This window comes from Nelumbo lutea, chromosome 8 (assembly GCF_056320005.1).
Source record: "Nelumbo lutea isolate HS-2025 chromosome 8, American lotus-T2T, whole genome shotgun sequence".
NCBI classification, from domain to species: domain Eukaryota; kingdom Viridiplantae; phylum Streptophyta; class Magnoliopsida; order Proteales; family Nelumbonaceae; genus Nelumbo; species Nelumbo lutea.
Window position 1 is genome coordinate 16,088,906 of NC_142691.1, and position 144,179 is coordinate 16,233,084.

Sequence of the window (144,179 nt, forward strand, 5' to 3'; positions counted from 1 at the left end):
AAACATCTATAGCTATTTCAACAAATGTTTTTAGACCAATTTTAACTTATGCAATGTATAAAGCATAGAAAAACCTACTGGTAAGGATTATATATTGATATAGAGGTGTAAAACGGGTCATGCCGAACAGGCACGACACCGGTGGCCCATGGGCTGTGTCGAGTTGGCACGACATGATTGGCCCGCAGGCCATGCTGCCCTCCCCTATGATAACTTGGGGGGTCGGCCCAGCATGGCCCATGGCCCAAACCTGTGTGGGCTCGTGTCGTCCCACAGGCCGAACCTTGGGCCAGGTCGAATCGTGCATTGAGCCAATGCTATTTATTTAAAAAATTTGACAAAAAACTTAAAATTTTAATTTTATATGAATTTTGATGTAAATAATTATTTATATATAATATAATTAAATAAATTAGTATAATAAAATAAAAAAACATTTATTTTATTAATGTATTATATATTATTATATAATTATAATTTATATAATATTATATATATATATATATCAATAATATATATGGATCGGGTCATACGACCCAACATGTAGACCTAAAACCCCAACTCCAACACACTCCGCATGGTCATACTAAGGACTGGCACGGGCCGTGGCCCATGCCATTATTGTGCATATCATATCCATATTATTAGTACACTAGAGGTGTATGGTTGGTTTTTTCAACATTTGGGATAATAGAATTATAGAAATCATCTCTCCAGTGGGTTGGGTCCATAATGTGAAAAAAATCACAAAAGCCTGTCGGAGAAATACTCCCTTAAACTATTTTACCAAAACATTTTTTTATTCGCTTTTGACTTCCACAACATGGAAAAGAAGGAAAAGAAAAAACTTGTTAGAGAATCACCCTAAAAGGTAGCCTTATATATTATCTATAAAATTTTCCCTTTTATACATGAAAAATATAACAAAAATTGCAAGAAAATCAGAATCCCTATTTATATTCTGGCTAAATATTTATATTAGGGTTTGGCTAATACAAAAAAAAAAAGATATGATACCGAAAAAAATTTAGAGCTAATCAATTGGTCAAAGCTATTCCAATACAATACATTCCCGGTATCAAAGCAAAGATTTTCTCATTGATATGGAAAGGGAAAAAAAAAAAAAAAAGACCAATTTAGCAGGTGTTTGGGATCGATATCGTTTTCTCACAAATCTATTTTTTGAGAAAACACTTAGATTCGGTGGGTTCAGTTCCATCGGCGAGTGCCACGACACCCGACAATCGAATCAACACCGATCCTTAGGTGCTGTTGGGAAAAGCAAAGAGGGGCTGTGGTCCAGGGAACAGCCCACTTTAAATGGCTTGGCGTACCAGTCATTCCATCCTCTTGTTTTATCTCGGGTTCGAAATCTGGTGTCTCTGCCCCACCCACCCGACTTGTCGAATTTATGTGGTTTTAACTTTGAATTCTATCACCTGCCGGTGACCCCAGCTGCCTTCTTCCTTCCATCTAACCCGGGTCCAGGATTTGAAGTGACCTCGTGCCCTCCCTAACACCTTTTTTTTTTTACCTCTTTTAATTTAACCTCCGTTGAAACAGTTTTTTCCGTTATAATTTCAGTTATACTGTTGTCTTTAGTCCCAGTTTGGAGGAATGGAGTTATAATTTGTCAATTTGCAACTAAACAGTAGCAAAAACAGTGCCTATCGTGTTCTTTTTCCTGTTACAATATTGTGTTGCTGGATGTGATAGTTAGATCTTTGTTTAGAGAGAATAGTAATTGATTATTGCTAATGTGTACTTGTGTAACATTAAACTACTATTAACAGGAAAACATAATAAAACAGAGAATAACCATTAACAATATCCATTATTCTTCATTCACAGATGCATTAAACTATATAATTACAATATCAAAGCGCATCGATGCATGGGAAACGTCTGACTGCGGCATGCACACAAGGTTCAAAGTATAGATATGGGGCGATATGCCTGTAAGGTGCATCACCTGTATCGGTACTCTCTTTTTTTTTTTTTTTTTTTTTTTTTTGAATCTTGTTTAAAGGGGCCGGTTTATCCACTGAATCACCTGTCGACCCAAAACACCCCTTGTAGGGGTGTATCGAAAAGGGTATAATACAATATATATCGACTGATATGAGCCAACACGTATCAATATTTTGTATTTTTATGTACACACATATATAATATACAAATACACACACATCTTCTTACAAGTAGTACTGTCAATGAACCCTGGAAGTTCGAGACACAAATAATGACACATGATTCGATTTTTTTTTTTTTGTTCAAATCACTGATCTATATAATTGGATTGTATTCAAATCTTGGCTACACTCAATATGATTAAGATCCTTGTCTGACTAAATAGTATAATATACATATTATATACTTGCACTTTCATGGATAATGCATACAATTATATAACGTTAATAAATTCAATATTTTATTATTTTATATGTAAAAGTTAAAAGTGTTTTTTTTATTATTTTAAATTTTCTTTATTTTTTTAGATAACGAAAGAGGATTATTGGGATAGTCATGCAATGGTCAAACTTGGCTCTTCATCTTTATATCTTTTTTTTTTTTCTAAGCAAAGCTCGTAATTTTTTTTTTAATGATGAATGGTAAAACTAGAAAAGAGAGAGAGCCAGAAATAAAGTGATTCTAAGGCTGCGTTTGGAAATGATGCAGATAAGTGTGAATGCAAATATGTAAAGTATAAAATGGTTCATATAAATTGTAAATTTGAGTTAGTTTTGCACTGACAAATATACTTTCTTACCAAACAAACTTTTAGCTGCAATGGATGCAAACATGAATTCCAATAAAGCATATGTTTTTTTTTTTAAATCAAAAAATCAATTGAATGTAAATTTACTTATTTTTTATTGATGTACTTTTACATTTTATTATTAATGTAAATATGCATTGATCAATCATTTTTCAATGCATAAATGTAATGTTGTCAAATACAAACAAAAGTGAACCAGAGTGTAAATTTACCCTTAACTGGGGTTTACACTCCATTTGCATCATTTCCAAACACAACCTAAAGAACTTAAAAGTAATTGCAGTAGGTGATAGAATAAAAAAAAAAAGTAGATGAGCTGGTTTTATTACGTGCATGAAAAAACATCTACCAAATCTGTTTTACTAGAAGAATTTAAGGGTAGGCCAAAAAGAATACGGGTAGAATTAAAAATAACTAATTTAAGAATTTATATTTTAGTGATGGATACGACACTAATCAAAACAAAATAATGATATAAGATTCATGTAGTGGACCTCATACAGTTTTTTTAAAGATGACCCATATGGTTGGGGTAAGGCCCACATGATTATGATGATTGGTTATAAACTTTTGTATGAATCAAATTCGTGATATAAATAGCCTTACCAAACAGACACTTAGGGTTTTAGGTGGTTGCCCCTCTTTGGATGCTCTGTCATACAAGCAAAGGCCAGGTATAGGGATTTCATTATTGAGCATAATTCGGAGAATATGGTCAAATATATCACGTCAAAGGCCATCAAATTGAAAAATCATGACCGTTCGATCTACAAAATATATATATTTATTTTTTGTGTATATGAACAGTCAATAAATTCGAAAGCAACGTGACTGTAATTATCCTATTAGCGTGACCTGGAAAAATTATGGGTTATTTTATAGGTGGGCCACTGATGAGCCGTCTCAATCAATGTGCTACTCTCTCTCTCTCTGCTCTATGTATTTTTATCAGCCCAGTATTAATGTGGTACCCACCTCACAATCCATCATTTATGGTGCCTCTATCAACACCGCACATTCCATCAAGAAAGAGATCAACACCGCACATGTGGTCCGGCCAACGGGACCCACACCACACCTAGGGATGTTTGTTACGTTAATGCACCAACCCCAAATTTCAAAAGAAAAAAGATCTAAATCTTTGGTGGGCCCCCTTTTAACCAATTCCAATGGATTTATAATGGCTTGGCAAGTTGTGCTAGGCTTGAGCTTACTTACTACCACCCATGAAGTAAACACAGTGATAGTGTATTAGAGGATTATGCTGCATCCGGTGGGTGGTATCTAGATCCAGTGGCTGACATCAATGCTCGGCGACATGCTGATCGAATCCTCGACTGTCCGATTGGGATCCACAGTCGTGACGATCGATCAGGATCGCCCGGAACAGTCTGCCGGCTCTTTCCTTGGATGCAGACCACGTGTACAACCGCTGCATAATTTGACGAGGCAATAAAAGTATATGGATTACTCAATGCCACGTCAGCAGGTCTTCAGCGGAAGGGGATGATGGGTCCCACCGAAATCCCGGATCTTCTGCCACTTGATTTTCTCTGTCATCCAACAGCCGTAATCCGGTCAAATGTCTGAAATACCCTTACCTCGTTTTTCTGAAAAGACCAAATATGTCATAACACCGATGCATCATGCAGCTTCTGATACTCCGCACCATTATCATACACTTCAGCAGGCTACAGATTTACAGCACATCTGATGCATATCAAGAATGTGGGCCCCTTGAGATGCAGGAAACTGCAGTAAATATGGCGATCAGACGGTTCTCTTGTGTCTTTAAACGGTCCAGATCGGGAGAGATGTATTGATGATTTCTCTGAGATATCAATCATAACAATATAACTCAGACGTTGATAGACGTGATATATTCTCATTCTGGAAAATCAATAATAAGAAAAAGGATTTATAGACACTGAGCACTCAGATCTTCTGCAACAGTGCCTTCCCCAACAAAAGTATTGTTTTTTAGAGTACCCAATTACTCGACTTCTTCGTCTCTCATTGAGATAGATTTGAGAGTTGAGACGATAGAGAGAGTTTGGAGGGAAAACCTGAAAAGGCACGAGTGAGAGACACACAGACACACAGAGGAGAGAGACAGAGAGACGGAGAGGGGAGATGTTTGCAGGCGAGAACGGACTACGGGGAGACCCAAGGCTGCAGGCTATCTCTGAAGCGATTCGAGTCGTTCCTCACTTCCCCAAACCAGGTCTTTAGCTGGCTTTTGTTGTACTTCCTTGTTCTATTGTTACTTCTGGAGCTTTAATCGAACAGCTCTGTTTTTGAGTGCTCTCTCTCGTCTGATCTTTTTTTCTTTTCTTTTTTTTTTTTATCGTGGCTTTGTGTTTCAGGAATCATGTTTCAAGATATAACGACGCTGTTACTCGATCACAAGGCATTCAAGGATACTGTTGACATATTTGTTGATCGTTACAGAGACATGGACATCTCCGTTGTCGCTGGTATTGCTCTCTGGCTCTTCCTTTCTTGCATCATCACAGACACACACTCCTCTCTATTTTAGTCACTTGGGTCCCCCTCCCCCACTGCTGAGAGCTGTGGGTTCTGTGTAAAATTTGATTTTTCTTTTTCTATTTCAAAATCTTATTGAGGACTGATTCAAAATTTGGTGGGTCTACTGCTTTTTCCCTAAAAGAAAAATGTATTAAACCAGGAGCTTATGAGAATTGGGTTGCATGTTTGTTTCTTTGTCCTGTTTCGCCTTTTTCCCACTCTCGACATTTTCTAAGTTTAGTCTACTTCTGCCATGTGTAACTTATCTCAAGATATTTTTCTTCTCACTTTGGTTTTATCTGGTTTGTTTCTTCCATTTGCATGCTTACCTTTTTTATCAGATTTTTTTTTTCTTCTTTAATTCTCCTCTTTTGGTCTGAAAGCTGGATCGAATGGAAATACCTGCAACCTTGTCTGGTTTTATTTTGATTATTCTAACGAAGAAAAAGAAGAAGATTTGGAACGACTCTGAGTTGAAGTTTCTAATCCGTGACCGTGAATGACCTCTGCACTTCGAGGTCATCAGTCTGAGGAGCATTAAAACGCTTCTTCTATTAATAATGTTAATGTTGTCATGGGCTTAATTGTTTCTGATTTGATTGTTCGGATATTTGCCGCTGAGCTCGCATCAGCTGCGACCATCATCGCAGTAAATCCTTGCGACCGTCCAATGAAACATGGACACGCTCAGTAGCGACCTAAACCCAAACCAGATCACTGAAACGATGCTGATTGCTATCCAAGCATGATGCATATAAATTTGGTTGGTGCACATGTAAAAGTGGAGGCTCGTCTAGGGATCTTTGCCACGTGGACGGATGACGTGTCAAGTCACGTATTCCCATGTCCGTACAATAGGTCAGTAACCAGGTTCCTTGAATTTCATAGCCTCATGACAGGACAGCCACTGGCCCACTGCTAATTTAACAATTAACCTCTTCTTTCCTTTTTCTTTTTCTGTTTCTTTTTTTCATTTGATTTAATTAATTAATCCTGTCTCGGGCCTATTCGAACTTCTGTCCAGGACACGGCAGTCAAGAACCAGACAAGCCATCCGTTAATGGCGTTGGTGATATGACACCTTATGTGGTGGAGCAGGCTGGTTGTCAACTATGTTGCATGGCATCTATTACTACGTTTTGTATTTCCAGCCCAAATCTTTCTGGAGTGTTTCCAGGCGGAAAACATGACATTGTTTCATTTGTTTGTGCCCTTCTCTGTCTGTTGGTGCATTAATGGATTTCAGAAGACCTAAGCTTAATCATGTTATGCTTGTTTTATGCAATTCATTATTCATGTTCAAATAAATATACTGCTGAAGTGCTGAGTCTCTGAACCCTGTTTTCGAGAGTTCCCTGAATCTCAGATGCATGAGCAAGTTGGTCTATGGAAATGATGTATCAAATGGAGATGGGTTCTGGGTATGTGGGTTATGGTGGGAACTGATTCCAAATGCTTTCTTCAATGGTGGTTATGAGATGCAATCTAGTTAGAAATCTTGGAGCAATACTGTCTCTGTCTGTGATCATTTATTTTGTTACTTCAATATTTGAGACTTGCCAACACTAAACAAAATAATTTGTAGGAGTGGAAGCTAGAGGATTCATGTTTGGTCCTTCAATTGCCTTGGCTATCGGTGCAAAGTTTGTTCCTTTACGCAAACCTAGAAAGTTGCCAGGTATGTATGTCTTCTTTGAGTTTGATCCAGTAGCACAGGAAAAATCCATTTATTCAAAGTTCAGAAACTGGGAAGATATCACATCAATGGCCTCTGTTCTCAATCCTACATTGTTATTTACCACAATTGGTATATCAAGTTTTTGCATGATGTTTTCTGAATGAATGGGAGTAGTTTTGGACAACTTTGTAGATTTTAATGACAAGAATTTGCTGTTGAAGACAGCTTTACATGCATTCAGTAAATGAAGATGAAGTGTTCTTAGGTTTCTTCATGTAGAAGTTTCATTTATGTCTCCTTCTTATGTGATCTCTTAGGACAAAATAGTTGCCTTATTAAATGCATGTCACATAATATTTAACACCTTTACCTGTGGAGATTACTGGGGCTTTTATTGTTCATTCATTTCAATTTATCACCTGTTTGAGGGTAGTAATGTTGCCTATTTATATAATTTGGTCTATTTGTTTTCGCTTATATGGATGCCTATTCATATCATTTATTGATCAATGCTATTGTCAGTATGTCACCAATGGTTACCTTAAATCACAAGAAGACATAACTAACTTATCCTTGTCTATTTGCCTAAATCCCTGTTTAATTCTGTCCTTTTGCGATTTAAAAGGTCAGTCTCTCTGATACTAGTACTGCTCTGTTTTATTTCTGTAATACATAGATGCTGATATGAATTTCTGTTTTTATTAATGGGCAATGCTGATATACATTTCAATGTTTTCATTAACAATGTCCAGATGTGCTGCTGGGGCCTTGTACTCTGTCTCTGTTTATAACAATTAATTTGCATCTTCATCCTTTGCTCTTGGTGGTATTTTGATTGAGACATTTTTCCCTCAGTTCACATGCTGGTTGTACTCCAATTTTTGTTGTTTTAATTGAATGATGTGCGTCTCCTTATATTTTTTCTTCTTCTGCCCCATCTACCATCTTCAATGTCTGAAATCTGCCAAATTTATTAGTCAATAATGATGAAGATTGTTTTGTTAACCCTTAAGAAATTTGCATCTGTAGGTGAAGTAATCTCTGAAGCTTATGTGCTAGAATATGGAACTGACTGTCTAGAAATGCATGTTGGGGCTGTTCAGCCTGGGGAACGAGCATTAGTCATTGATGATTTGGTGGCTACTGGGGGGACCCTTTCAGCAGCAATACGACTTCTAGGTAAGATTTTGGATGCCATTATTGGATTCTACATGCCTTGTGCTCATACTTATTTAAGCATCCAGGTGATTCTAGGCAATAATAGAATGCCTGGTCATCTAGGTAGGTACTTAGGTGTCACCTATGAGATACAATTTTACAAGGAAAAAACTAAATTAGTTCCCTAATTTTATATACCAATCAACCGAATTTACAAAAAAACATTATAACATTGAAAATGTTTAATATAGCAATTACAAGTAACAAAAATATTAGCAACTAAAAAAGGCTATTATTTTGTGGTTTATGTCAATAAAATATATTCTAGAAGAGTAATAAAAAAGAAAGGGAATAAGGGGCAGAGCCCCTTTTTTCTTCTTAATGTAAGGAAGAGGGACTGTAGAACAAAGAAGAAAACTCTTTCTTTTCTACTTTTTCTCTTCTTAAAACCTTTGGATCTTTTATGTTTTCTGGTAAAATCCTTAAAACAAAACTTAAGTAATATATATGATATGTTTTATAGACAGGCATGGTAAGAATTTGCAGCTGTGTAGCAGTTTTTTTACAAAAAGGAATCTTTGTTGTGGTTTTGTTCTCTAAAGTGAAGGCCTAGGCTGCTTGGATGGATGCATTTTAGACAAGCCATTGCATTCAGGCAAGGTGCCTAGCCAAAGGAACTTTCTTGCCTTTGAGAGCACCTAGGTGATGCCTTGTCAACCATGTTTGTGTTTTATTCTATTGTTCCTTGTTCACCAATAAAGTATTCTCTCTCTCTCTCTCTCTCTCTCTCTCTCTCTCTCTCTCAACAAACTGCATCTGCGTGGAATTGCTGTTTTACTAGAACGTGTGGGGGCTGAAGTGGTTGAGTGTGCATGCGTTATTGGATTACCTGAGAATAAGGTAATGCAAAAACAGTATACACGTTTTCAATTTATCTCACTTTTTTATGTCAAAATGTTCTCAATCTTGAATTTGGTCAGTAGCTATTGTACTTATCAACTCCATTTAGTGTATTGAGGATTCTCATGAAAAGCCATTTTATTAGCACTCTTGGTTTTCATTAGTAATTCAGTATCACTGAACAAGAAATTTCTTTGGGTAATCTTATGCTGATTAGTATTGAATGATATTATTTGTAGGTGTGCTCATGTAAGTAAGAAATAATTTAATACTAGTTTAATTTTTGTTATCCTGTTATAGGTGTGGATTCATCTTTGAGGACTAGGGTAATTTAGTGGTAATTGAATTTGACACTCTAAGATCCGAGAGACATAAGAACTTTCCTAGTTAACATGTCAGTCACCTGTGTTACATCAAATAGTGGGTCTTTTGTTAATTTCTGTGGAGATTTCCTGCATGGATCATTTCCCTGCTTCAACTAATAACAACCACTACAAAATCTTTTGACCATGTAGGTTTTTGACAAATGTAGAAATCTTGTATTTGTTTCAAATTTTGGCTCTAATTGTAATATTGCCATCCTTTACTCCATTTTTGGTAAAATCTTGATAGTGTTTGCTTGCTCCCAGATGGGCCCTTTAGGCAGTGTCTGTGTGATAGGCTACTTCTTGATGTTACATATGGTAATGTGGCGATTAGCATTGGATATAATTATCAAACTTAATTTGGGGTCTGCTCCATTGGGACTTCAATCCCATCTCTACTGGAAGTGCATTATTGATTAGGAACAATAATGTATATAGTGCTTCAGGTAAAGATCTTGAAGTATTCTATAGGGTATACTTTCTTGAATTAATATTTTTTCATTAATTTGGTCTTGAAAGATTAGTAATATGGCACAGCTTGAATATTGGCAAGGTTTTGTTTGACTCCTGTTATTTGATTAGAGAGGCTATAGCTTTTGCTTCTAAGATAAAGATGTTTTGAATATTAAAGTTAGCTTATTTCTTTTATTTTCCTTCTAAGAGCCAGCATTGTCTTTGATTTGTGCATTGAGTTTCTTCATTTTTTTGGTTATTATTGAAAAACAAATATGCAGGAACACTTTTGTGGCTATTTGCCAGTATATGTTAAGCAATTTGTTGATATTATGTTTCTCTTCTGAGATTGCTTAGGTTGTGATTTGTAGACTGATTTCATATGTTAAAATTTGCAGGGAGAACGTCGTCTAAATGGAAAACCATTGTATATCCTTGTGGAACCTCGTGAACTATGTTGTTAAGGTAATATACCTTTTCCATGTTGAATGTGAAGTTAAAGGTCTGAATTAAGTGCCACTGTATGATTGAGTCTAGTGACCTGGGTATTATGTTAATAGTTTGGAAAAGCATTCTAAATAATGATGGTTCATGAGTACATTTTTCCTCTTTACATATCAGATCATAATGACTGCATTGGCTGCTCAGATACCAACTGATGTAGGAGAGCCTGCACAGACACTATTTAATTAAGGGCTGATAGGTCTGATATGAAGAGATGTGGGACCAGAACAAACCAAGGATCAGTCTAGGGGCATGGATTAGCTAGGAAGGCTGCAATAATTAATTTATGATTAAGGGAAAGGATTGAGACTTGAGTCTAATTGAATATATCCTGTATAAAATTGTTGAGAATTACAAATTCTCTATGAAGTGATTAAAAAATTCAAAAACTGAGTGTAGGGTTGGAATTTTCAAATGAAATTTTATTGAGATGTTTAGAATGATGAAGCATGTGAAAAAAATAATAATTTGAAAGCATTATGAGCTGGTTTTTCTAAAGGAATACAATTAAATTGCTTAATTTTTTATTGGAATTGCAGTTTATGCTGACCATTTTTTTCCACTTCTTTCAATCTGTGTTATATCTTTTTCTTCCATTGACGCTTCTTATATTTTTTGGTCCTTCAAAAGGTTGTTGGTATTTCTTCTGAGATGGAAGGAACTCTCACAATCAATTGGAGTTTGAGGTTCAATGCTGGGTTTTTTGCTGTCTAGGGAATATGAACTTCTGAATTAATGATAAACCATCTTTACTGTTCTCCACCTCCATCCACCCAATGTGCATTGCAACTTGTGAGGTGTTGAAATGGATCATTCCCTCAGTTCAAACTATGCTGTGATTCATCTGTACTTATTTTTACATATCTTTTGATTGATAGGTATTGTTTTTACATTATTTTCACAGTGTTTTGGTCCAGGCTTCTTGACCTACATCGTAGAAGGCAATCATAGTAAGTGTAGGATCCCAAGTGCAATAATGAGTCTTGTGTTGTTAACTTTTTATGGCACTTATCCCAGCATTGAAGAACGTGACCCACATACCTCTGCAAAAATTGGTACAAGATCACCAGTTACTTGCTTCTGTAACTACTCAGCCAGTGGTCGTATCAAGAACTCAGGATTGATCTGGCTTCTGTTCACATGAACCAGTTGATCCTTGGTATCCCCATAGCTGATGCCCATGTATCCTGGTTTCTGCCTGATAAGAACTTGATAGCTGCATGTTTACTGATGATATTTTTGGGCAGAACCTACTTATAGTGTTGCTTATTTCTTTCCATACTTTTTTTGTCTTGTTCCCCTTAGTATTTGTTTTTTTGGGTGGAGGGATCTCTAAAATCATGTTTTCTTCTGTTGAGGCTTGAAAAATCCAGGCTCAACCTTTTATACCTCATTGGCCTGTTTCCATTTCTGATACAATAGAAAATGTTGCTGCTGTGGTGAATTAGATCAAGAAACATCATTATTTTTGTCACAAGTATCCACATGTTATTTCGGTGTTACAGAAGGAAACATGATATATTTTGGTGATAGTTGATTCTTCGTAAATAAAATGTTCGCCTACATAAATTAAGGAGCTTGAGGATAATATTAGTTGATTTTCTTTGCTGATAGAATATTGGTTGGAGTATGAAAGTTTTGATGTTGAATCACTTTTAAACCTGGTGGAGTAATGATGTACAAACTAGATAATAAGGTTTAAGATAGCTAGAGTGGAAATATGGTTAATTGTGGATTTATGTGAACATTTCCAAATGGTGCAGTCTGTACAATATCAAAATGATTGTAGGTGTGTATTTGGATATTTGTAAGAGCATTAGGTTTGCCCACATTACACCTGGGCTTTTGATGGTGGTCATGGTAAGAAACCAAGTAGCTGGAATATTGTCCTGTCCTTGTTTAGGGAAATGCTGGAAGAGAACAGGGGCATGAGAACCTAACTCAATGTTTGACATTAACTGATATCTCCCTTTTGCAGGCCTCTAGAGTCTATACATCTAACCGACCAATAAGCTCATATATCCCTTTCACAGCACCTCAAATGGTCAAGGCCTGTGGTGCCCTTAAACCCATGAGAGTTTCTTTCTTTTCTTTTCTTTTCTTTTCTTTTCTTTTTTATTGGTAATTGTTCATGATATGTGATGAGGCAGAAAGCCTTTTTCTGTACAGAAGTGCAGAAACAGAACCTTTTTATTAGTAATTGTTCATGATAGTTTCAGTCCTTTTCATTAATGATCATGGGTGTGGTGTTTCTTGTTGTGCAATTCTGTATTTCATATATTTTCCTCTTTAGCCTGTGTTTGCGTTCATGTAATAGAGGCTGAGAACCTTTTTCTGTACAGAAGTGCAGAAACATAAATTGAAAATTTTCTGATTGAAAAATTTTGCACCCCATTGATGGTTGTGATAGATGTTCAAAGTATGGAAAACAACAAAATGACTTCTTGTTCTAGCATTTTGCTCAACTGTTTGTGCTCATTGGTTGCTTTCTGTTGAGCTTGGTGACCCTTTTTTTCCAGTTCGGCGATACAATGTTGACCAGCCATGCATTTGTCTCTGTACTGTATTTGTGTTGGTCATGAAGCCTTGTAAAGCAAGCTTAAATTTCGATTTTTTTTCCTTTTTTTGTTTCGAGGCTTTTGTTTGCTTGCTGCTTTTCTGTAAATTTTATTTTGATTAATAAATTTTATAGATCTGTGCATTCTTTTAGCTTTCAACTTTCGTTTTCAGTTCAGGGGAAGGTGGTAACTAGTCAATGTTGATCTGAAATGGTCTAGTTTATGCTGGAGATTAGCCAAATTAGTTTGGTCAGAAAATGTTTCCTGCCCATCTAAACAATTTCTTTTATGGACAGTGAAAAATCAGTGACAGCAGTTTAGAGGCTACCATCTTGAAGAAGATACAAAGTTGCCTCATTATACCGTTCGTATATATCAGCGTTGCAGAAGGGTTCGTTTTATGAATCAGAGATGTGTATCCTAGTAAAAGGATAATGATTCAAGAGCAATGTCGTTTCCAAGTTGCAAGCAGAGACATGGGTATCTTCAGATTCCAGCATATTCGTTTTTAGTGCTTTGTTAAAGCCATTATTTGATGAATCACATCCTTTTTGGAACTGCTGATGTCAGTGACAGAAGTGGCAAGCGTTGTCCGTTGTCATCCATTCAATACAATCCGCCATTTTGTTGAGTAGTTTTCATTCATTGTTCATTTACTTTCTGGTATCTGTGAATCTGTGTTCTAACATCAACCAATTTAATCACTTGATTATAGATGTTTAACTCGAGACGATTTCATGGAAAGTAACATATTTAGTGAGATTACGGATGGTTTAAGGTTGTGTTTGGTTTGAAGGAAAAAGTAGGGAAAGGAAGAGAAAGATAGGGAAACCTTTACAAAGATAGGGATCTGCTCTTCGCACTGACCTCACAGTTACATTCCACTGTATATTAGAAACATCTTTCATGAATAAACATGGGAGTATGGAAGATGCTCCTGATATGTGGCTGATGCATTCTGCGAGGTTGGTGTAAAGAGTGCTCTGTGAGGAGCAGATGGGGACTCATCTGCTTCAAACAAACAAAAGGGAATAAGTCCAATTGAACCATGAGCACCCTGGTTCAAATTACTAGTATGGAGAGTAATCATTGGTTGGACAACGCCACCCAACAGCTATTTCCTTCAGCTAATCCCACATTGCCACCTAAGATGTGATATAGTGTGTATCAAATTGACGCTTGGAACTTTACTTTATATGAATGAAAATGGAGATAGAGGATGGCTATTTATTTATAAGACAGGAAGCAAAATGATAGGGATATAGGATCCCTTTTCATATAGGACAGTTAAGGTTTTGTTTGGTTTGAAGGAAAATAGGGAAAGACAGGGAAACTAATACAAGGTTTGTAAAGGTTTTCCTACCATTCCCTACATTTTCCTTCAAACCAAGCATAGCCTAAAGGATGAAGGTGATGTAAATAACAGAACCTAAAGATGGTTACAAAATTCAGTACCCTCAAAATGATGGAACATAGTCCTTTTGCACACCATTTGAGCCTTCTGTTTACCCTATTTCGCTTTTAACAGGACCTTTCTAATAGCAGGCAACCTTTGATCAACATGTCCTTAGCTACTACACAAATAAAATGGTCTCCAAGCACTCACATGGCGGCAGACCTGTTTATGGGCTAGGTCCGGGCTTATTTTTGCTAAATTTTGAAAGGGCCCATCTTAAAGCCTGAACATATAGCAGTATAAGATGTTCATGGGCCAAATCCAAAGCCCGACTCACAAACAAGTTTATAGGACACACTGGACGGTTGGAAACTTGGACCCCTCTTTTTTTTTTTTTTTTTTGCTTGATCTGATGGCCCTATAAGAAGTCTGCAACTGGATTTTTAAAACTGTTATTTTCTGGCACACTAAGGGGTGTTGTTGAACACCCCCTAAGACTTGCATGTTGCAGTCTGGTTTTTCTTCTGTGCAATTTTGCCATGTTGAGGCAACAAGCTTTTTTTTTTCACGGTTAAGGGTTTAGCTCTGCACATTCTACTGCAACCTGGCGGGTGATTGAGAGACTCCTGATTCCTCATTCCTTTAGGGGTGTCAACTGGACTTGATTTGGTCCAATCCAATCAAGTCCAATGTGTGTCCATTACAAATGGATAATGTCCAATCCAATCCAATAAAATATTTTAGACCATTATGGATCGGTCCAATTCAATATTTGGACCATCATATCTGTTAAAATTTGTTTTAATTTAGATTGATTTTAACCCAAACCTGATCCATTGACACCTATATTCTTATAATCTTCTATTAATAGACCAGATATTGGCAATATAAATTCATTAGTGGTGGACCAGGTCCAATCCAATCCAATAAACACTTTGGACCATTAAGTCTTGACTGGTCCAATTCAATATGCCTTGTTGGTCCATCCAATTCGTCCAATTTGATTTTAGTTTGGATGAGGTCCAATCCAAAATCGGTCCATTGACACCCTTAGTTAAACCCTCAATATGATTCTATTCGAGCTAATGCTTCTAGTATCCTATGAGAGTTTCATTGAGCTGATATCAATATGTTGCAATGGCTTGCAATGTAATGTGTTGTGTATTTGGAGATTTTGATTTCCAATTTAGTTTTGCATTCTTTCATTTGTAATTATGATTTGCACTTACCTGATGCAAAATTTGTACTTTTTGTCTCATTTGCATCCATCAGCAGTATAAATTTGCATGACAAATTGATGCAAAATATGTACCATTTCTTTCTATCATAACTGTCTTTCATATAAATTGGCGACCACATCATTTTACTTTTTATAAACTAACAAAAAAAAAGTAAAATGTGAAGCAAAAGTATACTAGGGTTTGCAGGCAATTTATACTCCTATGCATTTATACCGATGTAAATGAAATCTACACTTGCAACCAAATAGAAACTTAGGATCCACCTACATTCATCCCCTTTTCCATTCTATATATGTTTGCTTGTGGTGCAATTTCCTTTGCATTAATAGAAAATAATGGGAGTTATGAGAGAAGGACAGATTTCTATTTGCTTTTGCTGCAAGTTTATTTCGCTTCAGGTTTTGTTTGCTTTCATTTGCATTTCAAACAACCAAAACAAAACAGAATCAGAATTTGCAGTCCCATGCTACGGCATCAGTACAAAAGAGCTGCATTGCAAACAAAACAGGTCTTGGCTTTTCAGATGTGCGCGGTTTCACCTCTTATCTCCTACCGTTGAAAGAGTTTAGTAACGCGTGAACCCACCGTTAACATGGGATAAATGGTTCAACCGGCCACAAAAGAGAAAACAGGATTCAGAAAACACTCAACCCGCATTCCTCTTCATTCCTCCCTCTGTTGCTGCTTTTCCTCCATCAAACCCTATCCACACAGCGACGACCATACCATAGCAGACGGTGACCCGTACCAGCGGTCATCGGCAGCGAAAGCTCCGGCGGTATGTTTTTGACCTCCTCTTCTTATTCTCCTTCTTCTTCTCTTCTCCTCCACATCTTCTTCTTCTTCTTTTTCCTCCTCTTCTGAGGTGTGCTGCGGTTGGTGGTGGTGGTGGCGCTGGACATGTGATATTTCCTTCATGGGTGATACTTAAATTGCGGACGACAGGGGTTAATTTGTCCGTATATTCCTGACGAATTAATGGGCCTAAAAGCCCTACCACTCACGGACTGAGAAGTCGCCCAGGTTTTTGAAACATATTCTAGATTTTCTCTCTGTTACGTCCTCATGCTACGGTTTTGGTGGTCTGGTCTGCACCGTCTTCAGTTTGTGGTGATTTGGTTCAAATATGTAGAGTGTAAAATGATTCATATAAATTGTAAAGGTGGATTAATTTTGTATGACAAATTTATTTCCATTTTCAAATGCAGCCATAACAACAGAAGAAGGGGTGAAAGAAAAAGAAGTAGCTAGAAAACGTACTGTTAGAGCTCTCGCCACCGACGACCGCTGGTATGGGTCACCGTCCTCTGTGGTATGGTCGTCGGTGTGTGAATAGGGTTCGATGGAGGAAAAGCAGCAACACACTGCAAAATGGAAGGAGAATGAAGAGGAACGCGGGCTGTGTTTTTGAGTCCTATTTTCTCTTTTTGTGTCCGGTTGAACCGACTAGACCTTGTTAACGGTGGGTTCATGCAACATTACGAAACAGCTGGCTGGGCGACATGGTCGATTAAGATTGGTGGGTTCACACATCCAGTGAACCCACCGGTGCACAAAACGCGGACTCTTTTGGGTTGATCAAATGCATGTGTGACCAATTATTGACATTCATAGCTGAAACGTCAAATTGATGTTGAAGGTTTAAACAACAATTTGTATTGATCAATTCAAATTATTTGTGGGGTATAGGAATGGAAACGGGACGGGGATTACATTCCTCATCCCCGACCCTAACCCCTAAATCACCCCCTATCACCGTCTCTGATCCTCGGTAGGGAAAGGAGTCTCCCCTTCATCCCTGATCTCGGATGAATTCCCCATCAAAGGCCCGAATCCCCAACGAGATATGTATGCACACATCCTGGGTTATATGTAAAAGAATGAGAGTCTAAGATAGAGAGATTGAGAGAGAGAGAGAGGACCGTTGCGAGAGTTGAGGTCAGTGATGAGAGAGAGTCCGATTGGGCGATGGCAACATTAGTCGACGATTCGGCGACGATAGACGAAGGTTGAAGTGATGATGGTCGACGAGTGGCGACAACGACTCTTCTTTGAGTAGCTCTTCTCTGTCACTCGAGTATCTCTGTCCTCTGTCCGATGTCTGACGGGCAAGTGGCGACAGCGACGGCGGTCAACGAATCGACGACCGACGATGAAGACAAAGGAAGAGTAGAAGATGAAAGCATGAAGTTAGGGGACCTAGGGTTCAGAGACATAGTTCTCTCTTCTCTCTATCGAAGTGTTTTGTGTTTTACTGTCGAGGGTTTTAGTATTTTACTGTTTTTTAAATTTTAATCTTTAAAAAAAATGAATAATAATTATTATAATATATATATATATATAATATACATATCAAGGACATGATGGGGTGGGGATTGCATTCCCCATCCCCATCCCCGAACCCAATCGGAGATTCAAAAGTAGTCCCATCCCCAACCCCGACCCTGCCAAGGTACCCCCTATCCCCAACCCCATCGGGTCAGGGAGCCCAACTATCCTTCAGGGACGAGAAAAATTGCCTTCCCTAGCGGGGTAGAAACAACACTGGTACCAAACTCACAACCTTATTTAATGTTCTTTGGTGTTCAATTTTCATGGCCTATAATTTCTATTTTTCACATGGCACACCTTAGTATAAACTTTCGTTGAGGGCTTATTTGGGAGGCTTTTGCATTTATTGAGCTGCATTTACTGCTCTTTGAAGAAGCTACCAAGATAATTTCACTAGAAAGTCGATTTTTAGCTCATGTAAGTCTTTCTTTTTTGGATTTTCCGAACTCACATAACACCAAATGCCACTGCACAAAAGTTCTCACAAACGGGCACTAAGAAGGTTGTGAGACCTTTAATGTCTAAATGGAGTCATAATCTGCTAATAGCAAGCAATGCGAGGGACGTCCCTGGCCGACATCACAGATTTTTGCCACGTTTTTGTCAATACATTGGAAACTTATATGTACACTGTTTTGTTTGAAACCCATTGCTCATGTCATGTCACTGTGCATCCTGGTCGAGTTTTTTTATTTGATTTTGTACATTAAGGCCATATTTGGGAGTCTTTAAGTTAAAAATGAGTGTTTATTCAAATAAGCACTTAGTTGCATTTGGCACCCAATTTTTTTAAATAAGTACTTATTTTATATTGGGCGTTTGGTAGTCTTTTTCTCTAATAAGTACTTAAATAAGCATTTATGACTATTTTGTCCTTCACTTTCTTTTAAAATTTTAAAATATACCCTTCTTTTAATAAAGTACTTTTATGAAAGTATTTTTATAAATACATTTTTGTAAAAGTACTTTCATAAAAGTGCTTTCATAAAAATACTTTTGTAAAAGTGTTTTAATAAAAGTACTTTCATAAAAGTGCATTCATAAAAATGCTTTCGTAAAACTACTTTTATAAAAGTGCTTTCATAAAAGTGCATTCATAAAAATGCTTTCGTAAAACTACTTTTATAAAAGTGCTTTCATAAAAAGTACTTTTATAAATTTTAACTAGGGATAATAAGTACTTATACAAAAAAAAGCTAGAAATGTTGGCTTATAAACAAGTGCTTATACAAAAAAGGCTAGAAATTTGGGCTTAAAAAATAAGCCCTTATTTTTATAATAAGCACTTATATAGGACTTATTTCCCAAATACCAATAAGTGCTTAATGACCTAAATAAGCACTTGCTTTTAAACACTCCCAAACATGGCCTAAATTAGATTTTCTATATGATTAAATAGCTAGAGGAAATGGACCTAGATGAATATAATGTCTTGAAAGCTTGAATGCCGGTTTTTTTATTTGAGTAATGAACCTCTAATTGGATTTGATTTGTTATTAAAGAAAGGATAAGAACTAGCTTTCTAACTTGAATTAGGAACCTACTACATGATTTGGCAGCAAAATTGGAACCCACCTCTCTCTCTCTCTCTCTCTCTCTCTCTCATCTTGGGTGGACGCTCGCCAAATGTTTGAAAGAGAGAAACCATCTTTTCTTGTGGCTTTGCTTAAATATATATACTAATAGGAGAGCCCATACATATGCACAAGTGTATATGTTTTTGAATAAGCATTCTTATATGAGGGATTTGTTTTGTAATATATATTGGGAGTGGGAAAGAAAAAGTTGGGGGAATTGAAGGAAAGATGAAGATGAGAAATGGACTGGTGATGGAAAACATTTGGCCATCAACATATAACAGGCTCCACTGTCGAAAGGACTGAATGAATGGCTATATGGACTAATGTATCACATGAAGAGAGCTCTGTAAACAGCAAAAGTTGTCGACATGGGAGTGTTTGGTACAGTGGCCTTTTGTCTTTTAGGTTGATCAAGACAAATGTTTGAGAAATGTGTTGTAACATCATATATATATAATATATATATATATGCAAAGTGCGGGCTGGGTCGTGCTTTCCTCCCCTAGGATACCTCAGGGGGTTAGCTCGGCATGGCCCACGGCCCGAGCCCATGTGGGACTAGGCCGAATTGGGCCAAACTTTTGTTTTTTTTTTTGTTTTGTTTGACATTTTGATTTTTTTTTTTCGGCTACTTAATACTTCACTTTCCTTAATTTAGTGATTCCTTTGAGTTCTGGGAACAAATTGGAAAAAAAAAAAAGTCTAACAAAGAAATTAAAAAAGATACTTAAATACTTAACAAAATACAAAATGGACAACAATTTGAAAAAAGAAATAGGAATTTTATTTCTTTAATTTGAACAATACAATGGTTAATGGACAATGGATGAGTGAAATATATAAAATGGAATAAAATATAATAAATATAATAAATTATAAATTGGAAATAAAAAAAGTACATTGTTGAAAAAATAACAACTAATTTAAATAAAATTGAAAAAAATGACAATAATTTTAAAAGTTGAAAAAAGTTACAATAATTGAAATAATAAAATATTGAGTATACAAAATAATAAAAATTATTGGCTTCATCATTTTTCTTCAAGTTCCACCTCCACCTGCATCTTCATCTAATCATCTTCTCGGTTCTCATCTTATGCTTTAGGTGAAACATCATGTGTAATGCGATGTTCTCCCTTGTCTTGTAATATATCCTCGGCATCCAACAAATCTTTAAAGCAAATGCGCATCTTTAGACTTTTATTATTCATAAAGTTTCTCTTGTCGTTTAGCATCTTAGTATTTGTACTAAAACAAAACTCCGATGAAATTATAGATACTGAAGGGGTTAGTAAATCATGTGCCATAGCGGCAAAGACTGAATAGTTTTTTTCATGTCATCTCCACTAGGCTAAAATATCAAAATTATCCCATACATCGTCGTAAGAATCAGTTAAAGTATAAGCACTTGATTATAAATATAAATTAAGTTCAATAAATGAACTTGTTAATGAATTGGTAGTATATCTCTACTTCTTATCTATTAGAGACTGAATTTTGTCTTTTCCACTAATGGAACTAATTGTTTCATAAGTGAAACTTGCACATGTACAAGATTTTCTATGCCCGACCACTTGAGATTCATATAAACTATACATTTCAAATAGTAAACTATTAACTTCTTCTATTTTATTTTCAATTTCAAAATTCATATTTTCACAATATGATTCAAGTAAAATTTTCAAACAATATTTCCTAATTCTAGGATCTAGTATTATATTTAAGCAATAAAGGGATAAATTTTCTCTCAATATTTTTTAAATTTATTTTCCATTATTTCAATAATACTTTGAAATTATGAATTTTCCTATATTTTGTAAAGCATTCACTAATTATAAATAAATTGATTAATTAAAATACAATTAGTTGAGTAATAAACACCTAAAAATTCATTAGTTGCATCATAAAAAAATTGTAAAAAAATCTTTCGTACAAATTGCCATTTCCCAATCATCATCAAATATAGGATCATGTGGCATTTTTTCATTATAAAAATCACTAAGAATTTGTTTGTAAGCAATACACCTTTCTAACATAAAATAGGAAGAATTTCATATATGTTGAACATCTAACACAAAATGTTTATATTTTAAACCATAATTTTGACACAAATATTTAAATTATTGTTTTCTTGCTCCAAAACTTTTAATATACATTATACAATTTATAATTTTAGAAATATTTATGAGAAATAATATTCAATGCATCTTGAATACATAAATCTAAGATATGACATGCACATTTAATTTTAAATAATTTACCATCTAAACATAGTTTTAATTGAAATTCCGAAATATATTACTGAATCATTATTACTAGAATTATCAAAGCTAGTAGAGAAAAAGTTTATTTTCAATTCCATAAATATGTAAAGCATTTAAAATACTTGTAGCAATAATTGGGCCAATATGTGGTCATTCAAGCCTAATAAAACTTAAAATTCTTTTTTATGTAAAAGACATTTTTCATCAATAAAATGATCGATAACACAAATATAACTTATGTTAAATCTAGACATTCAAATATCAGAAGTAATTGCAATTTTAGAATTAAGATTTGATAACATAGAAATTAAATTTTTTTATATGAAAAAAAAAATTTAAAGCATATGTTCTAATAGTATTTCTATAAACTTTTTTAAATTGCGGATTTACAAATTTATGTAAAAATTTTTCAAGTTTAGTGACTTCAGCTAATAAAAATGGATGTTCAACATGCACAATATATTTTGCTAATTCTTGCCTCATTTTTTCTTGGGAATATTTAAAAGTACAAAAAATCTCACTTCTTATTTGTATTTGCGATGCTTCTTTTCCTTCGTATTCTTTCATCAAATTGTGTTTAAAATGTTTGCCGAAGTGGCCAATACCACCACTACTATTATAGCTAAAGTCACTCATATCTTTTTGACAAATGACTCCCTTTCCCTTCCCCTCAAACTCATTTATTTTAAATATTGTCCAAACCGGATTAATCAACCTAGTGTTCTCGTTTTTCTTTCCCTTACCTCTAGTAGTGGTACTAGGGGTGGGAACGCCGGTAATATCAACAACATCCATATTGGCGCTAACACTATCATATTGTGATTGAACATCGATATTGTTGACATGACCATATTGGAGACTCCAATCTTTTTTTAATTATAAAAATAAAAATTAATTTAATTGCATTTACCCGAATTGCCGGTTCAGAATTTCAACTTGATTTCAACGGTTGAAGACTCCAAGTCTCCCAAATTGCTAACGTAAGATACCCGAGCAAGCCTTTTTCTTGTTGAAATTTGAATCAAGTTGAGAATTGGAGATTAGAGAGAGTATTAGAATATGATATATGAGAAGAGATTGAGATTTGAGAGAGTATAAGAATTGGTGTGATGAGAATGATGGAGGATAAGACTATTTATAGGAATTGAAAATAATTTAATTCCCCAAAATACTTTAAAAATAATAGTTTTTAGTTGTTAAAAGGGGTATTTTGGTCATTTTATCTCCCCAAAGTCAAAATACATAAATACCCCCTATGTAGCTATTAAAGGGGGGGGGGGGGTACTTCTATAAAAAACTCCCCTGAAAGTTGAAACTAGTCGTTGGGGGAGATCTCCAACAATTGATTTTCCGAATAGGCTGAATGTGGCTTAGTGCGGGCTAGGCCGGGCTAGACCGTAGGCCATAAGCAATATGGCATGATAGTGCCGGCTGTGCAAGCCCAGCCTGCCAACCTAAAACCCTAGGTTTGACATGGCCTATACAATCGTGCAGGGCCACAATGATTTACACCTCTCCTTGTGGTGGTAACTTCTTATTGGTAGAAAAAGGGTGAATAGAGATACCTTATCGATGGATATGTTTAGTTGTTTACGATTAGACCTGTTCATGGGCTGGGTAGCCCGATGGCCCGACCCCCACCCCGGTCGGACTTGGTCATGTAATTAGGCCCGCAGGCTTGACCTCGGGCCTAATACTGTAAGCCCGACTGTGTTACGGGTCGGGCTCGGGATTTGTCAAAAAAGCTCGACTCGGCTCGACTCAGCATTATATATTTTATAAAATACATAATATGTATTTTATAAATTATATTATATAAAATATATAAATAATATAATATTTATTGAAATATATATATATATATATATATTTTATAATTTAATATATACAATTTTTTATTTTTTTTATAATTTCTCTCTCTCACTCTCTCTCTCTATTCAGCTGCTTCAGCAATAGTAACAATATAAGCTAAATTTCGGGCTCGGGCCCAAGTTATAGGCCCGATGGTCGAGCCGGGCTCGAACTCGAGCCTTAGAAAAATCTTTAATAGAGAGTGAAAGCTCGGCCCGGACCATGAACTGGTCTATTTACGATTACTGAGTGGACATTTGAATTAAATCCAAACCGTCTATTCAACCAAGGTTCGGGAAAACTTAAACCAGTCGAGATTGACGAAAGAATTGGATATACCATATAAATACAATAGGTCGAGGTCCACCGTATCTATTTCCCCCTCTCCTCATCTCCGTCTAAAGTCTTAACCCCTGAGCAAGGCACCGATATGCGCTTATAAATAAAAAGGGCATCAATTTTGGATTGAGCTACAGTTCAACTTGGAAAAAGAAAGGTGAGAAGGAAGCCCAGGGGCTTAAATAGGATAGGAGTCCGTCCCCTCTCTCTCCCTCTCTCCAACCCGACCTAGCCAGCGAAGAAGCAGCAGCGGCTCAGAAACCCTAATCGGAATCGTCTCTCCAAGTCTTCTCCATCGTCGTCGTGGAATTTAAAGATTGGGAACAAAAAATCGGAGCGGGAGGGAACCGTCACCGGCTTTGCATCTGCATGGACGAGGGGAGAAGAATTTAGGGAGGGAGCGAAGGATTCGCTGCGAGTTCGGAATAGGAGCAGACTATAACAACATGTCTGCCATAGTGTGCGGCAAGAGATCTTTCTTTGAAGACCTTCCAACGACAACCCCTGTTTCCTCTAAGAGAATCCGTTGCTCTTCTTCTACTTCTCCCATTCGCTTCTCCCCGCCTAGGCCCATCAACGCCTCCAGCTTCTCTGCTTCCTTGTCGTCTCCCTCGTCTGCTGATCTCATTAATTCCACTTCTGGGACGGCCTCCACGCCCTTGCTCAATCATCTCAGAGCTATTTTTCCTGACATGGACGATCAGGTTGTTTATTTTTTTAATCCCTTATTTATTTGGTTATTAATGGTTATCATGATTGCTGGTGTTTTTTATTTTTAGCTTCATTTTTTCCTTCTTTGATTGGATTGATTATATCAACGTGTAATTTAAGAATATATATGAGAACCCTTCCAAGGGAAGAAAGGAATCTTGAGGAAAACGAGAATTGCTCTAAGGAAAAAAATGATGCTTTTTTGATGTCTTAAGGTTTCGAATTTCTTTGACGACGGCGACGATCATGTTCTTACTTCTTAGTATTTCCTCTCCTTCGAGTTACCTTAATTATTTTAATGGGAGAAATTTAATGGTGGATGTAGTCCATCGACGGAATTGGTTAGACATGAGGTGCTGGTATTCCGGGTATTGTGAGATTTTTTGGGTGCATTTGTGGCAAAGATCATGACAAGTGGATTTAATTCTGTTAGGTGGTGGGGACCTGGGGGGATGCTGGAGTCAGTAAACGTCCTGCCTAGGCAGTAGTTTGGTGACTGCTTGTTTGTTGAAGAAAAGGGCTTCATGATGTTGAAAATAAAGAGAGCCGGTGTTGCATGTAGTCTTTGGGGGTTAGGATAAGGCGTAGATTAGAGCAGAGTCACCGATTTAAAGTTTAAACATGCAAAGCTTTATTCTGTTTGTCGCCGGTTTATTTATTTGCTTGTCCAATGGCAATGGATTGTTCTTGGGAAGTGTTGAATATCCTTTAGATGTCTGAATTTCTTTTAAATCTACATATTACATGATGGTGAGAATGGACGGAAAATTTTCACTTTTTGAGTGCTACACCCTGGTTCCTTTTGTTATATTTGTGTAGTAAATGCAATGTGGCGCTTCTAGTTGGGCCTTTACTTTAGAGAGATCCAATGTAGTTTGATTTATGGTAAATGAGAAATAGGATGTTGATGTGGTTTCATCCTTTATTCTTTTGAATAACTGAGGTGTCTCCATGTGACTGCGAGGTGTCTTTAAGCTTTAATTTCGATGATTGTTTACTTGCAACACATTTGCCTTTTCTTTTGATTAGAGTTTCATCTCGAGCATAGGTAGATACTCTTGCTTAAGGTTTAGATTTGCATTTTTTGATTCATTAATTGCATGCCTTCTGAGAATTTCTTTAATATGACATGCTACTAATTATTTCATACCCATTTCCAGCTTCTTGAGAAAGCATTGGAACAATGTGGCAATGATCTGGATTCTGCTATTAGGAGTCTGCATGAGCTTTGTTTAGAATCTGGAGAAAGCAATTTGGGTTCTGCTGATAAGACTGATGGAAATCCAGAAAGTGCTCAGTTACCAACTCTAGGTATGAATATTTAAGAGCGTCCAGTTGAACTTGAGTTTGACTTTTACTGATTGTAGACTCTTGGGCTTTACTTATACTGTTAAACATAAATCTTTTCCCTTTTTCTTTAGATATTGTAAGGAGTCTTTTACAGCTTACTTCATTGTTGAGCTCATTGTATATCAAAAGATGAACATTTTGTGCAAAGCAGACAAAAGAATTTCATCCAGTTGATTTGATTATTTGATGATTTTGACCAAGCCTGTAAAAATTTCCAATGGAGGTCTTATATTTCTTATTTTAATTATGTTTTCAATCACATTATATCAATTTAGTTTGACATAAGAAAATCAGAACTCGGAAGTTGTAGAAGAGAGGGTAATCAATATTCTGGGACTGTGCTTAGAAAAAAACTTCTAGTAATCTGTTTCCACCTTTTACTGACTAAAAACTGCAATTGGGATAATATAGTGATGAAAAACAGCATTATTTGTGTATGAATTTTTCAGAAAGATGTAGAAAAAAACTTTAGGGAAAATGTTGATCAGTATTTTTTTTTTTCTGTTTTAAGGAGTCTATTCACAAAACGTCAAGTTTATTAAAGCATATTTTCCAACATGCAAGTAACCCATTAAGTTGGCGGGACTCTTTAATCTACCGAAATATCTAATCTTCACTAAGATTTGTACACTTAGGGGGTGTTTACCAATAAGTATGATTTTATTTTTCAAAACAAAAAGAATGCCACATAAGCAATATACTGCTGTTTTTGCTGATGCTGCAGTTGTTTTTGTTTAGAAAACAAAAATCTTATGTATTGACTAATACCCTCCTAGATTTGTTAAAGTGTCCATTTTATATTTTACATGGCATATATGTTCATTAGGCTCAGTTTGAAAGGAGTACAAATACAAATTTGTAGAGTAAAAAATCTTGTATTTTGTATGGGAAATTACATATGGTGTGCTCTATGTTTGCCATAGGCTTAGCTCTACCAGTGGAACTTAGAATCATAATTTCCCATGCTATTATAATGTTCCTTGAGGACTTTCATATGTGTAATCTTAAGCCTTGATTTATGAACCTGTGGTTTTGTACGACATTATGGAATAAATTCTTTCTGTTGACTATACATTGCTTCCATTAATTGTTAGTATTGTGAAAACTTTATTTAGAAGTTTAAGTAGGTTGGGCTAGGTTTGGTTGATCTTTTGGAGTTATCTCCAAGAAGGGTCCGCTCCCTTCATACGCCTTGCTGCTTCATCTAAGTAGGTTTGGGCTAGGTCGTTGCGCTCCTGCCACCTCTTGGCAAAGTAGGCTGATGGGCAAGCCCCCTCCTGTCGCAATGGTGTGGGGCGTCAGAGGCTGTTGCCCCGTGGCCAACTCGAAGGGGCTGAAGTTCGACGCAGAGCTTTTTGGTTGTTAAGTTATAGCAGCACTGAGCAACATCCAACAGTGACAAAATCTGTAAATCATAATACTGACTTGCTCCTCAGTTGAACTTGAGATGCTTTAAAATGCTGCCTCACAATTGTTGTATCTTGTATCTAAGTGAGGTGACCACGTAACTAGATTGCATCTTATGTAGTGGCCAAGTTGCATATTTGTCCTACTCCCTGCCAATCAAAATTATTTCCTTTAGCTTGCTTTTTTTAGGAGGCTTCAAGTCTTGAAAAGGAAATCTTGTGGGATGAAGTGGATTGCAAGAAATATGATATAGTAGTGGAACTAAATCTATTTTAAGCCTGAAGTTCATGATGGAATGCCCTTTCTCATTAGAACCTGAATGTTTTGAATATTATCATGGCAAGAGTGATGGCTAGGAAGGCGTTTTATTGAGCAAAAAATTTGTATTTTATTAAATATCATATAATCAGTTATATTGTATTAAAATATTATAGGGTAAATTTCTAAAACCTCCCCTATATCTTTTGACTGTTGCTGAAACCTCCCCTGAAGTTTGGTAATTGCAATCACCTCCGCTGAACTTTCTAACACAGTTGCAAGTAGACCCCTTCTGTTGGAATCCTCTAACAAAAGGCACAAAAATGTCCAAAATAACCATGCCATTACTTTTGACCTAAATGTTTAATTTCTAATTTTTCTCTTTATATCAATCACTACCCCAAAGCCTTTCAATATCTTTTAAAAGATAAAGCTGCAACTATAATCTCTCTCTCTCTCTCTGTTGTCCACAAAGTTTGCATTTTTTTTATTTTTATTTTTGTAGAAACCAGCCTCAATGGTAACTGCATGGTATTTTGGACATTTTTGTTCCTCTCGTTAGAGGATTCCAACAGAGGGGGTCTTCTTTCAACCATGTCAGAAAGTTTAATGAAGGTGATTGCAATAACCGAACTTCAGGGTGAGGTTTCAACAACAATAAGAAACTTCAGGGGTGGAGGTTTCAGCAGTATACCCAATATTATATAATCAGTTATTTATCAAAAAAAAAATTATATAATCAGTTATTACATCCTAGTAAAGGTTACCCACATAGGGATGTTAGCCTCAGCTAACTTTCTTATATCCCCCCTTTGGCTACTTGTCCCCAATACAACTGATCCCTTGATAGCCCTTTTCTTTGCCAATTCGTCTGCCAAACCATTAGCAGCCTGTGGTCCCATTTCACTTTTGCTCTTGTTTCTAAGCAGACTTTTTTACTGACTGGTATCTTCTGGAGTAACTGTTGCATAGCCGAGGTCTTTGAAGGTTTTTCTAGCTGTTCACGTTCAATGTGGTTTTTAATCATGCTAGATTTTCTTAACATCCTATATGGTTTTTTGGAGAAGTGTAACTTTGCAAAAGGTATCAATATGATATGCCCCTATCGGGCATATTGTATCAGTTTTGAAGGGTACTGATACAACAAATAAAGGGGGTTGGGTCCTTTGAGTGTTTTTGGATGTTAGTATTGAATGAGATAGACAACTTATCAAGAAATCAAATCAAACAAGTTTAAAAAATTAACTTTATTGCTCAACTTAAACTCTTGACATGCGTTCAGAGTATTGTACTTTGAACCTTGTGTAGACTCAAATATTTTCCCCTTTTTCTTTTCATTTTTTCTTCCTGTAAGAGCAGCACATGCATAGCCTGATGATGACAGTGAATTATATTATTCCTCCTTTTGGGGAGCAAGGTGCAGGTTGAAGAGGTTTATCTAAGCCAAACTTGCTCTATATGTAAACTGATGCAATTTAACTTCAATTTAGATCCTTGTTCTTTCAGTGATTATTTATTTCCATGGTATTTGGAACATCTTGTTTGAACTTCCAATTGTCTATCTTATCTTTGATTTTACATTAGAAATGATACTGTGCACATTACTAATAACAATTCTATTTTGTTATTTTTATAATATAGTTCTGTTTAATGAAATGGACTGCTCTGAAATGCATTCTGTATTGGTTTGCATCCTTTGATTTTGGACTGCTGATTATTTAGCAGGTGCATTGACCAATGCTGGGGATGTAGCATCATCTGAGGAGGCACCACCTCCAAATAAACTTCCAGCGGATGGCGCTGAATGGGTGGAACTGTTTGTTAGAGAAATGATGAGTGCCTCTAATGTAGATGATGCTCGAGCTCGTGCATCCAGGGTGCTTGAGGTTCTGGAGAAAAATATATATGCTCGTGCTGGGGCTGATGCGGCACAAAACTTTCATAAGGTAATTATTTGCTTTTTATTGTTAAAAGTCGAACTTCATTAATTGTGATAGAAACAATGAATTACATATAGTGAAGTGCCAAGTAATCCAAAAGATAATTATTTGTCATCATATGCTTTGATTTGTTTTCCATGGTTTATTGTACATTTTTTGGTAATATGGCTTATACTTATGGTGCGTTTTTGTTAGGAAAATATGATGCTGAAGGAACAGGTTGAAGCACTGATTCGAGAGAACACCATTCTCAAGCGAGCAGTGGCCATCCAGCATGAACGCCAGAAAGAATATGATGATAGGAGCCAGGAATTGCAGCATTTGAAGCAGCTAGTGTCTCAATACCAAGAGCAGTTAAGAACACTCGAGGTGCGTAGTATTTCTTAAAGAACCCGTGGTCCATGGCCCTTTTCAAAGAAAAGCTTACATTCAAATTTATAAAACACATCAATCTTGAACTATTGAAACATATAAAAAAGTCTGCTGCCCTTGTGATTTTTATTTTCTAACGTCGGTTAAGGTTATGTGCTAGAAATTTGTGCTGTTGAGTTGTCTTTTACTGGATTAAATGGTTTGCGATTATAAGAACATGACTGGATGACAGCCCAGACAGAGAACTTGATAACAATTTGGGTGGTTTCCTTACTATAGAATATTAGCAAATGACCCTGTTCTCAGACTGTGGAACTATAGGTATAGGCCTAATATCTAAGTATTAAAGAAGACAACATATATTTAAAGCATTGCAATCAATTTGCTAACTTATAATTTGGTCCAACTGTCCAAGTTTTTGCTCAAAATAAAACCAGTGTCTTTGATACTGTCTACTGTTTTAGAATTCTTTTAAGTAGTTTTTATTTGCCATAGAAAGAAATTAGAAATAAAGGGATTTTTAATTATTTGTTCTTCTATAATGCAACATTGGCTTTACTTTTTTCAGGTCTTTTTAGTATTTGATTGGAATCGGAAAACTTTGTTTAGGGCTAAATATTGTTTCTTGAGGCCCACGTTAACACTCCTAATTTTTGTTTTCAATTATAATTATTTTAACCATTTTTTGGATAGAAATATTTTTATCCATTATATTAACCATTGTTTATAGAAATGAAATAAAAAATTTAAATGGCTGACTAAAGATATGTAAGGGCTGCTAACAACTTGGCAGATGCATTTAGTTAAACAAGGGGGTGGAGAGACATCAATTGTTTTGAGCTCATTTGTAAGATTTGGAGAAATAGGAGGTTTTATCTTTCTTGACTGACCTTAACATGGATGTACTTGTATATTTTTTACTTCAATAAAAGTCATGACTATTGATAAAAAGTCATGTGAAAGGTTTTGCAAGAGTGCTCGCTGTACAAGAGATTGTACAACTGAAAACAGTTTAAATGGTAATGGAAGCCTTTCTCTTATATCAGAGAAAGGACACATGCTATGCACATGTGTAAGATATAAAGTATTAACCTTACATGATCTGATTTAACTTTTAAGATCTGCACCAGAACTAAGGCAAGTATATATATATAATGAATCCCGAGAAGCCCCTGTTTAGCAAAAGAATCAATCAAGTATTTGCCAATCTGCCCACCCATTGAATTCTAACTGTCTTACTTTTAGTCATCCATTTCACCTTTTTGAGAATGTCCCTATAGCTCCAAATGACAGAATCTGGGTTCAAAAGCCACCCCACAACCACCTTGGAATCACATTCAATAGTAAATTCTCCACCCAAGCTGGTTTGCAAGCTGAATCCCTTGCACAGCAGTTAGTAAACTCAGCCTCTGTAGAATCTCCTATTCCCACTGGTCCTGAAAACAAGGATAAGATGTTTTTTGATAGATAATGATAATGAAAATTTTATTAATTAAATTGATAAAAAAAAATTTATTAATTAAAGAACTAAGTATACATCATACAATTCCCCACTAAGAGGCGTGAGGTGCAGCCTCCAAACTACATCATAAAGCTTACAATTGAGCCCAAAAGAGCTAATTCTTATGTACTCCTTGTTTAGCTGGGAGGTCTGCGAGCCTATTTGCTGAGATCTTCTTTCCCATTGAATTGTGACTGAAATATTTGAAGTCAGCCACTTAAATCTTCTCAAAGTCCCCCTGTATGGCAAGGCTGCCATCTCTGGTTTTTTTACCCATCCAACAAACAATTTGGAATCACCTTCAATCATTAAATGCTCCACTGCCAACTCTCTTGCATATTCTGCTCCTTGTAATACAGCTCGGAGTTCTGCATTTACTGAGTCTCCTCACCCTATAGGACCAGAAAATAGAGCTACAATCTGACCCTCATCATTTCTAAAGACTCCCCCTATTCCAGATGGCCTCTGGTTGCCCAAACTACTGCCATCAAAATTTAGTTTAACGATGCCTGCATCAGGAGGCTTCCAATCCACCACCGGCTTGCTTCTGACTGCGGAACTTTTAGCTTGTTGTTCCCACTTTCTCCTTATGTCATCAAAAGTGTAGGAGGAGAACAGATCCAAGGATTTTACCCAACCTATGGCCTTACATAAGATACTTTCTAACACACATGTTTGATCCCTCTCCTTGTCATTAAAGATTCTAGCATTTCGTTCCTCCCACACAGTCCACACCAAAGCAGCTCTAACACACCTCCAAAAAAACTCTTCCTCTTCTCTTTGGCCACTTGAAAGTTGTAGGATAAAAAAGATTGTAAATCTGCACCGGTTTTGTCCACCTGCACCCAAAAAGATCAAAAAGCTTTTCCCAAAGGCCTACAACAAAAGGGCAAGTGATTAGTAAATGGTAGCAGCTTTCCTCGTTTGCTTTGCAAAGGGTGCACCGGTTAAGAGAGATACAAAGACTAGGTCTTCTTTTTTGCAAATCATCCAAAGTGTTGATTTTTCCGAGGGAGGCTTCCCAACAAAGTGCTCTTTAGGAGGGAGAGGTTTGGACCAAACTTCCTTGTTATGAAAAGGTTGAGGCAATAGAGAGGAGGGTCCAAGCAAACAAGATCAATAGTTTTAAGGAGCAAAGGAACCTGGTCAAGCTCAGAATCTCTCAAATCTCTTCTAAAACCTAGATTCCATTTTATGCCAAAAGGAAAGGAAGAGGATACAAACCTTTGAATTGGCTTGCTTTTAAAACACGAGATGGAATACAAGGAGGGAAAGAGGTCCTTGAGGGCAGTCACCAATCCAAACATCCTCCCAAAACAAAACCCTATCTCCATGGGGATTTCAGCGTAGCACGCCAAAATACACCAGCATCCCATCCATTGTCTGGAGCACCATGCACGCTCCTCACCACTTATCCCTCAGAACCCCTCCTGGCCGCCTATTATCAAAGGTCTTGGATTACCCTGACTACTACCATCAAAATTCAGCTTAACAAAACCCTTTGAAGGAGGTATTCATTCCGGTTTAATTCTATCCTTCTTAGAAGAAGTATTAGCCACTGCTAACCAACTCCTCTAAAGATCATAAGAAAATATATATCAAAGAGCTTTAAAGTTTTTGGCCAGTGAATTGCTTTTGTCAGAATACACTACTTGACAAACAGTGCACCAATTTGGGGAAAAGGCACAAGAAAGGTCTCTTCTTTTGCAGGTTGCCCAAAGAATTAATCTTACTATAGTAAACATCCTAGTAGAAAACAACAATTTTGAGGGGAATAGGTCTAGTCCAAACTTCTTTAGCTGGGGACACCCAAGGGCTGGAAGTAGAAAAGAGGGATCTGAAAACAGAAGCACAAGTGAAGTAATCTTTGGGATTTGAAAAAGAGTACATCAGTTTTTACTTCCACGGTTCCATCGAAGTCCATTTTCATCTGCCACTAGCTTTTCGGTCCCCTGTGATTTGTAACAGATAACTCTTTCTATGCACATGATGGAATCATCTGATTCCATTCTCTCATCTTATCACATATTGGAATTACTCCTAGGTTCCTTTGTGTGACTTCCTTTCTAATCCTGACCTCTCTACTTTTATCACTCATCCCTCATAGCATTCAATATTTCTATCACACTCATTTTGTTGGACATAGTATTTCTCAACTGTCAAAAACATTGCAACATACGACATAACTAGCTTTACAACTGTTTCATAGAATTTTCCTTTTAGTCAAAATTGGTATTTGTCCATCACATAGGATTCTGGACGCACTCCTCCATTTTACCTATCATGCTTTAATTCTATTAGTGGCATCCCGCTCAATCTCTCTTTTGTTATGAAATATTGAACCAAGGATAAAATTTCTGTTTTATCTGTATCCTTTTATTTCCTGCAGTTTGAGTATATACTAGGCTGTTAAATCAGGATGCTCACCTTTTGTATCAGCATGCTAAGAATTTATTGATGATATTGTTTGGTGGAACTTATCACCAACTTGTAAAGATTTCATATTTTAGTGCTTTATTTTGTTTATCTATCAAAAGAAAAGGCAACCGAAGAGGTGATATCTTTAAAATCTCGTTTGTAAATCTAATTTTACATTTTATGAAAGGAAAATAAAAAATCACAGAGAACCACGTAATTGTCTCTCTGCCATAATATATATAACACTCGTTGAGAAGTGGTGAAAGAATAATGCTTGTTGTCATTCCCTCGTGTGGTCATGTGATGTTATGACGGGAGTTTGATGAATTGGTGGTGGTTTGCTGTTCTGTACCTGTGTATCTCGAATAGTGATGTATGCTGCTCATTTCTGATAACCGTGGGGATTTTGGTGCTTTCTTGTGGCAGGTGAATAATTATGCATTGACAATGCATCTTAGGCAGGCTCAGCAAAGCAGTTCCATTCCTGGGCGTTTCCATCCTGATGTATTTTAATGAAGGAATCGTACATGGACAAATGATGCAACGGGGAGTTATTTGTTCTTTGGTGTGGGAAAAGGGTCAGGTGTTATATGTTGTATTCATCTGAACAGACACTTGGTGCTCTTTTCTATTTGATGTGCTGCTGCTCACTTGGCAGCTTTAAGGTGCAACCACGGCCCAGCTTTCGTGTGATGGGCAGGTCACTCACAAGGTCCATATTTTACATATATCCCATTGGATTTTACAAGTTTAATCAACAAATTCTTTATATCAAGATTTCAACATTGTTTTTGAATTTTGGGATCGAGTAGATATATAGTAAATATCCTTGGATTAGTTATGATATATTCCATTTGTTTGTTATATTCCCAAAATCTTTGTCCACAAAATAGATCCTCATGGTGCTTGGTACCGTGGTGTTCTAAGATACAATGCTGTAACTTAAATCAATTATATACTATAACATATATTTATAATTGTAATAACATATAACCATAATTCAAAGTGCTGAAATTTTAATACATTAAAAAAAACAAAAAAACCGAAAACAGTTGTTTTTGATAATTCACAATTCAGAAATGAGAACTACTTTGCTTTCAACGATCAGAACATACTATTGGTTCTCAATACAAAAATTAAACAACATATTGTTGGTTGCATACGTGAATTTTGTATTTAAAACTGAAACCAGAAGTGTGTTTCTGATTGTTTTTGTTTGAAAAACATGTTCTAATGTGGTGATTTGAAACCATGTTTGCTTTTCAAACATGAATTATGTATTTTTTTTTTCACAAAATAAACGTATTGTTTGCTTTTCAAAAAAAAAAAACAGTTGGAGATTGTGTTTAACTTTTGCTGAAATGACAATTTAAAAAATACGACACTGTTATAGAACACTTAGTTTGAGTAGATTTTATTGTTGAGTTTCAACAATAAATCAAAATGATAGAAAAATACTTAGTTACATGTTAATAAAATAAAACATTTTTAATTAATAGTATCTTAAATTATTACCTCTTAAATTTATTGATTTCAAATATAAAATATGGTGCAAATTAAAAGAAAATTAAGAAAATATTATATATTTAATAAAATAATCGATTGGAACTTGAATCGGTTTGGGACACACAATGACACAAGAACCAGAACTGATCCAATGATTAAAGGACAAAATCATTGAAACAGAACCAATATAATATGTTCGCTCTAATCCATTTGGGTCTGTTGGGTAGGCCTGACCACCTACAATGCATATTATATATAATATTTTTATGTTAATGTTCAAAATAAATTTTAAACACATATTATATGTCATATAATATAAAATATATTTATATTCAATATTTTACATATAAAAACTATAGGGTGGGAACGTAGGTTGGGCCAGCTTAGGCCCAAGCTAAAGCCGTTATCACAGGTGCAAAGCCTAATTCATGATCACCCCTAATTTAGGGTTGTAAATTGGGATGCCAAATTTGGAAGGATTTCAACTACATGAGGCTTGTGTTGGGGTTAAGAACTCCCAACCCAACCCATGTTACACCCTTATTTGGTTTCGTTGGTAAATTTGGGTTTTGTTTTCTGTCATTATTTTGGGTCTTAATAAGGGTCCATTTTAGGATTGGTCTTGGTTTGGGCCTTAAACAGTTAAACCTAATTTAACTTGATGACCGAAAAATTCAAGCCCCAACCTGTCTAAAATTTTGTGCTGTATTGGTTTGGGGCTAGGTTGGGCCCACCCAAGTTGCACCCCCAAGCTTATACTTTTTATGAATTATGGTGCTGGTTGATTTGTTAGAAGTTTTTAAGGTATCATTTCTTTATGGTATCATATAGACAAAAGTAGTCATTTTAATAGTTTCTAAAATATGACTTTTTTTACAAGATCGACCTGCTTTTCTGCTCAACACAGTTTAAAAACATGTTTTTTTTGTTTTTAGTTGATGTATTCATCCATGTGAGAACAACGATAGAAGAAAAAAAAAGTTATAGATAGGTACCTGTACTTTGGGGGGGGGGGGTAGTGACGGATAAATACCTTAAAACTTTCAATTGCAACATTTTAGTGCCCCAAATTCTCAAAAATATACACTTGGGTCCATCCCTAAATACTAAATAATGTCAAAAATACCCTATTGTGTATTTTTTTTATCATTCTATAGAGTAATATCTCACTAGAGAATGCCGTCGTCAAAAAAATTTGAATATGTTATTTGCTGTGCATGCAAAAACGTTATCATGGGGAGACATTTGGTTATTTGAGAATAATATCAGAAATACATGAGAAGGGTATTTTTGGCTTATATATGTTTAATTGACGGGAACCAATGGATTGACCCAAGTAACTATTTTGGAAAGTTTAAGGTACTCAAGTATTGCAATTGAAAGTTGAGGTACCAATCTGTCACCATCCCAAAGTATAGGGTACCTATTTGTAATTTACCCATTTTTTTTCTTCTTTGTTTCCCTTTTCGGCCACTGCCATTACTGCAGTGGCGATTCCTCCCTCCCCTCTCTCTCTCTTTCTTCTTCTTCGGTTTCGCCCACCTAGCAGCGGGAGTTCTTCTGTCAATCTTATTTTAAGGGTATTTTGGCTTTTTAAATTTTATATGTTAGATTTTACCTTTGTTATTTTTGAAAGGTCAACATAGAGTTCAGATCTGTGCCCTAGAAGGTGCCACAGCACATCCCTGCCGTGTATTAGAAACATCTAGAGATAATAGTATTAGAATCGATGATTGTCATAATCGGAAGATATTTCCAGTACATGACAACCAATGATATCATAATCAGAAGATATTTCCAATATAAGGTGGGACGTTGTGGGGCGCCCCCTTATGGGGTGCAGATGTGAACTCGTCAACATGATATGTACAAGTAGTTTTTCAAATTCAAGGTATATCCAAGTAGTTTCCTGGGTATGTATAAGTAATCAATTATCAACTTTTTTTTTTTCTTTTATTTTTTTGGCAAAAGTTGGATGATAGTATGAAGAAGAGAGAAAAGGGAAAAGAGCAAGGAAAAAACGGAAAAAAAAAGAGAAGCGTTAGTAGGCAAATAACATGAGAGTTGCTTGTAATGCAACGTGGGAAAGTGATGGCCACGTACAATATCGTGACCATTGACCAGAAAGATCAGGCCCCATATATCAATGGTTCTCTTAGCCACGTGTTTACAGCAATTTCTGCACGTTGAGAAACGGAGATTCAATATAAACGGTTCTGATCTGTCCAGGTGCCACAAATTGGCCACGTCAGAATACGCGTCACTCACGATCCGAACTTATTGGCATCCCATGGGCATATGTAAATACGGGTGGAATTACGTGTTCCATAAATTCCAATCTAACGTAAGAGACACGAGGGTGCACTTGTTGGATTCTCTACCATATAAGATAAAGGGGAGAAAAAGGAGGAGTACTTTAAACGTACTGTATCGTGCCACACGGGAGATTCTAGTCTATCTAACCATCACAGTTCATCCATAAGCATTTGTGATCGTCATTACACAATTACACAAGGGGGTAGAGAGAGAAAGAAAGAGGGAAAAATTGCAGACAGAAATGAATCCAACAATCTCCGCTCCTTGGAGTCTTCACGTTAATTTTCAGCTTCTTCTCTCTTAGAGCAAACAACAAACAGTTTCAATTCAATAAATCAATGGCGCTTACTATCTCATTCATCCCTTCCTCGCTCCATTTCAGTCAGGAGCGTCCGCAACTGTTTAATGGGTCTTCTTTCTTCAATGGCGGCAGCAGCAGCCTCGGTTGCCATCGGTCCTCCTTTTCTCTATTCTCTGTTGATTTGAGTGATAACAAGAAGAAGGTTTCCAGTAAGCGCTTCGCTACTGTAATCACCGCAGCTGCCGACTACTACTCTACTCTCGGAGTTCCCAGGTCTGCATCTAGCAAAGAAATCAAGGCCGCTTATCGGAAGTTGGCGCGCCAGGTACTTGGGGGACTTTATTTAAAATCTTGGCAATTGGCATTGGTTTGCTTTTTCTGTGCTTGTTTTTTTTTCCCTCTTTATCGAATCTTTTAGAGAAATTTGATATTACTTCCACATTTTACTTGACGTGAGTAAGTTTTTCAGGATTTAGTTAAGAAATTTGATTGTGATCTTATGATACAACATGGGCTGAAGAGGTGGTCCTGAAATGCATTACTTGTAAATTTTACACATTACATTAGTCACAGAGTTTGAAGGACTGGACTAACTGATGCTTGTCTTTGCACTGAATATTCTTGCATGTAACATCTGGTTGCATGGCTACTTATTTATCAGTTTTGCTTCTCGAGCAATTATTACATAGTTACCTGCTTCCCTGTTCACTGCACTAGTGCACTTTCGGTGGAAGTGAGAGGCAGAGGAGTAGTTTGGGAACATTTTTCGAGTTAGACAAGTTTCTTTGAAAGTTTTTGATGCATACATAATCGTTTCTCTGAGTGAGTGATGATTCGTATGTTCCTACTCGGATTTGGTTGATCCGTTGATATGGTATCTGCAAAGTCTCTTTCGACAACTTAATGGCCAACTTAGTTGGATGCCGTCAACAACTTGATTTGGTTGATCCGTCGAGCACTTATTTATTTATTTTTTAACTTTTGCCAACTAAAGGGTCGTTTGATAATGGCTGAAGTTTCTGAACTGAATGACTTATTGTTTTGTCCTTTAGTGGATAAAATAATTTAGTAACAAATACTTCAAGGGTATAGTCATCTATCCAACTTCAGTTTCAGTCATTAAGGAGTCCACAACCTCCTTAGAAACTTTTCACTAAAAGACAAAGCAATAAGCTTTTAAGTTCAGACACTTCAATTTTTATCAAACGGCCCCTAAGTATTTCTTAATCTCGTTTTTTCCTCTGATTTGTAATTGTGAAGTATTTATTTTGAATCTGTTAACGTTCTTTGTCTTTCTTAGTACCATCCTGATGTTAATAAGCAACCTGGAGCAACTGAAAAGTTCAAGGAGATTAGCAATGCATATGAGGTATGTACAGAACAGCACACTTCCAAAATTTTTCTTGCTTTGTATCATCTTTGAATTATGTAAGTCAGCATATTTCCAACCTTTTTAATTGTTTCATATTTGAGTTATGCTTAAGTCAACACATTTCTAATTCTTTTTCTTGCTTTACCTTGTTTTTAATTGTTGGTCATATCATTGTTATGAAAATGTGTTTTATACTCCTAGCTGTACAAGTATGACCAGTATTAGGACCCTCAAAAAAGTCTAACCTCAAAAAAGTATCACAAAAAACTTCATCTTTAAATACAGCAGACGAGATCAACCAGCTCCTAGGCTCTTCCACAATAAAGTTAATTACCCCAGTCTCAGACTTAGCTTTCTGGTAACAAGTAACTGCTGTTTGTAAACTTTGTCCTACTTACATATTTTATTTAACTAGTATCCCATATTTTCTTAGGACACTACTACATTAATAGGCAAGAGGAAATGTATCTAATGTCTTATTTAAGAACAAGAAGAATTGCTTGACTCCAATAGACCATAGTCCTTGTGAATTTACCTGCATTGCTTGGTCATTCTGAGATGAAGTCTTGGCCTTTTCTGTCGTTGGGGTTTTGAGGTTATCCATTGTAGGCCATGGTTACTTTGGTGCATTTGGAAAGAAAGCTACCGAAGGAGTTTTGAAGGCCAAGGAGAAGGTTTTTTACCAGTTGATGCTAGCAACTTACTCATATATTGTTCTCTTTGCCCTTTTGGTTTTAAGGACTTCCATAGGAGGGATTTAGTTTATTATTGCAATGCTATTTTGGGTGTAAAGGGTGGTATATTGTAGCGCTAGTCTTTTTTCCCCTTTTTGATTGGCTACTTTTAAAATTTATTATTATTAAAAAGAGAATGAATTACATACATTAGATGCCAAGCATCCCATAAGTGTAAGATAGAAATTTCTACCTGGCTCCTTTCCCTAGAAATTGCTTTCAACAATGAGCAATTGTCCCCAAAACAACTCAGCCCTGTTTACTCCTTGTTTGTCAATTGCATCAGCTATACCATTTTCTGACAATCTGACCTTGCACCCATGAAAATGTAGTTCCCACTCTTTGCTAGCTATGGTCTTTTTCCAGTATTATCTATAAAAAAAGCAAATTTTTTCTTCCTTGGTCTTGGCACCCATCAATCTCAATATCATTATATTTTTGGGTATTGCTCTTTTTTTTATAGTATTAGTTCTAATTAACTATTTCTTACAACTATTTGATCTATTTTCTTGTATCAAGAGTGGAACGAATTTTCTTCTATATTTTATCATGCATGTCCATCAAAGTGCACTCTCTTATTCAAGTGTGCATTTAATGATAATACTTTTTGAATTCTGAAGTCCAACAATGTCAGGTGCTATCAGATGATAAAAAAAGAGCTTTGTATGATCAATATGGTGAGGATGGACTTAAAAGCTCTGTAGGGGGACCAGCTGGAGCTTACACGGTACTGTAGATGATGCTCATTTATTTTTCCTGTTTTTATCTTTATAAAAAATAAACAATTTGTAGTAGTATCATCTTACTAGTATGAGGGTGAGCCTTGATGCAATGGTTGGGTTTTCCATTGTGACTTAGGAGACCAGGGTTCAAATCTTGGAAACAGTCTCTCTGTATGTGCAGGGGTAATGCTGTGTACATCTGTCCCTCCCCAGACTCTGCATTGGTGGGAGCACATGCACTGGGCTGCACTTTATCATCTTACTATCATGATTCGTTTTACCTATTGCTAGAGAGAGTGGAATACCAGAACTAGATTGGGTATCTGAACACAAATGTTTGGTCTAGAATTTGCTTTTCATAAATTTCTTTTCTCCAATTAAAGATCACATTTAGTGTGGTTCCTATGTTTTTCTCCTTTCCCTGGCTAGATATTCTTGACCCATGTCTCAAGAATGGGTCATAAATCATTGCTCCATTGCCTGTCTAGAGGTGCACAGATTGGATCTTCAAAATCTTATTTGTGAATAGTGGGATCATGTGAGAACAAGTTTGGTTTCTTGCCTTTTGCCCAAGGCATTTGTTTGACATGTTCTGTTAAAAGGGTTCTGAGTTCCATAATTCTTCCTACTCCAAGCCCTTGTTTTTTTTTTAAGAAAAGGTAAAGTATCATTGTATTAAATATGAATAAAAAATGTACAGCAAGATGATGCACTGAGGGAACAAGAAAAAACTGTTCCCTCTAAACTTGATCCCCACCCTGCTTTACAAAAAGCTTATCATGTACAAAAATGGATTCAAAACCTACACCCCTAAACTACAGGTGACTCAGACAACCAAGAAAACATCTTCCCCACAATTTTTGGAAAAATGGAATCAACAGAGCATGTCTTGCTTTTGAAGGCCTGAGCGTTTCTTTCTTGCCACAGGCACCAAAATACCACTGCTGGGGTTAAGTTCCAAACTAATTTTCCTCTTACTCAGACCCTCCACCCTCCAACCCTTTACAAAATCCTCTAGTGAACCTGGGCAACAGATTTGCACTTCAAATAAGTGTGAGATACTGTTCCAGATCTTTGAAGAGTAATTGCAGTGCAGTAAAAGGTGATTCACAGTTCCAGTTGTCCTTCGCAAAGGACACAGGTAGTTGAATCCAGTATAGCACCTTTCCGAGAGAGGTTATCCCTTGTAAGTATCCTGTTGAGGTATGCCATCCAGACAAAGAGAAATTTTTGAAGGCACATTTTTACACCAGATGATGTGGGTTGGGACTGAGTGTCCTTCTGCACTGTCCAAGGCCTTGTAAAAAGATTTAACTGTGAATTTTCCAGATTTCTCCTACTTCCAGATTCTACTGTCAGCCCTTGCTGACTCCAACTGTGTTCTGTAAAGGAGTTGCAGTAGCTCCATCCACTCATCCACTTCCAAATCATTTAGATTCCTCCTGAATTGTGGGGTCCAAACCAAGCTACCTTCTTAGATTTGCAAGCTTTCAGCAACTTAGCTTCTTTGTTTACTGCAACTTCAAACAAGGCAGGGAACCTCTTGAACAAAGGCCTCTCCCCACACCAAACATCTTTCCAAAATTTGACCCTCTCCCCATTTCCTACCTTGAATTTCACACCTTTTGCAAACAAGTGACCAGTCTTTTCAATACCTTTCCAAACCGAGCACCCATAGGACTGATTTGAATCTCCTGGATCCCAACCAAAATTTCTATCTCCATACTTGGCCTGCACCACCCTTTTCGACAGCCCTGCTTGACTTCCCCAAATCTCCAAAACCACTTCCCCAGCAATGCAGTTTTGATACTTTTCACCCTTCTAACCCCCAACTCCCCTACAGCTTTGGGCTAACAGACCTTGTTCCAGTTTACCAAGTGGTACTTCTGCAATTTCCAGCCTCTCCAGAGGAAGTCCCTCATCTTCTTTTTGATGATAGCAGCCATTCCTGCTGGAATTGGGTATGACCGTACAAGGATAAAAGGTACATTGGGAGGGAGGATAGCACACTTTTCATCAGGGTAACCGTGCCTCCATGAGAAAGATACTTGGTTTTCCAGGAGGCCAATTTCTTTTCAAGTCTTTCAACAATTGGCTCCCAGATTGTTTTGGAGTTACATTTTGCACCTAGGGGCATGCCCAAATATTTTAGGGGCATCTTTCCCACTTTACATCCCCACGAATCTGCCCAGCTAGTCAGCTCCTGCACCTCTCCCACAGCCACTAACTCACTTTTGCTTAAGTTAACTTTCAGGCCTGAGACTACTTCAAACCATTTCAGTACAGACAACAAAGTATAACTACTCTTGTGATGCATCACAGAAGATCAAAGTGTCATCAGCATACTGCAGTAAACTAACCTCTACCCTCTCAATACCTTCTGTAAAACCTTTTAGAAAACCCCCTGAACCAGCCCTTTTCACCAATCTGCTTAGAGCTTCCATCACACAAATAAACAGGAAAGGGGATAGTGGGTCCCCTTGTCTAATCCCTTATGAACTTTTGAAATTTCCAGAAGCTTTCCCATTGACCAGAACTGAAAAGGAAGGAGTTCCAACACATACCTTCATCCAATTCCTCCATTTAGAGCCAAAATTCATTCTTCTAAGCACGTAGTCTAGGAAGCTCCACTTCACTTGATCATATGCTTTTTCCAAATCTACTTTGCAGATCAGTCCACCCCTTCCACTTCTCATCCTTGAGTCAATTAACTCATTTGCCACTAGAACCTCGTCCACAATCGGCTTTCTTTCTACAAAAGCTCCTTGGCACTCCGAGATAATGCACCCCACAACTGGCTTCATCCTTTTTGCTAGCACTTTTGCAATAATTTTATACATGCTGCCTATCAGATTAATAGGCCTGTAGTCTTTTATGTCTTCAGCCCCCCTCTTATTTGGAGCCAAAGTGATAAAAGTGGAGTTTAGGCTCCTTTCTAAAGTTGCTGATGCATGGAATTCCTCTAAAACTTTCATGATATCTTTTTTTGATCAATGACACTTTCATTGATTCATCAGTAGAAAATTTACAAGTGGAAGACAAACACACTTATCTTCCAAGAGTCACAAAGAACTTCAAGAAATGAAAAAAGAAAATACAAAGATACAAAGACACTAACGTTATAGCTTAGCCCAAAACAAAGAATTTCCTCTTCTCCCGCACCAGCCATTTGAATTTCCTCTTCTCATATTATACTTCCATAAATCATTTTGATCTTTAGTCAGCCACCCTATCACCACCTCTGAATCCCCTTCAATTATAAGTTTCTTGATGTTCAATTCCTTAGCTTTCCGTGCTCCTTCCATAACTGCACATATCTCAGCTCTAAGGGAGTCACCCACTCCAATTGGGCCTGAGAACATAGCAGAGATGATCCCATTTTCATCTCTAAAAACACCCCTACTCCCCGATTGGCCCGGGTTTCCCCTACTGCATCCATCAAAGTTTAATTTCAAGAATCCACTAGGTGGGGGGGTCCAAGCCACCTGTGAATATTTCCAAAGATTTCAGCCACTGTACCGCCTTAAATTGTATGATAGCCCTCAGATCTTCTGTTCCTCTCTGAGTTTCTGAGAATATCCTGGAGTTTCTTTCTTCCCACAGTGTTCAACATATTGCAGCCCTTAGTCCTCTCCACATTGTCCTTCCCCTTTTTAACCGCCACCTAAAAAAGGAAGGTGAGAAAAGGCCCTGCATGTCTGATGGGGGATTCCAACTGCATCCAAATAAGGAGAAAGCCCAATCCCATAATGACCTTGCGAAGTGGCAAGACACCATTAGGTGAAAACCAGTCTCCCCATCTGCTTTACACAGAACACACCACTGAGGTGACAAGCAAGTATTGGGTCTCTTCTTTTGGAGTAGATCATTAGTGTTGATTCTTTCCAGATAGGCTTCCCAACAAAAACTACCAACCCTTGGAGGTATAGCTGTGCACCAAACCTCACCAACAGGGAAAGGGGACAAGGTAGGACTGGTGGACTGACTTAAGACTTTGAAGAACGAAGCACAAGAGAAAATGCCATTGGGGGTAGGTGTCCAAATTCTAGAATCCGCCCTAGTGGGGTCTAAGACAACGTTATCAAGAAGTGCAAGAAGGCTCGAAATACAGTCGAAGTCTGAGTCCCTCAAATCCCTTCTTAGACCCAAGTTCCACCCAATCCCAGAAGTGGAAGAGGACGGGGCGGTGAAAGACGAGATCGGCTCATTTTTCAAATCAGAAAGAGCATACAAAGACGAAAACTGATCTTTTAAAGGGTGCTCCCCACCCAGGTTTGTTCCCAAAGTGGAAGAGGACGGGGCGGTGAAAGACGAGATCGACTCATTTTTCAAATCAGAAAGAGCATACAAAGACGAAAACTGATCTTTTAAAGGGCGCTCCCCACCTAGGTTTGTTCCCAAAATTTTATGGAGTTACCAGAATTCAAGTCATACCTGATATTAGGAATGAAAACTGGTAGCAGGTCATGAATGGCTTTCCAAGGAGAATTGCATGTGATCCTAGCTCTGATTCCAGCGTCCCATCCATTGTCCTCCAGCCCATGTATACTTGCCACTATTTTAGCCCATAGCTTCTCCTTCTCCATAGGGAACCTCCACAACCACATCCCCAACAGAGTCATATTCCTTCTCTTGATACTTCCAAGCCCCACGCCACCACAAGACTTACTCCTACACACTATCTCCCAGCTAATTTTGTGATCCCTCTTCTCCTCTCCTGGCTCCCACAGGAAATCTCTCATAAACTTCTCTAATCTATTAGCAACCTTCACTGGGATTTTAAACACCGATATGAAAAAGATGGGTACGTTAGCAAGCGTGGCCTTAATTAGTGTAATTCCCCCACCAAGAGAGAGGTAGTTCTTTTTCTAGGATACCAATCTTTTTTCAAAGCTTTCCATCACCGGGTTCCAGAAACTCTCTCTCTTGGGATTATCACCTAATGGTAATCCTAAGTAGTTCAGAGGCCACCCCGAAACTTCACACCCCAACACTTCAGCACTCTCCCTGATCTCTCCCTCCTCCAAATTCACCCCCACTACACAGCTTTTCCCAAGGTTAACCTTCAAATTGGACATTTGCTCAAACAGTTGTATCATCGACTTTAAGTTCTTGATAAACCTCACATTACCACCTTCACAAAACAGAATCGTGTCATCAGCAAACTGTAAGTGAGTGAGGGGGGTTTCCACCCTCCCAACCCTCCAGCCTCTAATGAGCCCCCTAGAATCTGCTCTGTGAATCAATTTCCCCAAAACCTCCACAATTAAAATGAACAAGAAAGGAGAAAGGGGGTCTCCTTGTCTTATACCCCTATTGGCTAGAAAGAAATCTACCACTGTCCCATTCACTAGCACTAAATAATGACAATTCCGGACACAACCCATGATCCACTTACACCATCTAGCCCCAAACCCGAATTTAGTTAAAACTTTCCTCAAGAACTCCCAGTCCACCAAGTCATAAGTCTTTTCCAAGTTCAGCTTATAGACCACTCCCTTCTTCTTATCCCTCTTAAAGTTCTCCACACTCTCATTAGCAATTAAAATCTGGTCTGTAATTTGTCTTCCACTCACAAAAGCTCCTTGATAGTGTGCAATGATATCTGACGGTACCTTCTTCAGCCTCAAAGACAACACTTTTGCAATGATCTTATACAAGCTATTAACCAAGCTTATTGGCCTAAAATCCTTTGGGTGGGATGCATCTTTCTTTTTTGGAATTAAGGCTATAAATGTAGAGTTCACACGTGGATTGACAATTCCTCTCCTGAAAAACTTCTCAAACACCCGCAAGAGATCATCTTTCAAGATATCCCAACAATCCTGATAAAAAGCCATTGTAAACCCATCCGGCCCTGGAGCTTTTGTTCTATCCATAGAAAACACAACCTCCTTGATCTCTTCTATATTAAAGTTTCTTTCCATCCTTCTCCTGTTCTCCACACCTACATCTGGCCAATCCAAACCTTCTACCCACACCCTTCTACTCACAGGCCTTTTTAGAATAAATTTGAAGTGCTCCACACAGGGCCTGGCAATCTCCTCTTGCTGTACTAACTCAACTCCATCTACTACCAATTTGGAGATAAAGTTCTTCCTTCTCCTGCTATTTGCTAGAGAGTGGAAATACCTAGTGTTTCTATCTCCCTCTTGCACCCATTTACACCGAGATTTTTGCCTCCAGCTAATTTCCTCCTTGTGCAGGCAGTCCTCTAACTGTCTTCTCAATTCTCTCCAGAGGTCATTGCTTTTCTCTCCAAATTCTCCTCTTTCTTCTTTAAAGTTAAGTCTTTCAATCTTCTTCATCAAGTCTCCCTTTCTTTCTTCTATCCTCCCGAACTCCATCAAATTCCACTCCTTGATCATTGCTTTCAAGAATTGTAGTTTCTTATGGAATCTCATCCCCTCCCACTCCACCAACGGGTTACACTCATGCCACCACTCCCTCACTTTGTTAGGAAACCTTGGATGAAGTAACCACATATTTTCAAATCTAAAGGGGGTAGGACCTCCACACCTTCTTTCCTCCTTACATAACACTATGGGCCAGTGATCCGAGGTCACCCTTGGGAGAGCTCTAGCATCCAAGGTTCCCCAATGTTCTTCCCAATCCAAAGAGAACAAGAATCTATCCAGCTTAGAGCAAATGGGTCTAGATTGGAGATTTGACCATGTAAATGCCTTATGTGCTAGGGGAATCTCTTTAAGCTCAAAGGCATCCACAAAACTGTTAAACTTCCTCATGCTTTTAATTACCCTCTGGTTAACCTTGTTGGACTCTTCTAAGAATCTAATCACATTGAAATCCCCACCCATGCACCAAGGTCCATCCCATAACCCTCTAACATCAGCCAATTCCTCCCACAACTCCTTTCTCTCTCTGTAGTCATTCGGTCCGTAAACATTTGTGAGCACCCACATATAATCATCCTCTTGCTGCTTAAACTTCATAGAAACCGAGTACTTTCCGATCAACTATTCCAGACCTTCAACCACATCCCTCTTCCACATTGTTACAATCCCCCGGAAGCACCCCACGATGGAGCCGCCACCCAGCTAATCCCCTGACTTTCCATACACTTCTTGCCCATTTGTCATTAAACTCCATTCTCTTAGACTCTTGCAGCAGCACAATGTTTGGGTCATACCGTCTTATTACCTCTTTTATTGTTGCTCTCTTCTTTACACTCCCAATTCCCCTCACATTCCAACTAAGAATCTTCATTCCGCTTCTTTTTTACAAACCCCTTGCCACCTACCCACTACTTTCCCCCTTTCCTTCTATCTCCTTTTACCTCGAGCTTCTTGTCTCCTTCTACATCTCTCTTTAATCTCTCTATTTCACTCAACCTTCTCTTCTTTGTTATGATCTGCATCTTCCTCTTCTTTGTTATGATCTGCATCTCCCCGATTCCACCACCCCTACCCTTCCTACAGAATCCCCTTCATCTCTGTCCACCTGCCTTTCCTTCCTCTCCTCGAGTCCCACCTCAGTTCTTTCCTCTCCAACCTTCCTCCCCTTAATGTTACCTCCCTCCTTCCCTGCTTTCTCCCCGTAATCCTCTCCAACCTAAAACTTTCATGATATCTACCTTCAGAAAATCCAAACACCTTTTGTGAAAGCCATGGTGAAACCTCATGGACCTGGAGCTTTATCCCCTTCCATATCCATGGTTGCCTCTCTCTCCTCCACTTCCTGGAATTCTCTCTCTAGCTCCCTTGCTTGCTCATTCATCATACCATCAAAACTCCCATTGAGTTTGGGCCTTTATATCCAGTCTTCTTTGTATAACTTTTCTGTAGGTCTCTCTTCCTCTTCCACCGCTTCCCCATTCACCACCATTCTTTTAATGGAGTTTTCCCTTCTTCTAGCTGTAGCCATTTTGTGAAAAAATTTTATATTGTTGTCTCCTTCTTTTAATCATAGGCACTTAGCTCTTTGTCTCCATTTCACTTCTTCCTAGAAAGCTACCTAATCAAATTCCGCCTTAGCAATTAATCTTTTTCTCTTGTCTTCTTGGGAAATTTGACCCTCCTCTTCAGTTCTATCTATTTCTTGTATTACTTCTAAACACTTCTTTTTCTTCTGCTCCAGCCCCCTAAAAACTTCATTCCTCCAACTTTTTATCTTCTTTTTTAGGACCTTTAGCTTTTTGCTGAAGATGTGACTTGCTGTCCCCACCACCTGAACTTCCTCCCACCATCCCCTTAATTTCTTGACTAGGCCTTCTTCTTGCAGCCAAAGATTTTCAAATCTGAATGGGGAAATTTTATTTTGGACCCCTTTATAGTCTAAACAAATCAGTGCATGATCTGATACTGGTCTAGGCAAAGCCTCAAGACATAGATTTGGGAACTTTCTTCCCACTCTGGGGAGACTACAAAAGAGTCCAGCTTCACCAACGTTGCCTTCTCTTGTTTGTTTGTCCAAGTATACTTCATTGCTCTCATGGTGAGAACAACCCTTCTTGAAGCCAAATTTTCAAGTAGAAAATTTCCTCCAAAACGAAGTCACACACACTGACTTGGTGTGAGCCTTTGGAGCTTAGGGACGGTCGTCGTCTGCCTCTCTTACAAGGCCTTGTTTTTTTTTTTCTATTTATGCATCATAGCAATTAGTAGGCACTAATTTATGAATTGTTAAACATCTTTATAAGAATGTATGCATGTATCATTGCATGACAGAGGCTGTCCTCTTCTCCTAACACTAGGGAGGCAGTCAATTTCAGCTATGTACTGTTAGAACTTTTCATCAATAAAACTCTACAATTTTGTTTCTGAACCCAGAAAAATGAAAAAAAAAATGTTATACTTATCTTGGTCTTCTTTTAATAATTGATACCAGTTGTTTTCTTTTTCACAGACTAATCCTTTTGACCTGTTTGAAACTTTCTTTGGGGCGAGCATGGGTGGTTTCTCTGGTATGGATCAAACAGGATTCGGAACACGCCGTCGTAGTGCTAATGTGAGGGGTGAAGATATACGGTGAGTCAAGATTTAACTAGACGAGTTGAATAACTTGCCTTTTTAGTGGTATCTTTCTAGCAAGTTTTAGAAATATCATGCTACTGATAAAATGTAGAACCACATTGTCATACTTTCAGGCAACGATGGAAATAGATCTAGAACCAGAGTTAAGCTTTATATAAGTAAATGAATGTTAACCAGTTGTCTCAGATTCTATATTTGTACAGGACATGGTTAGTTAGGCCTTCGAAGTCTGATCAATTTGTTTTGAATCTTTTGATGATTTAGACTGGATCAGCCATGTGTATATGCTAAAAAAATTGCATCTCTATTATATTTTATTTGAGTTATGTGTGTTATCAATATGAGTCAATTCTATTATCAAACTAAATGATTGTGAGTTTGTAATTCAGGGGTACTTTTCTTTTTCTTGTCTTATTTACATGCCATTCTGTTCCTAAATTGAGCTTCTTTAGCTTAGAATACATAAACTAAGTTTTGAGTGTTTTTTCTAACTTTTAAATTTCTGTAACAAAGAACTTTTTTAAGAAAGATATAAGGGAAAGATACATGCATTCACTCCCAAAGAGGCTTGAGAAAGCCAGGAAACCTTAATGAGGCATGCAACACAATAGCACAGGTGCAATCATAAAGGAAAAGGGGAATTTTTAGATTCCCCCACCTCACAAATTTTATCTTTTTGTACAGTTGGGAATAGTGACAGGTGGGGGAACCTGATACAATACAAGGGGGTGGTACTGGTACCATGTCATAGGTGGGGGTTTTGGAAAGTAAAATCAGAAAACAAATAAAAATTTTGTGAGGTGGGGTAAAGTGAAGATTCCTCAAAGGAAGAAAGTTACACTGAAGTGGAGGTACGCCAGTACAAATGACTCATTCCTACCTCATCTGTAGCAAGGATTCTATTGAGTTAGAAAACATTAGACTAATCTAAAAGAGATGTTCACTCTTGAGGACAAGGCTTTAACCTTCCTAATGTAATGGCATAGAATCAAGAGGCCATACTGATAAACTGGAAGAAGAAAAGAAGAAGAGTTGAGAAGCCATCTGAATAATAGAGTATCTGGCTAATAACAATATAAGATTTTCCGTTCACCTTGACATGCTCAAAGATCAGGAAGTACATCAATCTGATTCGTCAACCTAAGACCCTGTAGTAAACCCAGAATATTCTATAATGAGATCCCCAATACACCGATTACTCTAGAATGTTCTCTCACTCAGGAGTACTATTAAGGTTGAGCTTAACAAATCCTTTAAGAGAGGGTAACAAATCCTACAGAATGGGCTGTTCACGAGATGAGGAATTCACTGCCACCTGCCAAATCTGATCACAGAGTCATCTCATATGTCTCTGTACTCTTTCATCAAGATTGACCGGACAACTCAATGATTGATTATCTGGGATTTGGTGGAGCCTGAGACATCTAGAGGCGGGGCACAAGAGAAGTTGAGAAGCAAAGGCAAAAGTCAGAACCTGCTGGGTGGAGGAAGACGAAGGCAAGTCTGTAAGTTTGAGGGGCATAGGTAGAAAGGGAAGAGGGAAGAGATGGGTGGTGATTTGGGCTAGGGCTGGGGTGGTATGTGTTGTGTTTCTTTCTGGTAAATTTAACTGTTGGGGTGGTCTCAGGTTGTTTTGGGGCTTGAGATTTTGAGGTGGTGATGGGTTCAGGTGTTGCTTTTGTTCTTGCCTTATAGGGCGTTTGTATCCAGTTGGTGCTTCATGTATAGGGGGCTGAGGTTGGCAGGATGTGGATTTTTTTATCTGCCACCTTTTCTCCTTTTTTTTTTTTTTTTGGTTTTTTGGTTCTTGAGCTGCATTAAAAGGCCATTACCAGATATTGGTCCCTGCTATCAGGGGTAAACTGGGTATGGTCCTACCTTTGTTTTGTTTTGTGTACAGAGCGGCTGCCTTCAGACTCAAACCTGCATTATCACATATGCGAGCCTGAGATTTACCATTATACCAAGTAATGGCCTTTTCTTGAGGTGCATTGCTTGTATTATATCTTGCATGCTTTTTCCTTTTATAATACATTTTTAAACTTACTATAAAAAAATAATAAATGGGATACCTGTTTCCATATCTGTGTCTGGGGTCTTAGGATGAGTCAATATCTACTATGAGAAAATGCTGTAAGCCAATGCTGTATTGCTTATCAGCATCTGCAACTAACCAATGTTGGTCCTAGCCACTCAAGGTCTTGGGAGGGGTTGACCAATATGACCCAACATCAGTTATTCAGGGTCTTTCATGAAGTGGCTGCTTTCAGACTTATATGCGTTTTCTTACACTTGTCAGCCTGAGATTTTACCATTGCACCAACCAATGGCCCTGACCCCAGCTTTTCAATAAGGGTGCTACTTGGTGCAGGTCAACCTGAAACCCTACTGACCCAACCAAATTTTGGGCTGAGTTGGGTTGAGTTTTTCAGATATGGGGTCGACATTGTTTTTGGTTTTTTGTTTTTTGTTTCGATTGGTATCAGGTTGGCAATTTTCAGATTCAATCAGACCCAATTTTGTCTGGGCTTGGTCAGGGTTGAGGCATCAGGCAACTGGACCCAACCCAAGCCTGATCCCTGTTATACCTCTTCCATTATGTGTATTAGACTATTATACCTCTCTCAATATCTTTAAGCATAATATTTAGGTAATGGTAGTTTAACTTTAAGTATAGCAGATTTTTTCTTATGTTTATCAGGAAAAAGTTATAATTGCATGGGCTTGTTTCGGTCAGAGTTTCAAGCATTTCAAGTTCCAGCATTTTTCTCAAATTTGGATAGGATTATTTTTGGTGAAATTTTTGATGTTTTGAATTTGGGATAGTTTTATATTTTCCCTCTTTTTATACAGATTTGATAAGAGGGAGTCTTTCCCTCCTATCAATGCAAATACATACACGGTTATCAAAAAAAGTTTTTGTTATGCATTTATTGGACTAACCTGATTCAATCTGATCCAACCCAACCTGATTATGAAAGTTGGGTTACCCAGGTTGGGTTCATTGGTTGAGGCAGGGTTTAGTTGGGTTAGGATTGAGTTACCTTTCCCTCGAATCTGGTTTGGGTTGACCTAAACTCAACCCAATCTGGTCCAAGTTGCACCCCTAACTCCAATCAGTCTGGAGATCTGTTCAATGCTGACAGACAACTTACCGTTGGCTTACAGTGTTGTTCATAGATCAGGACTCTCTTAGGATCTGGGGAGTCAAATACTCTTTCCTGTACCCCTGTCCCTGTTTCTACCCATATGTGGTCATTAGAGGTTTTATGACTTTGGAACAAGTAGTTGATTCCCTCTTTTGGGGTGGGGTAGACTTTTGGAGGACAGTTGGCAGGGATATGGGACTCAACAAATCCTTAACAAAAATCTCAAAAGGAGAAGTGGTGGAAAGAACAAATGTAAGGCACTTTGTTCTCTAGAGGGGGCTTAGCTCTGCATCCCCCTTGCTTGCAAAAATGAATGGATCAGAAGGGGAGGGTAGAGTAGGGTTATATTTCCAGGCTGGGAGGGAGGTGAGGGCCATAAGAGAAGATTGCCTTTTGGGTTAACAAAAAGGTGCTTTTTCTCCAGTCTCCAGTTTCTTTTAAAAAAGGTTATATTTATAATGGATTAGTTGTACCTTTAGTGAAATAATATATTATCAAAGATGATTAAGTGTACTTGCACACGATCCATGGGAGAGTTAAAGTTGGGAGGTTTAGAAGAGGAAGAGACACACACAACACATGGTTGAATTTGTTGACAATGGTGGATGTAGGTTTGCAACTCGTTAGAATTGGATGTAGGTTGTTTAGTACAACCAGTGGTGGATGTAGGTTGTTTAGTAGAAATTAGATGAGATGTATCATTAAGAGACAAAAGATATTATGGCAATGTGTAAGGGGTGCTGTGCTATGGGGGCTTTGGAGTTTGGAATGAGAGAAATGCCAGAATTTTTGCTCAGGAGGCAAGAGGGGTGGGGGATTTATTTGATTGAGCTCATATGATAAGGGTAGTCCATTGGGCTTTGGTGTGTGATGAATTCAAAGGTGTCACCCTAAATGACTTGTTAAAGGAATGGAAAATTATTGCTGATTTTCAGGAAAGGAACCTGGGAAGCGTGGTCAGTTGGTATGCACCAGCAGTAGGTAATGTCAAATTCAATTTTGATGGGTGCAGCCTGGGAACCCAGGAGGCTAAGGTATTGGAGGTGTAGTCAGGAATCATAATGGAAATATTCCACTCAGCTACTGTAGGCCTATTGGTGTTGGAAACTCCCTAAGGGCTGAACTGAAAGCTTTGATTCAAGGGATGGTATTGATGAGCATGAACGAAATAAAAAATGTGGAGGTTGAAGGTGACTGTCAAACTATAATCTTTTCAATGAGAAAACAGGACAGGATACCATGGAAGTTTAGGCCATTGGTGAGATAGGCACAATCCTTGGGTTTCTCATTGAATAGATCATTCAACCTAGCTGACTCTCTTGTTAGGGCAGGGGTGGCCAAAACCCAGCTTGAATGGTGTTGTCCAAGACTGGGTTGTAATTTGTAATTTCCTTGTACTACTGTAATTGACTCTCCTAGTGATAGGAGATGTTTTCTTTTTCCTTGTATTCTTGAGAACCTGTTTGTACTGCTTTAAACTTGCTGCTATAGTGGGGCAGATTTTTTAATGAGTTTAACAGTGCTTGTTGAAATATTGGGCAGTATCCATCCACAGGTAGTGCTAGCTGATATGAGGTTGCATAGAAGTGACTAGTCACCCTATAACAGTGTAATTCTCCTGTGTCCACTTCTCAAAACTGGGTAGTGTAAAACCTTGCTTTTTTGCTTGTTTTTCCCTTCCTAGGGATTGGAAGATCTTAGTTTGAGGCTCCAGTTGTTTTCATTTGTTTTCTTTTGATCACTGGAGTCATCTAGAGTTGAAATAAAGTAGAATAGTGAAACTGGAGTTGGTCTGGAGGGTCTTTAGAATCTCTACTGGGTGTTGTGACCACAGTAAAGTTAGATGGCACCAACTATTTAACTTGGTCAAATCTGTGAGGATTCATGTGTTTAGTAGAGGCAAGTAAGGATACCTGTCAGGCAGTAAGAAGAAATTTCAACCGTTCCTACCAATGAAGTCAGAAGCCTTACCAACCTGGATTGATCACATTAAGGTCCTCTGAGAACCCTGTGTGCCACTCTAGAAGGTTCCCTTTGATCCTCAACTTCAATTCTTCTCTAGTTGGCTAGGGTTTTGGGCTGACTATCCAAGAGGCTTCTTGTGCATCTAAATCTGATATAAAAATCTCCAAAAACTTTCCACCAACTAGGCTGTATGAACCACCAATCAACTACCAGCTTAGTTCTCCATACTTGGTGTATGGGATTAAAGAAAGAGAAAAGAAAGTAAGTGTTGCTCTGTTATTGTAGAGAACACTGAAGTGGGCCCCACAGCTACGGTCCCACTGTGTTCGTAGGGTAGAAGATATTCTAGTCTGCCTAGGGTTAGCTATTGGTCATTTAGTTGTTTCAGTTGTTATTTATTTCAGTCTTTGTTTTACTCTATTTGTTATGTAAAGACTAAGGGCAGATCTGTCCTTTCCATGTAATGAGCATAACCTATAAATATTAATTAAAGTGGCGGCGGCAGAACATGAAGCTTCTGCTCCTCCTTTCAACCCTTGTGTTCTACTGCTTCTTCTCCCTCTTTCTCTTCTCTCCTCTTTCTTTCTGCTTATCTTCGATCCTGAGATTCATTAGGGTTCAAGACTGATAACAGTCCTGAACTTCTAGTTGGCATCAGAGCCAGGTTCTCTCATGTGAGTCTAGTCCAGCCGACCACATGAGAACCATCTAAGGCTGGAAGACTGAGAAAGCAGATTTCGTTGACTGGTTCTTGGAGATCTCCAGAGGATTAGCAGCTGTTTGAAGAAGTATCACAGTTGTAGCAAGTTGGTGATCAGGAAGAATCAGAGAAGGCTAGGGTTCGGGTAACCTTGGTAGGCAGCGAACTGCATTCTACTGTAAGTTTTTTACTTTCTTAGAGAAGTAACATCAGAAAAGATAGGTTGGACCTATCCAGTAAGGGTGGCCGAACTACTCTAGGGTTTTATCTCTCTATTCTCTAGGGTTTCTCTAGGGTTTTGTCCTATCCCTACGGCAAACCCTAGTATTAGGCCGAAACTTGTGATCTTATTCCTGCGGCAAACCCTAGAATTCTCCTCAACATTGATCAGTTTTAGGGTTTCATATTAACCCTAATACAAACCTTATTCGTAAGGCTCTTAGGACTGATTAAAACCTCGAATTGGCTTCAGCATATCAGATTGCCCTTCAAACTGTGTTTCAGTCTTCTTTTGGGGTTTCAAACACTTTTGAAGGGGTGAAAACAGTTCGGACTGTTGCTGTTGTGTGTGGTTATTGATTTCAGATCAGTCTTATATATATATTTCATGCACATCTATCGTGAGTACAGATTGGTTCTCCACTGATTTTGTGACTGTTGTTGGGACTTCTAGTGCTGGTTTTGACTGTAGTAACCATAATCTTTGATACTTCTGGTTCTTGACTGAAATGGAGCTTAAGAATCAGGCAGAAGGCAGTTTTGGGAACAGCAGTTATGGTGGTGGTTCTGAGACAGGTTTTCAGATTACAACCGTAAAGTTTGATGGATCAAACTACTTGGAATGGGCCCAATCAGCCATGATGGCTATTGGGGGAAGGGGCAAAGTAGGGTATCTCTTGGGAGATGTAGCAGAACCTTCCAAGGGAGACCCTACGTATACCAAGTGGGTCCAAGAAAATTACTTGGTTATGACATGTTTCTATAATTCAATGCAGCCCCATATCAGCCGAAATTACTTATGGGCAAAGACAGCCAAGGAGATATGGAATGTGATGAAAGAGACTCCCAACCCCTTAAAGTTGCCAGAGCATATGAGTTGAAATGTGAGGTGAATGCCCTTAAACAAGGAGAGAAACCGGTGTCGGTCTATTTCTCTAACTTGCAGTCCTTGTGGCATGAGATTGATCACTTAGAGACTCTTGAGTGGGAGAGTCCCAAAGATGCTCAGATACATAGAAAGCACATTGAGACAAACAGAGTGTTTGAGTTTCTGGCAGGACTGAATTCAGAATATGATATTGTGAGGCAGCAGATCTTGACCAGAGATAGTGTGACCCTCTCTCAGGCATACTCCTTAGTGCACAGTGAAGAGACCAGGAGGAAAGTCATGATGCAACCTCAACCGCTTACACCTGCCTTGGTAGCTGTCAAACCCAAAACAGAGGGTGATTCAGAGAGGGACAGAAAGAAGGAAGATAAAAGGGATGTGGTGTGTGAGCATTGCAAGAAACCTAAACACACAAAAGAAACATGTTGGAAGCTGCATCCACATTTGGTCCCGACAAAGTTGAGAAATAAAAGGAGTAATGCTCATGTGGCTACGACTACTGATTCAACATCCTCATCTGGCACGAGAGGCACACCATTAGAGACCTTAGCTGCAGTTCGGGCAGCTCTAATACAATTGGAGAAGGAAGTTGGCAGTTCAGCTTAGTTACTGCAGTCATCATCAGCTCCAGCTACATCGGCCTTTGCACACTCAGGTACTCGAGCCTCAGCCTACCATGCCTCCGCTCCAGGTACTACTGAACCGTGTTGGGTAATAGATTCAGGTGCATCTGACCATATGACCAGCTTGCCCTCTCTGTTTACTACTTATCACTTATCTTCTGGTAGGGATAAAGTATCTATAGTTGATGGCTCTCTTGTCCCTATTTCTGGCAAGGGTGACATCAAACTGTCAGATACTATATCCTTGTCCTCTGTCTTGCATGTTCCTAAACTGGATACTAACCTCCTTTCCGTCAGTAGCATTACCAAACATTTGAACTGCTCAATAACTTTCTTTCCTGACCGATGTGTTTTTCAGGACATGGAGACGAAGAAGGTGATTGGGACTGGCTGTGAGACGAATGGGATCTATCTGCTCGGGGAGAGTTCTCGTCGGGAAGAGTCAGTGGATAAGAAGTTACTTGTTTCTTAAGTTGTGAGTCCGGTTATGTTGTGGCATAACCGATTGGGTCATTTATCTTTTTGGTCCTTGAAGAGTCTGTTTCCTACTTTGTTTGAGTCTGTTGAGTCATCTCAGTTGAAGTGTGAAAGTTGTGAGTTGGCTAAACATTGTAGAAACTCTTATTCATTGAGTAATAAAAGGAGTAATAGTTCTTTTGATATTGTGCATACTGATGTTTGGGGGCCATATCACATTCCTTCTATGGGGGGGTACATGTATTTTTTGCTATTTGCTGATGACCACACCCGTTTTTCATGGGTTTATCTTATGCGATCACGAGATGAGGTGCCTGTCCTGACCCAAAACTTCCACCAAATGATCCTAACACAATTTGATGCCAGGATAAAAGTACTTAGATCTGATAATGCAAAGGAATACTTTGCTAAGCCATTGGCATCGTACCTCCTTAATCATGGGGTTATCCACTAGAGCACGTGTCCTCATACACCTCAGCAGAATGGGGTTGCAAAGAGGAAGAATAGGCACATCTTGGAGGTGGCTAGAAGTATTATGTTTACCTCCAATGTCCCTATTCGCTTCTGGGATGATGCTATCCTTACGGCGGTATATCTTATTAATTGGATTCCTTCTCGGGTTCTTGATATGAAACCTCCTTTTTCCCTTCTATACCCTAATGAGGAGTTGTTCACTATTCCCCTCAAGACATTTGGTTGTACCTGTTTTGTTCAGCTTCTTAGTCCCAATCACTCCAAGTTTCCACCCAAGGCCTCCAAATGCATCTTTCTTGGTTATGCACAAACTCAAAAGGGTTATTGTTTCTTATGATCCTGTCTCAGGGAAGAAGTTTGTATCCATGGATGTCACTTTCTTTGAGGAGACACCCTACTATTCTCGGGTCTCTCCTCAGGGGGAGAGTAGTGAGCGTGGAGATTTGGGTCTTTTTCTTCAGGGGGAGGAGGAGTGCAGTGAGGACAGGGTTAATACCTTTAGGGCTGTTCCCTTACCTATTCCAATTGATGATGAGGGCTATAGTAGCGAGGGTGGTCAAAGGGATTGGGAGTTGAGAGTCTATCATAGGCGATGCAGGCAGATTGATCCTGGTCATCAGCAGTCCCAGCCAGCTACAATCTCTTCTGCGGCTCCAAGTCCAGATATTACAGTCCCAGGGCCCACAGAGACTCCTTCCATTGTTGCTACCTCACCCTCTGCAGATGACCTTGACCTTCCCATTGCCCTCCGTAAAGGAAAACGGCATTGCACCACATCTACAGCCCACTGCATCTCCCAGTTTTTGTCCTATGATCGCCTATCTCCCTCCTACAGGTCCTATCTCACCTCTGTTGCTGATGTCCCTATTCCGAGAACAGTGCAAGAAGCCCTATCAGTCCCGGAGGGAGAGGTGCAATGCAAGTTGAAATGGATGCCCTGTTGAAAAATAATACCTGGGAGCTAGTTGACTTGCCCAAAGGAAAGAAACCAGTTGGATGCAGGTGGGTATTTACTGTGAAGCATAATGCGGATGGTTCCATTGAGAGGTACAAAGCTCGGCTAGTTGCAAAGGGGTTCACTCAAACTTATGGTATAGATTACTTTGAGACATTTGCCCCGGTAGCCAAGATGACCATCATTCGGGTTTTATTATCTCTTGCAGCAAGCTACACTTGGCCTTTGTACCAAATGGATGTTAAGAATGCTTTCCTGAACGGGGACTTGCAGGAAGAGGTCTATATGCAGTTGCCTCCTGGATTCTATGATACAGAGGCAGGTAAGAAAGTTTGTCGGCTCAATAAGGCTTTGTATGGTTTGAAGCAGTCACCTAGAGCTTGGTTCGACAGATTCAGACTAGCCCTTGGGAAGTTCGGTTATGTACAGGCCCAGTCAGATCATACATTATTCATCAAGAGGGTGGAGTCGTCACTGACACTACTTGCAATTTATGTTGATGATATTGTGGTCACAGGAAACGACAACCATGAGATTGAGTCCCTCAAACAGCTTCTTCATCAAGAGTTTGAGGTGAAAGATCTGGGTACACTACGGTATTTTTTGGGTATTGAGGTTGCTAGATCTAAGCAGGGGATCTTTGTCTCTCAGAGGAAATGTGTTAGATCTCTTGGCTGAAACTGGAAAGCTAGGTGTCAAACCTGTAGATACACCTATTGAATAGAACCACAGGATTAATGCAGAGAGTGGAGAGCTGCTTGAAGACAAAGTTATGTTCCAGCGGTTAGTGGGAAAGCTCCTATATCTATGCCTTACCTGACCAGACATCAGTTATGCCGTTAGTGCTATCAGTCAGTACATGCATTCTCCTAGAACCACACACTTTCTAGCACTAGAAAGAATACTAGCATATTTGAAGAGATGCTTGGGTAGAGGTATACTGTTCAAGAACAATGACCATATGAAGGTGGAAGTCTATACAGATGCCGATTGGGCTGGGAGTGTTGATGATAGAAGGTCTACCTCTGGATATTGTGCTCTTGTGGGAGGTAACCTGGTTTCTTGGTGGAGTAAGAAACAAAGTGTCTCTCGATCCAGTGCTGAAGCTGAGTATAGGTCAATGGCTAATGGAGTGGCTGAAATTCTTTGGCTGAGATCACTACTTGAGGAGTTGGGTGTTGAGTATGAGAAGCCCCTGATGCTGTATTGTGATAATCAAGCGGCAATTAATATAGCACACAACCCAGTGCAGCATGACATGACTAAACATATTGAAGTTGATCGACACTTTGTACGAGAGAGGGTCTCATCACAAGAAGTATGTCTCCCATACATCACCTCCAATATGCAACTGGCAGATATCCTCACTAAAGTTGTATCACGGAAGAAGCTAGAGGCAGATCTATCCAAGTTGGGAATGATAAACATTTATTCCCAACTTGAGGGGGGTGTAGAGAACACTGAAGTGGGCCCCACAGCTACGGTCCCACTGTGTTCGTAGGGTAGAAGATATTCTAGTCTGCCTAGGGTTAGCTATTGGTCATTTAGTTGTTTCAGTTGTTATTTATTTCAGTCTTTGTTTTACTCTATTTGTTATGTAAAGACTAAGGGCAGATCTGTCCTTTCCATGTAATGAGCATAACCTATAAATATTAATTAAAGTGGCGGCAGTAGAACATGAAGCTTTTGCTCCTCCTTTCAACCCTTGTGTTCTACTGCTTCTTCTCCCTTTTTCTCTTCTCTCCTCTTTCTTTCTGCTTATCTTCGATCCTGAGATTCATTAGGGTTCAAGACTGATAACAGTCCTGAACTTCTAGTGTTACCAATCTGTGTATTTAACGAAAGAATAAAAAAATGTGTCTGGAACAGCATGGAAGAAGAAGAGAACAGGAAAAAAGAAGAGAGAGTTTTGGAAGAAAGAACCGTGACTGTCTCCCAGCCCACTAATTGAGTTTTATTAGTTCTAAGCATAATTAAAAGGATAATTACAAGGTTGCCCCTAGTAACTAGTAAGGTGGCTGCAAGAGTCAACAATGAAAGGGGGCCTTAGGTCCATGACAACTAAAGCCCAAGAATAAATAATAAAAGAAGGAACAGCTAGCGCTGCCTGGCTCAACATTGCCTATAAAAAAAAAAGAAAAAAGGCAGGGAGGGAAATGCCAAAAGGCACAAGAGAAATATCCAGAGGTAGTAGAAGCAAGAAATGGGGAATGGGTGGAGTTACTTTGTGCTGCTTTGTTTTTTTTAGCTGGGATTTTCAATAGTATGTTGCTTGTTGTGGCACTCTTGGTATGGTAGAAGCAAGTCCTGACATTTTTTCCTATTTGTCAGGCATATCTAAGCAAATTATATTTTCATGCAAGCTTGCAATTATGAATTGTATATTAATATCTGTTCATATAATGAATAATGAATGATAAAAGAGAAACTCTATGTTCGTATGGTGTGGTTGTATAGATCGTGCGCCTGTATTGTTATTGTTGTTACGCCAATTTATTTTCTGTGCATTTTAATTGGGTATTTTGCTAAGTGTAATCTGTATGATTTTCCCTATTTTGGTAAATAATATTACATTTATGATATACTTTTATTCTTTCTGTAAAAGTAACAAATGGTTGTGAAGACATAAGAGTTGACTCATAATCTCAACATATTGCAGTTATGACATAAGGCTGGAGTTTTCTGAGGCCATCTTTGGAGCAGAAAAGGAATTTGAACTTTCTCATTTGGAAACATGTGAACTTTGCAATGGTACTGGAGCAAAGGTTGGGTCGAAGATGAGAATATGTTCAACTTGCGGTGGCAGGGGTCAAGTTATGCGAACTGAACAAACACCTTTTGGTTTATTTTCCCAGGTATGCAAATAATTTTCTGGTTGCTGTCTTAATTTGATGAGTGATTACTTTCTTAGTAAGCTGGTTCTTGCTCTCTTTCTTGGATTTTGCATTCCTAGTCAGAACAAGAGAAATGGTGATGTGGGATTGGCAACTCCTAACGCCCAATTATCCATCATACTTGCATCCCATCCCATCAGCTGTTTAACTTGAGTCATCTGATATTTATGCCTATCATCTTCTTAGATCCCAAGCCTGTCATTCCCATTAATCATTTAGGAAAACAAAAGCTGTTACTACTGTGTATATAAGATAAGAAAAGATTGCCTTAAAAAAAGATAAGAAAGAATTAAGAGGCTTGAATAGGTATTTCTATATATTCACTTATTTTGCCTTTTGTCTTTTTTGTTATCATATGTTTTGATTAGATTGGGATTCCCTCTTTGTTGTTATTCTGGATAAAGTTGTATTTGCCATGCCATTCGTAGGTCTTTCATGTTTTTTTTTTTTTTTTTTTTTGATAAGTAACTATCAACAAAATTTATAATAATTCTGGAAAATCTGTCCCACAGAGTGATTAGCCTCAGCTAACACCAACTCAGGAAATAGGGAGCATTAATACAGGATAATTACATTATTTGGCCCCAAAGCATGCTGTCTGTCAGTGCCCTTTGTTTTGCCAAACCATCTGTTAGTCCATAAGCAGATCTTGGTATCCATTTCGCTAGAGCTCTGATACCCACTATCATCTTCTTGATTTCCTGAATAGTATATCTGCATTTTCATGCAAATGTGTAGGTTCAATTTAACCACTCAGTTACTATTGAATCTCCTTCCATCACAAGGTCACTGATGTTCAGGTCTTTTTCCCTTGTGCCATGGAGGATTGCCAACGATTCTGCCTTAATTGAATTTTCATTTTCATTCATAAGTCTTTGTTGTTGTTATTGGTCAAAAGCCATAGTTGCACACTTTCAACTTAACTATAATGGATTGTGATTCCTGCCCAGTAATACCTATTTTATTTTGACTAATTCTTACTAAGAATGAATGTTGTGGATGGTACCTCTTCCCATGCATATAAATCAGATATTTTATTTTTATAATGCACTTAATGCTACCAATCTGGTTGATCTGTAGGTCTCTGTCTGCCCAAATTGTGGAGGTAGTGGTGAGGTTATTTCTGAATATTGCCGGAAATGTGCTGGTGAAGGACGCATTCGCATTAAGAAAGATATCAAAGTTAAAGTTCCTCCTGGTGTTAGCAAAGGAAGTATTCTCCGGGTCAATGGGGAGGGTGATGCAGGGCCTAATGGGTACGTGAATAAGTTTTATTCTTTCTGTGTCTAAAAGCTTTGAACTAGTCCACAAGTTTATGGAATGGAAAACCAGTTCATGAAATAAAGAACCATAAGAAAAGCTTTGTGGTTGTAGTTCCACACTTCCATCCTAGTTATTTATTTTGGTTAAGTCCTCCATGTGTCTTTCTTTAATTTATGCCTAAATCATAATTATCCATTTTAAAAGGTGAAACAAAATGGTGGAATTTTAGAATCTAAAGGACAAGTGAGGGGATGGCATTATAAATGAGAACATTTAATTTGGTGTTTACAATGAGTGTAGAATTTAAGACAAATGCATGAGGAGAATAAATTATTTACTTATAAGTAACAAAGTTTTTATTATACCATACTACCATTAACTTGAAGGGGGCAAAATCTAATGGGCAAAAAGTTAGGTTAATTTCTACCTATTTAAGGCCATTATCTTGGGAGGGGTAAACTAGTTATTATTATTATTGTTGTGGCGGTGGTGGTGGTGAGGGGGGGTTAGTGCATGGAACTATTGGTGATAATCCAACCAACTAGAATGTTATCAAAATAACATAGTTTGAGCATTACACATTCTTCCCAGTTGACTATCAAAATAACTGATGAGAAAGCTCCAATTTTTAAAATGCATCAACAACTCCTAATAATCTATAGAACTTTCAATATGTTGTCTGGGTGCAAAAAATGGACCCAATTGTATATTCTTTTCTAACCGAGGTGGGCATCTTTCACTTAACGCTTTCAAGTTTCAAATAAATTGCAGATGTAAGTAAATATACTTGTGAAGATATTTTATAAACTTTTTTGATAAGTTTTATTTCTTTCTTAGAAACTGATGATAGTCTGGATTTTCTGCTGTAGATTAATCCACTGTCACTTGAGTAAATCTCAGCATCATATATGTACAGCTTGTACATGCGTACATATTTTTTTACGTATACTTAGCATCCTCTCTTATTCCTGATAAACATCTAACATCCTTCATCCATAGAGGATGCTAACATAGTTCTGTCCTGTTGACAGAAAGAATGCCCTTTATATGCATGTGGTGAGGGTTTGCTAATAGAGGTGATCAAAAGGACCCATGTTTTCCACTCTCCACCCTGAATCCATAAGAGACATTTTAGTTCAGAAGTCCTAGCCACATGTCTACGTGAACACTGTTATGTGTAAAACTTTTAAATTAAAAGAATTACAATATTTTAACTGCTAAAATTACTGGGGAAAATGCCAACTAGGTGGGGTGTGGAAGTGAGTGACATGGACAGTGGGATATACATGGCCAATCCAGAGAGCCCCCCATATTTGATTGGTCACATCATCCCTCCAAGTGGTAGAAATAGGGTAGGTTGCATTGTAACTCTTCCTACTTGACGCCATTAGGAAGCCTTTTGTCATATATGTTCTTTTGCAGGTTAGTTTTCTTATTTTGTTATTTCTCTTAATTTGCATTTTCTCTTATTAAATGTATTAAATTTAGATATCTATGAATGGTTGCTGGATCCACCCTCTTCTCCTTTCTGTACAGAAAGGTTTGGCTTTCTTCATGCTTTGCACAAGACTATATTACCAGAAATTGTACTATTTTTTTTTTTTGATAAATGAGAGAAATTTTATTAATTCAGATAAGAGAATACAATCAGCCTAGGAAGAGGCACAAGATGTTACCTCCCCCGAGGACTGAATCATATACACTAAACAAGCCCAAGCCTGAAACACAAATTACAAAGTAGCCCAAAACAAGCCCAAACCAGATATTGTACTATTTCTTCCTTCAGAAAACTAGGGCTCCGTTTGGTTTGTGGGATGGGGATGAGAAAAAGGGAATATTCCAAACATATTCCCTTTTCTCTCATTTGTTTTGAGGGAAATAGAGGGGTGGGATGAGAAAAATGTGGGATGTCAGATACCAAAATCTTGGATTTGGGGTCGCACCAAAACTGTGCGACACCGGTGGAAAATTTTGAGGAATAGTTACAGAAGCAGAGCAGAGCAGCGGTGGCGGCTTTCGAATTCGAACCCAGATCTGCTACATCCGTTCGAACTCAGAAACAGAGCAGCGGCAGCGGCTTTCGAACCCAGATCTGCTACATCCATTCGAACTCAGAAGCAGAGCAGCGGCGGTGGCTCTCCTGAACCCAGATCTGCTACCTCCCCTTTTCGAACCCAGATCTTTCTTCTTCTGCCTCCCCTTTCGAACCCAGAAGCAGAGCGGCGGCGGCGGCTTCTCCTTCTTCTTCTTCTGCTACCTCCCCTTTCTAACCCAGATCTGCTACCTTCCCTTTCGAACCCAGAAGCAGAGCAGCGGCGGTGGCTTCTTCTTCTTCTGCTACCTACCCTTTCGAACCCAGATCTGCTACCTTCCCCGTTCGAACCCAGATCTGCTACCTCCCCTTCCTCCCTCTCTCTTCTCTTCTTCGTCACAGTGCTTTTCCCATTTATTTTCTCATATCTAAAACAAACAATGGAAGTGTAAATTTTTGCACTTTCCCATCCCATCCCATCCCATCCCATCTTTTCCCATCCCACAAGCCAAATGGAGCCTAGATTTCCCTTGCTTTTCTTTCCTCAAACATATTTTCATTTTCCAAAAGTTCAGCTATTCCAGAATATGTACATGTAATTTAGTTATCATCAAAGATATGTTTTAATAGTCATGGGTCATATCCTTCAGTAATTGGTTTGTCCTTCTGAGCAGGGGGCGTCCAGGTGACCTTTATGTTTACCTTGATGTTGAGGAGATTCCAGAGATCCAAAGAGATGGCATAAGCCTTTATTCAACAGTTTCTATCAGCTACATAGATGCCATCTTGGGAGTTGTTGTTAAGGTGAAATTAATTGTTTTATGGGTATTTTAAAATGAAATATTAGATGCTTATGCATAAATAAAGCTTGCTGAATTAAAGGACTACAATTATGCCCATCAACAAGCTTTTTTACATTCTTAAGTAACTTAAAAATCTTAAAGATACCATTAGAACCCAATTCAAGAGTGTGAAGGCAGAGGGGGAGAGAACATATTACAAATATTTCAGAACAATATCTCATTTATGTTTGTTTCTCCATCTTTATGTTGCTCAGGTGAAGACGGTTGATGGGGCTACTGAACTACAAATTCCCTCTGGTACTCAACCTGGGGATGTGGTTGTCTTGGCCAAGAAAGGAGCCCCAAAGTTAAATAAGCCATCAATACGTGGTGACCATTTATTCACCGTTAAAGTCACTATACCAAAACGAATCAGGTACGATCTTATATATAATTCTATGTAGTTATTATTAATCATTGTACATGCATGAGTTATTCGGTTGTGACACTAAACTTTTCATTTTTTTTTTGATCAGGAACTTTTCACAATTTTGTTAGTTACTTTTAATAAGAAAAATAATTACAGGGATGCACAATTGCATTTGAATTCTATGTTGTGCACATTTGAACAGGTCAATATTATTATATGAACTTTGATGCACAATTGCATTTGAATTCTATGTTGTGCATCAACTGATTTGTAATGGTATCTATCTTTTCCTCAAAGCCAATGTTATGCACATTTGGGACAATGGTGGACTGAATATTGACCTGTTCAAATTCTATCTAGTATGACCTGACTGCAGACTGGACTTGTAGAAAAATGATGTTTTAGCTCTAAATAGACAAACAAAATCAAGTATGAAAGTTGACTAATCATTAAACTAGGCTTTGCACACAGTTACTTTGATTGGGCCATTTAGGTCAGTTTGCCAGTCAACCCTGTATGATCATCTGGCCTGGTTCATTTCTCAAAAATATTGGTTAGAACTTAAAACAGTGTGACTGCTCTCTACTGATTCATTTTTAGGAGTCTGCACTGTACCAAGGTCCGAGAGTCCAGGAGTTTTTCTGGTGTGAATCATCCAAAATAGGAAAACTAATCCTGGATCTGAGTTGATACAAATTTAGAGAAAACATGACAAAAATAGGAAGTAGAAAGGAAATTTTCAATGGAAGACTTGTGAATTCCAAACTATTTTTTAGATTCAATCATTGCGGTATTAGAATTTTCTTTTGTACAAAATGCTTCTAGAAAATATTATTCTGGGCCATTACTTGGTGCAATGGTGAAATCTTGAGCTGGCAAGTGTGAGAACAGAGTTTTTGCCTGGATATGGACATAAGAGATGGTATCCAAAGAGGAACCTAACTTGATGAGCTGAAGAAAACGTGGACTACGACACTTGTGCAAACAAGTATGGAGTGTTGTAAATGATAAGATGCCTTGTTTATTCTGACATCCATATATGTACATAAATGTGCATTACTAAAGAAAAATGTTCATCTTTCCTATTTAGGACTAGGATCTTTCTGTAGGTAACTGTGGCACTCGTACTGTAATGTGGATGTTCTTTTATGTAAGAAAAACTGTTGAAAGATGATTTCATGCTGAGATTGTATGCAGTTCTTGAAGGTGCCAGCTAGCTTGCTGGTAACGTCTCTGGCTTGTTGTAGTGGAGACTTGAGATTGAATTCCACCTTTTCTTATGGGGGAGGGGGTATTGGAGTTTGGAGGAAAGCTACCAAAAAAAGATTATATGTAGTTCTTATGCGCAATGCATGAATGACAAATTAACTTTGTCTATTTAAAAATTAGAGCAGTTAATGCATCTCTGTAGTAGTACACATTTTGAGCAAAAGCCTCTAGCTATTTTCCCTGTAGCAAATCAACCAGTTAAGCTGTATTAACTCAAGTTCTATTCATGTTCTGTATCTGGTGTTCCTTAGGCTCAGTTTGGGAAGAGTATAAATACAAATAGGTACAGTACAAAGCCTTGTATTTTGTATTTCTAAATCTCATAGATCCATTCAACCTAAAAGCTTAAGCTGTTAGGTGAGGTCCTTGAATTGGTTGATATTCTCTAACACGCCCCCTCACAAGAAGGCCCATTGGGCTTGAAGTGTGAACAAGCACAGGCCCACCCATACGTTGTGCTGAAACTTAATTATTTATATAATGGGGGCAATGAGGATTGAACACTAGACCACTTGGTCAAAGTGGCTCTGATACCATCTCAAAGAACCATATGGTATCAGAGCCATTTTGACCAAGTGGTCTAGTGTTCAATCCTCATTACCCTGATTATAATTAAATAAGTTTCAGCACAAGGTATGGGTGGGCCTGTGCATTGTTCACGTTTCAAGCCCAATGGGCTTTTGTGTGAGGGGGCGTGTTAGAGAATGTCAACCTGTTCAAGGACCTCACCTAACAGCTTAAGCTTTTAGGTTGAATGGTTCTTTGAGACTAAACCCATACTTTCACTGACATATTTGTATTTTCACTTCTTCCAAAAGTACAAATACAAATGTGTACAGTGCAAATACAGGGTTTCTCATTGTACATATTTGTATTTGTACTCTTCCCAAACTGAGCCTTAAAGTTCTAGGTATGTGCATAAGCTGTTAAAAGCTGAATTTCTTAGAAGTAATTCTGCAGAATGTATCTCTTGTTTGAACACCTCTTTTCAGAGGCTTTACATATATCCTAGCCAACATTATCTGAATTGCGCAAGAGGGAAAAAATAGATAACATAAAGCCCTCACTTCAACATAACATGTACAATTACCTCATAATAAGAGAAATTGGGCTGTACTTACTATACAATAATAAGAGATCTGACGACAGATGCTTAATTGTTATTTCTTAAATGACAAACTTTTATCCCTGACATAATGACATAGTCAACTTAATTTTTAATTCCTCTTTCTAATGAGCTGTTCAGCACATAATTCTTGGCTTCACATTCACTTAATGTACTCATTGGCAGTCACAACAGCTGTATCATGTTATTGGAGGTAGTTTCGTATTTATATTTATTGCCTAAGTGTTCTCTTTTTTATATTATATTATGTGCATATAGAAGTACCATCTTTCTCCATTCAAATTTGTTTTTATCTGTTTGTATATTAGGTGTTTTTCCTCTAGTTCGAGTAATGAAAACTGTCCATAAGGAGGAGCTTCAATTCATTTGTTGAATATGAAAAACTTTTTTCTAAAAATCAAGGATTGATAATAGAGTAAATACTTTTTGTATTTTGTATATTCGCAATTATACAGCCCCTAGTTATACAAGGGCTTTTTTTTCTTTTGATTAATACAATAGTTTACCTTTTCCGAAAAAAGAAAGAAAGAAAAGAAAGAAAGCAATTCAAGATTAAGTGTAATGTCAAAGTTATTTACTTCCAATAATTAATGAAAGCTGTTTAGGTTTAAGCACATCATTATTCGAAGTTTTATTTTGTGACTCTCTTCTGACCAGCTCCTACTGGCAAAATCCCACTTATTTGACCGTAGTCTTAGATCTAACTTCACAGCCCTTGCTTATCTTTGCAGTGCAAAGGAACGTGAGTTGCTTGAAGAACTTGCTTTTCTAAGTGACAAATCAAAAAGTCGCCCACGAACACGTCCTAAACCCAAGCCACCAGGTAAATACTTTTGAAGGACCTGAGATTGATTGACATCTGATGTATTGTTTTGAAGTGCCAAAATTCAATGTCATGTATCTAATATAGATATTACCACCTTCTGTGGTGGTGAACAAATGCTATAAAATTGTATGCACATCTAGGATTCACATTGTGTTAAGGCTTAATTAAATTAATTGTTACTATATTTGTGGTTGGCTTAATGCTTGATTTATTCGGTATAAGAAAAGCTCCACTGAACTTGATGCGCTTGTTATCAACTTACCTTATCAATGATTAAAATTGTTGCTTTCTGCAGCTAAAAGTGCAGAAACTCAGATGAGTACAGAATCTACAGACACAGAAAAAACTGAGGAATCTGCAGATCAGAATGACTTGTGGCAGAAGATAAAAGATTTTGCAGGGTAATTTTTCATTGTTATTGCTTCATCAATTAAGATCAAATTTATTTGCTATCAGTTTGATGTGGGTTTAGTTTTCTAAACTGATACTAATATTCTTTATCCATGATTAGCTATGCCCATACTTGCCATGAACACCACATCATTTTCTTAGTGTTGATGCTACAGTTATCAACCACATAATATATATTGGATTATTTGCAAAAGTTTCTATTTTTCCTGGAAAGGACTTTTTTTTTCCAAAAAAATACTACATTCTATTCTGGAATAACCTCAATGAATCATGAAACTTGCAGGTCTGTTGCAAATGGGGCTCTAAAATGGTTGAAAGACAACCTTTGATTCGTGAGGAGGGTCTATATGAAGTACGGATTCTTTGCATTACATAACCACATTTATGCACCACACAGGCCATTAATGATTTTTTTCTTCATGGGTGGCCTCAAGTACTGTGCAGCCATTTATTCCCAGCTTGAGCTTGACTGCAGCCTTTTGAAGTTATGCTGAAGAATCAAGCAGCGTCCAAGCAAGATTTCCCCTTTGTTTCTTTGTATAGTATAGTATTAATCTGGATCTTTCACCTGCTTTTTACCAGGTTACAATGTCTTGATAGCAAAACTAGTCTTTCTTTGTAATACAAACGTGTGAAGTCCATGTTCAACCCAAGTATTATTTTGTATAATCGAGGAATGATCCCTCTCTCTCTCTCTCTCTCTCTCTCTCTTTCTCTCTCTATCTATCTCAATATGGATTATATCTCTCGGGGCTGTCACCGCATACTATTCGAAAGTTGAGTGCATGAATTATTGGGAATCTCAAGTCTATCAATTTCAACCAGTCTCTGTTGCCCTTGGTTCAGAACTGCAGATTGCACGTTTTATATTTCATGGGAGTTTATGCACCGTCGGTAGGTCTTTGGCTATGCCTATGCGTTCCAAGATGAGATAGGGGCATAGAGCCCCAAATTCTCTAAAAACAGTGAGACCCCTGAAGGCAAGAGTATAATGTGATTAAGGCTGGCTAGATCTGAGCTCTGAAGATGTTTTAACTTTTAATATATTTGAAAGAGATGAAGGCCAATGATCAAGTGATGCACATAGGAAGAAGTTCAGTTGCTAGGTCCAAAGTATCGATGACACAGGAGGGACAGTTTTATATTTTCAAAAATAGGTCAGGGTTGGTCTTAGACCTGCTTACCCCGTGAAATGGGTCAAAAGGCCAAAGCCCTTGTATTTTCTGACATCCATCGGTACTGTATGATCCACCTCATACAAAGAGTATTGTGTTGAAATTTTGAAACTTGGCCAGTCAGTCCCTTTGTTGGCCTAGTTTGTTTGCAGTGCAAATTCATTTGCATTGGTACAAAGATGTGGGAGCGCAAATGAATTGAATACAAATTCTAGTTTATTTTTGTTTGGACTTTTACCTTTGTAGTACAGATGAGGTAAAAAGACCTGAAACAGAGTAAAATGAAACCCAAAGCAAAATTACACTAGAATTTGCATTTTACTCATATTTTTTGGGCATTTGCTCTTTCATGCATTTTTACTAGTGCAGGTGAAACTGCACACATATGTCGCCTGTGATGGATACTTCTTTTGGTGTTTTAGTTAAGGTTGTGTTTGGTTTGAAAGAGAAGGTAGGGAAACCTGTACAAGTTTGTTCCTTACCTTAACCTTCCTTTCCCTATCTTTTCTTTCAACCCAAACACAGCTTAAGAGAAAGCTTGGAAGCATCTTTCTTGTGTACGTCTCTTCCCCAGTCAGCCACTACCACCACCACAAAGAAGAGAGGAAGGGAAAAGAAATATCACAAGAAAGAAATCTAAGATTTTTTCTTGAAAAAAATGAATGAATTGGTTGCAACCTGGTGGAAGTGTTTTTTTTTTCCTTTCATTTTGGCTGTATTTGTTTGGTAAATGCAGTAAAACAAACAAATTTCTTTAAGTATGACTTCAAGAACATGATTTTCAAAACCGGACTGGACTGTATGGTTGGAACAGAATACCTGGGGACTGTTCATATTTATATTATATATAAAATATTTTACAAGTTTTAATATAATTAAATATGGTGTATTGATAGAAAAATCCTTAATTTTTAAAGCAAATGATTAGGGTTCAAGTCTCTTAATTTACATTTTTTTTTTTAAATACATGAATAATAAAGTAATATATACAATAAAAACTTATTAATTTAAACAAATTTAGAGGTGGGATAACCATGTTGCAGAGGCATGAGCTTTTGAGTTGGCTAGATGCGGAAGACAGAGAAATGTTTGGTGGCATAGCTAATAAACGAATTGTTGTTACATAATCCATATCACAAATTACGGTTTTTTCATAAGAACATATCTTGATATGCCCTAGTTACTAGTTAGTTCCCCACAAGTTTTTTACTATCCAATAGTCGGTGCTATCAAGCGAGGTTCCATAACCCACGACCATAACTAAATGGTTGACCGTTGTTGGATATGTTGGGCAGATTATTCCTCCATAGATACCTTGATTGATTGACATTTATATGTTAATCATTGCAATTGATTAATTTTGTGATTTTTTGACAAAATTTTTCCTTTATAAATATGAGTCTTTATGCAAAGGAAATGAAAAAGACATGCAAGAAGAAAAAAGATTAAGTTATTGCAGTATTACTTATTTATAGATTATTAAGCATTAAAGTCTTCAAAATATATAGAATACAATAATAGATTTACTCTTACGTAATTTTGAAAATATTCTAGATCTAAAATTAATACATTGCCAAGTTGTTGATAAACTACACAAAGAATGGATTCCTCATGCACTAATTGTTGTTCCATCGCTTTTGTTGCTAAGAAAGCCCAACGATTCTCTACCAAAAAAATAAAACATCCAAGATTAGTTATTCAAAGTAAAAGTGCAATTTAGAAGTAATGGTAGAATGAAATGCAACTACATTTTAACAACTCCACCACCCTTCATGAGTAAAATTTAATATGTAATAAGAAAATGAATATACTAACCATAATTAGTTTTACGGTCAAAGGTTCAACCGGGGTCGAACTATATGATGTGTCACATATCATATTTATATTATATATAAAATATTTTACAATTTTTAATATACTTAAATATGGTGTGTGTGGATGGAAATTTCCTTAAATTTTAAAGCAAATGATTAGAGTTCAAGTTCCTTGATTTACATTTTCTTTAAAGTACGTGTGTAATAAAGTAATATGTAAAATAATGACTCATTAATATACTTAAATATTGTGGATTGTCACTTTTAAATTCATCTTATTCCCCTTTATAAAGACTTATATTGAAGGTATTATTTACTCTTAATCTTTCCCACTAAATCCTATACTTAAAATATATTTTTATTTGTTTATTTTTGCATATCACCAATTCTCAATGAAAACAATCACTAATTAAATCTATAATCCATAAATTTAATAATATATACAAAAAACTCATACTTTTAAATGACTTAGAGATGAAATCATTTTTTTTCAAAGTGGTAAGTAGTAGTTCAATCCATAAGGTCATCTAGTTGTTAACCATGACAATAAGAATATTTGAAACTTAATATTTAGTAATATTCAAAGAACTGAATCAGGTATAGAACCAGAGAGAGGAGAGGTTTACGGGTCAAATGTTCGAGTAGCGTTGAACCGTGATGATGTGGCATATACCAGGATAAGTGGGTTAACTGGATAATGCAGTGTATAACTATTGTATACGCTGATTCTCAATAGGGCAAAGAATCTCTCTCCGTACGTTTTTGTTTTTTGTGGTAAAGTTTTATCAAGAGTGATAAGTGTTGCTTCTGGCCCCCAAGAAGATGATCTTGGTATCCTAACCTCAAGAAATGGGCCAAATATCCACATTCTCCAATTTGCCGATGCTTCTTTAATTTTTGCCAAAACTACCATCCTAAAATGCCACAAAATTAGGGATATAATTACAAATATTCCAATGCATTGGGTCAAAAGCCAAATTTTGAGAAGTCTTCTCTTCTTTTCTAAAAATATACCTGGATGACTCCAAAACATTTTGGCTAGGATTCTAAAAATCCCATTAAGTAACAAGGAAGAGAAGTATCTCAAGGCCCTAATCATTAGCTCTAGGGTTATGGAGAAGACTTTTCATTAGTGCATTAAAAGAATAAAAAGCAAACTTGTTGGGTGGAAGGAGATAACTATAATTAAAGTTGCCACCTCAACTATCCCACAATACTTGATGAGCTCATTCTCTTTCCTAAGGATAATCTAAAGCAAATTGGTAAGCTTTAGAGGAACTTCTTTTAGGGTCATGGAAATAACAAAGGAAAGAAGGCTTGGGACAAATGGAACACCATATGAAACACAAGGAAAATGGGTGGACTATTAAAAATGTTGAACTTGTGAACCAGGCTAGTTATAGCAAAGCTTGGATGGCGAATCCTTGAAAGATGATCAGAACCTCTAGGTGAAAGTTGTTAGAGCTAAATACCCAAGTAAAGAAAATTTTAGAGAGGTTCAGCCCACAAAGAACTCATGGGTTTGGAAGGGAATTCTAAAATGCAAGAATATTGTTCTAAAAGATTTAAGATGGATAACTGGGAAGGATGGCAAAGCTATTTTTTGGTCAGAAAATTGGGTCTTTGACCAACCACTCATTGACAAAATCATGGTTTTCAAAATCGGATTGGATCGGAAAACTGGAAACCGGTCACCTGACCGGTTCCGTTTTCCACCAAAACCATTGATTTTGGTCAACAAACCACTAAACTGGTTGGTTAATCTTTTGAACGGTTTTGACTATTTTTTATTTTATTTTATCAAAACAGACCAACTGTTTGAATCAAACGATCGGGCTGTTCGAACCAATAACCGGACCCCTGACCGGTTCGATCACCGGTTTAATTTTAAAAACCATGGACAAAACCCCAGAATATCTAAGAACAAGCATTTGGAAACAAAACTCCAAGATGTCATCAACGGGGACTCAAAAACATGGGATTTAAACAAGCTGGAATTGATGGTCGTATTAATCAATAACATTGTGGCTACATCTATTGCAGTTAATAATATTGAAGATAATTTTCGATAGGGTCCTAATGCTCATGGTACTTTTATTGTTAAATCCTCCTACTGATTACTAACACAAGAAATGAACGTAGGCGTGAACCATGAGGCCAAAATAAAAGTCATCTGGAGGATTCAATGTCCGCCAAAAATAAAGATTTTCCTATGGTTCCTCTTAAATCACAAAGGGTTTGAGGTAAACGCAAATTGCAAGGCATGTGGTGGAGTAGAAGATTTAGATCACATATTTGTTATTTGCCCTATTGCGAATTAAAATTGGGCCACTATCCTACATATATATATACATACATATTATTTTATATTAAATATACATGTTTTAAATAAATATTTATGCATTGAAATGTGTTAATACTTGAGTTAATTCAAATATAAGGATTGTCCTCCTAAGCAAAGTCTTATATAGATGAAGCGAAAGCCTTCAATCTTAATCCCTAAGAGTGTTTTCCTAAGTCCCACATTGCTCAAGAATAGAAATAAAGGTCTTGCCTTTTGCCTTCATCTATAAAAGGTAATCCGAGCCGAAAAAAAAAGGTCTAACAATTAAATGAGGTTTATGCCTTGTTTTTTGTGCTATAGGCCTAAAGCCTAAAGTCTAGCCAAGCCCAATTTAATTTTGGCTGCAGTGTTTTTTTTTAATGTTATGTAATGTCAATCAAACAGAGGCTGCAGTGTTTTTTTTTTTTATTTTGGAACAACTTTTTTCAATAAATTTTGATTATTTTATTAATATTTTGAAATATATCTGAAATCTAGACAAAGTAAATTCCATCAAACATGAGAGAGAGAGAGAGTTCGAATCTGCACCCCACGGTCTCAGGTGCCCTAAAAATGTCCCACACAATGGAAGCCAGCTGCATGTCCTTTCCCCACATTTTCCTTCAAACCAAACACAACCTAAACGAAAACACTTTCCCACTCCCGCTCATGCTCTCAGTGTCGCGACCTGCCCCATGCGGAGTTGCAATTGATGTGGAGGTTCACCCCGCCGGATGAGAACCAACGCTGACGACCGTTCCGTAAGATATAGGAGGTACTCCCCCTCCCTCTGAGGGTTTGATGCATGTTTAGACGGTAGGGAGAGAGAGTTGACAACTGTTTTGGTAGACGCATGGGAGAAATTTGGCACCAATGACCCCTCATACTGTCTTGATGTCATCTTATTCTGAAGGATGTCACTCTCTAATGCTTGGGATTGAAATTCGAGGCGTAAGCAGTGGGTTCCTTTCACCACCCAAGCACCGATCATCAAAACCTCTCAAACAATTCAAACAAAACCCAAATTGAAGATCCAGTTGCCCATTTTGGGTTTCTCTGAGTAGATCCAACCCCAACACAGAGGGAGGGAGGAACCAGAGAGAACAGACATGTACCCTTTTGAATGATTGCTCTTTTGTCATTCTATTTCGATCCTATCTACCGGGATACATTCTTTGGATTGAAACCCATCTTAGGATTCGATTTTAGGAGATACAATTGCCAAATTTTCATTGTTAACACAATAATTCTTTTGTGATTTCTCGTTTCTATTTAGAACTGTTATTGCTCAATAATGGCATTTAGTTGGGAGCTATTCTTCCTCATACCAACACAATTGAAAATGATCTGTCGGTAATGTGGCTACGAGGTTCTGACTTTTTGTTTATTTCATCCCTTTTTATTTTTGGATTTTCCAAACTGCAATATCTTGCGGGTGATTCGGATTATTTTTCATATAATTATCTAAACATAAAAAGGAGAAAACGTTTTCTGGTACCTCCGGCGTGTTTGTCGGAAATGAGATGAGAGAGACGGAAGTCCCTCCGATGTCGTGGGCGCCAAATTTCTCCCCAAACTTGGATGGAAGAGGAAATGTACTGTGCAAGGGTTTGGGTTTCACAGAAATCGAGAAATTTGAGTGAGCATGAGCGGGAATGAAGAAACTTTTTCGTCTTGGGTGAAATCTGCATGCGGAGAATGCGTATGAGAGACACGCGGCGGACTTTCATTGTGTGGGACGTTTCTGGGGCGCCAAGGCACCACGAGTCACGAGTATCGATTGATAGAGTATGTGATAATTGATAATGACAACGGTTGGTGGGGTTTGACATCTTTCACGTTCTCTGTTAGGCCCAGGCCCAGTATACTTCCACACCAACTAATTTACCGAACTCATTTCTGTCTCATGTTTTATGTCTAAAAGTTGTATTTTTGCATTTCGGTATTTTTCGAATAACAATAAAAACAAAAGTTCAAGAAAAATAGAAAAGAAAGTGAAGTGGCACATCAGCCTTATATTTACCATGCAAGTGTCTTTCAAAGCAGTCTTTTAAAAACTGATCCAATTGTCTAAATAATATATAATCATATTTTATATATAATATATGTATATGTATGGGTTTATTTTATATCTAATTTATAATTTTATTTCAGTTTTTAATTTTAATGCTAAAATTAGGATTTGAAGTAAAAAAAGGGTTTTTTTTTGTGCAAAAGCTGAGGAGTCTTTGGAATACATTAGATTTCGAAAAATTACCAAAAAAAAAAAAAAAATACCATTCCAAGTTGAATGAATTAATGGTTAAACAGATTGGGTTGGTGGGTCTCTAATCAAGTCAATGGTTTTTAACTGTTTATGGGTCTTTTCTTTAAAGAAAAAAAAAAAAACAAAATTTAATAACTAACCTATTTACTCCTGAGTAGGTTATGGTGACACCAAGCTGCTGCAAACAAGATGTAGACAACGGGCTATGACACATTAGTATGGATGTCGTGCCAATGTGTTTACTTTTGATTGGGTTATGTAGCTAAGTCTCCGATTTGAGAGGAATATAAATATAAAAATGTTTGGTACAAATCCAAATACGTCTGATTCATAAAAATGTAAACTTCTTAGTTTTGAAGTGATAATTTTGTAGTCTTGCCAAACCATTTTTAATTGTGATATAAATGTACAAACACAAATCCTGAAACCGAAATCCATCTTTTTTACATTGACCAATTATTGAAGAAGCTTGCATCCATTTTTGGATGCAAATTTGCTCTCACTTTAAATGGAAACATGTCTTGAAATCTGTATTTACTATCATTTCAATACACAAATGCATTATTGTCAAATGGAGCTCAATAAATAAAATTAATGTATATATTTGGCATCGATGTTGCAGATAACTGCTGATGTTTGGGTTAGAAGTACTGTTTTCTGAGAAAATTATGTCTTTTTTTTTTTTTTTTTTGGAAACGTTACTATTAGATAAGACATTTCCTGGAGTAACAACATTTTCTGTTTGGTACCATTGCTTCATATTTGTTTTCAGTACTGGTACTCATTTTAGAAAATCCACATCACGTCCTCAATCATTGGCAGCAATGGACTCCAATATGAGAAAACGTCAAATTCAACGTTATTCCAAACCATGCATTCTTAATTTCTAAGATGTGACTTGGAGCATCGTTTTTTTATGAAAAAATGGTTCCAAACAAATAGATATTTCTTGGAGCATCGTGTTTTTTGACATAGTACTGATGTATCATCGTTTTCTGGAGCAACGGCATCAATGCCAAACAAACGCAATGTTGGCTAGTATACCATTAGATTATGTAGCATACAAGAAAATGGGGAGAGTGTATTTGGGTAGGCAAGTGCTTTTCTCTTTAATTGCAACAAAATTCAAATGACCCCATTACTTCTGCAACCTGATTTCCTTCTCTCTAGATGTGAAATGTGTGTTGATTGAGTTTCTACATCGGCCTCAGAGGAGTTGATTTGACGCATTCCTCTAAATGGTTTATCTCTTATTTCTATCACCAGAACGACGAATGAACTGGTTTCTCGCACATCATCTATATAAGTGAGCATTAGCCGATGTGTATGATTTTGTTTTTCAAAACAAAAACAACTGTTGTAAAAATCGGAATCATACTCATTACCAAAAGCTCCCTTATTTATTTTTCAATTTGCATGAGTTGCACTGAATGGAATAACCAAACACGGGAGAGATAGAGAGAGAGAGACATCTTTGTACCTTTTAAGAGGTGTTCACTTTGTATGATTTTTCAAAACAAAAACATGTTGCCAAACACCCCATGTGTAGAGGTCAAACTTCACATAAGAAGTTGAAAAGTCTATAACTTTAAAATGCCCAAACACGTCCACTTTCCCTCCACCATAATTGCTTGGAGATTTGTAGTTGTTAATATCTAATTATCTACAATCGAAGCTGACTGAGTCCCACATCAAAAAAGAAAAATAAAAAAGGCAAGAACAGACTAACCCAGAAAAAAGAGCATTAGGGAGAGAGAGAGAGAGAGAGCTTCTTGATAACAGCTTTACTTTACAGAACTGAAGAGCACAGGTAGAGAAGATGTTTAAGAAATCCCCACACAGCTTCCACCAGCCTTCATCATCATCTTCTTGAACTCCTCAAAATTAACCATTCCATCTCCATCCATATCAACTGACTTGATCATCTCTCTACAATCCTCACTCCTCAGCCCTTGCTTCAACCCCAGAGACGACAGAACCAAGCTCAGCTCCTCCACCGTGATCAACCCATCTCTGTTCCCATCAAACACATCGAATGCCTCCTTCAAATCCCTTTCCTCATCCACCTCTTCCTCTTCCCTACAATCCAACAACTCCCTATCTCTCCCTCCTCTCTGCTTCGACCTGCTTATTCCTACCGACTCGTACAACTTACTGAACTCCTCAAGATCTATCAGCCCATCTCTGTTTGAGTCCAGCTTCTCCACCATGTGAACCAAATCTGTGTCAGTGATAGAGAACCCTATATTCTTCAACGACTCTCTGAGCTCTTCCTCGGTTATAATGCCATCACTATTCTTATCAAAAGTGGCGAAAACGTTTCTCAGCTCGGCCTTGTCTGAAGATGTTGTTGTTGTTGGTGTTGTTGCAGGTGAAGTGATCAAAGAAGGCTTTGCAATCGGAATCAAAGCCTGAATCCATGCGAGAAGCTTCTTGGGAGGGAGATAGAATAATGAGTTGACAAGGCCACAAACAAAGAGAACTGCTAACAACACGAAGGCCATCACCATCTTCACTAAGCTTTAGTTTAACGAAGGAAGAACAAGGAGGAAAGGAAGCAGAAGGCTGGATTTCTGCTTAAGAGTAGAATATAATTTTGGGGTTGGTCGAAGCGTTGAGGATTTAAAACTGGAGGAGGAGAAGAAACGCGGTTTGGTTAGTTAGTTGATGGATCCCCATTCCCAAATAAACCGCGTGAAACTATAAAAACTGTTTTAATGTCGCCTCACAATAGCTCAGAACGATCAACCAATGATCTTAAGCTTATAAAACCTTCTCCGTTCTCACCCACCAAACACTGCTTGTGCAGCCCACAAGTTTCGATCATGAATTACAGTTTGGTGGGCCATACCAACTACTTACTTCCTTTAGATTTATAAGAGAGAGAGAGAGAGAGAGAGAGAGAGAGAGAGAGAGAGAGAGAGAGAGAGGATATGGTTAAGGCTTTGAGGGTTTCAAATCCACAGGAGTGTTGAGTGGATTTGAGAATGAGATTTTTATTTATTTTTGGGTGTTTTGTCAGTGAAATGCCGGGGAATCTGTTGTGGTATCTAATAGGAAGAAAAGAGAGCAAAGAATTTCATCCTTTGACCACCTAAAACCAGTATATGTTCTTGGGATGAAGTAATGAAGTATCAACTGTCAAATTAGTCATCTATCATGCATAAACAAACAAGAAATGGAATTTGATCCTCCCAACTCGATATAGATGCTTGTTCTTCTTCTTTTTTAAGGCTCACAGTTTGAAAACAATACAAATAAAAATATGTACAGAACAAATACATACAAAATACAAGGATTTGTTATTTGTACTCTTGTATTTATACTCCTTCCAAACTGAACCTAAAGGTTAAGCAGTGAATGCTAGCCATACGGATTAGTATTCATACATATGTTTAACTACGTCGATCTTGTGTACTGCATGGTGGATTTGGCTCATGACATGATGGAATAGATCAGAGTGTTCAAGCTTCAAAGCATCGTATTCAAAGACGGGTATAACTGGTCCGTATGAATGGCAGTGTGGGAGTTGAGTGGGTGTTTCTCATTCTCATTAGTCATTCCTTTTGCTTTTTCTTTACACCTATTTTTGCTTTTGCTTTATTGACCAAATCATTCTTATAGCCGCGTAGTATAAGGCATTCGATGCCTTTCTTTTTTCTTGGTTGCATAAAGGAAAAGTAGACCCCAAAAGTACTTCTAATCATATTCTTTCATTGATATGCAAGGAAGGTCACATATTTTAAGGGGCACTGATCATGTGCCAAAGCTCACACTGAGTAAACTCTATGATTCCTACTTGTTCTACTCTGAGCGAATAAGATTGATCACCAACTGAAATAGATGATCTAAGGGAAGGCCAAAATACTGAGAAATGAATACAACTAGGTTTTTTTTTTTTTTTGATAGTGGGCCACAAGTTTCTTCTACAACCAGCAAGAGGCCTTATCAGCAAGCTAGTTAACCTTGAAGCCCAATGTAATTTGAAATTCTTCACGAAAAATCTTTGATATTGGAAAGACATGGTACGCAAGAGATTTGATTGTGAATTTGCTGAATATCACCGATTGATAACTTTTTTTTTTATGATACTGATTAATTGTTTGTAAGTTTTTATGATATCATAGTTGAACCCATTCTTCAAACCCAGAAACCGGACTTATTAACCTTAATTTCTTTTGAAGGCTACACAATGGGGATAACCAATCCCCAACCCAGGTGCTGGGTTCAATCCCAAGTCTCTACTACGACCAGCAATTGGAAAATCAAGTGATTCTAAACAGAGTGAAATAATGGAACAGGATTGCATGTAGTCCTCCTTGTACAGTGTTTGTGGAGGTACTTGGCTGAAGCCTTTTTTTTTCATTTTTTTAGTTTTATAAAATTAATCTTTCTGGAAAGATGAAAAAAGTGCATGCGCATGGCCCATGCAGGTTTCGAACCTGCGACCTTCTCTAACCAACTGAGCTATTAAAAGGATTAGATAATTTATATATTTTAATTTGTGCTATCCGTGGTTGCAGTACCCTATCTTCATTTATACTACACTACAATAGTTTTGCATCAGTGCAAATTTATGCAATCAAACACAGATGTGTTTGATACGATATAAGGGTCAAATGGAAAAACCTTTGGAATTGGCCATCTCACTTCGTTTGTATACAGATATGATATCTGAAAAACATCTGACCAATCAACTAGAATCATAGACTTGGTAATGAATCAAGTGTTATTTATCAAAAATCATGGGTGGATTTTGATTGATCAAAACTCTTTCCACATCATAGATTTTCCCTTTTAGGGTATGTTTAATCATTTCCTACAAAAAATTTTATGATTTTGTTTTGTTTTAATCCCACTATTTGATTCACAAATCTTACAATTTGTGAGATTTAAATCAATTCCATTAAGAATATGCCCCGCCACTTTGTTATTTCTTTGTTTATTTTGAATTTTGTCAAGGGAGACATGTTCTAAAACCCTTGCTATCAAATGATATATTTAGGTTATTTAAGACCTTTTTGAGACCGAATTAAGTTTATCTTCTATTGTCATTAGGCTAAAGAATCATTGTATTGTGGATTATTTGACTTCTAAACAAAACTTGATTATATTCTTTCAGAATTTTAATAGATAAGTGGTTCCTTAATTACCAAACAAAAATGTGTAAGTGGTAAAATTATATTGTTTCTGAACATATATATTGGATAGGAGTAAAAATAAAATCACTTTTCTGAATACATTTAGTTTTTGGAAAAGTTTTACAATACTGAAAAGACATAGTGCATTAGTACCTGAAAAAACTAAAAACCAATCAGAAACCCACATGAATTTAGATGAATACCAGTTGATTGGTTATCAATTTTTTAGGTACCATAGACTGTGTTTGGAAACTATGCAAGTAAGTGTGAATGCAAATATGTAGTGTGTAAAATGGTTTATATAAATTGCAAAGTTAGGCTAGTTTTGCACTAACAAATTTACCTTCTTACTAAATAGACTTTTAGCTGTAATGGATGCAAACACGAATTCCAATAAAACATCTGCCTTTTTTTTTAATCAAAAGCCCACTTGAATGCAAATTTACTTCTTTTTTATTGATGCACTTTTATATCTTATTATCTATGTAAATATGCTTTGGAAAATGTATTTTCTGTCATTTGTCAATGCATAAACATAATGTTGCCAAACACAGGAAAATTTACCTGAACTGGGATCTACACTCCATTTGCATTGTTTCCAAACACAGCCAAAGTTACTCTTTGATTTTTCTTTTTTTTTTTATGTATCTAGTTTTAATTTTTACAGACTTGTAAAAACAGAAATAATTTTGTCATATGATATAGATCACAATTCAATTCAATTTTCTCTAAGATTTATGGTATGATTACGATCTTTTTCAGAACATTTTCAGTTCAACCCATCAAAAAGCTCAAATAACTGGGATCAGTATTGGGTAATGACCCAATATTGTACTGTAAGCAGTTCACTGGTCCACTATTTTCTCTAATTATACTACTTAGAGGTAGGGGAGTCAAATGTAAGATGTCGTTGGATAACGCTAACAGAGAATTAATTTGTTTGTAATAATAGCTTTGGAATATCTCCAAAAGCTACTAAGATTGCAACATGCTAATTTGGTAAGTGATCAAGGGTGCTCATTACTCTTGATGCATGTAAGACTCAAAGCAAAAGATCTACCCATCAATCCATCATGCTGGTTTCAGTCCACCTGAGATAACTTGTAAGATCAAAAAAGAATCAGACAAATTCCTTATTAACTCTGAAAATGCAAATTATCATCTTGGAAGGACAATCTGTGTTAGAGACCATCACCTGTGAACTGAAAAGCTGTTTCCAACTTTCCATGTACATGCAATAATCCAGATGCAGCATTAAATTCCAGCACCCAAACAACTCAAACACAGAAACAAGCTGGACAAATTATCACAAACTCCTGATTTATTATGTATCTGTATTGCTCTGGATGGACAAGAAAAAAATGGAAATTAAGATATTGGAAACTCATCAATCATTTGATCATGTTGATTACAAACCTTAAAGGCCTGGTAGGTCATATATGCCATAAATGGTGCCCTACCCCATGAATTCAGTTCACTAGTATGCTATTGACAATTAGACTTCTCTATATGACAGCAAACTTCTTTGGACCAACTATACGGGCAGCATAGTTCACAATATTTGTGGTAAAGAAGAAAATTTACAAAAAAGGTTCCTTGCTTTGTCCTTGACTTTGCCTGACCAAAAGAAAGATGGCTATAATAACTGGTGTTGTTATCATAATCAAAGCCTGTAAGAGGCTGGGTCTTGTTATCTCAGGGAAAAGAATGCTTCCATACTTTATTACAGCAGCACTCCCAAGAGACCCAGCTCCCAGTTTCCACAAGTAACTTAGATCCTCCTGTGTCAACCACAAAACTGCAACAATCAGATTAATGATGACAATAAACTAAATATATTTCTCTAAGAATATAAGAAAAACTACATGCAGATTGCAGATAACTTGGATTTGCATAAACATTCTTGCAGTCTTTGATGTAGCATGAAGCCTTTCAAGGCTCTGCTTTTCTACAGTTTCAAGAACATGCTTTTGGAAGCTCAAAATGCTTCAAATTGAACAAAAATTCAAATATAACATAATAATATGCAATGTATATCTTGAGTCCAAGTCAGGAATAAAGAATTTGGACTTGGCATCAAATCTAAATAATCAATTCAGCGGAATATCTAGTTAGATATTGGACTCACTGTAACTTATTAACTTTAGTCTTAACTTGGTCATACTGCTGGGACAATTTTAGTAAGTTGACTCAGGACACTTTTACCTGGAATTTTTAAAGATAATGGGTATAGCCGTGTTGATTCTTGGATAGTTCATCAACAGTTCACTCAAAACTTATTGCAACATCCTAATGTGGTCCAAAATGGTCAACCAAATAAATACGCAAGCACTTTATTAGGCAATGTGTCATGAGAAATGATATATCAATATGGTGCAAATACTTCGACTTGCATGTCACTTTATTAGGTTTTTCTTTAAAATCCTCTACCTTACTATATTTTAAATTACATGTCACTTAATGGTTATTACTGGCCATCTCTTTGCACAATGATCTCTAGAGGCTAACATGCCAGACACCTACAGATACTTGAATAGTGCTACCTGCTCCACATGCATTTTTTTTTGGAAAAGGTAAAGTAATATTTATTGAGAAAGAGATACACACAGGAGGCTGAGATCGGTCCCTGAAATGGCTGACTGATCAAAAACAGCAAATACATGAACCATCAAGAAACAGAAAATAAAACATCTGATACATACAATATCTAAACTCAGCACTCACGACAGCCACGAAACCAGCTTACCCACTAACTTCTGAGATAGATCCTCCGGACTAAGAGACTTGTTATTAAAAACCTTTCTGTTCCTCTCGGTCCAGATGCACCAGAACAACAATTGGAATCAGCTTCTAGAGAACCTTCCTTTTCTTGCTCAAACCCTTAATCTGCCAACAGTTTAACAACTCTTTAACCGACCTCGGCATCACCCAGCTAACCTTCGCAATGTTGAGGAGATGATTCCATAAATGAGCAGAAAACGGGCAGTGGATGCACAAATGATCAGTGGATTCAACATTGCAACCACATAAACTACAAGACAAGTCTGAAACCTGGATGCCCCTTCTCACTAGGTTTTCCTTAGAAAGGCATTTATTTAGAGCCATAGTCCAAACTAGGAAGCATGCTTTTGTCGGGCTGGTTGGATTCCATATTTGCCGAGCTGGGAAATCAGGCCCACCCCTCCTTCCTATCAAAGCAGCCAGGGATTTAACAGAAAACAGACCATCAGAATTCCACTTCCAAAACCACTTGTCCTCCAAATTATAATCCAGAGCTTGATTTTGGAGACATGACAAGAGATTCACAGCCTCTTCCATCTCCCAATCAAAAAGATTCCTGCAAAAAGAGTGAGTCCAAAGAACTGAACCGCTCGAAATGTTATAACACTCAGCAACTGAGACCTCTTGATCTGAAGCACACTGAAATAGGAGCGGGAAGGACTCAGCAAGAGGAACATCAGAACACCAAGGGTCCTTCCAGAATTTGGTCCTATTACCATTACCCACCCTAATTGAGACTCCCCTGGCCAAATCTGAATAGGTCTTCATTATCCCTTTCCATAGGGAGTTACCCCAGTTACGAGGAGGATCCCTAGTTCTCCAGTTTCCCCAACTCACACCATATTTACTAGCAATGAGAGATCTCCACCACACATCAGGCTCTACAGCAAATCTCAATATCCACTTACCAAGCAGAGCAGAGTTAAAAACTTTCAGCTTCCTTATACCTAACCCCCCATCTGATTTGGGGAGGCAAACTTGCTCCCAACTCACCAAGTACTCTTAATCAGAATCACCCTCCCCCCAAAAGAAAGATATTTTGCCTTCAAAGAAGCCACCTTCCTTTCCAATCTCTCAATAACTGGGTCCCAAATTACAGAGGAACCACCACTCACCCCTAACGGGAGGCCCAAATAATTAACTGGGAGGGATCCAATTTGACAAGCCAAAATATCAGAACATTAAGCTAAATTAGAAACTTGGCTAGTTGGGATGATTTGGCTCTTGTTTCAATTTACTTTTAGCCCTGTAATCACTTCAAACCAAGATAGAATTCCAAGGACAAGTTCCACCTGAGAAGGAGAGGCATCCACAAAACATAGAGTATCATCTGTAAATTGAAGAATATTCACCTTCTCTCCCCTCGACACAATAGCAAAACCATCCCACTCTCCCAAGCTTGCAACCTTCTTACAGAACAGAGTCAGGATCTCCATTACACATATAAAAAGACGAGGAGATAAGGGGTCTCCCTGCCTAAGGCCACTGGAATTGTCAAAGAAACCTGCAGCCTGCCCATTTACCAGGACTGAGAACTTTGGAGAAGTGATACAGACTTTAATCCAATTTCGCCATTTCTGCCCAAAATTCATCTGATGCAACACAAGGTCCACACATCTCCAGTTAACATGGTCCTTCTCAATGTCAAGTTTACAAATCAAACCTGGGGAACCTTCTTTTTTCCTTGAATGAATGAGCTCATTAGCAATAAGCACCAAATCGAGCATTTGCCTGCCCGGAATGAAAGCACTTTAGTTGTTTGAGATGACACTACCAAGTACTCCTTTTAATCTTTCAGCAAGCACTTTAGTTAGGATTTTATAAAAACTATGCAGAAGGCTAATCGGCCTGAAATCCCTTATATTGATTGCACCTTCAATCTTTGGAATAAGGGTGATGAAAGTAGAGTTCATGCTTCTCTGCAAAGAACCCCTCTCAAAAAAGTCTTGGAAAACAGTCATGATGTCCTGTCTCACCACATCCTACCATTTAATGTAAAAGAGATTTGTAAGGCCATCGAGGGCAAGAGACTTCTCATCGGCCAACAAACTTCATGTTAGTCTCAGTCAACTAGTTAAAAGGAAGGGATCTAGGGAAAGGTCTGGAAGACCAAAATTCCTTGTACAGCTTCTTATAAAAATCTGATGCCACAAACTTCATGTTAGTCTCAGTGATATCTACCCTGCCCTCCCCCTCCAGTTTGGTAATTACAGAAGCTCTAGCTCTAGCATTTGCCATTTTGTGAAAAAAATGTGTATTCCTATCCCCCTCTTTCAGCCAAGCCTTCTTCTCTGTGTCTGAATTCAAATTCTTTTCCAACTTCCAAATCTTTAATCTTGCTTTGTTGGCCCCCAATTTCTTTGTCAAAATGAAAGAACTGGTACCCTCTATTTGCAGCTCCCCCTAAACTGACTTCAACAAAGGAACAAGATTAGCATCCTCAAACCAAGCATTCTCTAGTTTAAAAGGAACTTTGGCTCTTGTTCTGGCACCACAAACCAGCTGAATTGGACTGTGATCTGACATTGGCCTAGGAAGAGAATCTGCTTAATCTCCGGAAAGACATCTTCCCAATTAGATGTAACCAGATACCTGTCCAGCCTCACTAGGGTAGGAAGATCTTGATTGTTGGTCCAAGTTAACTTGTTACCGTGGAGAGGAAGGTCTTGAAGCTCAACTCTGTTGATTAATTCAGCAAACTGCACCATATCCCTCGATCTTCTCCCACCCGAACTTCTTTCACCCACTGACAATGTGACATTAAAATCCCCGCCTATAATCCACGGACAAGAATGATTACCCCTAGCCACAGCCAGTTCCTCCCAAAACTCCTCCTACCGACTTCGGTCATTAGGGCCATATACATTAGTTATTTGACAAACATTATCGTCAGCAAGCTTCAAAACAAGGGAAATTGAAAAATTCCCAATCTGAAGTGAAATCAGACTATAAACAGTCTGGTCCCACATGCTCAGTAACCCCCCTGCACTTTCAACAGCAGACTTTGACCTCCACCTAACCTCCCCCTCCCCCCAGATACTCCTAATCACTGCTGCCTCCACACTTTCCAATTTAGTTTCTTGTAACAGAACCACCTTTGAACCGGAAGTTTTCAGAGAATCACAAACAACCAACCAAGTATAACAAAAGGCATTTAAGCCTTTCTCACCCCCCCCCCCCACCCCAAACTCCCCTCACTGCTACCCCATCTTTCATTAAGGCTCCAGGTAACAGTTCTCTGCTTCGTTTAGACTTATTACCCCCTTTCTTTACTGTGGCTTTTCCCCAAGCCTAGCGCATTCTTTGCTCAACCCTTTCCAAGTACTTGATTGTCTCCTCTTCCAAACCTTCTAGTGAGATCCCCAGGAATTTTCCCAGCCCCAATAACTTAGAAGAGACCCAAGAGGAATCAGAACCACTTACCGATTGCTCCCCAACCAGCTTCGGCTGAGCCAATAATTCGTTACTACTTTCCTGCAGCTGCCCATCCAATGAAACTCCCCTAGCTGAATTCCAAGCTTATTCCCTTCCCCCTGTAACCCCACGTCCTCTTGTCCACCTCCATCAGCCATAGCTTGAGACTCCGCAGCCATCATCACAATCGGGTCCACCTCCAACAGATCCTCTTCCTCACTCTGCACCACTAACCGATTTGGCTTTTGCTGAACCTCACCTTCCAACACACCCATTTTGGAGCACAAATACTTGCTCCACATACATGTGCAGCACCAATACCCATAATCACTAAGGTAAGTCATCTATATGTGTATCCCTATGCCTGAGGTGCTTCAGCAGTGTACAGAGATCTAACCAAGTTTCATAATTCTCATGGTGATGATAGGAAGCCCATAACCTCTATGAAAGCTATCCTAGATAAAATTTGTACAACAATACATTATTAAATAAAACAGTAAAATTGATGATGTCAATATATAATGAAAACAATACTATGTTTTGTTATTCAATTCATGTTATTAGGTGCTTGATGAAATAATTGCACTGGGAAAAGAATTACCCACACTAGTCAAAGCACAATAGTCACATAACAAATGTGGGTCATCAGAAGTACAAGAAATATCTTTAGTTCTGATAAAACTGCCATTCCCTCACCTGTACAGTACCTTCAAACTATTCCCTGTTTCCATGGCAAACAAGGTTGTCAGTGTCAACTATTCAGGTAATGAGGTTCCCTATCCCTAAAGAACAACTACTAAATTTGACCTTCAAAATTGATTTTTTTTTTTAGTTTTTAATCCATGAAGAATTGAAGAATATTGCAGTATTGGACAAAAATTCATCTGCCACATCTTAAACTATTAGAATTTATCAAGTTCTAGTCATCAATTACCAGACCATTTTGGTGCACAATTCTGTCAATATCAAATTCAATACAATCTGGTCACAACTTGGTCAATTTGCTGCCACATTAATTTTAAGTTAACTATAATTCTGGCAAGTCATTAATGAAAGCCACTTCTACGTCTATCCTTAAACCTATGGCATTTAAGCAGTGAACAGAAATCTGTGTTTTTAACTCAGAAGGTTTCAAACCTCAGGGTGATGAAATACATCTAATTTTTACAGTAGGCAAACTTTATCTCAAATCAATGAAAGTTCTCGCATCAGATTTGGATTACATCAAAGTACATTATTATCTTGATTTGGAAATACAATACTATGATCAGTAATATGAAGTCACACAGAACTCAGTGCTATCATTTGCTAAGTTCAGATTTAAAATGTTTGATGCAATTAATATATAATCATTTAAATTCTCATTTAAGATAATTTTTTAGAGAAGAAGAAATTGAGTTCTATGGATCCAACCCAGTAGCTACCAAGGTAAAGGATGATGAGGACTCTCCTACCTAATGTGGGCCAGTAAAGCTAAAGCAAATATCTTTTTGCACCACTTAAGCTGCGAAATCCTCCAATTCATTGAAATCAAACATTCTAACAGCTCCTGTAGTGTAGCAAGCAATTCCCTGCCTCTACATTGAAAAAGCCAGATTTGGGCCATAGGGGTTCCCTAAAGAAAAATCAAGGAAGTTAACTTTCTATTTCAAACAATTCCACTGGGTTTTCTCTATTTTTATCCTTTATTTTCCTTTCAGAAAGAAAAGCCTGAAGAATATTGGACCAACTTCATCTTCTACTGCAGTGCTAGTATTTCTTATTCCGTATGCTTCAGTCATAAAAAACCTTCGATTGACCCAGGTCATCATGTAGGCCTAGGCCAAGGTCAAGTCAAGAACAGGACATAAGAGGAGTCGAAATCGGTCTATTCCCCTGGTTCTCCGGTTATACTCCATCAAACTTAAGACCAGTATCTACTTAGAACAGTTCTAAGGTAAAGTAAGAGGTAAAAAACTAAACCCTCCAAAACCCATTAATGTAAAACAAGACCAAAGGTTCCCCTAAGCTCTAAATTCGATTAAAGTTGAATAGCAGCACAACAACAGCAGAAAATATTCATGAATCCCCATAAAAGGGTTCTAACGGCCTCAGGAGATTGGGATAGGAAGAAAGAGGTGTTTAATCCATCTCAATTCTCAACTTGATATTTCGAAAAAACCCAAGAACTAAAAAAAAGTGGTCAGTGGATGAGGGAGAACTGACCGAAGAGAGGAGAACGTCGTTGCCATTATTGCTGTTTTTGGCGGAATCATCCTGTTCTGGCTGCTGAGGTTGGGAAGAAGAAGCTCGTGACTGAAAATTCCTTGTTTTCGTTTCAGCTGAGAACCAGAACCTCCTCGGAACAATGTTTTTGGCGGGACTTAACCGCTTGCAGTTACTATTTTTCCTTGCCGTTTGACGGGAAATGGAGGAGGAAGTAGACGACATTATCACCAGAATCCGGGCGGCTGCTGCCATTTCGGAATTTGGATCTCTCTTTCGACAAATTTCGATAACTATAGATCGCTTATCTCGGGTTATCCGTCGGTACGGTACCTCCCCGTTATTATCAGCTGCCATTCGAATGATATCTTATCCTTCAGATTTAGATCGGATTCAGATCTCGGTTTCGGATATTTTTTGGAATGATATAAGGCTTGGGCCGCTTGGCCCATTCCGTTCTGTTTAGTGCGTCCATATTTCATATGATCATAAACAAATTGGATTTGGATCGTTTTAACTGGATCAAATTCAAATTTGAATTCGCACAAGCCGATACAGTTTTGCAGCCCTAATGATATATGACTTTGTAAAATAACCCATTACAATATGTGTACGCTCACATTAACTAGTGCATTATTGCCAAACATTTGGGTTTGTCATCAACTCAGACATACTAAGGCAATGTAATTAAGGCCTGGTTTGTTTGCATTGCAATTTTATTTGCACTAGTGCAAAAGAATGGGAATGCAAATGATTTGATTGCAAATTAGGCTCAGTTTGGAAGTTTGGAAGGGGTACAAATACATACAAAGTACAAGGTTTTGCATTTGTATTTGTAATCCTTCCAAATGGAGCCTTATCATTTGTTTTTTGTTTAGTATTTGCCTTATTTTGACAACTTGCATTATAGATGAAGTAAAATGAGACTTTTAGAGTCAGTTTGGAAAGAGAACAAATACAAATATGTACAGTACAAATACATACAAAATCATGCAAAATGCAAGAATTTGCACTATACATATTTGTATTTATATACCTTCCAAACTAAGCCTTAGCAAAGTAAAACCGAAATCAAAAGTAAATCAGATTTTACATTCCTTTCATTTGCATGCTCGTGTATTAGTATTAGTGCAAATGAAATTGCACTGCAAGCCAATAGGGCCTATGGCTTAGTTTGGAAAGAGTACAAATACAAATATATACAATATAAATACATACAAAATAATGCAAAATATAAGGTTTTGCACTCTACATATTTGTATTTGTACTCCTTCCAAATTGAGCCTAAGCCTATGTTTGGTTTCAATGCAATTTTATATGCACTAGTACAAATGTATGGGAGTAAAAATGAAAGAAAAAAAATGCAAATATTGTTTTAATTTTGTTTTGGAATTTACTTTATTCTGCTTTAAGTCTTATTTTACTTCATTTGCATGGCAAGCCAGCAAAGTAAGATAAAATTTAAAATAAAAATAAATCAAAAGTTACATCCAAAACATTTGCACTACCATAGTTTTACATCAGTGCAAAAAAAAAAAATTGCATTGCAACCAAATGCAGCCTAAGGTTCCATTTGGGAAGAGTGCAAATACAAATATGTACAGTGCAAATCTTTTAAAAGGTTCATATTTCTATTTTAAACCTTGTATTGGTACTCTTCCCACGCGTAACTTAAGGCTCAATTTGGGAAGAGTATAAATACAAATATATATATATTTGGAACATCAAATGCCCCCTAAAGATAAAGACTTTTCTCTTTTTCCTTCTCAACAATAAACTCCCTACTAAAAGCCATGTAAGGAAAATAGGTTATAACATCGATGGCTCTTGTAGCTTTTGTGGGGATGGGGAGGATATTGATCATATTTTTAAAAATTGTGCCCACACAAAGCAAATTTAGCTTACCTTAAACACTCTCCTAGAGGGCCCAAATGAAAATGAAAATTTAAGTGATTGTTGGACAAGGGTCGGCAACAAAAAGGAAAACAAGATTCCTTTAGTAAAGGAAAAACTAGTTTTTGTTCTTTGGGCTGTCTAAAAAAATAGGAATTCGAAAACTTTCAATAATGTTGCAACTCCCATTCCAATTATTTTGGAATGGGCTCTTGATATGTTATTTGGAGTTTCTTGATGGGAGCAAAGATAAAGACATTGCCTGAATTGATAAAGTGTGGAAACCAATTATTTGGAGTGCTCCAAAATTTGGCACTATTCAAATAAATTTTGATGCCTCTCGTAATAGTGATGGAAAATGTTCTGTGGCTAGTATTGCTCGTGACCATCTTGATCAGGTGCTAACAGTTAAAGCATATAAACTTGCCACCTGTACCATCAATCAAGCGGAAGCATGGGCTGCATGGGAAGCTCATATTCAAGCGACAAACTATAGGGAGTATCCTATTATAATCGAGGGCAATTCATTATTGGTCATCTCGTGCCTCAACAAAAAGGAGGAAGTTCCTTGGACTTTGAAAGGTGTCATCTCTTGCTGCTTAAGGAGGAGAGTTTTATTCGAAGGAGGTCTTTGGTACCAACATATTTTCAGAGAAGCGAACCAGGCAGCAGATTGGCTTGCTCATGAAAATCTTTCTTCTTCTACCCCTTGCCTAGACCTTTGTATCTCCCCCCTTCCCCATTCCTTTCTTCTTATTTGTTTTGCAAACTTTTGGGGACATACTACCCCGAGTTGTGTGTAGTACACTTCTTCTCTTTTTTAAAAAAAAAAGAAAAAAAAACTTTATATAAGGTATTTTTAAACCCTTTATTTGCACTGTACATATTTTGATTTATACTCTTCCCAACATGAGCCCATACACTTAGTTTGAGAAGAATGCAAATAGAAATATGTACAATATAAATACATACAAAATACAAGATGCTACCACATTTAGTTTTTGCAACCAATAATAACTTGAGCAAGAGTTACTCTATTTGTATTTTTTATTAGTTAGGGCAGCAATTTGCTGGGCTAGCTAGAGTGCGCTTAGTGCAACATACACTAGGGTTTTTATGCATATTAGGCCTTAATTGGCCTTGGTTGAATCAATGGGTTTCTGAGCCTAGCGGAGAGTTGTATGTAAACATGTAAACATGTAGGGGTGAGCAAATGAATATTGGATAGGCTCTAGTTCCAAATTCTTCAAATTAACTCTCACCTAGGCTAGTCCTAAGGTCTAGAGGTTTATCCTACAGAAACCAACCCGAAGAGTTGACTTTAGTGGAACCAAACTTGTCTTCAAATAAATCCTAGAATTCTTTCGGAGTGTAAGGATTTGAACCCAATCACTCATGGTTATAAAGATCATGGTCTTATTTGACCATTGAGTCAGTCAAGTGATTTTTTTTTAGAAAAAAAAAATCCATTCTTTTGAGGTGAAGGGATAAAGAAAAAGCAAATTCCATGAATAGACCTTAAAACCACCAAGGCCAAAACCAACCCTACAATTAATCTTGACTTGGTTCCAAAAATCTTGAACCGACCACTACATATGATAGCTCTAGGTTCTGCCTTCGAACTAAATCGAATCGACCTATTCTCACTATGCACAATTCACCTTTCTAGCGTGCAAACATAAATTGTGCATTTTGACCACGCAACAATATATACTTACACTCTCAAAGGTGCATTCTTATTGGGAATCTAGCAATGGATCCCAGTAATAAGTAATGAGTTGATCCGGAGTGACCCTTCACCCTCATATATGACATCTAATCGGCTTTAACAGGACATATTATTATGTATGTGTGTGATTCCTGGTGCATCACAAGTATCACTGATCTGATCCAATGCTTTCAACTTGTTGATTCAGACAATCAAACCATTTGAAGCGTCATGTGTACCCATTTTTGGGGCTGTTTCTTTTTAAAACCAGAAATTGATCGAAACCTATCCAACACGAGTGCATTGAATCATTGATTTTTAAACACTGATCTGATCTTATTTATTTTCACTCCTTGCATGAAGGACATTGAACGGAACCAGCGCCCTGCATCAATGGACTGCTCGTCCTTTGTGAAGATAACAGTGACGGACATGTAATTAGCATTGTAACTACGGTTGGAAAATTTTTGTGAAATTGAACTCCACTCATAAATGAGTTAGAGCTAGGTTGATCAAATTGGAATTAGGACTGGTAGGGATTTGTTACCAACAAAATGCTTCCAACATTATCCCCGGGGACGTAGTAGATGGGGAAATTTCCATCCCCATTGGAGGGAATGGAGTGGGTACGGGGAAAGCATTCCTGGTCCTGTGGGGATCCCCGCTAATATATATGTATGTATGTATATTGATATTTTAAAAAATATATTTGAATTTTAAATATCTTATTTGTAATTTTTTAAATAAAATAAAAACAAAACATAAATGATTGACATTATAAAAAATCATGAGTGGGAATCCCCGTAAGAATGGGAATAACATTGTCCCTACTAGTGGGGACGGGAATGGAGATTTTCACGGGGATGGGGAGTGGCTCCTTGTCCCCATCCCACCCTATTGCCATTCCTAAACCACACATTCAGATCATACATCTCATTTGTCATTCATGTGGAGATGTTCCCAATGTATGGCTGCAATGGCTAGTAGGAATCAAACATCTTATTTTACCAAATTCCCACACCAATCCCACAGCATAATGTCCATGCATTGGGAACATCTCCTCGTGAATAACAACATATAAGTTGGAAGATGTTCTTAATGTATGGTTGCAATATGCTGTGAGCTGGGTGCAGAGGACTGATTTGAGTTAAAAAAAACAATGATAAGTCCATGGGAATGTGGTGATTATTTTTTTTCCTTTGACATTACATTATTTGATAAGTGGGGTTTGTTTTTCAAGTTGAGATCTTCAGCCAATAAAACACGTTCCAACCTCTGCCAACTTAATCTAACACCACACATCTCACCATAAGACTGGGGCCGATCATAAAAGTGGGACCGGTAATGTATGAGATGTGTGCTGTAAGATGATGTTGATAAGAGGATTGGAACATATTTTATTGGCAGGTGATCCGACTCTTGTTTTTCGCTTTTTTGTCAACTTGAACTTAAATATATTTTGTGCAATAACAAATAACAAGTTAAAATTTTACTTATTAAAAATCAAACAATCAACTCTATTAATTATTTAGTAAATCTTCTTTGATTAGACTTAAAAATAACAAAGAATATGTGCCTGTGAAGATTAAATTTGCAAAAAAAAACACACACCCACAGTAAAGAAAGAAGTTGAATAAGATGAGCTCTTTGACCTTATTTTCATGTTTGAGATAACCCTGAAAGGAAACCCTCAGTTTATGGCTTTTTGTTTTTTGCAGGTTGACTGTGAACACGTAGTATTTGAAAAAAAAAAAAAAAAACAGAAAAAACACTATTTCTAAAGAGAAATCATATTCTTGTGGATAGAATAACTTTCATCATGTCCACATTTTTATATATTGCTCGTCTACAATTTTTCATCTTGAGAGTTGCAAAATGGAGAACACATTCACTCTGAGCGTCGTTACGCACTCCCTTGCCCTTGCCGACGCCAATGAAACACACATACACCAGCAAGGGAAATAAAAACAAGCGGTTTTTATAATGCTTTGAATTTATTTTCACTAGTGCAAGGCTGCAAGGTCACGTGCTATTTATATGTATAAATAAAGGTAAAGATATAAATTAACAAATATATTATCAAAATTAACTTTTATGTTTACACAAAAATCAAGATAAGTATTTTTTTATAGTAATATAGATGATGGGTTATTGGTATTTGTCGATATAAATTTCATGCGTAAATTTAGAGTATAAAAATTAATGTGAACAAATTCAAATAAATTTAATTTAACTTTTTTTTTTGTAAAAATTTAAGTGGGATACAAACTCTTTTTTTCTTGGTAAAGAAAACCCTTTGATTCTCTTGTCTTAGACGAAATCCGAAATCACAACTAGAACTTGTAATTATGAGAAGCAAGTAATGCCCAACATTATATGAGCAAAAATTTTCTAACGCTCAATCAATGATTAGAACATGAACAGTTGAAAGCAATATCCTCGCTTATAGAATTGATAGAAGCCTTTTAAATAACAGGAATTTAAATACCAAAATTTTCTCAATTGATACGGTATGAAGTTGTAACAATTTCGATACTTCGACAATTGAATAGTTGAAGTCTTTCTTCTTCCTTCCTTGATCTTAGTGCAACCCGTTTTTCTCCTTTTTCAAAAACATCAGAAGCGATTGAAGACGAAATTGGTGGTTGAAATGGGGGAGCCGAATGGGAGAAAGACCGATGGAGGGCTAGAGCTTCCAAGAGGTGGCTTTGCTCTTCTACCTTTATCTATTTATAATGCCTACCTTTAAATGAATCGGCCTAAGATTTTGAATTCAAATTTTAATTTGGCCAACTATTGTAATTAATATGGGCCCACTAAATTGGGAATTTGGTGGTCAATAGATTGGATTTAACATGCCACTTTGGCAAAGGGGTGGGCGCATGCATCATTTAGCTCATTGACCAACCATTAATTCCCTTTTTTTGTTGAATCAATTAAGCCTTGTTGTGTGATTTCATTTTTTAAATAGGATTCTCTTCACCGGTTTTGGGTTTAATCCAATCAAGATTGATTGGTGAGGCTTGCTGAATAGGCCACTTGGCAAGAGTTGACCCCAAAGATTTTATCGATCCAATTAAGCTACTCTTGCATATCTATTAGCCAACCATGTTTCCTTTTCTATGAAACTTCATTTAAGTGTAATTGCCATTAAATTGGGCCCCATTGGACTGTGTAATTTGTTAATTAATTTTGTTGGAATTTCATCTCATGTAATATGCCGATTTAGGAATCCCATTCATTTATTGATGGGCTGGTGAAGTACCTCTTTCTTGGGCCGAAGAATTAGTGGGCCCCTACACTAGGTCCCACCATGATGGGCCAAAAAATTATATTCCAACAGTATTTTATTGGGAGATTGCAAGGGAGTTGCTGCATGTAGATGTAAACTCTTGTTATTTTTGGCATGTAAAGAAAATCATGAGGCATTTTTCCTTAGAGCATGGTCACACTGAAAGGCTATCTTATTATTTTTGACATAGTATATGAGGGTAGAGGATAAAGAGAATTTTTATATTTGGGCTTTGCTTTATGGGTCCGGATCTGCTAGTAACAATGAATGCTAGGCACGACAGGGTTTTGTGCCACTATGTGCAAAAATACATATTAATCATGACTAATGGCATAAACCTATGGTGTGTCTAGCATTGTTTGTTACTAGCAGATCCAGACTTCTATTTTATGTGGGTATCTAGATCCACTGGTTACTAAGTGCATGTACATGTATAGACGATACTATATGTCAGACTATACCACATCTCAATTATATTCTATGCTTGTACGTTGTCTTGATGGAATTGCACTTTTAAGACGAAAACCATGTTGGATATGTGCAGCTATAGATCATGTTGGAAGCGGTGTTGGTAGCATTATCTAAATTCAATATAGGGCTTGCATAAGGACAATAATAATTAACCAAAGCTATTTTATTTTGATAGTTTTTCTTTTATTCAATTGAAGAAAAAAAATTATCTTTTCTTTCTTTTAATCAAAGTGAGAAAAAGTAATTTTTACATTTTCCCTCTTTCTTTCATCTTATTCCCAAATTAAAATCATCCTTAGAATATAATCAAAAGTATCTCTAAATTTATACCAATGGCACTAGAACTACCATATTAGATTTTAATTCTATATTAAATAACATGTATAACCCAAATTAACAAGGTTAACCTATTTGAATTAAATAATAAATAGATTTAAATAGTAAAATAAATAGTGAATCATCCATTAACTAAATAATTTCATATAAACTATTTAATGTTATCCTTATCCACAATAATAGTATTTAATCCAAATATACATACATGACCTAATATTTGAAAATATGGGACATAAACAAGTCATTTTCGAGTCATGTGGATCAATTCATAATTGACACACTTATTAATCGTGTTAAACAGGTCAACGTGATTTTGACACAAACACAATTAAAGTAAACCCAAACTCATTAACTTGATATCACGTTTAACTCACGTTCACATGTTATATCAAATATTGCCAGCCCTAAATTCTATAAGCCATTTACTAATGGGATATTGTCTAAAACTCACCTTAAGTTTTCAGCATACTCACCACAATTTATCAAAATGTCTAAAACTCACTATGTCATTAACTTGATGTTAAATAGACTAATGGGTATTAATATATTACCATTTTAACCTTCATAGAAAAATATAAAATATATACAAATAAATTAATGGGTGTTAATATATTACCATTTTAATATTTAGACATGAAAAAAGGAAATGGTTCAAAAAAATATTTTCAAATATAAGATACATAAAAAATTATAGAAATTGCAAACAAAATAAAAAATTATTTTCAAATTACAGAAACTATAGAAATAGAAAAGCAAAATCAGAAAATACAAATTGTAGAAAAAGCACCAAAAATTATAGAAAAACACAGAAATTGCAAATAAATAACAAAAAATACAGGAAAATTTATAGATTGTAGAAAATAGAAAAATGTAAAAAAAAACAGAAATTATAAAAAATATTGGAAATTCTAACAAAATACTAAAAATGCAATAAAAAACAAAAAATTGAAAACTGAAAAGACCATTTTCCCTCTAACTCACAATTCAAGGGTAATTTGGTCATGAAAATTGTTATTCATGCTGACACGGACACATCTATTAAGAAGCATTAACAGTGCACTAACCGAAGGTGACTTTTGAAAAATAAAAACTTACTGACATGGTGAGTTTTAGACATTTTGAAAAGTTGTGGTGAGTTTAAGAGAAATGTTGAAAACTCCAGATGAGTTTTAGATTATTTCCCTTTACTAATAAATGGGTGTTGTTAAATTACAAAATTTCAACTAATAATGGTGATTAAATTAATCAAGTTTATCTATGATCACATATTCCCTTTTCCAACAAGAATTTACTTATTTACCCCATATATTTTCTACCATAGCAAGATATTTTCAGGGCAATTTAATCAATAGGGAAGAAAATATATGAAAGCAATCGCATTTCTTTGAGGACTTCTAGTAGCCTGCAAAGTCTTTCCTTCAATTAATCTCCACTATAGTGATAAAACTATTTTGGCCAATTTGAAAACAAGTGAAGATAAAACAATGTATTATGTATATAAGAGAATATCAAACTTGGCACAAAGTTATTCTACCATGGAAGAAATAACTAATAGTTTTCTCAAATAAACTTGTAAAGAAATTATTGTCTATTCATCATCATCTTTTGCAGATTGGAAAAAGAAGGGGTAAAGGGGAAAATAAAAAAAAAGAAGAAGAAAGAAAGTCTGCAGTAGTAATGGTCTTAAAAAAAAAGTTTTCCTTTGGGCTATAGTTTAGGGCATGAACCGGGTTGGAGTTGGAGCAGACTCATCCACATCCATACCCAAACGGGAAAATGGGTTCGGATCCTAGCTGGATCTCATATGATGCATCCTTATTATATCAACTTATGTACACATGTTGTGTTACTGGTTGTATCTTAAAGGAAAAAGTGTTTATGGTGGGATCCATACCCACTCCAAGTTTTGAATGGATTCCTTGTGTTGGATTTTAGGTCAATTTATCTTAAAAATGTTGATCTTTTTTAACTATCGGCCACATGAACTAGATGCATATACAAAACATGGTCTGATCTCGGATTGACCCACTTTCATGCCCTAGTTATAGTTTGGCTGCTACAAACTGGCCTCAAGTATGGATATAGATATATTTTCTTGTACGAAAAATTCTATGGTTCTTAGTTTGGTTTAGAAATTAGAAAACCCAGTATTTTAACTTTGAAAATCTCCACAATGAAGCTTTTTCATAGCTACTGCATTGTCAATTCGGGTGGGATTAGGGTTCAGTATTTAAACCTTGAATTGAAGTTGAACCCTTACTATTAAGCTACAAGAGGGCTCCAATGGGATTAACCATGGGTGAGAATGTGAGATGACTTAATTCTATGCTTTGGGGAAAAAATCTACCTTGGTATACAAACACACATACAAATGCACCCTTCTGGTTGTTATGAAAGCTGATTCAGCCAAACTGGAGAAAACAAATTGGGGATGGAGTGGTTACATCATCGTCCCACTGCCTAGTGTGACTGAACCAACCTTTAAATCAGACTGGAAGTGGCAATTATATAACTTCCACCACCACCACCACCACCACCAACAAAATAATGTGGAATTGGTGTTGGGTCAAGAAATGCCGTTCCTCAGAGAATCTACAATAGGAGGGGGGGGGGGGGACCAAACATAATAAATACTACTACAAACAGTAGAATAACCGACCAATGAAAAGCCTTGGACATGTCAAATGATACTAGGCTTTTTTAACTTCTTATATATGATTTGGTATCCATTTTAAAAAATTCAGGGGACATCCCATGTGTAAAACAAAGGACACTGACAGCCACATAGAGTGCAATTTCAGGGTAACCACCCAAATGAAGGATAAGAACTACAACCGTTCACAGCTTCTTCACTAAGGTTTATCCAAAACTGTAATCGACTGCTCAACAGAGCAATAACCCTAATACCCACTCTAAGCAATCCTAGATGTATGCATGTCTTACTGCAGATCCAAGAATTTCATCAAAATGGCTTGTTCCCTCTCTCTTTCTCTATCTTCATCTTCCTTCTCATAAACTCTTCTAGCTTCCAAAGAACCAAAGTAAGCACATTACCTGTAAAATGAAGAGCTGAACGTACGATCCCATCCAAACCATTCACCATTGCTATTCATCTTCTGGAGGTATATATAGATCGAACCCTTCCATCTTTTCCCACAGCTATCTTGAACTTGAACAGTTGAATTACAACCCCACTGTCATTGACTTCGACTTTTACGTTCAAGAAAGCTGTGGAAAAACATGAAAAGCGTTCACTGATGAACAAACTCAATTCAACGACAACCACGACGACGACGACGACGAAGAAGAAGAAGAAGAAGAAACCCATATGAGAATTGGGCATTCTAAGGAGAAGAATTGAAGAATCTAGGTTTGTTTTTGGAGCTGATGAGCACTCTCTTTGCTTGTCCACTAACTTATATCGTTTCCAGTCTGAAGAGATATAACGTTACTTGTTGCCTCCGTGCACGTTAGCATCAACCTTAGAGAATGTACCATATTCCAAAGAACCTTTTTTCTACCAAACGTGCCCTTACTAATTGTTAAAACGTATTACCATGTGACGCACCTCCACAAAAACCATCTCACACGTCACAAGAACATCACATCATCATCGTACCATCATCCATCATAGAGCTGTGATTGGCCCACACGTGCTTCATCTACACGGTGATCGATCGAAAGGGCTTACTCCATGGGTCGGGTCGACCCGATTACATGGTCGAATCAGGATATCTGATGGGCCCTACAGGAGCAAAAGTGAGATGTGCAAAATGTCGGATCAATGACATCGTCGGGCTAATCAGAGGATCAGCATTTGCAGCAACACAGTAAAAGGGTGGTTGAAGAATTATGGAAAACTCAAAAGTAGTTCCTGTTTGGGTGGAGGGATATCGACTTTTGCTGGTTATTACCCACCGACTTCACACTCAGATGGGTAAATCCAACGGTCATCGCCACCGGCTCCGCTCCCGGAATTAATTATAAGGAGCTGCCGTAGGGCTTAACAGGCTGTTAACGGACCCATGACAATGACCCTCAACGGAAACCGACAACCGTCCCTCTCTGTTCCACTCCGTCCCGTTCTCTGTACACCCCGTGAAGTCTCCCTCATATCAATTACTTTCTTTATTCCTTCTCAGGAAATGCTTCCATGGAAGTACGGCTACTGCAAACAGTGAGACCCCATGTTTCTACTGTACACTGATGAGCCTGATTGCCGATCGTGACCGTTCAACCAGTGGGATACCTATCCGATATAATTGGGCTGTGCAAGATGGCTTCCGGGTCAATCAATCCGAATCCTCTGATGGTCGGATGTTTATTCGTCAATCCAACGGTGCTGATTATCTGATGTCGGAAGCCTCCAATATCGATCCAACATTGCAAAATGGCTTCCGTGGTTCTTACCTAAAACTGATTTGCAAGCTGACGGGATCAGAAACCTCTAATGGGGCCCATCTGCATCGATTATCAGAAATATGGTAGGTTGATATCGGAAGCATCTTATCATTCCTTTTCCAATTTCTTGTCCTTTGTACGAGTACGACCGCACGCTTGGGTGGTTCCAACGCCACATGCGTACCCACAAAGTAACGTACTGTTTGGCTTGGTCTTTTTATCATATAATTGTTTTATGCTTGTTTTTTTTCCTCAGTTACGACATTTGGGGCCCATGGGCTGACTCCAACAGCCCCCCTATCCTATGTTAGCCCATGTAGCCGACCTTCACGTAATTAATTGATATTTCAGGGTACTTGGTTGTAAGGATAACCCTTATTTTATTATTTATATTTATTCATATTGTTGAAGGCTAAAAAGGGTACGGTTTGGTCAGAAAAGGTAGACCTGGTCCAAACCCGATAAGAAAACACATGACATTATAACCTGCTCCAGATCCAGTACTAGACCTGGACCAATTCTACCATCAGTAAGATTATTGGGCCTGACCCGGTAAGACCGATTATACTAGACCTGACCAACCTTTACCTTGGTCGGTTGCGGTCCGTCCGGTTGACTCAGACCATTGATAATCCTATTCAAGGTTCAAAATAACGATACGTATCAGCACACATCGGCCAATACGTATCATACCGGGAGTTTCCCGATATGCTTCAATAGAGGGTGTATCGGGGTTTTGACCAGTTCAGCAGGTGGATGGACCTTAAACCGGTCCTCTGAATTGGATTTGAAAAAATTAAAAAAACTTAAAAAAATACTGATACGCCTCTACTAACAAATCGGGTGTATTGATATTTTGAACCTTGGTCCTATTTAGAGTAATGTTATCAACTTCTCAGTCATCTGGTTTGTTGGACCGGTGATCCTATCACAATACTGGATCTTTTTTGAACCTGCAATTAAGAAAAATTAAAACTGTTGATTTTTTCAATTGCCCATTTTAAGGGTGAGCATTCGGTTTATTCAGTTTAAAATGGAATCAAATAGATAAAAATTTTAAAAGCCAAATTAAAAAAATAAAAATTCAAACTGAAACCAAATTATAGAAAAACCAAAATAATTAAAATCAAATTTTTATTCGGTTTTCGGTTATTTTGATCAAAACAAAATTTCAATAATATATACTATATTATATCTTATAACATATATTATATATAATATATGGAATCTATTTTTATTATATTATACTAAATACTATATGTTATATATTATATATTATAAATTACATTTTATACAGCAAAGTTCAGTTAATTCGGTTTTTTCAATTAACCAAAATTTTAATTCTAAAATCCGAAACCGAAATCAATATATTCAAAAACTGAAATAAGCGAACTGAATTAATCAATAAAACCAAAATAATCAATAAACCGAAAAAATCAAAACCAATTTTTTTGGTTCGATTTTCAATTTTAGCCGAATCCCTATCCCATTTGCCCCAAATGCTTGAAGTGTTGAATAGATGACCAATTGAGGAGGGTAAAGGCAGGATTGGTTATAGCTGCAGCCAAACACATACCTTGGAAATTCTAAGATTCATTCTTAATAATCAAATAGCTCTGATGCTTCAACGTATATGTTGATGCTAACTGTTCTGTATCAATGAATCATCCAAACAACCGAGCCTTGAGAAGTCCTGATCAAGGGCAAGCCTTACAGTAGTGTCCCTCCAACCAACCCATGTGGGTGAGATAAGTCCTTGTTAAGTTGAGTTAGTGACCTTGTCAGTTCAGACTTTTCTAATGAATTGGGAAAGATGATAAAAACAATACACTACCGCTTGGTCTATCTATCATTGGCAAATATTGAAGATGCACATTTGGGTTGGTACTGAAAATACCCATTTGGGTAGGTGGGTCAGACCAAATAATTTCAAATTCAACATGTGAAACAAACTCAAGGAGTGATATGGGTTTGTGCTGAAAATACCCATTTGGGTTGGTGGGTCAGGTCAAATAATTTCAAATTCATTAAGGCTATGTTTAGTTTGACAGAAAAATAAGTGACAACAGAAGGTTGAGGGAAAGTTCTTCACAAAATTTCTTGAGAATTTCTCTCGTATTAGGCCTTCTAAAAAATATCTCTTATTATATATCTTCCAAACCAAACACAGCATTAAGAGCTACTCACTTAAAAAAAAACCATTAAAAGCTAGTTAATATTTTCTCAAGAAGAAATTGTTAGAATTAGGGCACTATTGTGAATAGCATTCAGAGCTGACAAAGAAAAAATGGAGGATTCTATTGACAAAAGTACTACCTCACCATGGAGTCCACTAGCGTTTCCTTTATCAAGACTACACCTCACTAGTTTTGTATTACACTCCAAAAGAGTGCCGTCTGATGTCCCACCAATTATAACAACTTAAATCCTGTAAGTATTTTCTGTTTCTGTTTGCTATCAAAAAACGATAGGAAAAAAAAAAGCGTCTCTTGTTTTATGAATTATTATCCGCCAAACAACACATTGATGAAAACAAAGAAAGAAAGCATAGAGGAAGAGAACAAAGATGAAGGAAGACCAATTAGAAGTGTTTGCAAATTGATTAGAATTTTTGGGTGATAACGCCGTTCATAAGGTGGCCACAACTGAATTGTCTAAATCAATTATGAGTGAATGGAGTCAATGGACCACTTGCAGTAGGATGGTGGGACTAGCTATCCTCAATGCACCAAGAACAGTAGACTATATATATTGTCCATCATCAACATCTTTGGTTCAATTATCAAAGACCATAGGAAGCTCAATAAAACCATATAGTAAATTAAATATTAAACTACATTAGACTATATCTTTAGGGCAGTACTGTTTGGTTTGTGTATCATTGGTTCTAAAATATGAAATAATATTTCATTGGTTAAAAAATAGGGGTATTCATCTTTTTTTTTTTAAGAAACAAAATCACATAGATGAATACCCCTTTTTGCGGATGTTGCAATTGTTTTTTGTTTGAAAATAAAAATATGTTGGTGAACACCCCTAAGAAAAAATATATTGATTTTGTTGATGTGGCAGTTGTTTTTTGTTTTGAAAAACAAAACCAATCATGTTGAATACCCCTTGGTGAGGTTTGTGGGTTTCAAACTACAAATTCTCCATTTTTTTTGAACACTCTAAGGTTATGTTTGGTTTGAAGGAAAAGGTAAGGAAAGACAGGGAAACCAATACAAGGGTTGAAATGTTTGTTTTGCTTAATATCTTTAATTTGATCTATATCTATCTTGTTTCTACCTTTCATTCCAGTAATTTTTTCTGCCCGAGGCTTACGCTATTTTCAATCCAATTGTAGATGTTATTGCCAGTCATATACCTATGCTCTTTTTTTTTCTTAGCCCTTGTTTGACAAGTTGTTGTAAGTTGCTTCTCTTTTTGTCTAAGTAACTTCCTTTTTTCTTATGAGTTTCAAGAATATCCCCATTCATAGGTCCGAAATCCACATCTATGAATAAACAGGCCCTAATGATCAATTCTGCAATCAATTGTTAGAATCAATAGGTGTTCAAATCGTTCATTTAAATAAATTGAAACCCATCTTATTGAATGAACATGATACTTCCCAAAAATTGAAATTCTTAATCAATGGAGGAAGCTAGGCCATATTTGGCCACTCCAAGAGCAACCATTCATGGCCATTATAAAGAAATCCTTTACGAGGGAGATACACTAATTACATTTATATATGAAAAATCGAGATCTGTTGATATAACATAAGATCTTCCAAAAGTAGAACAAGTGTTAGAAGTGCATTCAATTGATTCAATATCAATGAACCTACAAAAGAGGGTTGAAGACTGGAAGGAATGTATAGCAAGAATTCTTGGAATTCCTTGGGAATTCTTGATTGGTGTTGAGCTAGCTATAGTGCAAAGTTGTTGTAAAGGTTTCCCTTCCTTTCCTTACAGTTTCCTTCAAATCAAACATAACCCAAAATCTTGTGTTCTCAATCAGTGATGAACCACCATTGATTGAATGCATTTTCAAAAGTGAAATGTTGCATGGGTGACATTGTTTTGGGTTGCATACTTTAAACAACCAGAGAATAAGCCAAAAAATTATCGGGGCCAATTTTTGGGTTTGGTTTGGGGGCCAATTTTTCAACCATACTACATGTTTTTTCAACCACCAGCCTAGCCTAACACCACCTGTAGTATAACCAAACTAATGATGGATTCTCAATTATGGCACTACATTGAATGCAAATGAAGAACATATGCAATTCATGTAGCCAATACCATATGCTTTGGACATGGGTTTGATGAGTTGAAATCATGTAAAATAAATAATTAAGTAAAATAGAGAAAACCCTACAACTTAACAATGGATATGGTGCCAAACGAAATAGATTGATAAAACAAGATTCATGTAGTCAATCTCATTTAATTGGATAAGGCCTAGATGATGATGATAATAGTAATAATGATGATGATGGTGATGGTGATATAAAACAGATTATTTTCTTCCTTTTTTTTCTTAATAATTAAACACAATTAGTAAGTGGTGCAATGCATAAAAAAAAGGCTAAGTTTCATAGTGGTCTTAACAAGTCCAACAATGTACTACATCTTTTTCTTGTGGTTGTGTTTTCACATCACAAGAGAATTAGGTAGAAAAACCAAATCAATCATGCCAAGTCACGTCAATCATGCCATGTCATGTGCATCGGCCAACTAGTTAGGCATCATCATGCCACGTAATGGCATTTTTGTGCCACGAGAGACAGCGAAGCAAGTAAATAAAGATTGCAAGACCACATGACCAATATTTGTCGCTATTTAAGGCATGGGACACGCAGGTCCCAATCAGTTACGATAATTTATATTGTATTTTAAATAATTTAATTAATGGAAATTACCTAAAGAGAGGTCCCCATCAGTTACGACAATTTATATTATATTTTAAATAATTTAATTAATGGAAATTACCTAAAGAGAGGTCCCCATCAGTTACGACAATTTATATTGTATTTTAAATAATTTAATTAATGGAAATTACCTAAAGAGGGAGCGGATCCGCTAGTAGAAAACAACACTAGGCACATCATAGTTTTATGCCTCCTATCACCCACGCTTGAGAGTTTAAAAAAAAAAAAAAAAAAAAAAATCAATGTGCATAAATGCACCTTCCTCAAGTGTTATAGAGAGGTGGAACAAATCTATGTATATGCCTAGTGTTGTTTGTTACTAGCAGATCCGAACTCTCTTAGAACCTCCTTCGACTTTATTGATAGTATTGTCTAAGAGGCCATTTGATAACAGTCAGAGTTGCGAACCGAAAGACTTATTGATTAAATAACAAAATTTTTGAGGGTATAGTGATTTATCCAACTTTCAGTTTCAGCAAATATAGAGCACACAACCTCCTTAAAAAGTTGTTGCAATAAGCTTTTCAGTTCAGATTCTTCAGCTGTTATCAAATGACTCCCCCCCCCCCCCCCAAGTTAAGATTCTTCAGCTTTTCAGTTCAGATTCTTTCCATTAAGTATTGACCTATTTTTTTTATTTATTTTGCAATTTAGTGCAAGTAACAAGTGGTCATGAGGTATTTTAAAGTTGAGGGACTTATTAGAAATTGCCAGTAAAGTCAATAAAGGTTTTAGATCATTTCCATAACATAAATTTATATTCTAACAAAGGAAAATATAGATAGTTATTTGATACGAAGGATTCTTTCTCTACAATTGTAAAAGAAAAGAAAGGAAGGAAGGACGGATGGATGGACACACTTTAGTTAGCTCCTAAATCATCATGCACTGAAATGCATTGGATAGTATGGGTAATGTCATAAATCTGTTATTAAGTACTGCTATTTATCTAAAACAACATTTCACTTATCTTAAAAATTTGGAATCTAATAATCAATCTAATTCCATAATTAACTAACTACAAGAGTTCAGTTTTTCTTTTTTTTTTTTTTTTACATAAAAAGAAAATGTTCTTCATAAAATAGTCTATCTATTTGAAGGTTAGACGAATTCAAAGAAGATATATTTTTGTTTGTCATATTTCTCCAATGTGGTTTTACTATTTTTGTACAATTGATATCAAAAATATTTTCTAGCAGCTGTAAAAATAGTTACTAAGCATCCAATCAAGCTGGTATTGTTCAATATATTTATCAAATTTAGCTTAGTTAATATAGCAATAATTCACCTTGAAAAGATCTTCTACCAGTCATCTAAATAAATTCAGTGCTGAAGTACAAAATGTTTCCCCACATTTCATTATCAAAATATGTTATATATAGATGATATATTAAAATATGATTGAACATTATCAAAATTAATAGCAAGTGAAATAGTATAACAACCATTTTAAAGAAAACAATTTGTTGTATCCAATAAAATTTGTGACATTGTTGTTCTTAAAAGTTATATAATCCATTTTAAGAACCTTGATTTTAATAAAATAAAACAATCTTGCCATGGATAAAATAAGTAGGTAGATTATTATTATTATTATTATTATTATTATTATTCTCTGACAAACATGTATGAATCAAACCCATTTGACATAAAATATATTCCTCACAAAATACTACACAGGAAATTAGGTATATGGTGTTATATGGAAATTATTGAAATATTTACAACCAATTATCAATTAAGGGGTGTTCTCCAATATATTTGATTTTTTTTCTTAAACAAAATCATACATATTGGGAACACACCCAAAGATGTAGATAATATATCTTACTCCCCAATAACATGCATTAATTAATGTAGTGAAATAAGTGGGATGCAGTATGATATATGATCTTCATGTCTCAACATTTCTACATGGGTTCTGCTTTCGTTTGCCTATTTCCATTTTTAAGAGTTTCCATAAATCACTTATATAATATATATTAGTTTTAATTTATTTCCAATTTAATTCTAACATTCTATGTCACACGAGCCGTGTAGAAAAAATGCCTTGCCTCCAGTTCTTCATCAGTTCATCACTTCATCCTCTCGGAACAATTTTATAGAATGCGTGGAAAAATGAAAATTAAAAGCTTGTGTACCCAACAACACAAAATATATTCCAAATCTCAGAAAGTAAATAACGCCAAGATTGTCTTGGCAGGTGGGGCCTCTATATAAAGCTTGTTAATTTTGGCCCAAAACACAGTACATTCCTATACACATCACACAGTAGCATATCCCACGCATGAAGAAAGAAGAAAACAACAACACACAACAAAGAGAGTAACAGATATAGTACATCTGCATTGCACTATCTCCCCATCATTCATCTAAAAGAGAGAGAGAGAATTTCCATTTCCAATTTTCCACCGTTTGTACCTCCCATTCCCAACAAAGCTTATTAGCACCCTAATTCCAAACCGGCCATGGGTTTATAAGGATCCGGTTCAAAATGGGTTTAATTAACCCGAGGGTGGGGAACGGGAAGGACCCAGATGAGGGATCCAAACCCAAATCCAATGACCCATCATAGTGTGACAAACTGTACGTGTGCCACGTGTAGGCTTTGATGAATGATGAGTGAGGTCAGGTACTGGGCCTACTTGCTCAATGTGGGCTTTGATGAGCCTACCCACCCTAGCTCGAGCTCGACCAAAGAGAAGGGAAGGCTACAAATGTGGCAGTGCCCAGTGGACAGAGGCCCAGAGCCGTTGAGGCTACTTATCATCATCACGTGATAACTGATAACATACGACGCGCTGATAGGGACTCGCATCTTCGACAAATTGTTCATTGACGCAACGTCATCCAACCCTCCACCACGTAATCTCTCATCTCACTCTAGAGTCTAAACTCCTCAGTTCTCACAAAACAACTAACAACGGCCGGCCCACCCGGTGAGAGAATCTGTACTTAGTTACTCCTACCCTTTCCCATACTGTGCACCGCACCCCCATCATGCTCCGTGTTCCTCTTCTTCCATCCACCAACATCAGCCGTCCGCTTTCGCATCCGTCTGGCCCACCACACGTATATTGTGTACTGCTGTTTGCGTGGGCCAGGCTGCAGTAACAAAACTACAACAGAGGTTGGCGCTGGGCCGCTGAGGTGGACTGACAGGACCGGGTCTTTTAATATCGGGGCGAGGTGGGGACCGGTTCGGGTCCTCTACGGGAACCGGAGGAAACAGGGCCAATCATGCTACTCCACGTCAGCATGAGGTACGAGATCCGCCTGCACGGATCCGACATGAGTCATCCTACTACAGTAGAACCGTGGAGGAGTCGAACTCGCAGGGGAAGGGGATGGGCTCATGGGGATGGACCCTACCTCCACCCACTACCACCACCATCTCACCACACCCACAGTCCCACCAGCTACAAATACGGGCGGTGTTTCCTGATAGCTCACTCCCGTCTCCCGCTTTACATCACGGATATCTCATGAGCCATGATCCCGTCTTTGTATTATCCTGCCATTAGGTTAGACGGTACTACAGGGCAGATCGGATATAAACACCCGACGGGCTTGATCATTCCGGGGCGGTATTAAAAGAGACATGGGCCCACTGTAAAGAAGATGGTCAGTGGGGGCCACGTCGTCAGCGATCTTTATCTTTTATTTTCATGTATATAATAAAAAGGTGTGACGTAGATAGACAATAAAAGGAGGTTGGGGGACCAGAAAGCCCCCCATCCCTTGCTTACTAACACCTTTAATTTCCAATAAAAAAAGCTGGGGGTCGTCATCACATGGAGGCATGTGATGGAGATTGTAAGCCTTTGATATTTATTTTCATTTATTTTTAATTATTTTATCTTATTTTATTTTTGATATTATTCTTTTTTTTTTAGAAAAATATTATTCAATTATTCATCCATCTCACGTTGCTCATCTACCCCACCGCGCACTCACCGCTAAACTGGGTATTTCGTGTGTGATGTGCGCATGTGCGGGAACCCTACGCCCCCTCCCCCCTTCTCTTCTCACTCTCAGTTGGCTCCTTCTATCCACCTATAAAAGCTGGTGCAGAGATTTCATGGTGGAGAAGTAGAGTGGTCCACGAGAATTGAATGGGGAAGCAGCGAGCTTGGTTTCACCTTTTCTAACCCAACTCCACCCTCTCCGTCTAAAACCCTCTGAACCCATCTTCCTGAAGCGCAATTCAGCTCAATCCGGGGAGGAGATCGATGGAGCTGTATGTGGAAGGTCCTGTCATGCTTTTCCACAGCTTTCTTGAACTTCTGCTGATCTCTTGATCAAGTGAAGAGGTTCAAGAAAGCTGTGGGAAGACATGGCGAGTCAGGGCCTTGTGGATCATCCATCTCGTTGCAGGATCTCTCCGATCTCCGAAACGCCACGCAATTTTACCGTCGGCGGATGGTTGGCATGGCGCAGGCGCGGCCAGTCCTCTTTGGTTTGATGATTCAGGAGTATGCATTCATGGTGGTTACTCTAAATTAAGTAATTAACAGTTAGCGCATTTCTAGGGTTTCTTCCTTAATGTTGGTTGTTGAGCATGCATTTACAGTGTGGATTCTCCTAATTAATCAAGTATATAATATTTAGCCCCTTCGTTTTTGCTTCAAATTGGGATCAACTGGTTAGCCACTGAACGAATTTGAGACGTATATCAATTGGGGATGGTCTCTTCTACCAATGGGAAGATGTTGGTTTCTTTGCATGCTTGATTATGATGGAAAAGAAAGCACAAGACCGAACTAGCAATGGAAATTCTTGATTTTATAATTGTTCCAAATTTATAAATGTACACGTTGGAGACATGCATGAAGCAGAAATCTTCCTAGCAATTTTCATCTATATAATTTCTCAATTTCTGGCTATTTCTCTGTGTAATTGTGTGTATAGAGATGGAATGAGGGAGGGAGAGAAAAGATGTAAACATCTCTATATTCCTTCATTATCTGAGAAAATTGATGATAATTCGTAATCTTAGAGAGGGGATTCTACGGCTTTGCTTCCTGTTACCAATTCATCAGTGATGATAGTTCTTGCTGTTGATCTTTTGGGTTTTCTTCTGTATTTAGTCCCTTACAGTTCTGTGAGCAAGGTTATACTACTTTGTTTACACGTGAAAAGGTTTTCAGTTTTCTCCTCTCTCTCTCTCTCTCTCTCTCTCTCTCTCTCTCTCTCTCTCTCTCTCTCTCTATCCACACACACATATGATAATACTGTAGTTTACTGTACAAATGATAAGCCATTTCTTCGACGGAAACTGGTTGATCTTAGCCATCCAGCGAGGGAATTTTTCTTCATCACTGCCCAATATGCCTTTATGGACAGTAGAATGCTGCGGAAGGATACGTCCGAAAATATGAAAAATCCGATCGGTACCAGCTCTGAGCTACGACCAATCAAAGTGGTAGGCCACCCCTTTTGACAGATGAATGAGTGCACCAGATTTTATTTTAGAGGAAATGAGACACTGGGTCATGGGTTGGGTTGTGCCAATTTGGAACACTATTTGTAATGACTACTCTTGCCTCTGTGATTGTTCAATATGTCTTCTCACATTTCTGGTCTGCTTTCTTCTTTATAAGCAGCAGGCCAGATCCAAGAAATTCATTTGCTTTCTGAGCTCAACTTCTCAGCATTATTCTCAGTCGATTATTCCCATCGTCCCACCTTACTGTCCACTCATGCGTGAAGCCCTATTGATCAGTTTGCAACTTATGTAGCTGAATCCCTGCTCGGAAGATGGTGTTTGGTAAAGTGAGAGAATTCATGCAAACTATAAGCCAGAGTGTACGTTAATTGCAATCTGAAAACCCAAAACACAAGCACAAATATGAAATGAGGAATCTATAGCAGCCCCAGACAACCATCCATTAATGGAATCTTGATTTAGAAAATCATGGTGTGAGATTATAATTGGCAGGATTGAATTTTGGTAGCCTTGTTGTGGGTTGCGAAAGTAATTCAAGATAAACTACAGTAGTTCATATAATGGTAATTATATGGAAATTCTAGCCTTTTTCATTAAATCTCTCTCTCTCTATATATGTGTATATATATATATATATTCTTTTTTTTTCCATCCATAATTATAATATTGACTTAGAATATCATGGTGTGAGATTAAGTCGATAGGATTGAATTCTGGTAGCTTTGCTGTGGGGTTGCCAAAGTAATTGAGGATTTAAAGTACTAGTTCATCTATGATATTAATATGGAAATTCTAGCTTTGTTCATTAAACCCCCCCCCCTCTCTCTCTCTCTCTCTCTCTGAAATTAATTATCTTAATTTTGGGACCTTTGTCATGATTCTGTTTTCTTTTTAATGATACTGAGACCCAAGTCAGGGCTATGTACTTATGCAGTTAAAGAGTACCTACAAGGCCAAAACCCGATACAAAAATTGAAGCAAAAAGTGCGATAGGACAAGCTTGAAAGATGAACACGATGTAAATGCCGCTAATATTTTGCTCTCATTTAGTTTATACTTTATATACTTAAGAAACAATAAGACAAATTAATTATCATCTCTTGCAAGTTGTAGCATGTAAAAGAATGGGAAGTTGGGAGGTCAATTTCGCTCCTTCCAGCAACGACGAAAGCTCTGAGGGTTGGACTTGTATTCCAAATTTTACAAGCCCTAAACTCTCTCTCTCTTTCACTCTCGTGTCCGTTCATGGGCACTTGGAAGGATGCATTCGTCCTTTGATGAGGAAGCGAAAATTGTTCTTGGGAGTTGGGCCCCCCTTGACTCATTGAAGTTATCTAGAGGTCCCAACTATAGTTTGCTAAACGCACATATGACAAAAGTACAACACATAAAGAAAGTCTGGGTACAATGCAGTTTCAACAATGAAAATACAAAAAAAATATATCATAAAAATAAAAAAAAATGGTCAACACATAGGATATGCTAAAAATCAATAAATTTAAAAGAAATTGAAACATGTTTAATATATGATATTAAAAAAATATTTTTGTATTATATTTTAAATATAACACATTTAATTATTATGTGTGTTTTTTATTAAAATTTTAGAAATTCTTCTTTATTATCATTTAATAAATTTCATATAAAATACACGTATAGTTCATATATCCACTATGGTTCAAGGGGTCTAACTCCCAAGAATTGTACAAAGAATTTGGTTCGGCTGAGAAATTCCAACTTGGTTCAAATTCAAGTGGGTTTTGGTTGGTTATGACTAAAATTGGGTCCAAACCCTCATCACCAACTCTAGTAAGGGATAACCCTGTCTGTCCCTTCCCTCGGAAAAACCAGTTGTGAATCGAGGCTTTTGCACATTGCTCCATTTGGTTGCGTATTCATATTTTATAAAGGAACTCTTGAAGGCATTTGGTTGGCACAAGGTGTTGCAGGCTGTGAGGCCCACCATAAGATTCTCTAGATTCCAAAAGCTGAAGGTTATATTTTATTATAAGACCTATCTGTAAAAACAAAGTTGAGTGCAATGTCTCAAGTGGATGGAGCCAACAAACTTCTCTTTTTTTTTAAAAAAAAACTTTTTACTTTTAGGAAAATAATAATGACTTTTTTTTTTGTTTTGTTTTAGTTGGTTTCACTTTTTTATATTTTCTTGGGAACCAACTCCCATATTCATAATTGCAATTAATCTTTACAACAATGCCACCAATTTCCATAACAAAATTTTAATTGGTCTTTGGAATACATACATTCTTATGTAGTACATACAACACTTATTTAGAAGAGATTTGTTACACTATGTTTGGTTTGAAGGAAAAGGTAGGGAAATCTATACAAGGTTTATAAAGGTTTCCCTACCTTTCCCTTCCTATCCCTACTTTTTTCCTTCAAACCAAACACAGCCTTAATTTCTTATTAGTTAGGGTTAAGATTTCCAATAGAACGTGAAAGAAATACCTTTTGAATGATCAAACCTTCAAAAATGCAGCAAATCTCACCTCCCTAAAACCATCAAAGCTAGGGGGTGCTTGAAATTGAATAAAACACTCATGAAGAAGAGTGTCCAAAAAACCATTAGAAACAAAAAGAGGAAAAGGATGGCAAAGCTAGCAAATGGGCCTAATGTGTCAGGGGCACGGAGTGGTCAGGTCGCAATCGGCATTTAGCTGTTATATAACCATTGGAACTATGAGACCTTAAAGGTTATGTAAAGGGCAAGAGAGATTCCATAAAGGCTTCAATCCATGCCTAGAAATAATTCTATCATGTTCATATGAGTTGGAGAAAATGAGATCTTGAGCTGTATGGACTTCAGACTCCACAATTTAGGTTAGACAATCTTTTCATGCCAACCATTACTCCAATTTGGTATCAATTAGAAGGCAACATGTGACACATACAGAATAAGGATTTGGTGAATGCATGGCTGTGTGTTTTCTATGAAATTAGAAAGAAAAATGGATTAAGAAAATACAACAATACAATCTATTTAGACCCTATGAAGCAATTACAAGCACAAATTTACAACAGAAACAACTGTCTGAATGTTTTTATATGTGTCTAAGGAGCTGTTTGACGACAGCTGAAGCGGCTGAACTGGAAAGCTTCTTGCTTTGACTTTTGGTAAATAAGTTTTCAAGGAGGCTGTGGGCTATTTGGTGGCTGAAGCCATAAGCTGAGGTTGAGTAGATTACTGTACCCTTGAATATTTTATTATTTAATCATTTTAATCACTAAAAGACAAAGCAAGAAGTAATGGATTTCCATCTTTACTCCTTTCTTTCTTTTGTTTCTTTTTGGTTTTTTTTAATGGGTTTGTTATTTCCTCCTTTATATGGGACCCATAGGTCATTAAACAGAAGGCACCCAATATAAATACCTTCTGATCAGCTTTACCTAGACTCATCTTAGAACATGGGAGGACAAATAGCACATGCAGTTACTCACCACAATGGAATATATATCCTTCCTGAGAGCATTCTGAACATGTTCGGCACTCTGAACCCATGAATGGTTTTGACACCATTGACAACCTCTCACAGTCTCACTACCTAAATATTAGCTGGATCATTATTTCTAGTTTTGATTTTAAGCCCTTCTTTTCACGTAGGCTTGGACATCAAGTCTTGAATTAGAAGACTTTTCTTATGCATCACCAGCACATTCACGCACATGTTTGTGTTAATGGGAGAGAGAGAGAGAGAGAGAGAGAACATTGATAGCATAATCCCTATGCAAATCAGCTTACTAAAAATGAGATTAACATAGAAAAGGAAGTGTTTTTATGCATTAATTACTATCTATTGGAATGGAATAAAGGAGATTTTTAGAGGGTAAAAGTAAAACCATAAAAAGGATAGTTCTAGATTGATTCGAAGTCCCAGATTGCATTAAAAAATCCATCTAAAGAAAATAAAGCTCTAAAGATCTCTACCATTACATCCAAAATAGGAAGGTATACGTAGTACGTGATACACCAATGCTTAGCTTCCCATATTTCCATGGCGCAAAGAGATCTATTTATATGATTTTTCTTCTCCAAAAGTAGATTATATTGGATCCGATCAACCTTGAAATCTCAACTTTTTGACCTGCAGAAAGACTGGGTAATTGACGAGTGCAAATCATTATTTAATACTCAGGATTAATTTAATGGCCCAGCTTTTAATCTTTTCAATACATTATAAATCTGATCTGCTACTAGTAATATAAATAATGGTGGCTTTGACACTGAGAGTAAAGTTGATAGAAAGAATAGTTAAACAACACCCACTATCCTAATACAACAAATTAATATTGTAAAATAAGAAGACTAATCAAGGAATCCTCAACAGTCAGCAATTGTCACAAATTTAATACAAACACCCTTTTCTGCATTGCAGTCTGTCTGAAATTGTATACCCATATATAGAATCTTTGGGCTGTGTTTGGTTTGATAGAAAATAAGAGAGATTAGTGCATGAACAATGAGAAAACATCTAACTAATACCATACCACTAAAATAAAAGCAAACCCACTCAATTATCTGATCTATGCAGTTCAATTTCTCTCCCAACACAGTGTAATTAATGAACCTTTGGATGTTGGAGATCAGAATTCAGATGTGACTTTTGGCTGGACAACCAGATATGTAAAGGAAGTTGGTCTAGAGTCATGTCCATCTATATTAGAAGAAGTAGTGTATGCAAGGTTCTAGCTTCTATGGACTGGTACAGGAGCTATCTACTCCTATAAGTGACTCAGTTTGTCAACTGGCTCGCTTCAGTACATGTGGGTCTGGTTCTTAATGTAGGGCTTGTACACCTATTTGTCATAAATAGAGTTACTGTTACAACCATGTAAGGAAAAGACACAGACACTAAGATCTGAAGCAGAGCTACTTACTCTTAACCAGGCCAAAAACCGTATGTCTCTGGCACTTATCCTCGGCCATACATCTCGTGTCTTATTAACTCTACACAGACAAGAAAGGATAAGTTCCTTTCTTAGTGGGTCAAGAACAATTTTATTCACTGAAGATTTTTTTTTTCCTGCAAGTTCTCAATTTGAGTTTTTCACTGGTATGATTATTTTCATTTGTTTATTATCTGTGGAGCTGAAAAGTTTATGGTGTAAATCAAGTTGGAAAGGAATCCAAACTGAGAAAAGACGAAACACTGAAGCAACTAACAAGCATTGTGGTCCATATATTAAGCAATTATTTGATAGAGTTCATTCTAATCAGCCCCAGTTTGTCGATGGATTAGATGCTTCGAGTTTATCCGAAACAGCCCAGAAGATTGCTGGTTTGTCGAATGATACAGCACGGTGGATTACAGGCACTCTTCCTCAGAACATTTAGCAGGCAATAATTGAATGTAACTTATTACAGTTAGAGCGTACAGCTTCATATACGGAGTCTGAGCAATAATTTGCAGGAACAAATACAGAAACAATAAATAACCAGGAAAAATAAAACACAAACACAAAAACACAGATCAGTGATTGAACTGTCCCAGATCCCCGAAAACAAGGCAGAAGAAGACAAACCTTTGTAGCTGGTGCCTATTCTGTGGTAGACAGTTCTGCAATCCAAAGGTTAAATTCCATTGCCTTTCTTAAAATTATCCATGCAAGATTTTTACAGTAGAAACTGATGCATCACAACTCCCCACAAACTCAGATTGATGGGTCCCTGATATCTTATATGCCCATATATCAGTTGTTTCTTTTTAATTGGTAATTGATCATTCGCTGGTTATGGAACCATGAGTTGGGAGTATATAAAATGTTTCAGGTAATCGTTATTTTATCAAATCCAATAGAACAAGATAATATTGTGGAAATACAGATCCAAGGGTCCACCATATCCCATTAGAAGACTTGAATCCATGAGTTATATTTCCTCTTGCCTGTAGTGGACTGGAATCTAAAGTTTGGAGGATATAAAATCCCAAGAAGAAGGATTAAAAGATGTTCAGAGAAGCCATTCATCTAACCATTTGAAACGACAAGCTTCAACATCAGGAAATAGTGCTCCTCATCAACCATAAATATTCAATGCATGCACCTTTGCATGAACGTCGTTTTCTTGAAAGTATTAATGGAAGAGACGATGGAAGATATTATTTATATTCATGAATCTCTCCAACCTACCAGAGAGAGAGAGAGAGAGAGATTTCTGCATATGAGACGGAATTGCACCACAGATTTCTTGTTATAATAATACCAGAGAAAGAAAAAAAATACTTGTGAATTAAAGTAACAATAAAGGTATAGTAATATAAGGATTAAATTCATTTTGCTACATAATGAAGCTATAAAAATGAGGAAATAGAGTAGGCAAAAACTGACAGCAAATAAACTAATAGATAAACAAAAAGAGTGCAATCCCACAGAAAATTATCAACAACGGTTGTGTCTTCTGAGTTCCCTAGAAATGTAAAACAGATCCTTCAGACAGCTTACTTTCATTAGAAAATTAAATCAGTTTTCTAAAAGTTGTACTCAGATGACAAACTTAGATCATTGGCTTTTGAAAATTATGAGAAAAAAAAAAACTGAATTATCCAGCTAATTCAAAGAATCTCTTGGATTTACACAGAAATCCTACCAAATAAGAAGGTCTATCACTATCACTAGAATCAGGATGACTGATGAGAAAAGTCTGCGCAGAGAGCAAATCCACATAAAGTTCCTCAAAACTAACTATTGTGTAACAAACACCAAAATCGATCTAACCATCGGCAATAACACTATGGTTTGTAGAATTATGAACAGAAAGCTTGAACAGACTAAAACAAGCAAGAAACAGGTCATCACATTACAAGTTTCTGTAACAAACCCACAAGTGAAACACCAGATCTAGAGTCCAGCACCATTAAAACAATTGTAAAGAGAAAATTAAGTCTGCACTAATGAGAAAAAAACCCATCCCATCAAACACCATGTAAGACAGGCCAAATTCTGACATTGACAAGTCAGATTTTCTCACAGTTAGTAGAGTTTCAGAAAGAAAACTCCAACACTCACCCAAAAGGACAGATCGGGTGATCAGCAGGGACTGCAGAAGAGATAATTCTAGTATGAAAAGATTTGCTGTTAGATAATGCTAAACAGAGCTTTGAAACCAAGCCGAGGTTTTGTGAGTTTGAAACCAAGGGACAACGACCATGCATCCAAACCCTATCCGTATTTTCCCACAGCTTTATTGAACCGCAGTAGGCACAGTCCCAACTTTCTTAACACTGGGGTAGCTTCTGAGTAGGATATAGACCCATGCAGTTCAAGAAAGCTGTGGAAAAGTACGAAGAGGGTCATCTGTGAAATGTGAAAACAACACCCCTAGTGATTTAGATCTTCTCAACTCAGCTAACCCTAATGGAGTTGATGACTGTAAGGATGATAAGAAGAAAGAAAGAAACAGAGAAAGAGAAAGAAGGTGGTGGGAGTGGAGAGGGTGGAGAGAGAAGAGAGGAGAGAGAAGAGGAAGAAGAAGCAGATGTAGGTTTAGGGGGGTGAGAAGAAGTAGTATTTATAGGAGAATTCAGAAGGTTTTCCACCCAATCCCGAGAAGAATATTAGGTCCAAAAACTGAACCAGACCTTTTTCTTTCTACCCTTTCCATGCCAATTAAAAAGCCAAAGACTTTTGGACTCATTAAAACCCCAGAAAAAATAAATAAATCAATAAAGAAGGTATGAGATCACAGAATTGGGCGGGGTTGTGATGCAACCTGCCGGATCCAACGGTGACGGTAGCCCTTGTGGGGTACAGAAGTTGGGCCCGGACCCACATCAGATCTGTCGAATTTTTGGTGTGGTTTTGTCTTAAACTCCCCCTCTCTGACTCTCCCTACACAACCCTAAACCAGATTTAAACCAAATTAACCTCAAATGATTCAAAATTAAGCTTTAGCACATGCACGCATGTGACCTCAGGTCTGGCCCACCGTTGGAGCGTGTGATTGACATACACCCCGTTTTTCCCGGACGAAGGTCGCGTTGTCGGGTTGGGGTGGCAGACATTTCTACTTGTACGAGGGGGAGTGCGCAGGTTAAGTTCCTGCGCCATCGAACTTCGTGGGTTGCCCCTTAAAATAGCTGGCAGACACTAATTAAGCCCACCCTTTTCACTAACCTACGCATTAATTACTAATAATTTATCCTAAGCTTATTTTATCTTTCTCTCTCTCTCTCCTCTCCTTCTCTCACCCCATCAACATACACACATGCCCGACACAATTGAAGAGGTTTGTCGATTTGATTTAACCCACAACTTTGTCTTTAGTCTTTTCCTACTACATCTATTAGCTTTGTTCATGTTCCTTAATTTGTTTCTCCTGTTGTCCTTTCTCTCTCTTGGAATTATTTTTGGGCCCTCCTGGTGTCAATTCCTGACCCGACCCACCAACCCGCCCCCCCCCTCCTCTTTCATTCCAATTCGACTCAGCCCCATCATTTCAGCTCTTGTTTGGAGCTTACTCAAGATGATGAAAACCACGCCAGTGAATGGTCAAGGTCTTTCCGGGTCCATGGCTGGAAGTAGTACCCGGGTCAGCTTTAGGTTGAGGGCTTCTTCACCCGAACCACCAATAGAGACCCAATTGCTTTGGGTTAGGCGCCATTATTAGATCAAGATTGTCTGAATTCTAATGGTGCCAATTGGTGGGTAGCATAGGCATGGATGATTCTAGAATTTACAAGGTTCAGATCTCAGATTCTACGCATGCCTAGAAAGCTTGGGATCATCCAATGTTTGATTGGATGGTGAGGATTGATGGGCATTTTCACTAACTATGTAAAGACTCCTGCTTGTAGACAGCTAGGTCTGTACAAACATCTTGTCTGTAATTGGTTGTCTCAACCAGTCACAAAAGGTCAATGGAGTTCCAATAGAAGATCTTGAAGAAGGGAAGTAATTAGCATTGTTTCCTAAATATGGGTGATGGTATTCTGTAATGTACACACCATATTGCCTTACATGCAGTACACGTTTTAGGGTAAGGGTCAATATGATCGATGGATTTCGAATCACCATCCTCGTTGCCGTTCTTCTCATCATCATCATCATTTAAGCCTTATCCCAACTATATATGAGATCAGTTACATAAATCCGATATCGTCAGTTCATTCAAATCATCCATCACATGTGCAGAAAATTATTATATATGAGACTAGTCTCAAATTCTTGGAGTGTTGGGATTTCATATTTGTACAACATGTGAATGTGTAGCCTTATAATTCATGATAACAGAGATAATTGTTTTATGAAGTAGTTTAGGAATTAGATCTGGCAATCACTGATTAGGTCTTAAATAATATATATTGCATTATTCAAATAAACCCATTGTGATTGAGGTTTTCTTTTTATAATCTAATCTTCAATGCTGTCCTCTCCCAACTCCCATTACTCTTTTTTCATCATTTTACCTTTTTAATTTCCTTTTCCTTTCTATTTAACAACCCTGATAGCTTAAATAAAATTAGGGTTCTCCGTTCTCGGAAGGAAGTTAACTAATCTAACTTTTGGGATCTGCTACAATTGCCCTAATTAAACGAGTCAATGAGCAGCTGCTAAAAATGTTAGATATATCCATCGATTCAATGTATTGTTATATACATGAAAATAGCTACTATATCTTCAAACAATTTCTCACTATTAATTTTGATCTCCACTTCACATTAAGATAGAAAGGATGAAAGGAATAAATTGGGCACAGCTCATTAAATGTGTCATTAGTTTAATGGTGATCCATCAAAGTAAAGAAATAATAACACCAGCATTTTGTTGGATGAATTTCCACTGACTAACTGCAATAATTTATAAAGAAAATGTCAAACCTGTAAGCAGATGAGAGAGAGAGATGTTGATATTGATGAAGGTGACTAATCCTTCCTCATCTCCTTATCTCCTCATGCTCTTATATTTCCATTTGGTTTTTGCTGAGATGTCTCCTCGCTTCGCTGTCAGATTGGAAGGTGTACAAATACAAGTATATAGAGTGCAAAGTCTTGTAATATTTATAAAGAGAAATGTCAAATTAACCTGTAAGCAGACGAGTGAGAGAGACGATTGATATTGATGAAGGTGACTAATCCTTTCTCATCTCCTTATCCTCACGCTCATGTATTTCCATTTGTTTTTTGCTGAAATGTCTCCTTTCTTCGCTGTCAGATTGTGAGATTGAAGCTATTATTTTCACTTTTGGCTCAGTCTCGAAGGAGTATAAATACAAATATATATTGCACTCCAAACTGAGCCTTTATTTTCACTCTATGAGGAAGTTATACTTTCAAAAGGCATTACATGAAATTAGACCTGTTCATGGGTCGGGCCGGGCCGGGCCGGGATTTTATTCTTCATGAATAGAAATTGGTTAGGCCCGAGCTCAAGCCCGGACTGACCAACGGGCCTACAATTTGGGCCTGAGCCCGTGCTTTTACTCACCGCCGGTGATTGTGTTCACCGGAGCTGAGTTCACGGTGAGCTACGATTTTAACAATGAAAAGTGTGCCAGTCACCGCCGCTGCCGATGTCTAAGATTTGTAAGAGAAATGAGAAGAGGAATGAGAGAGAGAAAGAAAGAGAGAGAGAGAGAGAGAGAGAGAGAGAGAAAGAGAGAGAGAGAGAGAAGGAGAGGACTCACTGCCGGAGTTGTTGCACCGGTGAATGTTTGCCGCCTCACCGGTTGTGTGGCTGCCTAAGAGTGTCAGGATTGAGGAGGATGTGAAGAGAAGAGAGGTTCGGCTAAGGGGAAGGAGGTGAAAGAGGTGAAAGAGAAGAGATGTTCAACTTAGGGTTTTTTAAGTTTAGTCTATAGGTCGGGTCGGGCTATTTTGGCAAATCCCGAGCCTGGCACGAATTTATTGCAGGCTGGGATTTTTGGCCTGAGGTTAAGCCTGTGGGCTCATTTGCATGTTCAAGCCCGTCCAGGGGCCGGGCCAGCCCGTCAGGCCACCCGGCCCATGAACAGGTCTACATGAAAGAGAAGTTTGTACCTTTACTCATCAATTTAATAGATCAGAATTTATGCTTCTTTATTATAAACTTAATGTGCTCATACAGTATTGATAAATGAAAATATTGACAATTATGGATCTAGTTTTTCATTTTAGGGATGCATACACAAATAACTTAATAATATAGGGTTCAATGCAAAATTTCGGACGGGGGGGAATTATAGGCTTTCTAAAGTTTTGGGGGCTTCAAGCAAAATGCCCAAATATCAATGTTAAATAAATAGAATTCCCTTAATAATGGATTCGTTTTTAACATAAATAAATTAAAGTCATGCTCATCCTTGTTAATATATATGTATTAACTTAGGCTCTATTTATTTATATATACTGGTGCGTAAATGGATGGGAGTGCAAATGGGCTGAGGCTGAGTGTAGATTCTGGGTTGCTTTTGCTTCAGTCTCAGCTCTGTTTTTTTGGTTACTGAGGAGTAAAAACGGAAAGCAAAACGATATGGTCCCCCACTTTAGATAAAAAGAGAATGAAGGAGCAAGGAGATTGTTTGTCCAGGAGGAGTAAAATAAGTAGTAGTTTGGCACGATCCCTATTGTATATGAGAGAGAAGGCAGGAGGAAGGTGGTATAAATTATATATGTATCAGTTAGATCTGGCAATTGGGGTGGGTCGGTTCAGATAGGGTCAAAGGTATTTGAGGTTGATTTCGGGTCGGGCTGACTTTCGGGTTAGGTTGTCAAATGCTAGACCCTAACTCTAAATGTTCGGGTTAGGGTTGACTCATGGGTCAATTCAGGTCATCCAAAAAAATAATTAAAATTTAAAATAAAAAATAAAGAAAGATTACATGAAATTGTCAAAATTAAAAGAATTAACCTTAAAATTCTAAATATAAAATAAAAAACTTGAACATTAAACAATTTAAAGAGTAAACAATAAAAAGTAATGACTAAATAGAAAAAATTAAAGAGTGGAAACTTCTACAGTGCCTAAATAATCTCAATAAGACTTGACAATCGGATCAACGGGTTGACCCATGACCCAGTCCAACCCAACCCAGTTTTTTTTAGGTCGGGTCATTTTCACATTCGGGTAGCTAAATATGAGACCCTAACCCTATTTTTCGGATTGAATTGGGTCGGATTCACGGATTGGGTCAACTTTTTGCTAGGTCTAGTATCAGTTTTTGGATGCAAAATTTGCACCGCGACAAAAAGCGTAAATTTAAATCCAGTAGGATGGTCACTGAGCACCCTTTAAATATGAAGACACCGGATCCAACCCACATAATTGCAAGTTCCTTATGTGGCATATGGTCAATAGTGGACCTCACGTGCACCTGCTTTCTCCACCCCTTAAGTCCCATGTAATGTGTGTAATACGTAAAACCAGAAAAAAGAAAATCATGGCTACAAAACAAATAGATGTAAATTGAAATTAGGTGCAAAATTTGAATTTCACATATGCATTGCAAATAAGTAGAAACTTAGGCCCAATTTGGAAAGAGTATAAATACAAATATGTACAATGCAAATGCATACAAAATAATGCAAAATATAAGGTTTTGCACCTTATATATTTGTATTTGTACTCCTAAAATTAGCCTTCGGCTGCATTTGGAAACGATGCAAATGGAGCATAAATCTCGGTTCAGGGTAAATTTGTTCTCTGGTTCACTTTTGCCTATATTTGGCAATATTACATTTATGCATTGACAAATGACAGACCAATGCATATTTACATTGACAATAAAATGTAAAAGTACATCAACAAAAAAGAAGTAAATTTGCATTCAAGAGGGCTTTTGATTAAAATAAAAAAAGCATATGCTTTATTGGAATTCATGTTTGCATCCATTACAGCTAAAAGTCTGAAGTTTGTTTGGTAAGATGTTAATTTTATTAGTGCAAAACTAACCCAATTTTGCAATTTATTTGAACCATTTTACACTCTACATATTTGTATTCACACTTATTTGCATCTTACCCAAACGTAGTCTTAAAAACTTTACAAATTTGGAAAAGTACAAATACATACAAATATATACAGTACAAATGCATACAAATTAATATAATACAAAATACAAGGTTTTACACTCTACAAATTTGTATTTATACTCTTTTCAAGCTTAGCCTGAACTATTCTCATAGGCCATTTTGTTGCCCTTTCTATAGCATGATTCTAATAAACAAAAAACTAGACCTTTGGTACAAATTTTAGGGCTAAGAGGGAAGACACCTATTTTTAGCCATTTATATTGGATATTATTTCAATTCTTAAAACATTGACTATCATAAACATGGGTGTACCCATTTTGTTAATTTGAACCCTATAATCAAATTAAGCATGGGACCCCTACTGTTTCTAATGTGGGGTTAAAGTAAATTTTCAATTAGGGTGATCATGTATCAATCTTTTACAGTAATGAACAACTAACCACATTGTGTTTATCTTTCTCACTCTTTTGGATTAATTTATAATTTATTTTGTCTTCTTTACCCCCTCTTTTCATACATGGATTGCTACTTGCTAATCACTAAGTCTTTCCTTCTATATTAGAGCTACCAACTTTTAGTTGATTACTTGGGAGAAATTAGGGGCAAGGATTGGCCAGTCAAAAAAGTCATGACAGTGAAACCCTATTGGTTAATTTTGAAATATGTCATATTTTTAGGGTTAGATTTAAATTTATTTACTTTTTATTATCAAAATATAAAATTTTTTTATTAATCACTATCACTACCACCATCATCATCACTTATAGGGTAATATGGTGTCCTTATCTATTAGATTTTGATGCTAATATAGACAAAGGGTCTCCTGTACAAAGGTTTTCTGTTTTCACTTTTCACCAAAGAAAAAAATAAATGAAAAAGACGAGGATGAAGAGAAAAAAACAACAAAACGTAGCAATCATCACACCTAGATGATCTTATACATTTTTAACCACTGGATCGGAGCTTTGTATATAAAAGCTGTCTACACGTTGTCAAAGGACAGTTCTTTTCCACCATATTCAGCCTCAATCATTTATATGCGTATGATCCTATACAGACTACAGTTGGTATGAGGTACTGCAACAAAATGAATGAGTTTCAAGTTTAATCGTAGTTGCCTTCTAAAAGAAATCTCTAATCATGGTTCGTTCACGTAAAAACAACTCTTAGTAAAGCCCACACTACATCTTCAAGCCCGGCCCATTCATGAGTACAGAGCATGTCTGTCTGCTTGTGTAACTGAAGCCTTTTATTAAGCTATTCTGAACAGTCCAGATCTGTTACTCACATCAACCTCACAAACATGTTTCGACCACACATTTCCCGTACTTGTGCATTATTATTTGATGAAGGAAGATTTGGTCCGACCTCGTAATCACTTAACACGTGGTAAAGGTAATAGTTCGGTACAATAGCACGCCCAAGGCGCGAGCTCCGAAAGGAGGAATTAGCGGCCCGAACTCCCTACAAGGAACCTGAACTCCTCGCAAGGAGCCCGAGCTCTCCCTTAGGCCCCAAGCCTTACAAACACAAAGGGTAACAACCCGAACTGGCCTGCCCCGTGACAGTTCAGGACACTCCTCTATCCGAACTCAAGACTTCGCCTCGCTCACCACTCAAGCACTTCGCCTCCAAGATGCCAAACTGAACATACGTACCAGGCCTAACACCGAGGAGGTTCGTATCCAAGGGCGGCGCACCTAACTGACTTGGGATCTGACGCTTGATAGCCACACTTCAACGGCCACCAGCCACCGCCATCTCCAGTTGCAGAGACGGCTCCGACAAAGAGAGCAGTGGCGGTTCTGTCCCAGCAGAGGAGATGACACTCGAACTAGCAGGAGCGCAGAGTTAATAATACCCGACCTAACAGAAGCTTAGAAGTGAGTGCGCGAGGTGGTTATAAAAGGCTCCTTACTCCCCAAGAACAAGGTATGTGAACTTTGCGCCATCTGGTTTTATCTTGCCTTTGAGAGAATACTAACTTGAGCTTCGAAGCAATCTCATCGGGTTCCTCCCCAGAGATTCCCCACTTTCTTCTCCGTTTTAGGCCCCCCGTTACTCCAGTCAAAGGCAAGGTCGTTGACAGATAGGATTGGCCAGATTGCACACCATCAATTGGCGCCGTATGTGGGAACACTTCCAAAAGCCTCCCTCTAAAACTCTCATAACCTCATTTTTCTCCAAAAAACCCCAACACTCATGGCTTCTTCCAGCAACGCCGGACGTGGCAAGGAGATGAACACCATCGAGGAACAACTTCAAGTCCCCATGGTGTGCATCGGGCAGTTCACCATCCCCCTTCTGGTGGATGGGATCCCCAGCCTGAATGCGCCACGAACAGTGGCGCCCGTAAACCTTCCTGCCATGAATGTCCCCTTTCCACTCCCTATCGAAACAACCTTTACTGAACCAACTGCTATCCCCCTGGCGACTAGCCAGACCTAGTTTGACGACCTGATGCAGTGCATGCGGGCAATGCAAGCCCAAATGCATCAGTTTCAGCAGCATCAGCTCCAACAGCACCAAGTATTGCACCACCTCTCTCAGTATCACTATCAGTAGCAGTTCCCCCAACTGCCTATCAACCAACCACAGCTTGCACCGCGGCATCCTGCTCCAAAGTCGGTCAAGGCTTCCCCCTAGGGTGGACGCCATCACCGAGGAGAAGCCTCCCAACTTCAAAACCCCCCTAACAGCCAGGCCTCATCCCCGGGCTGAAGGGAAAGAAAAATCACCCCCGCTTCGCAGCGCGCAGGCGGGTCGGGAACCTCACCCGCAAAGTCAGCACCTCGGCACTCCAAGCCTGAGTTCCCGCTCACAGAGAACTGATTCAGCAACCTAGCAGCGGACTACCAACATTCAGGGCCCATCGAGCTCGGCAACACAGAGGCCAGCAGCGCCAGTACCAGGCCCACGGAACGAAGGCGCCAGCAAAGTCGCCGAACTACCACCCATGTCCTGCCCGAGCTCAGAGGTAAAGAAGAGACAAGCTCGGACGAGGTAAAAGTTGTCCCTATTCTCTCAATTCCTTCCCCCTTCTCATCAGAACTCCTTGCGGTCCCCATGCCTAGAGACTTCAAACCCCTCCCCTTTAGACAAGTATGATGGGTCCTTCGACCCTAGCGACCACGTCGATGCCTTCCAATCCCAAATGCACCTGGCAAGGACCAGTGAGTCATGCATGTGTGTGGCCTTCACCACCACTTTCAGGGGAGTGGCCCGCACCTGGTACAGGAACCTGGCCCCCGGGTCAATAAGAAGCTAGACCCAGTTCGTGCAGGTCTTCACCGCACACTTCATTACCAACAACTGGTGCCCCAGAACCGAGGAAAGCATCTTCGGAGTGGTTTAGAGGGAAGGAGAGCCCATCCGGGGCTACATCAAGCAGTTCAATGACGCGTGTTTGCAGATACCGCGACTGGACCCCGCGGTACAGCTCGCGGCAGCCAAGAGAGGAGTAACACACAAGGAGTTCAAATGGCACATGGTAGCCAGCCAGCCCGCGACTGTGGCCGAATTCCTCAAGCTCACAGACAAGTTCATGAGAACAGAGGAAGAGAGCAACCAAAGAACCGAATGCGGGGTCGAGAAAAGGAAAAGAGAATGTGAGCCCTCCAACCCAGGTGACAGAAAAAAACCCAGCCCGGGAGGCAAAGCCAAGCCAGCCGTCCTGAGCTCCCTTAGAAGCTCGGACGGACTACACACCCTTAAACACAAGGTGGACTGAGATCTTCATGACGATCAGAGATGCCTCATACGTAAAGTGGCCACCTCGCCTAAAGGGGAACCCAAACGAGAGAAACAAAAATTTGTACTATAGTTTCCATAGAGATCACGATCATAGTACCGAATAGTGTAATAATCTCCGGGATGAGATAGAGGGACTCATTCGTCGCGGTTACTTGAGAAATTTTGTACAGCATAATAATAATAATAATAATAGTAATAATAATAATAATAATAATAATAATAATAATAATAATAATAATAATAATAAAAGACAGGCCGGCAAGGGGAGCACAGTAAGGATGCTCCCGAATCCCGTAGCAGGCCAGTCGAACCATCGCAAAAACAGCCTCCGGAAGAGAGGTCAGTTCGGGGAACCATCCACGTAATAGTGGGAGGTTCGGTGGTAGTAGGTTGTACTTCGGCGGTGACGGTAGATTATTTCACAAAATGGATAGAAGTTGAACCCGTGGCAACAGTTACAGCCCAAAATGTGCAGAACTTCTTTTGGAAAAACATAGTATGCCACTTCGGGTTACCTAGGGTACTGGTCTCCAACAATGGCAAGCAGTTCGAGGATATCAAGTTTCAGGAGTGGTGCCAAGGTATGAGAATCCGGTAGAACTTCACATCGGTCGCACACCCATAGGCGAACGGTCAGACATAAGTAATGAACCGAGCTATCCTCCGCGAACTGAAAGCACGACTGGACCGAGCTAAGGGGTTGTGGGCGGACAAGCTACCAAGTGATCTATGGGCTCACCGAACCACGAAAAAAACCACCACAAGAGAAACTCCCTTTAACCTCACCTACGACACTGAAGCGGTAATCCCGGCGGAGATCGAAATACCTACACTGTGACTAGAAGCATACGGCGATCAAGCAAATGGAGATGAGTTATGCACCAACCTCGACATACTGGACGAGGTAAGAGACCTCGCGTACATCCGGACCGCAGCTTACCAGCAAAAGGTCGCTCGGTACTACAACGCCATAGTAAAAAAGCGGAACTTCCGCGTCGGCGACCAAGTTCTCCGTAAGATCATGGCACCCGAGTCCGATGTAGGCAAACTTGGACCGAATTGGGAAAGGCCCTACCGAGTAAAGAGAGCACTCGGGGGGGCATACGAGCTCGAAACTTTAGAGGGCAAACAAGTACCCCGAGATTGGAACGTGGTTAACTTGAGACGATACTACCTATAGATCACCAAGCGAAGTGGATTAAGTCACTACCAGAGCCAAAGGGCTAGGGCGCCAAACTAACAAGGACCTCGGCATGGACAAATAAAGGCAAAAGATGCAAACTAAAATCTTAGGCAAAGCGCCAGGGACATCGACATATGGTCAGTTCGGCGATATGGCTAGTTCGGAGGAAAGAGCGACCAACACTTAATCAAAAGAAGATCATTCCATTGCAAAATACTGTGTATATCTCAAAATATATATATACATACATTTCACAAGCACGGAGCTACTTCTTCATCATCAAAAGGCACTTCAATGATACCCGAAGGTCCTGCCTCACCCTTGAAATCCGGCTCACCATCAGCGGCGTTGTCCATCTCCTGAGTAATGCGCGAAGTGGATATGGCACTAATATCGAGCTCGGGGTATGTATTCCGGATCATCCACTGGCTTAGTTTAAAACCCCTTCTGTACGAGTCCACTATCCGGTCATCAAAGTGTAGCGAGGCGATGTACTCATCGACGGCCTTCTTCTTGGCATCTTCAATGCCTTGAGAAAAGATCTGCGTCCTCTCCCTAGTGTTCTCCTGAAGGTATTCAACCTGATGTTGCAAATCCAGCCTCAGGTCCACCATGTGCTTCACTACGACTCCCATGGCCTCGACATCTCTCTGAGACCTCGCCTGCCTGGTCTGTGTAACGCGAGCAGCCGCCTCAGTAGCATGAGCAGCCGCCTTAGCAGCTCGGGAAGTCGTCTCGGCAACACGGAAAGCCTCTTCGGCAACTCACGCCTGCCTCGAGCTCCTTTCCACCTAGGCCACCAAGGCATGGATAGAAGAATTCACCTACCAAAAGAAAAGAACAAGTGATCAAAAGAACAACAGCAAAAGGGATAAAAGCAAAGAGCCTGACAAGAAATCTGACTTACCACCATAGCATGAGTGGCAGCATGACAAGCCACCTGGTTCAAAGGAAGATCGGTCCACGCCGCGACCTCCTCGGGGTAAATGGCCTCCCTATTCTTCTGAAGAGCGTGGTTCGGCGACAACACGCTCCTAAACTCCCCTTGAGCTACCGAGCCTGAGGGCCAAGCTCTAGTATAAGCAGACCCAGAGTAAGCGGGAGCCCTAGAGTAAGCAGGAGCCCCCGTGTAAGTGACCTCAATATAAGGGGCCCCTGCCACTTCTTGCATTGGAGGAGCCATCTCGGGTTCCCTGGGTGGATCCTTTGATGGGTAGTTTGGTACCTCGGGCTCCGCATCTCGGGGCAGCTCGGCACGAGTTCGTTTGGCGACTCGCTTCCTCCTCTTCATGCTGTGAAACAGGTGCCCAGCACAAGTCCTTTCTAAGTCCATCACACCTGTGAAAAGAACTCAACATCAGAAAAATGAAAGAATGGAGCAAAACAAAAAACCTCTAAGTAAAGAACCTACCCGAACTCAGACCGGCCACAACGAGCTTGGCCTCCGTCAGGTAATGATGGCATTTTAGCCCAAGCCGTGCCCATTGCCGGAGGCCCTTCACCGTCTCCTTATCAAGCATAACGCCGGCGTCAGGGGCAGTCATCCCCCACCCGGTTTGGAACGGCCACCCCAATTCACTTCGCACCCCGAAATAGTCTCGTTTCCATGTCGGGACCTTATTAGGATGTTTGTGTAGAAGCTTAAAACTCAGGCGAGGAGACAAATAATACGCCCGCCTACGCCTGGGAAGGGGACCTGCTTGCTTCTTAAGCATTAAAATGGAGGAGAAGATCTCCAAGTCTAAAGGCAAGACCTGATCGCAAAATAGGGAGATTGTCCCCACCAAGTTACGAATGGAGTTCGGGTGAAGCTGGCCGATTGTAACACCAAAGTGGTTCATTACCTCGACAATGAGGGGGTGGAAAGGAAGGCGCAACCCAGCAGAGAGCTGCACTCGGAATATCACGATCTCATCAGGACCGTGTTCCCAAGGGAAACTGCCCGAAGGTATGAAGTAGGTGTACTCCCTAGGCAAGTTGAACTATGCGATAAGGGAATGAAGCCCCTCGAGCGTCATGGTCGAAGGCCCAAACTTGTCCAACGTCCGACCTCGACGAGAGCAGGACGCCAAACTACCCGAGGCAAGTCGGCCTACGGGTTCAAACTCTTCCTCAAGTTCTACCTCAGGTTCACAAGGACTGTCGGGGGTTGCAGCTCAGTTCGTAGAACCCACATCCGACCCCCTTGAAGAATTGTCTGAGCTATCCGAGCTAGACATTAGAAGGAGAATAAGGATTATAGGAAAGTACTCACCCGGAAAGAAGCAAACAGACTACGGGAACGTGAACGCGAGCTAGAGGCTTGGACGCGAACTGAAACTGGGATGCGAGCTCAAGAAGCAAAACGCAGGATAATGATAGCGACTGGGGTCCCCCACTAAACCCATAGTAACCGAGAACCAACGGCTCAGATCAAAGACAATCCGACGGCCCGTAGTCACGCTGACCGCACGTCTCAAAGCCGAGACATGACTGGCCGCACGTCTCCTAAGACAGAGACGTGATTGGCCGCACGTCTTTCTGAAACTGAAAAAGGCACAAACACACGTCTCCTCACATTAAAGGCGGCACCAGCGCGTTTTTTCAAATTTGAAAAGACGCCCACTGTCATGTCTTCCAGCGGCGCGCTTTTTGAATTTTGAAATAGGCACGCGCTGTTACGTCTACCAGCATTTATAGACAGATTGGCGCGTTTCCCGTCTTTTTGGCGCTCGAGGAAACCCGAAAAAATTCTGACAAGCGAACATTTCGCGCTATCAGTCAAAACAAGTTCGAAGTACGGGACAAATCCACCCGTCACCTCGCGAACTCCTCACGCCAAGGCAAGTCCCTTAACACGAGGAGTGGGGGGCAATTGGTGAAGGAAGATTTGGCGTGACCTCGTAATCACTCAACACGTGGAAAAGGCAACATCTCGGCACAACAACACGCCCAAGACGCGAGCTCCGAAAGGAAGAACCAACGGTCCGAACTCCTACAAGGAGCCTGAACTCCCCACAAGGAGCTCGAGCTCTCCCATAGGCCCCGAGCCTTACAAACACAAAGGGTAACAACCCTAACTGGCCTGCCCCATGACAGTTCGGGACACTTCTCTATCTGAACTCAAGACTTCGCCTCGCTCACCACTCCAGCACTTCACCTCCAGGACGCCAAACTGAACAAACGTACCAGGCCTGACACCGAGGAGGTTCTTATCCAAGGGCGGCGCACTTGACTGACTTGGGATCTGACGCTTGACAGTCGCACTTCAACAACCACCTACTACCGCCACCTGCCACTGCCATCTCTAGTTGCAGAGACGGCTCCGACAAAGAGAGCAGTGGCAGTTCGGTCCCAGCAGAGGTGATGACACCCGAACTGGCAGGAGCACAGAGATAATCATACCCATCCTGACAGAAACTTAGGAGTGAGTGCGCGAGGTGGTTATAAAAGGCTCCTTACCCCCCAAGAACAAGGTATGTGAACTTTGTGCCATCTGGTTTTATCTTGCCTTTGAGAGAATACTAACTTGAGCTTCAGAGCAATCTCACCGAGTTCCTCCTCGGAGATTCCCCACTTTCTTCTCCGTTTCAAGCCCCCTGTTGCTCTAGTCAAAGGCAAGGTCGTTGACAGTTAGGACCGACCGGATTGCGCACCATCATTATTCATGGGAGATGTGTTCCTAATACACGGTGAGATGTGCTGTAAGGTCAATGTGAGATGCATTCTGTGAGGAGTAAATCCCATTTTTTTTTTCTGAAGGACCCAATAATTAGTTAGAAAATCAATATATATCACGAAATACACATTGATACACTGTGATATTTTGAATCTTGATGACAATTTAGTATGTCTTTGGTTCCATTTATATTTATTGAATAAACGTTTGTACTTTATTTGATGGTAAAACCGAAAAAATGCAATAATTACAACCGTTTATGACAACTAGGCGTCACTAGACACCACTAGGCTCTACATAAGCATAACAGTAAAAAAACGCTTGGCCGTTTGTGGAAGCTTTAAAAAATAACTTCCACAAACGGCTGGCATGCACAAAATCCAAAGTTGACTTTTTTCATTTTCGATGCATGCAAAAGAGCAAGAGAGAAAATGCTAAAGTGGCACCTATGTGGCACCGTCAATAAACATTTAATGAATAAATGTAAACAGAATTACAGAACCAAACACCCTCCTAGTTATAGGTTTAAAGGGGCCCCTCATGTTCATCTTTTTTGCAAGATCAATTCAGCCCCCCACAACGTCCCAATGCACGTCGGGACCTGGCAAAAAGTTTATCCAACCCACGAACCCGACCCAATCCAACCCGAAAAAACAGGGTTAGGGTCTCATATTTGCTACCCGAATGTGAAAATGACCCAACCCGAAAAAACTAGGTTGGGTCATGGGTCAACCCGCTGACCCGATTGTCAAGTCTAATTGGGTTTATTTATGCATTGTTAGAAGTTTCCACTCTTTAATTTTTCTATTTACTCTTTACTTTTTATTGTTTACTCTTTAAATTGTTAAATGTTCAATTTTTTATTTTATATTTGGAATTTTAAGGTTAATTCTTTTAATTTTGACATTTTTCATTTGATTTTTTTATTTTTTTTAATTTCAATTATTTTTTGGGATGAACCAAATTGACCCATGGGTCATTCCTAACCCGAATATTTAGGGTTAGGGTCTAGCATTTGACAACCCAACCTGAAATCCAACCCGACCTGAGATCAACCCGAAGTACTTTGGCCCAACCCGAACCCGACCCCCACCCGATAATGACATTATCTTTTCTGATATTATCATCGGGAGATGTCCCTTGGGATGAACTGTAATTGCGGGGGATTGATTTGAATTCCTTTTTTGCTTTTACTCATGACGTCATCCCCAAAATGGAAATAGCTCCATTCACAATATGCCTTCCTTTTGCACAAATTTTATACACTGAAAAACACTTTGAATGGGTAAAGAATTGTTGATGAAACCACTTGAAAAAAGTAGGTATATGGTTTATGTGGACTTCAGGTTGAACACCTGGCCAATCCAAAGAATCTTATGCCTAATAAAGGGATATTCTACACCCCTCGATTCAGGGTTTGCTTCTCACGGAGCATTTCTCACACTGACATCATAGCACATCTCACCGTGCATTGGGCATATCTCCCCATAAATAACAACACATAAATACTGGAGATATTCTCTCTCTCGAGCTGCTCTTAGGAAACCCATTTTTGTGTGTATGGAAGAAATGAATGGATCATGGATGGACCAGGTTCACCAGGTCTTTTTTTGAGCTTGTGTTTAGTTCAACAAAATGTTGCTGTTTTTCAATGTTTAGTTGACTCGCTTGTGTTTGGTTCAACAAAATTTTGCTGTTTTTCAATGTTTAGTTGACTCGGTGTTTTTAAAACCGAACCCGACCAGACAATTGAACTGGAAAAACTGAGTCCATTTTACCTCAAAACCGCATTTTAGCCAAAACTGTTTATTTGGTCAATAAACCGTGTAATCAAGCAGTTAAACCGTTGATCTGAACAATGGTTTTTGACTTTTTTAAAATTTTTTTATTCTTTTGTCAGAGTGGGCCATTCATTCAGACCGGACAATTAGACCATTCAACCCAGGAAGCAAACCCAGAACGGTCCCTATCCAATCGGGTTTTAAAAACCTTGGTTAAACTATTAAAATTTGGAAGATCAAACGCTACCAAAGTAGAATATTAAATACTATAATAGTATTGAATTATCTGTAACAATGGCCTCATCAATTATCACCATATGGAGAGAGAAAGAGAGAGAGAGAGAGGGGAGAGAGAGAGAGTGAGAGATGGAAAAAAAGTCATATTCATGATTTACGAGAAAGGCCGATGCTTAATCTCTCTTTTTTCCCACGGTAAATTACAGATAGGTACCCTATACTTTGGAACTAGTCTCATTTTAGGGCCTGAACTTTACTTTGGATGCATACCAGTAGTGGCAAAATAAGCTCACTCTGATCTGTTTCATTGGAGATAATCTCACATTCAAATGCTTATTTTGTTGCCATTGGTTTGTGTCTAAAGCTGCGTTTGTTTTCGATGGAAATGAGAACTAGGATAAATTTTACACCCCGGTTCGAATTTGTACATATTTGTTTTAGGTGTTCTTTTACCCTGTAAATAAGTGTAAAACTCTACTTAGAGTGACTTTTTCATCAAAATCGGTGAAAAAAAATTCACCGATAAAATCGATATAAAACTCCATCGTCTTCTCAGCCACTACAACGGCTGAGCTTGCCACTCGTTTATCGTATCCCTTGTGGCCAAGCTTATGCGATCCTCCCATGGAGAAGATCAGAGACCCGAGCTGAAAGAAGAGAAGAACAAGAATTGAGAGAGTGGACGTTGGTCATTCATGGCACTATCATTACCCTTTAGTTATGTTTCTCAGATTTTTCTCCATTCCATGATCACGGCGCTCTTAACAAGAGTGCCCATGCTATTATCTGTAAAACGTAATCTTCTAGCTAGAGAGGGCATTTCTGAGTTCTTCTTTGTACTCATTCTCCACTACGTCTATTCCTTACCCACTCCAATACGAACTCATTTTTTCCCAGCCCGCCCACTCTCCTCTCCCACGACCACAGAGATCCCCCCCAACCTTATAAAGCAAAGTGCATAACAAGGGTTTAATTTACACTAAGGACAAAAGTGAGAAGGATAGAAGAGAGACGAATTCAGCCACTAATTTATGGTGATTACTCAATTAACAGCAATAGGAGTTAGGTTGGAAATTTACACCGAAGAATATTCCAAACACCCACAATTTTAAAAACAAGCGGTCTCAATTTCTATCAACCACTGAATTGATTCACATTTTTCCTGGGTGTAAAATTTGAATTTACACTTCAACAAAGTCAGAACATGGGATTTTCATAATTTTAGTCTTCACCATAACAATAGTTTAAGGAGTTAAGACTTATGTTTGCTTTGACAGAAAAGGTAGGGAAATGTAGGGAAACCTTTATAAACTTTGTATATCCTATTTTTTCCTTCAAACCAAACACAGCTTAAATGTATGTTTCTTAAAAATTCGGATATTAAAGTGGCACATTTGAAAGTTTAAAACCTAAGGTAAGACTACTTCCAAAGTAGGATACCTATTTACAATTTACCCTTTTCCCTAATCATTGTAGGCTCTATCATCAACCATGGGTTATTAACCAAATCAATGTTTTTTGTGATCTAGGTTCAAGTTGGGAGGACTGAGTTGAAATTTCAGCAGCTAAGTTAGTTCAGCTGTTAGGGGTGTTTATGGGTCGGGTTGGATCAGTTTGAGTCATTTTCTTCAACTGACCCATCCTAATCAGTTTACTTATTGACTAAACCAAAATCGACCAACCTTGAAGGAAAACCGATCCAAATATGAAGGGTCGGTTTAGTCGGTTTTTATATATATTTTAAACTAAAATATCTATTTATATTTAAGTTTATTTCTTTTTAGTTCTTATGCAAAATCAAAATATATTTAAATCGATTAGTTTTTATGCAAAACTGATTTTTTTGTCAATATATATTTAAATTTATATAAAAATGAATTAAATACTGTACCATTGTACTATATTTGTATTGGTTTTACGTTTTCAGTTTTTATCACAAATAACCAATTTTTTTTCAAAATTCAAACAAAACACAAATAAAATATATCAACATTTAACATATAGGGTAGGGACTAATTAATAATTACTTAAACATATAAGATCGATTCGATTTAATTAGGTTTTGATTTTCATATATGAAAACCAAAACCGAACTGAATTATCGGTTTGTTTTTTCATACAAACCGAAACTGATCCATAGTTTTAAGAAATTGATCAACTTGGGTTGAGTCAGGCCGGTTTGATCGGTTTAATCGGTTTGACATTTAATATGAACACCCTATCAGCTGCTTTGAGGCATTCCAAATAAACTATGTAAAGAGGCTGAAGCCGAAAACCCAAAAAATGAGCGAATGTTAGCTGACTTGAGTTCTCCAAAATTTCCATCAAACATTACTTAAAAGCTGTTCATGTAGGGTTCACTGAATCACCAACCACTGTGCCCTACTGCCCTCCCAAACGGACACCTAATGGATTGGAGATTGACCTCAGACCAGAACTGTGACTGGGCCACTGAATCACCACTCACCAGCCTGATTTTTCTTTTTTTTTTTTTTTTTTTTGTTGAGACAAGAAATCATTTTCCTTTCTTCAAAGCTACACATATTCATCCAAACCAAACAACCTAAAATGGAAATCTTTGGTATATTCTCTATCCTACTAACCACAACATAAACAACAAAGAAATCTTCTCCATAACAAATTAATCTGGAATTTTGGAACTACAAAAGAAGTCTTTAGGCTCCACTTTAGGAAGAATATAAATACATATATAGTGTAAAATTTTATATTTTGTATGTATTTATTTTACGCATATTGTATTCTTTCCAAATTGAGCCTTATATTACTCCCCCACCCCCCAGCTCTCTAATCATGAAAAATATTTTTACTCAATAGATCTTTCATTGACAACATTTATATCTAATGGATGAATGGTTTCTTATATTAAGAGGATATCTAATGGACATTTATATCTAATGGATGAATAGTTTCTTATATTAAGAGGACAAGAAAATAAGAAAGACAAAGGGGAAGTCATATACAGGCCGGTTTTTCACTCAATAGTTTCTTATAAACGAATTAGCAATACTAAAGAAAAAACTAATCCGGTGATCTCTATATATTCTGCCTTGTTCTCTGGAGTCATATACAGAATACAGTTGAATTGATGAGAAAACTGAATAGTTCCCAAAGATTTTTCATGAATGTAGCCATAAAAATGCCCAACCACATAAATCTTGCATGTCGTTTTTTTTCCCTTTATATGCATTCTTTTTGTCACTTTCTTTTACAACCTCATCAACAATCGGGTACCCGATTTGAACATTTTTACATTGTTCTGGGCCCAAACTCCCGGTCTTAACCCATCCAAATTTCACAAAATCCGAACTCGAATCCGCTCAAGTTGCACCCTAGTATAAACTATATAGAGATGATGTGACATGGAATTAAAGACATTGTCAACTGGTCCCCTTTTTTATGGACAATCTGGGTCAGCTAATGATCTTCCCCAAAACAAAACTAGGTTGATCCTGTAGGGAAGCTCTCCAACTTACTTGGAAGGAGTATAAATACAAATATGTACAATGCAAAAACATGTAAAATAATATAAAATACAAGATTTTGCACTTTACAAATTTATATTTGTACTTTTTTCAAACTGAGACTACGTCTGTATTTGGTTACAATGCAAATAAATTTACACTGATACAAAATCATAGCAACACAAATGATTTGAGTGTAAATTGTGATATATTTTTATTTTAAATTTTAGCTTATTTTATTTGATTGTAATACAAATGAAATAAATTAAGACATAAAAGAGAATAAAATAAAATCCAAAATAAAATTAAACAGGAATTTGCATTTTTTACATTTGCACTCCCATGCATTTGTACTGGTGGTCTGGTGCAAAATAAAGCCTACAGGTCAAATTTGAAATGTATTCTTGAGAGGAACCTTTAAACCAACAGTTTGAAATTCTAATAGGAATCAGATAAGCTGGGAGTAGGTTCTGAGTGGGTTGACGTCAATCTCATACAGATGAAAGGTACTTATGGGTGCCCATTTGATCAACATTGTAGCTCGAGAGGCCCAGACCCAGACATGGATCAAATCCAACCATCCCGCTTCGGGTTGAACTAATGAAATATAAACTTGGTCAGTTTTTCTACAAAAAAAAAAAAGAAAAAAATTATTAATAATCAAAAGGAGGGGGCATAAGACTTTATGCCAAAACAAAAACTAGGAGCCGGAGTTCGATACTAAAAGGCTAAAAAACAAAAAACAAGAGTAACCTTTGTTTAATCTAGAGGATGTATAAATATTTTCTGGTTGAGACGTTTCTCCGATCTTTTTGGATTTAGAATTCTTTTTCTTCTTGTTGCTTTCACTAGCATCCAGTCATGATTTAAGCCATTTATCTGTTTAGTAATTTTTATTGGATTGAACTAATATCTAGTCCATTTATAAAAGATAAAAATATAAACCGGGTTTGGGTTGGAAGTTGGAATCAATTTAAATTAAAATAAGTTTGAACAGATTGGATGATCTAGACATTAAATTGGACCGATTTAAAATATTCATTGTATTGTATTGGACCTGATCCATTTATAATGGACTCACATTAGATTGGATCGGATTGGACCAAAGCAAATTGCTGGATCACAGTGAACCTACCTTTCATATCAACCAAAGGGACCAATGCATTTGCTGAAATCAAGTATCAAATCAATTATCAAATAAGCCCTTCCAAAAGCTGATTTGTGCGGAGTTAAATCACCATTCTGTGACGTATTCATTATTCAGACTGGGAAGAGGCTGCATTGCTTGTCCTCATACCTGATTTATAGTTCATGTAGCATCAAACACAAATTTTTTCCACATTCTTCAGGTACAGAGTGACCATTTGGCGGGAAAGCTCTGGTTGAGTAGTTCTAAAAAACTCTGCTGTCCATCTCCCAACTCCCATTGGTAGGAAAGCTCAGATAACTTGAAAATTGCCAAGCTTTTCTCATTTTTGAGTCAAGACACATTAGGGTTATCACATGGAATGGAAGCGTTCTCATCTCATCACCATTCTCTTTAAGTACAAGTGTACAACTGTACTAAGCATTGAAGGAGCCCTAATATTCCAGCTTAGGATGATAACAGAGATTCTCCTTCCTCACATTCATGATTCATTCACCATGTGCAATCATGTTTTACCTTATGGCTCAGTTTGAAAGCAGTATAAATGCAAATATATACAGCGTATATACATAAAAAATGATACAAAATATAAGGTTTTACACTCTTAAGTATTTGCATTTGTACTCCTTTCAAACTCAGCCTATAAATTTTTCTCTCTTATCGCTTTATCTTCTTTTTTTCTTTCTTCTCTATTCTCCATTGAAGACATCTTGATAACTTAAATGAAATTAGGGTTTTCAAGAAAGCTTGACCCCATTTACATGTAGGTTGAAACTATTATTTTTCCACCGAAAAGCTTTTTGTGCTGCCAGATTATGAAATATGAGTAAAGCCACGGATTTATATTAATCCACAAAACCCCATCAACATCATAAAGCGCCAATTTATGCCCTAACATTAGAAAAATCCGACTTTTTTCTGGTACCAGTGATGCAGCTTTAGGCCCCACAAAGGGCGGCCTCACTCCACCTAATTACTGGGTTAGTGAGTGAATTCGTGGGATTAGTGAAAGGATATACATGGACCAACTAAGGTGTGGCTAAATTGGTATATTAGCTGATTCGCTTTAGCAGAGACCCAAAATTGATTCCCACAATCATCGACTCTGAGGAGGGAGGGGTTTATCGGGTTACTAGTGGTGCATACTACCAAGCAGCAAATAGAAAGGGTAAGCATAGGGTGCATTGATATACAACATGGAGAACCTGCCTTCTACAGTTGGAACCTGCACCTCCTCAATATGATGAGATCTTCCTTATGACCAACTCAAAGTGGATTGATTAATTAACTTAATCCATGTGCTCTAATACTTAAACAGATCAAAACTAAAACAACCATTTTTGAATTTTGAACTGGTGGCTGAACAAATCAATTTACTCAATTATGTGTTTTAAACTACCATGTGTGTGTGAGTGAGAGAGAGAGTGGAAGTGCTTGTCTGTAAGGACAAGTCTCCCATGGTAAAAGAATAATATAAAAAAATAGAGGAATTAAGGATTAAAATATCAATATGATACGAGATGTATCTTATCTATATCGGCTTATCCAGATATATTTACACTTGGATATACCAATACACAGGTTTATTAAACATTTATAATGTCTCAACTATCTTTCCCAACCTCCTGACCATAATAAAATAAAAAAGAAAGAATACCAGTCATATTAATATGCATCGATATCCAAACATATCTGTTGTATTAATATTTTAATCCTTACAAGATCCCAACTCAATATAGTCTATCAGCCAGACTGAATTTAACCAATCTTCCCAATTGTTTATGTTCAAAGTTGCAACTGTAAATTATAATCCTTGGACCATATTACATCGGCCCACCAACAAGGTTTTTTTTTAAAGCCCACAATAGTTGGATTAAGTTATTGAGAACAGAAACAATAACATAAGGGTTTTGTGTAGGTGGATTCATTAAATTATCAAGTCAATAAATCAAGAAGTAAATTAAATAATTTTGTTCTACCCAAAAGAATTATACATAACAATAACAGCAGCAAGAATGATGGAGGAAGAAGAAGAAACGTTGAAGCAATTTAAATTAATAATTAACATTATTGTA

At 37.8% G+C, this 144,179-nt stretch overlaps 3 protein-coding genes, 3 long non-coding RNA genes and 1 pseudogene across 13 annotated transcripts; 4 read left to right on the top strand and 3 right to left on the bottom strand.

The window, feature by feature from the left end:
* Window positions 1-4,420: 4,420 nt before the first annotated feature.
* On the top strand, window positions 4,421-13,701 carry LOC148842992 (adenine phosphoribosyltransferase 5-like). 6 transcript variants are annotated; one of them, XM_088957576.1, is made up of 8 exons: window positions 4,421-5,003; window positions 5,146-5,256; window positions 6,333-6,410; window positions 6,894-6,986; window positions 8,016-8,165; window positions 8,986-9,044; window positions 10,261-10,327; window positions 13,097-13,701. In XM_088957576.1, exons 1-7 carry the CDS (start codon window positions 4,913-4,915, stop codon window positions 10,324-10,326), a joined length of 648 nt encoding a protein of 215 aa, XP_088813702.1. In that variant the 5' UTR covers window positions 4,421-4,912; the 3' UTR covers window position 10,327; window positions 13,097-13,701. The 6 variants fall into 6 exon arrangements, with proteins under 6 accessions (XP_088813702.1, XP_088813701.1, XP_088813705.1 ...); XM_088957575.1 differs by having other exon boundaries at window positions 13,221-13,701; XM_088957579.1 differs by lacking the exon at window positions 6,333-6,410.
* Window positions 13,702-23,983: 10,282 nt separating this feature from the next.
* On the top strand, window positions 23,984-34,658 carry LOC148842993 (uncharacterized). 2 transcript variants are annotated; one of them, XM_088957865.1, is made up of 5 exons: window positions 23,984-24,630; window positions 25,798-25,948; window positions 29,378-29,598; window positions 29,788-29,961; window positions 34,310-34,658. In XM_088957865.1, exons 1-5 carry the CDS (start codon window positions 24,373-24,375, stop codon window positions 34,394-34,396), a joined length of 891 nt encoding a protein of 296 aa, XP_088813991.1. In that variant the 5' UTR covers window positions 23,984-24,372; the 3' UTR covers window positions 34,397-34,658. The 2 variants fall into 2 exon arrangements, with proteins under 2 accessions (XP_088813991.1, XP_088813990.1); XM_088957864.1 differs by having other exon boundaries at window positions 24,020-24,630; window positions 29,375-29,598.
* A 3,086-nt stretch (window positions 34,659-37,744) lies between these two features.
* Window positions 37,745-71,005, top strand: LOC148842994 (Molecular chaperone Hsp40/DnaJ family protein). The gene is made up of 11 exons (XM_088958657.1): window positions 37,745-38,331; window positions 39,307-39,375; window positions 40,747-40,839; window positions 49,700-49,821; window positions 61,938-62,133; window positions 63,253-63,428; window positions 66,142-66,271; window positions 66,525-66,685; window positions 69,806-69,897; window positions 70,196-70,301; window positions 70,595-71,005. Exons 1-11 carry the CDS (start codon window positions 38,044-38,046, stop codon window positions 70,638-70,640), a joined length of 1,479 nt encoding a protein of 492 aa, XP_088814783.1. The 5' UTR covers window positions 37,745-38,043; the 3' UTR covers window positions 70,641-71,005.
* Window positions 71,006-79,362: 8,357 nt separating this feature from the next.
* LOC148842995 (calmodulin-like protein 3 pseudogene) lies at window positions 79,363-81,075 on the bottom strand (annotated as a pseudogene). Its single transcript, XR_016103056.1, has one exon. The product of XR_016103056.1 is annotated as a calmodulin-like protein 3 pseudogene (transcript).
* A 582-nt stretch (window positions 81,076-81,657) lies between these two features.
* LOC148842996 (uncharacterized) lies at window positions 81,658-82,399 on the top strand. Its single transcript, XR_016103113.1, has 2 exons — window positions 81,658-81,914; window positions 82,074-82,399. It is a non-coding gene; the product is annotated as an uncharacterized LOC148842996 (long non-coding RNA).
* A 1,353-nt stretch (window positions 82,400-83,752) lies between these two features.
* On the bottom strand, window positions 83,753-84,372 carry LOC148842997 (uncharacterized). The gene is made up of 2 exons (XR_016103876.1): window positions 84,226-84,372; window positions 83,753-84,121 (listed from the first exon to the last, which is right to left on the bottom strand). It is a non-coding gene; the product is annotated as an uncharacterized LOC148842997 (long non-coding RNA).
* A 302-nt stretch (window positions 84,373-84,674) lies between these two features.
* Window positions 84,675-91,569, bottom strand: LOC148842998 (uncharacterized). Its single transcript, XR_016103875.1, has 3 exons — window positions 91,431-91,569; window positions 89,922-89,946; window positions 84,675-84,811 (listed from the first exon to the last, which is right to left on the bottom strand). It is a non-coding gene; the product is annotated as an uncharacterized LOC148842998 (long non-coding RNA).
* Window positions 91,570-144,179: the final 52,610 nt, after the last annotated feature.

Excerpts from the sequence above, each read along its gene's own strand:
- LOC148842993 (XM_088957864.1), top strand. The coding sequence starts at position 24,373 with ATGTCTGCCATAGTGTGCGGCAAGAGATCTTTCTTTGAAGACCTTCCA. Across the intron at positions 24,631-25,797 it reads TTCCTGACATGGACGATCAG|CTTCTTGAGAAAGCATTGGA; the intron begins GTTGTTTATTTT and ends ACCCATTTCCAG. Across the intron at positions 25,949-29,374 it reads TGCTCAGTTACCAACTCTAG|CAGGTGCATTGACCAATGCT; the intron begins GTATGAATATTT and ends CTGATTATTTAG.
- LOC148842994 (XM_088958657.1), top strand. The coding sequence starts at position 38,044 with ATGGCGCTTACTATCTCATTCATCCCTTCCTCGCTCCATTTCAGTCAG. Across the intron at positions 63,429-66,141 it reads GGTGATGCAGGGCCTAATGG|GGGGCGTCCAGGTGACCTTT; the intron begins GTACGTGAATAA and ends CCTTCTGAGCAG. Across the intron at positions 66,686-69,805 it reads ACTATACCAAAACGAATCAG|TGCAAAGGAACGTGAGTTGC; the intron begins GTACGATCTTAT and ends TTATCTTTGCAG.
- LOC148842992 (XM_088957576.1), top strand. The coding sequence starts at position 4,913 with ATGTTTGCAGGCGAGAACGGACTACGGGGAGACCCAAGGCTGCAGGCT. Across the intron at positions 5,257-6,332 it reads GGACATCTCCGTTGTCGCTG|GACACGGCAGTCAAGAACCA; the intron begins GTATTGCTCTCT and ends ACTTCTGTCCAG. Across the intron at positions 8,166-8,985 it reads AGCAGCAATACGACTTCTAG|AACGTGTGGGGGCTGAAGTG; the intron begins GTAAGATTTTGG and ends CTGTTTTACTAG.